Source organism: Melozone crissalis, unplaced genomic scaffold, assembly GCF_028551555.1.
Source record: "Melozone crissalis strain CALT ecotype California unplaced genomic scaffold, PUWL_Pcris_2 ptg000007l_1, whole genome shotgun sequence".
In the NCBI taxonomy this organism is placed as follows: domain Eukaryota; kingdom Metazoa; phylum Chordata; class Aves; order Passeriformes; family Passerellidae; genus Melozone; species Melozone crissalis.
The window spans coordinates 840,049-964,563 of record NW_026535785.1 but is presented as its reverse complement, the minus strand read 5'-3'; the positions used below and the strand labels follow the sequence as shown (position 1 = coordinate 964,563).

The 124,515-nt window shown below is 51.6% G+C and overlaps 4 protein-coding genes across 9 annotated transcripts; 2 read left to right on the top strand and 2 right to left on the bottom strand.

Moving 5' to 3' along the window:
- Positions 1-3,001: 3,001 nt before the first annotated feature.
- On the top strand, positions 3,002-54,988 carry NFAT5 (nuclear factor of activated T cells 5). 5 transcript variants are annotated; one of them, XM_054296145.1, is made up of 14 exons: positions 3,002-3,097; positions 21,080-21,205; positions 31,988-32,546; positions 36,928-37,120; positions 40,154-40,344; positions 41,149-41,321; positions 44,068-44,202; positions 44,375-44,427; positions 45,053-45,185; positions 45,675-45,752; positions 46,595-46,704; positions 47,231-49,640; positions 50,858-51,107; positions 51,935-52,018. In XM_054296145.1, the coding sequence occupies exons 1-13, from the start codon at positions 3,025-3,027 to the stop codon at positions 51,094-51,096; spliced, it is 4,473 nt and encodes a 1,490-aa protein (XP_054152120.1). In that variant the 5' UTR covers positions 3,002-3,024; the 3' UTR covers positions 51,097-51,107; positions 51,935-52,018. The 5 variants fall into 5 exon arrangements, with proteins under 5 accessions (XP_054152120.1, XP_054152119.1, XP_054152121.1 ...); XM_054296144.1 differs by having other exon boundaries at positions 46,592-46,704; XM_054296147.1 differs by lacking the exon at positions 3,002-3,097 and adding an exon at positions 31,463-31,524 and having other exon boundaries at positions 21,118-21,205; positions 46,592-46,704.
- A 4,035-nt stretch (positions 54,989-59,023) lies between these two features.
- Positions 59,024-62,062, bottom strand: NOB1 (NIN1 (RPN12) binding protein 1 homolog). Its single transcript, XM_054269372.1, has 9 exons — positions 61,973-62,062; positions 61,755-61,887; positions 61,515-61,648; positions 61,297-61,368; positions 61,083-61,214; positions 60,792-60,995; positions 60,540-60,637; positions 60,314-60,458; positions 59,024-59,448 (listed from the first exon to the last, which is right to left on the bottom strand). The coding sequence occupies exons 1-9, from the start codon at positions 62,048-62,050 to the stop codon at positions 59,179-59,181; spliced, it is 1,266 nt and encodes a 421-aa protein (XP_054125347.1). The 5' UTR covers positions 62,051-62,062; the 3' UTR covers positions 59,024-59,178.
- Positions 62,063-62,197: 135 nt separating this feature from the next.
- On the top strand, positions 62,198-93,412 carry WWP2 (WW domain containing E3 ubiquitin protein ligase 2). 2 transcript variants are annotated; one of them, XM_054296319.1, is made up of 24 exons: positions 62,198-62,261; positions 64,137-64,220; positions 65,618-65,765; positions 66,022-66,140; positions 71,385-71,531; positions 72,209-72,305; positions 76,637-76,884; positions 77,754-77,970; positions 82,151-82,240; positions 82,535-82,709; positions 85,336-85,390; positions 86,873-86,954; positions 87,209-87,337; positions 87,486-87,564; positions 87,679-87,750; positions 87,889-87,977; positions 88,989-89,148; positions 90,239-90,372; positions 90,469-90,609; positions 91,133-91,253; positions 91,532-91,636; positions 91,735-91,831; positions 92,600-92,672; positions 92,800-93,412. In XM_054296319.1, the coding sequence occupies exons 2-24, from the start codon at positions 64,151-64,153 to the stop codon at positions 92,897-92,899; spliced, it is 2,748 nt and encodes a 915-aa protein (XP_054152294.1). In that variant the 5' UTR covers positions 62,198-62,261; positions 64,137-64,150; the 3' UTR covers positions 92,900-93,412. The 2 variants fall into 2 exon arrangements, with proteins under 2 accessions (XP_054152294.1, XP_054152293.1); XM_054296318.1 differs by having other exon boundaries at positions 71,385-71,543.
- A 993-nt stretch (positions 93,413-94,405) lies between these two features.
- PSMD7 (proteasome 26S subunit, non-ATPase 7) lies at positions 94,406-97,682 on the bottom strand. Its single transcript, XM_054296320.1, has 7 exons — positions 97,548-97,682; positions 96,959-97,050; positions 96,605-96,697; positions 96,038-96,135; positions 95,681-95,761; positions 95,065-95,156; positions 94,406-94,890 (listed from the first exon to the last, which is right to left on the bottom strand). Exons 1-7 carry the CDS (start codon positions 97,619-97,621, stop codon positions 94,452-94,454), a joined length of 969 nt encoding a protein of 322 aa, XP_054152295.1. The 5' UTR covers positions 97,622-97,682; the 3' UTR covers positions 94,406-94,451.
- Between the last annotated feature and the right edge of the window lie 26,833 nt (positions 97,683-124,515).

The window sequence follows — 124,515 nt, the reverse complement described above, 5'->3', positions numbered from 1 at the left end:
CTTTTAAATTCTTATTGTCCAGGACTGTTTGGTCCTCCCCAAAAAACAAATTATTAATTCTTTCTCCAAATTTGGCCTTTGTCCGTTGCCTCCCTGTCTTGGAGTGCTGGGAGCAGCAGGGCCTCTCTCCTTTCCAGCTTTGGAGGTTCCCCCAGGCCGGGTGAGCACAGGTGGAATTGCACAGCCAGGCTGCTCCTGCCTCGCTCCATGGAGCACCAGGACTCCTTTTTTCTCATCTTTAACCCCTGTTCTGTGTTGTTATTTGTGGTGTCCCAGCTCTGTCCTTCCCAGGACTCTGCAAAGCCCTTCCCAGGCAAACACGCTCCAGCAGCTGTCGTGGAGCTGCTCCTGCTGGGCCAGCAGGGCTTTCAGTGCTGTCCTGTCCCTGCCCGGCCATGGGTGCCTGAGCCTCCCAAAGGCACCTTCTCTATGCTGAGCCGCTCCATCCCTGAGCACTCTGAGTGCTCCCTCTGCCACTTCCCTTTCAGGACTCAGATCTGTTTTCCTTCCCCACCACAGCCCGTCTGGTGGTGGCACCTTCTCCAGGAGCCTCTGTTTTCCTCAACACTCAGACAGGAGGTGAGTATAGCACAGTCTTACATTGTTTTCCCTGGATGCTTCCCAAACAATTCAGTTTTGTAGTGCCAGCAGTAGCTGTCCTCCTCTGATGGGCAGACATTCCTCCCTCCCTTGCAAGGCAGGGCAATCCCTGCCTGGCACAGGTGATTCCCCCTTTCCTTCTGAAGTCATCAGGCTTGAGATTGCCAAAGGGGAACCTTTCCCTTCAGCTCTCCAGAGTATGCCTGCTCCAAGAGAGCTGGAGAGGGACCTTGGAGTGCTAGGACAGGGGAATGGCTTCCCACTGCCAGAGGGCAGGGTTAGACGGGCTATTGGGAGGGAATTCTTCCATGTGGGGTGGTGAGGCCATGGCACAGGGTGCCCAGGGAAGCCGTGGCTGTCCCATTCCTGGACATTTTGCTGAGGGGCTCAGTGATCACAGCAAACCCTTTTGGAAGACTTTTAACTAGGGAGGACACTCGTGCCTGACTTGAACAATGCATGGGTGAGCTGTGCTCAGCACCCTGAGACAGCAGCAGAACTGCAGTGTGCCATGACCGAGTGTTCCTGGGGACCAGGATGGCTGCATCCCGGCTGTCACTGCCCAGGGAAGGGTCTGGAGACTTCCATGGCACACCCTGGGCAGGGGCTGGTCACCAGCTGTGATGGCTGATGGACAGGATGAAATCCACGGATGTACTGGAGTCCTGTGCCCTCCTGCCACGCCATGAATGAAGTCAGGTGGAGGAGATGAAAAGCCAGGACAGCTCCAGGAATTAAAGCAGCTTGTCTGGGATGAAAGAGAAACCGACTTCAAATGCCACCAACCACGCACCGTGCAGCTGCCCCTGCCCTGCCAGGGCCGTGAGACAGGGACACCATGGGCACTGCCTGGCACTCTGTGGGCAGGGGACACGGCAGAACAGGGTGACATGGCAGGACAGAGCGCCAGTGCTCCAAGGACCAGCTCAGTGGTGTCACAAGCGTGGGACTGTGGCCGAGTGCTTGGTGAGGACACCAGTGTGGCCATCCCACAGTGACTGACTGAGCAGCAGGGCATGGGGCTCAAGGGGTCTCCACTGGCTCTCAGGCTGCACCGAGGGCATGGCAGCTACTGAGTGCTTTCAGAGGGAGATTTCGCTGGGATCCGAGCGCGGACTGGCAAGGAGCTGGCAGCAGGAGGGACGGGAGCCAACCTTTTGGTGTCCCAGGGAAACTGGACCCTGTGCGGCGCCGGAGGCACGCGGCAGCTGTTCACAGCTCCTTCCGCCTCCATTTTTCACAGCTTAAGCACTCGCCTGGCACCTCCATCCACTCACACACAACCCGTCTTATTTTCCCATCCTTTCCCCACTTTCAAAGCAGACTTTGGAAAAGTAATCGTACGTCTGTGCGGGACACCTTTCCACACCTCCTCCCCCTTCTTACACCTTTCAGGGAAAGGGGCTCCCAAACTCTCCCTCAAGGACTCAGTGCTCGTGTTCTCCGACTCCCCACATGTGGGGCACTTGTGTCTTCAGGCAGCTGCCATCCGTGTCAATGATAACGCACTGTTGACACCACTTTTGCATTTTCACGTTCTTTGGAAATAGCTGTTTTTTTGGGACAATAACCGCCAGTGGGTTTGGCAGCTCTGCCTTGTGGGTTTCCATGGCAGAGCCCTGCGGCTGGCTGGAGCTCTGGTGGCACCACAGCCGGCCCCGACCCTCGGGGTGTCATCACGACCCCCAGCACCGGGAGAGGAAGGTCGGGCACAGCCCCCTGAGGCACAGCCCCAGCCGTGGGATGTGGGGGCAGGCGCTGCTGCCGCCCTCTCACTCGGGGCTCCATACCGGGGGCTCCTCGAGGGTCCATGCCGGCTGCTCTCACGCCGGGGCGCTCCCCAGAAGAGCTCCCCTGAGGGACCAGCCCGACCCCTCACCGCGGGGGCTCCCCTCAGAGCCAACTCTGGGGCTGCCCTTGAAGGGCCCTCCCAGCTCGGCGATCGCGGGGGCTCTCCTGAGGGGCTGCCCTCACCCCGACTCCCCTCAGGGCAGGGCTCTCCCGTGAGGCTCCATCGCGCCCCCCCATCCCTTCCAGACTCTTCCCCCGCGCCCCCCCGCGTGCGCACGCGCGCCCGTTCCGCCCCCGCCGGTCCCCGGCCTCCCTCACGCACGCGCAGAGCGGGCGCGCCGCCGCCGTTCCCCGCCGGCCCCTCCCGTGCCCCGCGCAGGCGCAGCGGGCTCGGAGCGGCGTCGGGCGCGCTCCGCTGCACACCGGCCCTGCGAGCGCCGCCCGCTCCCGCAGCCCCGGCCCGACCGCCCGCCCGCCCGGCCGACCGCGGCCCCGCCGTGCGCACCGCGCGCTCCCCCGGCCCGTGTGTCCGCTCCGCTCCGCTCCGCGCGCGGCGGAGGCAGCCGCGCCCCCCCCGGCCCGGCCCCCCCTCCTCCCGCCGCCCCCTCGCCCCCGCCGGGCCGCGGAGCTGCGATGCCCTCGGACTTCATCTCTCTGCTCAGCGCCGACCTCGACCTCGAGTCCCCCAAGTCGCTCTACTCCAAGGGTGAGTGACCGCGGCGGGCTGTGGCGGGGGGGGTACCGCCGGTACCGCCGGGCCCGCGCTCCGGGCCGGCCCGGGCCCCGCGGGGCATCGCCCGCCCGCCGCCCCCGCCCCGGGATGCGCGGCCGGAGGGGCCCCGGGGCCGCGCGGGGCCGCCCCGGCTCCCCCGGCCGCATTCCTGGCCCGGCCGCGGCCGCCGCAAGAATGTGTCCCGACAGGTTCCGGCGGCGGGGCCGGCGGCGGGGGGCTGCGGCCCGCCCGGGGTCCCCGCCGGCCCCGGCTCTGCCCGGCCGCGGGCACGGACACGCTCCGGCCTGGAGCGGCAGCTAACGGGGAGCGCGGGCGGGCGGGGGCCCCCCGAGCTGCTCTGGAAAGTCTCCCGGGAGCGCGGCTCGGGGGAACGGGAGCGCTCGGGATGCCCTGGTTCGGGGTGAGAACGGGAGCGGAGCCCGGCGAGCCGAGCGTGCTGGGCCCCGGTGCCCGGAGCATCTCCGGGCGTTATCCAAAGCACCGGGGTGAAGCAGCATTGTCTGGGGGACTGGACCCCGAGGGGACGGAGTGCGTTTATAAGCAAATTAGATTAATTTCTGTTTTCATAACACCGAATTTGAGCTCTGACAAGTGCTCGTGAACATGGGTAAGTCCATGAGGACAAGTGTTACATACTGCAGAGTTTTTAACTCATTTTCTCGTGTTTAAGAGACTTGAAAGCCAGTACTATTAGTTTGTGATACCAGAAGTACCAGTTAGTAGTTCACTAGTAGTTTGTTGCACACGCCTGCCCACAGTACAGCTGGTGAGAGGAGCAATTTTGGGGCTGTACGACAAAATAAATGGAAAAGTCTCTTATTACCCTGCTTTGAAGGTTTAAACCAGTTTAATGTTGTTACAGCATTAACATGGTTAACAGTAAAGATTTAATTTTTTTAGGACTGTAATATGGTCATTAACTTTGAGTTGTGTGTTGGTGGGAGATGAAGGTATAAGAAACAAAAAGACTTTAATGAATTAAAGTACATATTGGAAGCTCTCAAACTGCTCAGAGTCATTGTCTCTCTCTTTAAAATTATTGCTGGTAGCTTATAAGTTTTTTTTAGGATGTTACTGGAGGGGCTCAAGGCTCTCTGGTTGCCCAGCACAATGTGTTCTGGTTGGTTTCAGTCCTTGTGCCGGCAGTAGGAAGAGTATTTTGAAACAGAGTAATTCAATTATCAATACAGGTGATAAACCCCATTGAGGTTATGATTTATCCTACTGGAAATTTGAAAAGTGTGCACTGTTAGTTTGTAACATGTTGAAAATAAAAATGTTCTGTGAAAGTCACAAAATTACTTCAAGGACTTGTTAACTGCGCAGAACTTCCGAACTGCCCAACCTTACTGTGAATTCTCTTTTATTCATTTGTATTTAATGGAATGGTTGAGTGTTTCAGGTTGGAAAAGAGTCTCAGACTGATTAATCCAGAGTGTATTTTTCTTCCGGTGCGGAGATGTGGGTTCAGAGCTGGAAGAGGTCGAGGGAAGGATGTTGTGGTCGCAGAGAGCTGCGTGATCCCAGCAAGATGCCACGGCAGAGCTGCAGAACACAGAGAGGGGTTATAAAGAGGTTAAAGGTTAAAGCAAGTTTTGCTTTTCATGTTTTGTCACAACAAAAGATCGAGGAGACGATAAGTTGAAATGCAATCTAAACTTTAGAACCAATGAATATACTTCTTGAGAACGAATAGCAAAGTGATTGTGAGTACGATTTTAGCTGAAATGTAGGAGAAGGTGTTAACATGTGATCAGAACACGCTCCAGTGTACTTTTATTTTTTTCCCTAGATAGATACAGATAAGTTATCCCGTGGACAAGTGCTCTGGCTCAGGGTACAAGTACAACTGATGAGATAAAGGGAAAGGTCTGAACAGAGTCAGAGAACCACAAATATGCATTTATGATGAGGGTGTGTTAGAGCGAGTAGTTTCTTCTAACTGCTCTGCTTTTAGCAGCGCAGCCGCCCCGTGGGGGGAATCCAGCCCCAGGTTTAACTGGGACCAGTGCCTCTCCTCTCAGTCTGAGTGGGATCCAGCCCCAGGTTTAACTGGGACCAGTGCCTCTCCTCTCAGTCTGAGTGGGATCCAGCCCCAGGTTGAGCTGGAGCAGTCCCTCTCCTCTCAGTGGCATTCCTGCACTCCCAGTGCTTGTGGCTGGCGATCCCGGCCTTGGGAGCCTCCCTGATGGGAGCTCTGAGCCTCTGAGGGAGCCTCAGCTTGGGGTGGTCTGAGGAGTTGCTGGGGTTTCTGACAGAGCAGATTTGGTTTGGTGGAGTTAAAGTGGCCCAGTCTGCATGCGCTGATTGAAAAAAACGAAATTACGTTTGGAAACCCAAGGACTGAAGTTTTTAGCGGTGTGATTTTTTTCTGGTTTTCTCCCGTATTCCAGAGAAGTCTGGACAAACTGACTGATGTCATCAGCCTGTCCCCGCACCATGTGTTAAAAGTTTTGGCTTGCACCACCATCTCAGTTAAGAATTCTGTTTTCACATTCTTGTAAAAAAAAAAAAAAGGTCAAACAAAACTCAGAAAGCCGCCACACCTCAGGTGAGTGTGAGTGGGTAATATAAACTCACCCTGCAGTGAGAGTCCATAATGTAAACTCTGCTCTGATAACTCATTCCAGTAATTTCATTTATGCCTGTCTTGGGATGCAGAGTATTTTCTTTGAGTATCTCAGTGCTTTCTGTTGCAGTTTCTGCCCCTGTCGGTGTTTCCAGAGCAGCTCCAGCCCCAGTGAAGTCCCATGTGCACCCTTCAGGCAGCTGTGTGCTCCTCTTTTCCTCGTGGCTCTGCTCATGCCAGCTCTGACGTGGCCACACTGAGCTGGACTGGGGAGCTGATCGTGTTAAAATTAACTCAGCTTCTCCCTTTTTCTTTCCCGAAGGAAAAGGGGAGGAGAAGTGTTGGTTTGTAATGGGGTGAGTGTCCTGTGTTTGCTGTGGGTCTCCGAGAATGGCTTGTGCTGACTCAAGGAAGGGACATGTGGAAACTGGCCTTGGGGAAAGGTGGGACTGCTTCTTTCAGCAGCTTATATTGGCTTAAAATGATAGTGAAACTGTACTGAGCTTGCAGTTCTCTGCAACAGGATCTCTAAATGTTTCATGTATTGGTTGTAGCTGCTACAAAAAAGTGAAAGAAATGGGAAGTGTGGATTCCAGGGCTTTTTGCTGGAGCTCATCCTCAGAGTTGTGTGAAGAACTAAAACCAGTCTTTCAATGTATAGTCGATATTAAATAATGTATAATCATTAAGAAATGCTTTGTAACCATTGCAGAAGGATGATATCTCCTGCTAAGAAGTTAAAGATATAAACAAAAATATGCATCACTTCATGCTGAAAATATTTAGGCTGTAGTATGTTTCCTTCCCATCTTTACATAACACACTGTCCTTTTTGGAATAAACCAACCCAAATGTGCATACAGATTAGTAATGTAGTAGAAAAATCACTGGAGCATAAAACCTAAAACCTCGAGGCTGGTTGTCCTGTGGTTGAATATCATCTGCAGCACTCAAATAGAGCAACGTTGGCTCTTCATTGGCAGCAGACAGAGGTGAAAACCTGTAATTAAAGCAGTTCATCAGATGTCAGGGACTAAATCTGATTAAACATGGGATTAATTTAGCTAATACATTGACTTTGAGTTGCCCAATAATGTGTGTGTACTAATAAAATGGCATTTTTGCACTGTAGCACAAGTGCAGTTAGAAGTTTTTATTAATGTCCTGCATTTTGCTTTCCACAATGGAGTGGCTGTAAAACTGAGAGACTTCCTGGAATTTGGTAGCAACAAGAAGAATGTTAGTATTCTGATAAATAGCTCTTTTGCCCTAAAAATGTCATATAACCAAAACTCAAACGTTCTCCGTGCGTAAATGTGAACTGACTGTAATCCACTTGCGTTTGCTGGGAATTGGAATACAACACGTGGGGCTTGGTGATTTTTCTTTTTCCCTACCAGAACTCTTTCCTTCTGTGATCCCAGGGATAGCTATAGTAGGACAGTGACTAAATTATCAAAGAGGGTTGGAAAAGACGCTTTATAAAAATAACCTAGAACGTTAGAACTAGTACTAGCAGGTTGTAGGAATAGAAATCAGACTTGGCTTCTTTTTGTAGCAATTTTTATCTTCTTTTTGTAGCTGGTAGAAGGTGCTCCGGTGGTTGTGCCGTGCTGAGTGTTCTGTGAGGGATGGATCCCTCCATCCACCCCTTGCAGCTCTGCCAGCTGCCCCCAGGACATTCTGGCTTAACCAAAATGGATTCAACCAAAGTTCTTTCACTTGTGCGTCAGCCTTTCCTTAAATGTCCTTTCCTCCTTGGAATCTTCCTCCTTCATTGGCTTTCAAAGCAAAACTCTGGAATGTGTTGCTGCACGATGATTGTGTGGTGCTGGGGGTAGGGGGAGGACGTTGAATTCGCAGCTTTGCAGGGTGTAATTTGAATATTCCGGTGGCAGAGCTGTCTGAACAGCCCCTTTTCCTCGCCGTCTGTTCTCACCCATGGACTGTGCTCCGAGTCCTGCCAGCACAATTGTTGTTTGTGGTTGGGAGATGAATGGGGTTGGGAAACCGATCTAGAATGGGGATATTGTACTTGTGATGGGATTTTCTCACATTGTTCTGCTTCCTGGTCTGGCTACTGTGCAGCTGCACAAGGAGTGGTGACCCGGCAGGAAAGGGGGCTCTGGGGCACTGGGATCAGGTGGTGGAGGTGGGAGCAGATGAGCTGAAACTGCTGAGCTGGCTCTGCCACGGACAGAAATGCTCCTTGCCTTGTGCCTTTGTGGTGTTTGCTGTGCCTTCTGTAGCCCTTGTGCCGAGGCTGGGCGGGCAGGGCAGCCTGTCCCTGGAGGAATGTGTGCTGCTCTGGCTCTAAGGCTGGCTGCAGTCTTTGGTTGTCAGCTTTACTTGTTTTGGGTACTTTGTCCTTCTCTGAAAGTTGTCATTTTTTCTATTAGAGAATCCCCATACACTGCCCAATTCTTCTGTCCCTGGCAGTGTCCAAGGGCAGGTTGGATGAGGCTTGGAGCAGCCTGGTCTATTGGAAGGTGTCCCTGCCCATGGCAGGGAGTGGATTGAGATGAACTTTAGGTCCATTCCATGGTTCTGTGATTTTGTATTGCAGATTAGTGCTTTCAAGAAGTAGAATTTTCTCATCATACATTTCTGAGGTTGTCGGTTAAAAATTTTCATTTTTTATGGAGCATCTGACCTTTATTTATAAATTTTAACAGCACGGTTACCTTTTGGTATCTGTAACTAAGAATGGTTGATGTCCTGGAGCCTTGATCTGAATTTTGCACTGGTACAGAGATTATGCGGGTTTATATGAAATGTATTTCACAGAATCATTTAGTTTGGGAAAGACCTCTAAGGTTGAGTTCAACTTCTGTGTGATCTCCACCTTTTTCACCAGACAAGAACACTCATTGCCACATCCACTCACTCCTTGAACACTTCCAGGGATGGTGAATGTGAAGGAGAACTAATACTTTATTTTATACAAAAAGGCAATGGCCTGAGCTAGTTTTGAAGTGTAGAAGTGCTGGTGAACACCAGCAGGAGTTGGTGAGTGGCCAAAGTGCAGGTGAAGGAAGGTGTGTGGTCATGTCTCTGCAGTTATCATGTGTGTTATCTCGGGGGTATGTGGAGAGTAAACTGATGAGGCTGAGCAGCCAGGCTACTTTGTCATTAGCAATTGTTTTAGGAACTGACTGAAGCAAACTCTCAGCTCCAGCTTTGAACAAACTCTCAGATCCAGCTTTGAGCTATGTAGTAATAGCAAGTGCTAATGAACATGCCCTAAAATCTCCAGTAACTGCTGTTTGCAAAGCAAGCAGTGCTTTAGCAGCGTTTAAAATGTAAATGTCCAGCTTCAGGTACATTATTTTACTATATTGTATAGCTCTGAGGCATCTGTGAGGTGAATATCACTTAACCAGACTGAGGAATGTTGTCACTGTTTACATAAATACACTCTGTGGTTGTTCTTCGTTCCCTTCCATTACTCGTCCTTCAGCATTTGGAAAGATTTTATGGTTGCTTTGTAAATAACTAGAAAGAATTTGGGGTCGCCTTACAAAGTGTATGAAACTGAAGTGATGTGCTGAAGAAACACAAGGTTCTGACCCTAATAAAAGCAGGCTGAGTTGTGGTGAAGGTAGGGAGGTTTGGCAGGCAGGGAAGATGGACAGGGCTCCTGTCAGTGCCCAGGAGGGTGAAGATATGGAAGAGAGAGGTTTAAGAATGGTCCTAAAAGGTTTCCAAATGCTGGTGTTTCCATTCCTGTTCAGAAGAGCTGGCACCACATCCGTTGTTTCAGTCCCTCCCTGTGTGGAGCCTGGTGGTTTTTGTGCATGTGGATTCCCTCAGCAGGAGTCAGTGAGTTTGGATGGGGGCACCATGGGGTGACTGGGAATAATCAGCTGCAGAGTGCACAGCTCCTGGTAACTGGCAGTTTTCTGCCTTTGCAGTGAGGATCCTGTAGCGTGGAGATGTGTAAATCCTTACTATTTGGGGCAGAATAGGAGTATCTGGTGTTTACCTTAGTTCTTTTTTTGACTCTTCATTCATTTTTGGACTCAGCAAGGAATCCCACAGTCTGGTTCTATATGTGGTGGAGAAAGACTTGTATGTAATTTAAAGTTTACTCTGTTTTCAGTTTAGGAATGAGGATGTCTGCTAATAATTGAGTATGCTTTGTTTCTTAGGGAGTAAAAAAGGCAGCTTTGCTTGGAATGTGTATCCCTATTAAAGGAGATTTACTGAGGAATTTATAATTACAGTTTCTAATAGTCTTGGTTTTATCTCACAAGTAAATGATGCAGAGCCCAGGAATCTGATTTAGGTTAAAGTTCTGAAAAGAGTCAGATGTTCTGGTGGTGGGAGAGGATGTGGGTGAGTCTTGTGGAAGCAGTGCCAGCTTTCAGTCCCAGCCCTTGGGGCTGGCAGGGAGCTCTGGGGCTCATGGAGTCAGTGCTGGGACCGTGCCCAGCAGGGTCTGACTGTCCTCACAGAGGCTCCACAGCCACCCTGGGCAGCCTGAGCCAGGGCTTGGCTGTCCTCGTGGGTAAGATAGTTCAGATGCAATTTAATGTTTTAATTGGTGCCCATTGCCTCCTGTCCTGTCATGGGGTGCCGGTGAGAGGAGCCTCCCTGGCCTCCTGTCAGGAATTTCCACACATGGATACGATCCCCCCGAGCCTTCTCCATCTCTGTTTCCCTGAGGAATCCCTGTAGGGGCAGTGGTTGTTGCAGGTTTCCTGAGCATGAGTCGGTCCCTTCGGAGTGCGAGAGGTGTCAGACTCAGCAGAGCTCTGTGTTGAGCATCACCTGTGCTTTGAAGAGCCGTGTTTATCACCAAACAGTTGAGTGGCAGTAGAAAGCAAGGGGAGGGATGGTGGGAAGCACAGCCATGTCTCAGTGTTGGTGGTGATGGAAGGACACTCCTGTTAATGGGAGCAAAGGCAGGGAGGCTGGAGATGCTCAGTGTCCTGTAGAGAGTTACTAGGACAGGCCAGGTCCCAGGAGCACAGCCTGTACAGCCAGCTTGGTAATGAAATACTGAACCCGAGGGGTGGCCACAGTGTGTTGGAAGTCTGTCAGAATGCCTTTTGTGCTTCACCCTAAATATTGTGGTGCAGCCTCAAAAGGAAGAATCTTGTGCCTTTCATTGCCTCTGCTGCCTTTCTTGCTCACAGCAACTGTAAGAGATGACAAAAATAGCCCCATCAGAAGAAATGGTGCAAACCTGTACAGGCTGAGAAATGTTGTAAGACAACAGTAAACTGTGGGTCAGGTGAATTCTGTGTGTCCCTGAATTCAGGTGGTGCGTTGTTCCTGAGGAAGTGCCTGATTACCTCCGTTTCTGGTGAACTTTGATTTTTGAAACGACACAGGTGCTTTAAAGGGGTTGATAAATAGCTATTACTGATGTTCTTTGATCGCTTGGTATTTGGGTTTCTTTAAGCATTTCAAGGCCGGGTTGGACGGGGCTTGGAGCAGCCTGGGCTGGTGGAAGGTGTCCCTGCCCATGGCAGGGGTGCAGTGGGGTGAGCTTTGAGGTCCTTCCAAGTTCAGCCAGTCTGGGCTTCTGTGATTCTGTGCTCGTGTACCTGCTGCTCTGTCAGCCTGCCTGCTGCTCTGCCTTGTCCACAGTGGTATTTTAGGAGTATTTTTATCTTCTTTGGTTTCTGTCTGCAGTTTACAACCGCATGGGATAGATGTCTCAGTAAGTCATTACTGGTCTGTTCCTTGAAGTGACAATTCCTAAATAATGTTGTTCTCTCATTCTGAGATGTGTAAAATTGGATGCAAACAAGATCCAGGATTTATACTGCCTGTCTACATTTATAAAAGTCCTCTTTGAGCTGTGAATGGGGATGACTGAAACGCAGCCAGGAAAGCTTTATTTGATATTTGGATGAATGCCATAAATAGAATTCAGCTAACACATGCCTTTGTCAGTTGTTGAAATTCAACTTTAAAAGGATTAATTTCTCAACTCTACCCTGCTGTGCAGAATCCTGAATATTGAGATTAGCAAATTTTCTGAAGATTGGTGGGATATAGTGCAGGAGCTGGTTACGAATTGCCTGCAGAATTGCATATTTAATACTGCTGGTTTTGGTAGTAATACTTGTCCTTTAGAAAAATACAGGAAACCACTTTTAGCTTAAATTTTTATTTTTAAGTACAAGAAATAATGATATTGTGGAAATGTTCAAGGCTGGGTTGGATGGGACTTGAAACAACGTGGATTAGTGGAGGATATCCATGTCCATGGCAGGATGTTGGAATGAGACAGGTTTTAAGGTCACTTCCCACCCAAACCAGCCTGGGATTCTGTGATACTAGAGTTGTGATCAAATGTTAATGACTTTATAATTAATAATATATTACTGATCATCATTAATAATATATTACTGGTCATCTTTCTCTGAGACAACAGCTTTTCAGAACACTGCTCTTTCTGTCACTAACACACTGGAATGTGCATTTCAGGGAGTAGCAGCATTTGCAGGCAAGATTTGAATTTTAGTGCCCAGTGCTGCATCATCAGCACTCGGATCCCCTGGGGATTGTGCAGAGGGGAGCTGCACCAGCAGCAGCTCTTTAGTCCTGAAGTTTGAATTTTGAATTTAGTCCTGAAGATTTGAATTTTAGTGCCCAGTGCTATGTCACCAGCACTCGGATCCCCTGGGGATTGTGCAGAGGGGAGCTGCACCAGCAGCAGCTCTTTAGTCCTGAAGATTTCTAGCACAGGCAGCACCACGGCCTCTGCCTTTCCCTCCACGCGCCCGAAGCCTGTTGATTTAGGGTTTGCTGCTTTTGTCTGAAGCCAGGGGGAACTGGAAGGAAGATTTTCTGTTTGGCTGTGTAAAACATCCTTGTATACACTGCAGTTTCTTTGAAAAGCTGCCACTGTTGCTGTAGCAGCAATCTAGCCCTGCCAGGGCTGACAATAACAGGGGTGCTGGCGGCAGGACCTGCTTCCAGCCTTGCCCTGCTCCACCACCACAGATACCGAGGGTGGTGTGGCACAGACAGGGAGCAGTGCTCTGCTGTTCGTTTCCTCTGTCAGGACAGCATGGCAGGCCTGGTGACAGACTACATCTGACAGCTGTGTGCAAATCCATGGGCAGCGTTGGGCCATTAGGAAGAGCGTGCTAATTAGTCTTTATGTATTTTAGGTTGGATGCTAAATTTTTATTGAGTCCTTTGTTTAATTGTATTGGGACATACTCAAAAATATGAAATAAAATCAATGTTTTAGTACGTGTAACCTGGTGGACTTGCACTGGGGTAAGGCAGATAGGATGGGGAGTCTTGTGAGTTAAGATCTTACTACAGCTCAGCTTCAACTCTTGCAAAAATAGGAGTGATTTAGATTAAAATGTTTCAGGGTGTCTGTTCTCCTCCTGCTCAGCCTCACTGCCTATGGGCTGCTTCTTGCTCTCTGGCTTTTGCCATGCAGTTATGTCACAGAATGTCACAAGTGTCGCAGAATCCTAGGATGGTTTGGGTGGGAAGGGACCTTAAAGCCCATCCTGTTCCACCCCCTGCCATGGCAGGGACCCCTTCTGCTGTCCCCAGCCCTGTCCAGCCTGGCCCTGGACACTTCCAGGGATCCAGGGCAGCCACAGCTGCTCTGGGCACCTGTGCCAGGGCCTCTCCAGCCTCACAGGGAAGGATTTCTTCCCAATATCCCATCCAAATCTGTATCTCTGTGGTTCACTGGGACTTGGTAGTGCTGTGTTAACGCTTGGTCTCGGTGTTCTTAAAAATCTTTCCCAACCTTAGTGATTCTGTGATTGTTTGAACAGTTGCTGTATTTTATCTATTCTGTGTATGCTCAAGCAGGGTCCTTCCTTTTTGCTCTGTGTGAAACCTAAACCTGTTTCCAGGACTTGTTTTCCCTACTGCCGAACTTGTGATGTCAAATCAATGAAGTTGCAAAGATGTTGGGAAATGCAGGAGTGTGATAGTCTGTAGTATGTCCTAAATCCTCTTTTGACAGATACAGTACAAAAGCTGATTTACTCTTTGTTGTGTATTCTTTCTGTCTTCCAAATAATTTTTCTTGTAACTTTATAATGTAAAAATCTCTGCTGTCCCTTAAGCAGAGCTGCCACGGCCTGCAGTTGTCATGGGTGATTCTCACTTCTGCAAGTGAGAGTTTGGATCACCTAAGGAGTACTCAGAAAAAGCAACCAAAGAAAGAAAAAGGGAAAAGCCCAAACCTCGACACCAACAAACCGTCTGCAGTGAAGTAGGAAGTGCTTTAGTGGTCGCTGATCTGTCTGGGCTGTGCCTGTCTCAGTCTGTTTCTCTTCTGGTTTATGCACTGAGCTTTGTCTCTCTCCTAGTTTCCTTTCTCAGACTCTCAGAGCTTCCTCTGTTGAGCTTCTTACTGGATCCTTGTTATCCTTCCTTGGCTTCCCTCCACGCTGTCCCTGTGCCCTGTGCCGGGTCCCTGTGCCAGCCGTGTTATCAGCATTGCTGTCTCAATTCAGCATTGCTGAAACATCCCGTGGGCTGGGACAGATCCCTGTCAGGGTTCTGGGTGTGCTGTCCCAGAGCAGCTGGAGTTTTGTCTGCTCACTCACATCCTGAAGGGTGCTGAAGTGTTGTATTTCCACTGCAGGAGTTACTCCAGTGGGTCCTGAGGTCGCTCCTCCTGATTTAGCCTTTATGGAGGGAGAGCAGCCCTGCTGTGAGATGTGAGCTCTCTCTGGTGGGGTGGCCCGAGTCTTCTGAAATGTGTCCTGAATTCTCTTGTGCTATTGGGGAGAAATGCTTCCCTGTGAGGCTGGGGAGACCCTGGCAGCTGTGGCTGCCCCTGATCCCTGGCAGTGTCCCAGGCCAGGCTGGACAGGGCTTGGAGCAACCTGGGACAGCAGAAGGGGTCCCTGCCCGTGGCTGGGGGTTTAATGAGATGTGCATTAAGATCTCTTCCCACCCAAGCCATTCCAGGATTCTGTCATTCTCTGAATTCTGTGTAATTACCAAACTTAGTCAGTGCTGTTCCTGGGGTCTGCAGGAAAACCTGTTTATCTTGGGGTGAAGAGCCAGAGGGTTCCTCAGCTGGCTCTTACAGGCTCTTCCTGATGGGCTAAGTAATCTGCTTCAAAGTCTTGCCATACTCTTTTGTGTACAGAAAAATCCCTGAGGGCCATGTGATACGAATGTCTTGTAACAAAGTGAAGCTTTGATTAGATTTTGGCTATTTAGAACGCCCCCATTCCCTCATCATTCTCTAAAAACTCTGTGAACTAAGATATTGTGGTGTAATCAGTGGCCTTCAATGAGCTGAACCACTAAGCTGTGGTTATGGACACTGAAATTCTGAGTAGAACTGAACTTCAGGATAAGCAGATAAACCAACCACAAGGTCTTCTGGCAGAGCTCTGCATTTTTTAGGCCTAGAGTAGATTCTGGTTTTGGCATCCCTTACCCACAAAAGTTTCTGAAGTATGTTAAGTCACACGTATTGTTTCCATAAAATGCAGCAGCCTTTGGAGTGAGGAGTGACAATGTGACATTTGGAGCCTTGGTAATACAGGTTTAGCCCCAAACTGTGTCTTAGATTAGCATCACAGGACCTTTATATGTGTGCAGCTGCTCTGAAGCTGAATTTGCATCCCTAGTGGGGGGTGAGGTGGAATATGAATACTGTTATTTTTCCTTTATTGTTAGTTTGCTGAGTAGTGCTCACTTCACTTCATTGACATCCCTAGTGTAGGAAGGGCTGCTTGCTACTTCATGATTTCTAATTGTTTTTTAATCTCAGTTCCATATAAACAACTCTCTTGGCCTGTTTGCTTGCTTGTTTTTTTTGATCAGCTTAGTGACCATCATTAGAAGAGATTTCTGCTCTGATGCCACCACTGATTAGAGGAGGACACCAAGGTTTTGTCTAATCTCTGGTGTGACTGTCATGTGCTGCAGCAAGGAAATGGCTTTGGAAGGAGCAGCCAAATCTGTGTGGGTATTAAACCATGTGGAGGAGAGGAGTATCCGTGGGGATCAAATGGGCAGCCACTCGGTGCAGGGAGCTTATTAAAGACAAGGATTAACTTGGCTGCTGTTCATGAGGTCATGGAAGTGGTGAGGGATTTCCAGGATGTACCTTTCCTTAAGGGCAAAAAATGTCAGCAGCAAGTGGAAAATGCCCATCTGTGCTGCTAGTGCTGATAATTGGGGTGGTTCTCATCTTCTCCCATGTATTGATCTTGCTCTCCACATGGTTTCTGTGGAGCAGGAAACCTGCCATTACCTGTTAGTCCAGGGGTGGGGATCGAAGGGATGCTGCTACAGGAGCCCCTGGTATTACAGAGGGTGAAGTCCCAGGAGCAGGAGTCAGTGTGGGACAGACAGTGCGGGACAGATCTCCCAGGAGCAGGTGTCAGTGCGGGACAGATCTCCCAGGAGCAGGTGTCAGTGTGGGACAGATCTCCCAGGAGCAGGTGTCAGTGTGGGACAGATCTCCCAGGAGCAGGTGTCAGTGTGGGACAGACAGTGTGGGACAGATCTCCCAGGAGCAGGTGTCAGTGTGGGACAGACAGTGCGGGACAGATCTCCCAGGAGCAGGTGTCAGTGTGGGACAGATCTCCCAGGAGCAGGTGTCAGTGCGGGACAGATCTCCCAGGAGCAGGTGTCAGTGTGGGACAGATCTCTCTCTGCAGGAGAATTCCAGCAGCCTGCTTGAGGCTGGGCCTGGGAACGGCCTGGAGGAGTGATGGTGGAGCTGGAGCTGCAGCCAGGGCCCTCTGCTTTAGTTATGAGCAAACTCCTCTGTCAGGTTTGTGGCTTGGCTCCCAGCTGTGGCAGTTCCAGGTAACATGGCTTAGCTTTTGACATGGAGCAGCAAAGCTTAGGGGTATCTTTTCAATATGTAGAGAAAGTTCCATAATGTTTAAAGCGTTTGGGGGTCCTGGCAAAGTGAGGATGTCTGCATTCCTCGTGAATGAGCTGCTGTTGTTTGAAACATTGGAATTGGGTATTCTCTGCTCTTTTCCTTGCCTCTATGCTCCCAGCATCACCAGGTGCTGAGTTACAGGTAGCACAATTTGGTCAGCCAGCCAGAGGGATCTCAGTTCAATTTGTGTCACAGAAGTTTGAGGGCAGAGAGGTTCTGTGACACCCTGAGCCAGTAATAGGACAGCACAAGATAACAGGGCACTAAATTTCTGGAAATCACAGTTTTTATTCTGTGCAGCTGAAGTGTCTGTGTAGGTGCAGCCAGAAAGTCATGGAGGATTCATGGCCCAAAAGAAGGGAATAGCTACTCTTTGGGAAAAGCAGGGCTTTGCATGGGACATGTCCAAGCTCCTCAGGGAATCTTGGAGTTGTCTCAGCATTCCCCCACAGGAAGCAGTTGTGTTGTGTTCCCTTTGCTCCTGTAAGCTTAATTGCTTAATTAAATAAAAGAATAAAGTTTAAATGGAGTCACAGCATGCTGGTGAGTGAGGAGGACTGTGATGTTGCAGGTCACAAGGTGTGCTGTGTTTCTGAAAGGTCCCTTGGTGCTGTGACGATGAGGATGGGCTGGGAATTCCAGAGGGATTTGCTGCTGGCAGGGATGGCCCAGCACTCAGACTTTGCTGTTGCCCAGGTCTGTAACTCAGCCTGGTTAGGTTGTGTGCAGAAATCCAAAATCATTCCTAGAAAAGGACAGCTGTGTGTGTGCACTGAGGGGAAGTGAGTAAAACAGGAAATGAAGGACTTTGTAGAATTTGGTTTGCCATCACAAACCACCAGCCTTTTGCACTCCTGCAGCAGCATCACCACATCAGTTTCACATGCTGCTTTTTGTACCTTCTCAGCATTATTTTTCCTGAATCTTTCCTCTTTCCTCTCCCCTTCGAAGACAGGGATGCTGTCAGCAGCTGCTGGGGCTGATCCAGGTCTGTGTTGACCCAGGGATGTATTTTGTGTGGACTGGTGGTCATGTGTTTGGCCCTGCACAGACACCTTTTGTGCAGTTGTTTTAACTCGAAATGACCCAATTCCAGAGAATCCTGGAATGCTTTTGGTTGAAAGGGACCTTAAACCCATCCAGTGCCACCCCTGCCATGGCAGGGACACCTTCCACTGTCCCAGGGAGCTCCAAGCCCTGTCCAGCCTCGCCTTGGGCATTGCCAGGATCCAGGGGCAGCCGCAGCTGCTCTGGGCACCTGTGCCAGGGCCTGCCCACCCTGCCAGTGAAAAATTCCTTCCTAAATTTTTTTATTATTTTTTATTGATATATAAATTCAGAATGTTGTGTGCAGGTTCAAGTAGCACACAACAAAAATCTTCTCTTTCCCGATTCCAAGTGCTGCGTTGTTGGATCCTGATCCCATGTTTGCTGTGGTTCTGGTCCATATAACCATGTGAAATAGAATTTTCTGGACTCTCAGTACAACTGGCAGGAAGATCAAAGTTCCAAGCAGCTGATCTCAGATGAGAGATTATAAAGGCAGGATAATCGGATAAAGGGCAGTTGAAGAAATTTGACACTTAAAATACTTTTTGTAAATCTGCCTGTCCCTGTGTGTCCTTGGTCTTGGGAGGAGAATTTGGGAAGCTGGGCTTGTCTAGGCGAGATATTTTGAGGCAAGATAAGAGATTTGGAAGTTTACTGTAGATAATGTCTAATAACTGATTAACAGGTGAAGATTTGTGTCGGGAAATGAGCGTGTGGGACTTCTGGCTGTTCACTAGTGTTTGGTTATCTGGTTTGTGTGTTATCTTGTTTATATTTCATAATAACACTAATCCTGAAACACGTGTTCCTTGCTTCCTGTAGGGAGAGAGAAAATGTGTTTAAATGTTGGGTACAAATGGAGCTACTTCCAGGAAAAAAACCCTAGAAACTTGGGATCAACCAGTGTATTCATCAAAGGAATTGAAATCAGCAATAAATTGCAGGACACTTAGTGCTGTCAGACAGCTTAAACTTCCTCCCTGATTCAGTGCTGGCTGCTGGAAGCAGGAATTCTGTCTACACATTTTTTCTCGCTAATTATGTAGAAACACGTAATGATGCTGAAATGCTATTTTAGCCTCCAAATGTAATACTGCATTTCTGCAGCAGCCTTTCCCTTCAGTGGGTGTTTTCTGCATGAATCAACGTAAAATTCTAGCAGGAAATGTGATGTTCTCAGTGCTGGTGAGTGCACACAGGTGTAAAACTGGTGATGGAGAGGGGCTGGGCAGAAGCTTCAGCTCTTGGGACAGTGAGGGGGAGCTGTATCCTCTGGGGAAGAATGGGTTTCCTTGCAACAACTCTCATGTTTCTGGAATTTGTCAGTTTTTGCTTTAATGCTATTTATAGTTCAGCATATATAAACATTGGCCTGTGTTTAGGTGAAAACACAAAGTTTCATTTGAAGTCTGATGTGTGTGGAGTAGGTTTGTGGCAGCAAGGGTTCTTAAAGGTACCCAGGCACTTGGGGTTCCTCTGGACAGTGTTGAGCTGCAGTTCAGTAATGCTGTGTTTTAGACTGTGAAGCTGCATCTGGTGCAAGAAAAGCCAGGAGAGTTGTTTTCCTTCTGAAAGCTTGGATTGGTCCATCACCTTGTGCCATGAGTTCATGGATTCACAGGATGGTTTGGAAGGGATTGGAAGGTAACACTTGTTCTCACTTCTGCTCCTGTTGTACTACAAGGAGCATTTGCTGCATTTGCTTTTCCTCAGAGATGAGTGCAGCAGTTTGTACAAGCCCTTGTAAGTGAGCACCAGCCTTTACTCCAGCTGGCACTGGCACTTCTACCTGTAGCAGGACAGGAGAATCACAGGCTGGGAAAATGCAGGGCTGCTGCTGCTCAAAATGTTCAGTGAGGGGCTCCAAAATGAGGGGCTGCAACAGTGTGTGTGCAGGTAACTACAGAGACCTTCTATTTCATGTGTAAGTTGGGTGTATACACACACCTCCATTCCTTTCTCCTCAAGAAATCCTCTGAGAGGAGTGAATTGTCATCGTCATCTGTCATGACTCACAGTATATTCAGAGTTGACTACAAAAGCTCCTTTCCAAACCCCAAGTTCTTGGGTAATCGAGAGCTTGTCTCCTTGGGCTGATTCTTGGGGATTTTTTTGTTTAAGAAATTTATTTTTGACTCCAATGTGGCGAAGATTCTGTGAAGCCGTTTGCTTTAGAGTTATGCTTACATCTCAGACTCCCACAGGATAATTTTTTCTCAGGGAGCACATGATTTTTGCAGTAATCCACAAGCAGCACAATTCTAATCTTTGTGAGTAATTCCAACAATATGATAAAGAGGGAGGGAAGGAAAAGGCAGCATTAGAATTGAAGCACATTCCCAAATATCACAAGACCATTAAGAGCAAATCTTTAATTTCATGCTTCATTGATGAAGACCAAGGTACTTGAAATGTGGTCTAAAATACAACACCCAGCCTCTGTCCTGAAGCCCCTGGTGAGCACACCTAAGGCTGCAGGTGTTCAGCAGGCTGGAGTTAACTTGAGAGCTGGAAATAGGTGAGGATGGAGCAAGCTCTTAGGAGGGAGCCTTAGGAGGTCTCCTGGGTGACACACAAGGAGGAAGAGAGATCAAACCCACGGGGTTAATACAGCACAGGGATGACCTGGAGCTGCTGGAGCAGGCCCTGAGGAGGTCACTGATCCCAGGGCTGGAGCCCCTTGGCTCTGGAGCCAGGCTGGGACAGCTGGGGGAGCTCACCTGGAGAGGAAAAGGCTCCAGGGGAGATCTTGGAGGCCCTTCCAGCACCTAAAGGGGCTCCAGGAGAGCTGGGGAGGGACTGGGACAAGGCATGGAGGGACAGGACACAGGGAATGGCTCCCACTGCCACAGATCAGGGCTAGATGTTTATTGGGAATTAGGAATTCCTGGCTGTGAGAGTGCTGAGGCCCTGGCACAGGGTGCCCAGAGGAGCTGTGGATGCCCTGGATCCCAGGGACAGGGCTGGGAGCACCTGGGACAGCAGAAGGGGTCCCTGCCATGGCAGGGGTGGCACTGGATGGGCTTTAAGGTCCCTTCCCCCCCAAATCCACTCTGTGATTCTAAGGCTCCATGGGATGTTGTTAGGGTGATGGTGCCAAATGAAGCTTTTTTTCCTTAGGAAATCAGCTGCACAGTTGGAATTCTGAAAACAGGTTTGTCTCAGATTCTCACGTGATGTGCTGCCCTCGGCCCTTCGTTCTGGATGAGAACAGTTTCTCTGGAAGTTTATGAATTATTTCTTTGTTTGAACAAGTTTGTGTCCTTTGTTTCAGTCTTCAGAATGTGCATCTTAATGTTTGTTTGTTTTCTGAAATAACTTTAGTCCATGCTGTTATTTCCAAGCACTTACTGTGACTTTGCCCAACGGTTCTGAAAGGGTTGGGTTATAGTTCATATCTTTTGGGCAAAAACATTATTTCTTTCCTTGTGTAGGGCACGGGTGACATTTTGATCAAGTTCTTTGTGTTCCACAGAATCTGTCTATGACCTTCTCCCAAAGGAGCTGCAGTTACCACCTTCCAGAGAAACATCCATAGCATCCATGAGCCAAACGAGCGGTGGTGAGGCCGGTTCGCCGCCTCCAGCTGTAGTTGCTGCTGGTAAGGACTCTCCTTTATTCTGCTGTTTTCTTAAGGTTTGTCACGTTCTGGCCAACATGAACAGTGCTGGCAAAGTTCTGAGTGTGAAAAAGAGCTTGTGGAGAAGTAGCAGAGTTCATTCTAGGAGAACGTAGGTGGTGTAGTTCAGCTGGGCGATCAAAAGCGTCAGGTATTTTATGTTGAGTTGCTGTTTTTCATACATGCATCTCCATAAGCAATAAATTAGCTGTTCCTCTGTTCTGTTATGCCACACAGGCAATTAACTCCTAGAATGCACTCTGTCTTCCAAGGGAATAAAATCCCTGTTTGGAGCTAAGGCAGAATGCTGACTGACTAAGCCAGTGGATCCTAGTTGGGATAAAAATGGAATGGGAGATGACATTTTGGGCCATGAAGCTTTTACCAAAATGTGAGGAGGAAGAAAAGGTCATGTTTTCCATTGGGCCCTGAGGAAGTGTAGAATTTAAACTCCTTTCACACACATCTCTGGTGTGGAGTGGTAAAAGATCCTCAGATGCATGAGGATATAATGTATATCAGCTGGAACTCTAAATGACCAGTGTAGTTATTTTTTCACTTGACAACGTATAAAAAAGAGGCATGATCTTTTAATCTGCATCCTTTTCTTATTCCCAGCCATGTTCTAGACTTTAAAGACTATCACTGATCTTCATTAAACATTAAAAAGTGAGGATCTAGGGGCAAAGCTTTGATTTGGGAGATAAGCCTCAGTGCTGGCTTTCATCTGGGATTTTTGTCAGTAACTTGTATATATTAGTGCATATCTGTGCAATGGGGAAAAAAGATAATTTTGCCCATTATAGATGTGTCTCCCTTCAGTGGATAAGGTTTTTTTTTCACAATTTGATCCCTATATTTTTTACAAGGTCATGTTCCACTTTCCTAATTGGCGTTAAATTTTTGTTTTAGAAAAAAATGGCTATAGGGTGAGGATTCAGGTAGCTGCATTATTCCTGTTTCTCTCTCTCCAAGTTCATATGCATTAAATGTTTGTGTGAGAACGTTTCCAGATTTGCATGGTCCTGGAATCCTGATCAGAACCTGAAGTGGTTGTAGGTTTGTCAGAGAAACTTTACAGCACTGCTCACCATTCATGTTTTGCCAGACCTCTCCTGAGAACCTGTGGATTTAACTGTGCACAGTGGAACTTGGTCATTGAAAGAATTTGATGCTTTTATTAAATCAAAAGGATTTGATGTCTTTATATCACTTACTAAAAAAATAATTTGGGCATCTGTTTCTAAAGTCAAGGTGCTGAATAATGGGTTTGGTTCATAGACAGCAGCGACCAAATCTTGTAGAAACTTGTATCCTCAAAACAACTGAACAAAACCAGCCCACAAACCCTGCTACACTCTAAATCCACAGACAGGCCTGAACTGCTAATTAATTCTGTACCTAACAGAAAAGACTTAAACTTGAATGGAACTAAAAGTCTGTTGCCTCCAGGTATTTGGCATCTGCCAACAGCCAGTCCAGATCCTTAAAAAAAACTGAGATGCATTCATTGGGTGTGTTTGGGTTAAACTGCAGCACAAGTTTCTGGAATGAAAAGTTTTAAAAAATGAATATTGAGGCTTCTTGTTAAGACCTGATCATTCACATATCAACACTGTTCAATGTCAGAGACCACAGAGGTCACAAAGACTCAGCTGATAGCAAGTTGAGAGCTGGGATTGTTCGCTGTGGAGAAGGGAAGGGTCCAGGGTGACCTTAGAGCTCTTCCAGTGCCCAAAGGGGCTCCAGGAGACCTGGAGAGGAGCTTGGGACAAGGGCCTGGAGGGACAGTTGTTAAAAATTCTGTTTGAACTGCCCCACCCAACAAGACATTTGCTCCTAGAGGAGCAAAGACCCATTTTGTTTCCATTGCTGGTTTGAACATGGCACGTTCTGTGTTCTTTCTGTAGCTGTGCCCCCTTGGTAGAGAAAAGGGTGGTTTACTATTTTCTTTAATTGTTTTGGGATTCCTGCAGCGTTTTTGAGAATTCCACCACACTTTCAGTCTCTTACCCTGCATTGAGTATTAATGAGAGGTCTGGCTGGGCTTTCTCTGCAGGAAAATTATCCTGGGCTTTGTGCAAACCAGGTGCTTATACAGGGAACCACACATACATTTTATACTTACATTTCAGAAGATTAAGACTGACTATCATTTGCATGCATCAAATGTTTAATAGCAGACTACAGGCAGATTTTTGGGGAGCTGATGCCGTACAGGAGCAGGGTAAGGAGGAAGGACTGGCAACCTCTTGTTCAGTATCTGAAATTTTTCCCTTTTTTGTGTCAGTCTTTCTATTTTTTTTTTTTTTTTGGGTCTGGTCTTACTTGCCTTAAAACCTCCTTTTTTAGGAATGAGAGGGAAATGATAGTTCAGTCTGCATAAGGCTGTATGTAATCTCATTTACTCTTGTTTTTAAAAGGAAGGGCTAATTTGAACAGTTAGCCACAACATGTAGAATTCCCCTGCAGATCTGATTACTCTGGATAATGAGAGGATTCCGTGACAGGGATTGATCCAAAGTGTTCAGAGCTTTTCCCTACTCCTCTAGTAGTTCACACAGCTTGTTCTCTGCTTCCTGAAACACAAAGTAAGGCAATATCTGGCTGAAATTCAGCTTACTCAAGAGTTTTTTGTCACCTTGCTGTGGGGTTTTGTCCCATATAAATGATATTGTAGGCTGGAAATACTGCTGCAGTTAACTCCTGGTTTTTTTGGAGGAGCAGGATAGGCTGGTTTTAGCAGTGATGACCTCACAGTGACAGACTTCTAGTTCTTCTTCCATTTGGAAATTTATTTCATGATTTACAGAACAGTTGTAAGAGTATGAAAATGGAATGTTGCTGATTGGATTTTCATTAATTTGTTAATAAATGTGTATCTCCTATTCGTTAATCCAGACATATGAGGCATTACCCACTCTGAATATCAGACAAGTGTGATTTCATAGAACTCTGGGATTTTGAGCTGCTATCTCAAGCTTCTAATTCTGTAGTTCTGGGAAACAGAAGGGAGGGAACAGATCTGTTTTTACCCCTGGAAACCATTCTCTGTGCTTGCTACTTGAATTCCAGTGTCTTTGTTCAGGGGACAGGAAAAGGAGGATTTTGCCTGGTGCAGCACCATAAAGACATTAAATATGAATCATCTCCAGACTCTGGAAATGCATGAGGGTGTCATGCTGAGAAATGTCATTGTGTGCTCTGCCTGGAGATTTTACATGAAATAAATGAGCCTGGAGCTTTCCCAGTGCTCCTGCCAGTGCTTGTGAGCTCCACTTGTGAGGAGCAATGCTTGAGTCCCTCCTCACTTGGTTCTAAAAGCCTGAACAATTTTTTGGTGTTGATCAAGGCACCTTGCACCTGAAAATGCTTCGAATTCACTCTGCCAATTTGAGTCCTTTCTCAAAGGAGTCTTTCCAGCTTGTGGGTAGCACATGGTTCCTGTCCTTGGAGAATGATCAGGAGTATTTTCAGCCATATCCTTTAAATGAGTGTTGCTTTTTCATCTTTTATCTCCAGTGCCAGGAATGCTCGACCCTTCTGAACCCCAGTGAACTGTTACAGCAACTCACTTCCCTTCTCACCATCCCTTGTTCTTCCTGCAGCAGAGCTTGGAATGAGAGGCTTCATCTCCTTGATGATCTCTCAAGCTGCTTTCCATTTCCCACAGAGGCAAATATATATATATATTTCCATATTTTTTGCATTGCTGTCTGGTTTCCAGTTCTTACTCCCCAGTGGAATTCTCCAGAGTGGTGTTCTTGCTGCAGCAGAAGGGGAACAGGTTTTGTGCTACTGAAATGTATTTACTGATCTCCTCTTTTGCATTCTCCATACTGGGATGCTGTAAATCTGTGATGTAGTGAAGTCTGCTGGCTCCCAAGCACCTGTGATTACATGCTAGGAAAATAGTAGGTAAATGATGGAACTTTATCTTTTTGTGATCAATTTTATGCTTCTTTTTATACTTATTTTTAATTAAAGGGACAATCTACTTGCTCAAACAGATGTAATTGGCTTTTTTTGTTTGGAATTGTAACTGAAGAGTTGCCATAAGCATCTTTGGTTATTTTAATTATGAAAATACAGTCTTTGATTTGGAATTGCTGCTTTAGAGATACGGATAAAGATACCTGCACTGCCTGTAGGGTAGAGATTGGTGCTAAGGGGTCATGTTTTCTGCTGCCAAAATAAGGCTTTTTCATCCTTCTCCAATGGAAGGTTCTGATGAAGCCTCAAAATGGAGTTGAATTTGTTTTGGTTTGGTTTTCCCTGAGTGGCTTCTCAGGCTTCTTCATTTTTATTTTTACTGAAAATATTTTGTCCAGTTATCATCCTTCCTGGTGTCATTAGTCAGTTTTTCCTGTTGATACAGAAATAATTACCAGCCATTTCAAAGGGGATCTCAGTGCTGTCCCCAGTTCTCTTATCCCGGGCTTACGATTGTAAACAAATGAGCAGAAAAAAAGATTCTTCTTTGTAGTTGGTCCCCGATGCCTGTATAAAAACTTCCATTTCTTTGTAGGCTTTTCCCTTCCTCTTCCCACCGCCCTCGCAGCTGGAAGTGCCTTCCTGTCATTTCCAGGAGGATCTTCCGGGGATTTCTGTCTGCAGCCTGCCTGCTGCGGTCACCAAATACTCCTGTGTTACACCCTGAGCTCCAGGCAGACCCTGAGGCTCGTTCAGAGCTCACCCTCCTGCTGCCCTGCATGGGTTTAGTGTTTGTTCTGGAAGTTCATGGCCCAAAGGAGCCGTGCTGGAGCCCAGGCTGGACAGGCCAGGCTTGGTGAGGGTCAGCTCAGCTTGGAGAGGTTCCTTCATCATTCCAGAGGGTCTTCTGGTGAGACAGCATTGCTGGGAAATGCCAGAGATAAAGGTTTTTCTTACTGTTTCCATTTTATGGAAGCATTTCTGGTGTGTTCTCTCTAAATTGAGTTGGAATATTCCAGTTTTACGGAGTCATGCGTGTTGAGGGCCTTCCTGATCCGTGAGCTTCCTTAGAATTCCACATTTGTAATGGTGTTCATGTCTAGGTCATATCTTTTTCCTAGATTGTATGCTTTCAGTCTTCATGAATTTCACATCTAGTTCCCATCTTTTTTCTAAATTTATTTTCAGTCTTCATGGATTTCATGCAGTCAGTACACCAAATTTTCTGGAACTGCTCAATCAAACAGAAACTGTTTCATCATTCCGTGAGGATTTTTTCTTACAGCAATTTCTTGCATTAAATGGCTGCTGTTATTAGATCAGAAAGACTTGAGAACTACTTTGTGGCAGGAGAATTCCCTGTTCCATCAGGAATAATGGAAAACCGAGGTTGTGAGGGGCAAGATGAGTCCTATTGTGCCACTGCTTGGGCACCTCCTCCTGTAGCAGCATCGTGAGGGCCAAGAGCAGTTCTTGACTTCTTAGGGAAAACCCACCCCTGTATCTAAAAGATCAAACAGTCTGTTTGTTGAATGGAGGTGTTCTTGGCCAAACCCACTGATCCAGCAGCTCCTGCAGGGAGCTGGGCAGGTGCTGAGGGCAGGCAGGGCTTGGAGAGAGCAGCTGTGGGTCCCAGAGTTCTGCTGGCTTGGAATCAGCCCTTACGCTGAGTGGGAAGGATCTGAGATCCATGGAATTGGTGTGTGTGAGCCACTAACTAACAAAAGTCCTCCTTAGATACCTAAACTTGAGTGTTAATTGAATAATGGGAGTCATAACAAATCCATTGATTGGTGTATTTACCCAAAGTATAATAATACACTGCTTGGGTCAGCATGGGAATGTAAAGGGGAATTTGCACTGTTGGGCTTAATGTAAATTAAATTAACCTACCTATCTTGAATCTGAGTGTGTTTAATAACTGGTGAATTGGATTGCTTTATGATATTTGCTGGGATGCTAGTTTTTTTCTCTATTAATACACTTAACTTGCATTCTAGCTTCGCCATTCAGAGACAGGCATCGAGTGGTGGGTTGTGTGACAGTGTCTGTCAATAGTGAAGACAAATAGTGCCAGAGACACTTAACCCATCCAATCTCACCCAGGGTATAGGTCGGTCTTGTTTTCAGACTTCTTCATAAGTCTCTTTTCTTTCTTTCTTTTTTTTTTTTTTTAATTTTTTTTTTTAATTTTTTTTGTTTATTTCTGAATAGTGGATTGATACTGATTTGAAACTAAACTTTTTGGAAAAGTTTTTGACATGACATCAGTAATACAAGAAGAAGAAAAGTAGAACCCCAAGTTTGGCATGTGAGGTGTTGAAAGCAGGTTTGCAGCCACTTTGTAAGTTCTGGGTTTTACCTTTGAAACCTTTGACAACACAAAGGTTGATGGTGGAAATTCTGCAGTTTCCTTCTGGGTCGGTCCTGAAATTGTTCTTCTGTGTCCAGGGGTTCAAATAAACCAATTAACATAAAAAAATCTTACCAAGCACATGACATGTTAGATAAATCAACACATTTAATCAAAGTTATGCTTCACATATTAAGCTTATACACCACTTAATGCTCACTCTGTGGGTGAGTTTTCATTTTTGACACTTGTTTTCTGCACAGAATGTAGAGGATACCCTGGAATGCAGGGGAAGTTCAGAAGAAAGAAATTAGTTCTTTAATGGCTTTTTGCTTGTCCTGGCTGTCCATGCACAGGTGACTGGAAAACTTGTGAAACCAAAAATATCTGCAGTTTATTTGTTTATATAATCTGAAGATTTCCAGTCTGGGAAATGACTTGCTTTTGCAATTAAAAAGCAAAGTCATCAGGACACTGTTTCTGTTTGAGGACTCGGTAATCCTTGTTGTGTTTAAGGGTATTTGAAAAGAGTGAACAAGGATTTCAGGATTGGCTCCACAGAGGTGTTACCTAAAAAGACTCCCTTAATGCCAAGCAGTGATTTTTTTTTTTCTCTCTCCTGCCTTTCCAAACCTTTTTTTTAGAGGCTTGAATGCCTTGTTTGACTTCACAGGAGAATAGGATATAGAAAATATGTCATTGCCTTGGTTGCTAATGCAGGAGGTAATAAATTTTCTTTGGTTTTTTGGTACTGAAAAGAAAAAGCCTGCCCTGGTTTGCTCACAGGGACACTCTTTTCTATGTGCTCCCTTACTTTTAGTCCTTGTGCTGGACTGACTGATACAATTCTGCCTCTTTTAGGGGAGAAAAACTTGTATCACAGGCAACAAAATCTGAATTACTTCTTCCATTTCCCTTTGATGTTACAGTGATGGCAGTGAAGAGCTTCAGGAGGTTTAGTTTCAACAGTGATCACAGTTGCTCTAATGTGGAATATTCTTTTCTCTTGTTTTTTATTTAAAAAATGAGAAAAAAACCCACCTTGTGATGCTGATGCACATTTCATTTCTATTCCTGAGGCTGCACACTTGCCATGATGAGCTCTTGGCTTCTGTTCAGTGTCATTGCTCTGAAAGCAAGTTTGATTTTGAGACTGTGTTAAATGAAATATATTCAGTCTTCTATTTCAAAATGTACCTACTCACTTAAAAATACATCTATGTATTTGTCATTGCTAAATGACTGTTAAATTGCAAAGTATAAATTGCAAACCATGAGCCACCTGTGCCCGTGCCCATTAACCTGTGTCTAAAGAAAGTAAAATAAAAGGAGTGCTCAAAGCTGGGAAGGTGTGTGTGCTCTCACCTTGTAAAGCTACACAAGTTAAAATTACCGAATTACTTGTTTTCCAAAATGCAGCATGTTCATCCAAGAAATCTCTGTTGGTGTCAGATAGAAATGTCACTGGCTTTGCAATAAAATGATGGACCCAAATGGGAGCCATGTAAAGCACTGTTTATTCATTGCAGTAACGTGGTGAATTCTTATTTGATTGACCCAGTTTATTTATTAGTTCAAAGGAAGATGAGTTGGCTCAAGGCCTGCATACTCTGAGAAAACACAGATTTCACTGTTTCTTACTATTTTCATAACTTAAAATGTAACTGAAGCAATTACTAATTTTTCTAATTTATGCCTCCAAGAGTTTTTAAATCTGTGTATTTGACTGTTCCAGTACAGCCAGTTTATTCAATTTGCTGTAATATTTATCATACTTTATGTATGGATAGTAATGGCATTGATTTATTATATAAGGCTAAAGAGAGGTTTTCTTGCCATTACTGTTGAATTTGGGTTTATTCCAAAATCTAATCTTACCATTGCACAGGGGTATCTCTGGTAAATGGAGGAGAGTGTAACCAATTGATAATGGACAATGTTTATTTACTTTTTAAAAGTGTAAAAGCCCACATACACGTATTTGTACATACAAGTGCTTTTTAACTTAAAGGAAAGGAGAAATTGTTTTGGAGAGCAATAATGATGATATTGCCACAATGATAATATTTCACAATGCTGCACCCTAAAACAGCACTACCATCACCAGCTCTTTTAGCTTTGTGCTGAAAAGCATTTGGTTCAGTGATATATTTATTTTTTTCCCTAGGAAAGTGAGGGAAAAGTGCAGGTTTTGCATTCCTGGCCAGGAGATGCACTGAAGCCCCAGCTGAGCGCAGTGCTTGGTGTCCGTGGCCCACGCAGAGCTGAGCCCGGAGTGTCCAAGGTTTCCTTGCACTCCCAGGATTGGTGTGGTTGTGTAAATGTGCCTTTAATCTGTTGGAGGAGGATCCTGCAGCCGGAGCCCTGCTGCCTGTTCCATGTGTGTTCCATCAGAGATTCCATGGCCGAGTCCCTGCCCCTGCCCCGGGCTCTGCCCCGGGCTCATTTCTGCCTTTGCAGCCCCAGCCCTGCAGCTCCTGTGCTCCAGGGGTCCCTGGGCACACTCACTTCTGCTTCTCTGAGGTATCAATGGTGGATGGAAACCAATCCCTTTGCCAAAGCAAACATCCCAAACAGCGACGGGCTGTCTCAACTCAAAGTGGCTGCAAATCAGCTCTAAATATTGTCACTGAAATGAATACCTAGATTTGATAGTTCTTGCCAATCCTATAAATGTTTTTGAAAGAAGCATTGAATTAATGCATGATATAGAAAGGAGAAATTTGCCTTTAAATTGGAATGCAAAGTGACTGAATTCTCCAATTTCAGCCACTGTATTTGCCAAAGAACAAGCTGGAAAATGGAACTGGTATCATTCAGCTGCTCCTGGTTCACTGGGAGGCTCAGGGAAGGCAGAGTAGTGTATTGTTAAACTAATGACCTCTAAATTTGACAGTCTGAAGTGGTGTAAGTTTGCTTTTACATTCATTTAGTACAGGAAAGCTGTAGGAAGCAGCAGTGGTTGAAAAACTCTTTATTATCAGTCATTGATACTCCCAGTAATTCCCAGTATAGGCAAGTTGGTTGAGTTTTACTGTTAATTAAATGTATGTATCATGACTGAATATGCTTCATTCTGTTACTTTTAAATAACTAAAACAGTATAGACTATACAGTATAGACTAACAGTCCAGTAGTCTATAAATCTTTTAATTAGACTTGAGAGACTGTTGTAATATTTTGGATTTTAAAAAAATCCCAGGAAGCAAAAAGGAAAACATCGTGTTCCTCTTATAACAGAGATTACCTGTATGACAGCAGTAAGTTGCTGAACAAACATATTGGATTATTATGTATATATTTAATGCACAATTTGTTTCCAAAATTAGGTTATTTCAGTGCTTCTGGTTTATCAGGTGTGGGTGGCAGTGCAGAAATACAGAAAACAGGATCTCCTCACAGAAAGCTAAAATCTGACTATAAAATTCAATTATTCCTCAGTGAGCTACAGCTGATTGAAATAAATACAAATGTTTGAATGGCCTGCTTCCTCTGGGATATTTACCTTATGTATGCCATTGATTTGTTCCTTTAAAATTCTTCAGTGGTGTTCTCCAGAAATCTTCAGGGGTTTGGTGTAATAATTTTCATGTTTCTAAACCAAATTGAGCTCTGGGACCTCTGCAGAACTTGTAGTCACAGTGTTTAATGTGATTTTTTCAGAGGTCTGTCCCAAGCCATCTCTGTGGAAGGGACCAATAAAGTCTGAGAGAAATTGGTCCCAGTGACTGAAGAAGTCAAATTACAGAAATTCCCAGTCCTTGGACCAGCGTGTCTCCAACACAGATATTTCATCCCTGTTCTGAACCTTCGAAATCAACAGCTCGCTCATAGTGACTGATACCAGTTCCATTTTGCCTACCAACTCAGTTGATTTTATATTTTATTTCTCATTTATGATGGAATAATCAGCAGCTCTTTTTCTCATTTATTTTCTCATATTTTTATTCCAGGATTTGCCTCTGAAGCAGGGAGTGTCTGCATTAAAAATGACCTGTAGTTCTCTGCTTCATAGGTTAGAAACTTATTTTAATATTTTGTGGCTAAGCACAGTCCCATCTTTTTCAAAAACAAAAAATTAAAAATTTCCAACAATAAATTGTTTAATTGGCGTTGAATGTGGATTATAAGCACTTTGCTTTGGGGCTATTTTAGACGAAATGGCTTCTACACCAATAATTAGTCCAGCTGAGGCAATGAAAGCTCTGTTTACTCGCAGCCATTTGTACGAATTAACGTTAAGTCGTAAAGAAAAAATTCGATTCCAGTGGATCGTGCTAAGACTCGTTTGGACATTTCCAAAGCATTGGCCAGGCTGTGTTGCTTTAAGCACTTCCATTCCAAAACTGAACCAAATTCCAAACATTTCTTGGGGGAAAGCAATCGGTTCCTAAATCACCTTGATCTCACTGGGACTGCTATAGCCAGCGCACGCCGCGCCACGGGTCCTGTATTTACTTGTGAATTGTACACCGCAGATGCTTCTTCAGCTCCCTCCTCTTCCTCCATGGGCGGTGCTTGCAGCTCCTTTACCACCTCTTCCAGCCCTACCATTTACTCTACCTCAGTCACCGACAGCAAGGCTATGCAAGTGGAGAGCTGCTCCGCGGCCGTGGGGGTAAGTAGCCGAGGGGTAAGTGAGCAGCAGCTTCCCGGTACCGCAGCCCCGCCGCCGGCGGCCACGCCGAAGCGCCACACTGTCCTCTACATCTCGCCACCTCCCGAGGACTTGCTGGACAACAGCCGGATGTCCTGCCAGGATGAGGGCTGTGGATTGGAGTCAGAGCAGAGCTGCAGTATGTGGATGGAGGATTCACCCTCCAACTTCAGTAACATGAGTACCAGTTCCTACAATGATAACACTGAGGTGCCACGTAAATCGCGCAAGCGCAACCCAAAGCAGAGGCCAGGGATCAAACGCCGAGATTGCGAAGAGTCCAACATGGATATCTTTGATGCCGACAGTGCCAAAGCGCCTCACTATGTCCTTTCTCAGCTCAGCACGGACAGCAAAAGCAACTCAAAAGCAGGAAATGGGTTGGTATCTGCTTTTTTTTTTTTTTTTAAATTTTTTTTTTAAAGAAAAAACATTCTATCTCCATATGTAAACCGAAACTAATAAAAGTGCCCCCGTGCCCCGGCAAATGTTCTGCTTAGGTTCTCACATAAACCCCTCCATTCTCTGCTGTCCCTGTCATGTCCTTGCCCAGAATAAGTTCTTCCTGCCCCCAGGAATTGTGGCTGTCCCTGGATCCCTGGATGTGTCCAAGGCCAGGTTGGACAGTAGGGCTTGGAGCAACCTGGGATAGTGGAAATTGTCCCTGCCCATGGCAGAAGGTGGAACTGGATCTCTTGAAGGTCCCTTTCAACACAAACCACTCCATGATTCTGTGATAAGTTCTCATTAGACTTGTTAACCTTTATTTAGAAGATAAAGCTAAACTCTCCTGCAGCAATTAAATGCAGCGCTGATGAGCTCATCTGTTCTTTAAGTGAAATTCCCTAAAGGCCACATAATTCCATTTATAAAATGGCAATGAAAATGTATTTAAAAAGAAAGGCAGAGTGGAGTTGGTGCACCCTGAATGTTTTTTTGCAGGATTTTATGTGAGGATTTCAGTCTGTACACTTCACCTGCTGCTCTATTTGTCAAATAGAGATAGGGATGGGAGTAGAAGGTAATGGTTAATGTCTCATTAGGATTTCTCATCATTTAAATTATCACTTGCTTTACTTTTTTATGAAATGTTAAGACAATATGGTGAACCAGTTTTTGGTTTTTCCATGTGAATTCACTTCTGTATTTGATTTTTTCAGAAATAAATCTCTAATGCCGTTTCTCTCTGTGCTTCTGGGTCGTGTGCGTGTGTCTGCCTGGGCACGCCTGGGTGGTGGCCCCTCATCTCCCACTTCACACTGTTCACTAAATGCATTCCAGTAGCTGCTCAAAGAGGACAGTTCCATCAGTTTGCAAGAGTGTGTTGATGCATTTCTTTTTTTATTCTATTTTTTTAACTTGCTGCTTCTTTAGTACCTTCAAAGGGGTCAAATGGATAGATTTGGCTCTTTTAATTTGGGCATTTTTGGGGGCAGGAGTGCATTTTGGTTTCACTTTTATGTCTGTGCTTGCAGTACGTTCTGACGTTCATCACAGCAACGGTGAATATTAAAATTTGACTGATGGCAAAGATGATGAACTTCTCATATCCCAAAGGGAAAGAGCCTGGAGTCTGTATTCCCAGGGTCAGTGCAGTTCCATACTTAAAATTTCACTGTGAAAAGCAGTTCTGAGAACATGTCCTGAGTGTGCTGCTGCTTCCTGGGCATGGTGGCCTCTGGCCTCGGGGTTTTCACCAGCCAAAATCAATGGTCATGAAGTGAAATATTAGTACCTGGTGGGCCCTGGGCAGCTTGGGATGAGGAAGGTGCCTCCCCCAGCTCCGAGGGACCAGGCTGGTCCTTACAGAAGGAAAGACAAGAGCTGTGCCACTGTAAGCGTGATCTCAGGGAGGTTTTGTAAACTCTGGAAGAATATGTGAGATCTCGGTCTGAAAACAGAACAAGATCCCCTAAAACCACTGGGCTGACCAGGGAAATCTGTGGGGTCTGTGAGTGCACAGGGGAAGAAGGTGGAATAGTTTTCCTTATGTGTCTCAGGCCAAACTGAGCTGCAGGAAAACTCCCAAGTAACAGAACCGTCCTTGGAAATAAACCTGTGGGATAAGAAGTGGCCAAGGTCTTAGAAAACTTAATTTTGCTGTTGGAATATGGAGACTTGGCCGTACAAATCTGGGTCACCGTAGTGACTGGAGTTTTTAAAGCTTCCCAGCCTGGTGGAGCTCAGCCAAGGGAGTTCATTTACTTTTGGCTTAAAGAAAAGAGCAAGGAAAACTCCTCTGCTCTGTGGTGAATGGAAATGGCATTTGCCCCTAAAGAGACAGTTGTTGTCAAAAGCCAGGAAGAGAAAGAATATATTCCTGTGGAAACTTGGAATTTGTGAAAGCCTTTTTAGAAGGGGATGAATTGGTGGTGATTCAGGGCAGACTCAGGTTTCCGTGGTCTCACTTTCACTTTCAGGTCTGCCCTGAGAACAGGACCAGGCCAAACTCCTCAGGAGATCTGTTTGAGTCGATTCATAGCATTTGCCACTTACATTTATTCCTTTTAACAGATAGAAGTGCTAGATTAGATGACATTTTGTCTGGTAACTATGTGTGCATATGAAATGTACAAGTGTGAATACTTGCTGTATGAATAAACTGAATTAAAATGAATTCATTAATTGAAAGGATGTATTAAGTGATTCATCCTGTATTTTGAGGAGAAAGACCACTTAGAAGTTCTGGTGAAGGGTTTAAATTGCCTCCAGGTTTGGCTAGTTGTCTGAAAATAATGATTAAGTTTCTAGAGAAAAGACCAAAATAATTGTGAGGAGCATCTCTCTGCATGAATACGATAATGATAAAATATGAATATGCTGACACCTAAGGTAGTTGGGATTTAAGGATATAGTTCTGGACAGGTCAGTGTTAATGTCACTGCTGAAATGTGGCACCGGGAGTGGTAAAGGTGAATTTCATTTTGATGGCCAGCTCTCCAACATCTCCCTTCAAAATTCACCTATATCCCAGTCTGCCCAGTGACTACACTGAGCAGAGTAATCAGGACTGCTTGGCAGGAAGATAGGTTTACTGTAAGATGGTATTAATGTTATTTTGCAGAGTTTTATGCTAGTGTTTATCTAGTTCCTGCCTCTGCTGGGTACTGGTTGAGGATAAGTATTGGAGGCAGCCAGGGCTGTGGCTGCGCTGTCCACAGTGAAGTGCTTGACCTTCATGGACAGAAAATGGGAATGGGAGTCATCCAAAGCACCAACTCTCTCTGTTTTAACCCTTTTTTATGTGTGGTGAAAGGTTTTGGAAGGCTCAATGAGAATAGGAGTGTGACAAATAGGATGTGTTGCATTAGGCAGAGAGTGATGGTTTTAGACTAAAAGAGGGTTGATTTAGTGTAGGTCAAAGGAGGAAGTTTTTTACAAGGAGGATGGGAGGCCCTGGCACAGGTGCCCAGAGCACCAAGGCCAGGCTGGACAGGGCTGGGAGCAGCCTGGGGCAGTGGGAGGTGTCCCTGCCATGGCAGGGGTGGCACTGGATGAGCTCTGAAGGTCTCTCCCAACCCACACCGTGTGATGATTCCATGGCTTTAGGACTGTGGGGGCAAAGTGCCTGAGCTTTCTTGGGCAGGAAAAGGGGCAGGGCTGGAGTGAGGGGCTGCTGCTGTGCCCAGGGGCTGCTCTGTGCACAGCCAGAGCTCCAGGAAGGGGCTGCATCGTGTTTGTCAGCTGGTAGGTGAGAAGGTCAGGGAGAGCCTCATGCAGTGGCAGAGCTCCCAGGGAACAATTTTGAAAAAAACGTTTTCACCCTTTTTGAGAAGGAAAAAAATCCTGGATAGATTACTTCAGTAACTTGCACGTTGAAACGGGATTTGTTTTTTAAGCAATCCACACTTGTTATTTAAAACTGCTTTCTTCCCAGGCATTAGCTGTTAGAAACCGTGTTTTTCTAGGAGGAAAGAATATGACATTTGCATGAATCATGGAGCCCTTTCCCTGCCTGCATCATGTACTGTGGCACATTCACATTTCCTAGTGGGAAAGGAGTTTCATGGTCTTCAGGTTCATTACCAAATCCTGGTCTGAGCAGGATCAAGGGTTATTTCCCATTGTGCTCTAAAGGAAACACAACATGTGCTGCTAGACTTGGGAGGGCTCCTTCATCCTGGTTTTAATTATGGAACTGAGAACAAGCCACTACATCCTATGGAACCCACCTGGAAAGAAAGGCCTTGTGCATACACTGATTTGACATTGGTGCAATTATGCCAGAGCTTTAACAATAACTAATTGGGTTTTGGCATGAGCTGGTCACTCTGTTTAGACAGCAATCGGAGCTGGAGTTTGCATGGATGTACAGGTTGAGGTGGAGACAGGCATGAGGCTATTTTCCTGTTTAAAGAAGTGTCATTTAACCTTAAATCCATCCAGTGTGTGTGTACGTGTGTGTTTGTCACAGCAGCGAAGCAGCTTGCTCAGGCTGTGTCATAGACTCTGAAAAAGCAGGTTATGAACCGCCTTCTGTTCGTTAACATCGTTTAATGCTAATTGCTTTTCCCTTCCTTTATGTTTGCTCTCTGAAAAGCAGTTCCCATGTGCTCTGGATGGAGGAGGCAGGGAGGCACCGTTCCTCTTCCTCCTGCAGGTCTCCTCTGGCAGAAAGAGAATTCCAAAGTTTGCTCCCAACTACAAATCTTCCAGCAGTTAATATGCACTCTTTGCCTTTGTAGCTTTGCTGTGATTTGGAGTGTTTTTACCGGGGAGCTGCTTCTCACATCTTCTTGATGGTGTGTTTTGACTTCTCAGAGCATCAGAGAACCAGAAGGGAGCTGGAGGGAAGAAGACCCCCATGTTGTGTGGTCAGTACCCGACCAAGAGTGAGGGGAAGGAGCTGAAGATCATGGTGCAGCCGGAGACCCAGCACAGGGCTCGGTACCTGACCGAGGGCAGCCGGGGCTCCGTCAAGGACCGCACGCAGCAGGGCTTTCCCACCGTCAAGGTAGGCTGGCCAGGGGCACTGCCTGCCCAGGGCAGGCCCTGCAGTGCTCAGGGGCAGGCTTGGCTGCAGGGGCTGCACGGGATCTCTCTTGCAGCTCACGAGTCCTGCTGGCGTCACAGAGTTACAGCAGGAGGGAAGCTGCATGTCGAGGCAGGGGTTTAAAATCTGGGGTGCACGTCCTGCTAGGCGGCAGTTCCATGGGCTGTGTGAATGCAGAGACATTCCATGCCTACAAAAGTGAGATAGTGAAATGCTCTGGCTGTTGGATGGCTGGTGACAGTGGGCCATCATTGTCCAGTGGTAGTAAAGACATAAAACCCGTTTTCATTTAAAAAATAAATTGTAAAGGGGATGTTTTGGTTTTGTTGTAATTTTTTTTTTCAATTGCTTCGTGTTTTTTGCTCTTGTTGTTAATTCAGCAGTATCTGAGTTGCTGTGTACAGTGACTTTCAGGTGAGTCATGGAGATCTCACTGAGGTGTGTTTTACAGTCCGTACTGCCCAGTGTGTTTAGCGTGGTACAGGTGGAGGTAGATGTGGATTAGAACTGCAGAATGGGGGCAAGGAATGAGGCAGCATTTATGTGCACCCTTGACAGTTGCAGCCTGTTTACTCTATGGACTTTGATGCTTAAAATTCAGGTGCTGGAGGCCTCTTGCTCTGAGGAGAAGCACAAGGAGGTTACCAGGAGATCTTTGACATTTCTGCCCAGGAAGGACTGCGGCTGTCCCTCCAGGCACTGCACATGAATGCACAGAGTGGGAATTTCTAAGTCTTGTTTCTTTCCCGTGTAGCCTGGAGAAAGCAGTTGGAGAACTTGAGGGCTTGGGAAGGTTTCCTGATGGAAATGGTAGAGAGGCTTACCAGGAGCAAGGCTTAGGGTGGCAAACAGAAGAACTGATGTTAAATATCCTCCCACAAGTGATTTTGAGAGTCACCACGCCAGCACCATACTGGCACCATGGCAAATGGCACACTGGGCATACTGGGAGGAGTGTGGTGAGCAGGTTGAGAGAGTAGACAGATAGGTTTATTATCATATAGATAAGGAGGGTGAAAGACATTTTAATATTTTTTCTTAGTTATGTCACTTTGAGAAAGCAGCAGAGCAGTTCTCAACCCAAGCTAACCAGGTCCACAAGGAGATGTTTGTGACACAGCCCTAAAATTTGTGCTGACTGCTGCTGACAGAATACAGAAGTAGGCTTATCTTCAAAGTCCTGTTCAGCAGTGTTAGGAACACCAGCAGCCCTTCACTCAGTCCTCCTGAGTAATGCAGAACTCCAGTAAAGTTTCATAAGAAAAGAATCCATTCATATCGGCCTGTTGCTATGGGGATTTAGTGCTCATTTATGTGGATTTTCTTAATGGGCCTTTGTTCATCTGAATTTCCTTTTAACTCCTTTCCCAGTTCCCTCTAGCACCCATCAGTGAAAATTCTCTTCCAAAGAGTCTCATGTTACTGAATTCCTGGAAGTTCCAGTTTGCTTTACCAGTAGGCAGAGGAGTTCATACCCTGCAGATAAAACTCTGCCAGGGCTGCACAGACAAATGAGTCAGTGAATCTTCAGGAAATCTGAGCTGGTGGGAAAAAAATACGTTACAGACAAGGGAGATTTTGTTTAGTTTGTGGGGTTTCAAGGTGGGGAGGAGCAGTGTAAAGATGTTGGTGCTCAGCAGAGATCAGGCTTGGGAGCGGCTGCGGCGCGTGGCCCTGACACAGGCCGAGGAGGGAAGCAGGTTCAGTGGCCATTTAAATAAAACTGATCCTGGTGACTTAGAACACTCAGTGTGCAACATTAAAATTGTATAACCAAGCCTTAATCAAGGGTTGAGCCCTTTGTTGTGAGCTGTGCCCTTGGTTCCCATGTGGATGCCTGTGCTGGGCCAACTCCAGAGATCCTGGGGCTCTGCTCATCTGTGACAGTCACATTTGCTATTTGCTCCTCTTGGACATGAGCACACAATGATCTTACCAGTATTTGCTGGTTTATTTATTTTTTTCTTTATTCAAACTTACTACAAACTTCAGAATTACATTTTTTAGTGTGTCAAGGAATAATTCCCCAAGAGATTCTGCAGAGGATTCTGCTCTCACTACTGAACCTGGAGCTTCTTTCTAAAGGTGCTGCCTGAGCTTCCAGGCCTTGAGCAACAAATGTGTCTCAGGGAAAACACTAAAATACTCATTTTATCTCCTAGAATGCTCTGGCAAGGAATTTCCATCTCTGGCCTGCGAATTTGGCAACAATCTTACGGTTTTTTCACTTGAAGTATTTTTGTTAACTATTTCCTAAAAAGAAGAATTTCCTTTGTAATGCAATGTCCAAGTTTCCTTCAGGACTTCTTTTACCTCAGAGTATTTTTAGTCTGTGGCACCAGTGGGATCCCACTAATAAAAAAACATTAAGAGGCCACAAACCATTTCATGCCAGGATGTTGAAGTTACAGAAATGAATGTATTTTTTGCTGACAAGTTCTGGGATAATTTTGGCTTGCACATGAGGTTGCAGGAGGATGTTAAAATGTCTGACCTGCTCTTATTTATGAAGCATTCCAGTGAATCCTGACATTGTTACCTTTTAAATAGGAGATGTCAGGTTACCATTTTTAATTTTTATTTTGATGTCTGAAGGAAAGCTGGGCTTATGCAGTTGGACGGTTGCACCATTCAATCACCCATTTCTCCCTCTGCTTCCCTTTCATCCCGTTCTGACTCCTTCAGGGGTTTTGCAGCTATTGGAAAATTCTAATCTGGTTTCACGAGGATTTCAGAATGTGTCTGGCATGAAGGTGGGGTCCTGGAATGCACATATTGAGCAGCAAAACCTCTTCACCTCTGGAATCAGCCCCAGGAAATGTTCTCTTTCTTGGCTGGCTGGTGGGTGTAGATGCTGGGGGGAAGGGGGAATAGTCACAGTTGGGATGATTCTGTCTGAAGGCAGGCAGCACTGAGGCTGCTTTAGAAGCCAGCTATGGATGATAACAATTAAAGCAGAGGTTCCCGTGCTGATTTTCCCCCTGGGTGTTGCAGCTGGAAGGCCACAACGAGCCCGTGGTGCTGCAGGTGTTCGTGGGCAATGACTCGGGGCGCGTGAAGCCGCACGGGTTCTACCAGGCGTGCCGGGTGACGGGCAGGAACACCACGCCCTGCAAGGAGGTGGACATCGAGGGCACCACCGTCATCGAGGTGGGGCTGGACCCGAGCAACAACATGACACTGGCGTGAGTAGCTCCTGCAGGAGCGTTTGCCTTCACCAGCTGGGGTTTGGGAACCGATTTCCTCTGCTGGATGGGCTACAGTTCAAGTCTGAACATCTCGGCGCTCTCCTCCCTCTGCTCCTGGGCTCTTGCTTGTAATTCAGTGTACCCACAGCAGACAGCAGGTGGTCCCTCTGCTTTTGGGACACAGAACCCAAAATCCTGGGTCAATTGCAGTATTCTTCTTTTTAACACATCAGGCTGTGTTTGCTGCTGCTGTTCTTGGTTTTTTTGGCTGTTTTTTGCTTTAAATCATTTTGCATGGAGCCTGTCTGAAAGCCACCACTGCATCACTCACCTGGCCCTGTACATCTCCCCTAGGACCACACTTAAGGGAGGACTTATCTGTCACTTCCAAGTCCCACTGAACATAAATAATATGACTACAGTAAGTTTTCTTGTACTCCTGCTTTCTTTAAGTGAATGCAGAATATTTTGAAGCAATAATCCTGCAAACACAGATCTCGCCCTGGGGATGGAAGAATGAAGAGCTGTGATTCTAAATTGAATGCTTACCAGAATTATATTGCACTTTCTGTTTTATTCATGCTTTCATATGCCTTTCTGCCATGATTCATCATCCAAATTAGGCAGGGTTGAATGAAACCTTGAAAAAGGTCATAGATTTCATGTAAATAAAAAGAAATCTAATAACGTTTCCATAATTACCTCAAGGCTTTTGACTTTGGCTCATGAAACTACTCGAGAGACTGTTAAAGCTGCTGAACTTACTAAACGATGGAATTGTGCTGTGTTTTGTGTTGTTAGGGTGGATTGTGTGGGAATCCTGAAGCTGAGGAATGCTGATGTGGAAGCCAGGATAGGGATTGCGGGCTCCAAGAAGAAGAGCACCCGCGCTCGGCTCGTCTTTCGCGTCAACATCACGCGCAAGGACGGCTCCACGCTGACCCTGCAGACGCCTTCCTCCCCAATCCTGTGCAGTGAGTGTCACACCACGGGGCTGAGAGCAGGGGCTCTGGGCTTTGGTGTGATCTCAGCATGGAAGGGGCTGCCCCGGGAGGTCTGGAGTCCCCAGCCCTGGAGGTGCCCAAGGAGGGCTGGAGGTGGCACTGAGTGCTCTGGGCTGGGGTCAGGCACAGCTTGTGCTGCATGGTCTCCTACCTAAATGATGCTGTGATGCTGTCAAAATACCTTGGGGAGTAGAAAACCAGCCCTGTGTTAATCTGTCATAATCTCAGAATTGCTGTAGCTGAAATCAAGTGGATTGGTTTTTATTTATGGTGGGGTAATTGTTAAAATTATTGTCCAGTATTGAAAAATAGTGATACAGTTCCTGATCCTCAGTTCAATGAATTTTTGCCTCCTAAAATTTCACTGTTTTGTTGTGATTGCTTTGAAAAACAATGGTTAGTACTTTGAGTTTCTTCTGTATTGTCACATTCGTGCCTCAGCTTTCAGTGCTGGCCAGGACTTGCAGTAAGTCAGCAGGCCTAGCTCTCCCAGCTGCGGTCCTTGCGTGGGCCAGAGGCTGAATCTGTTCTGGTTCAGTGCAGGAACAAAACTTTTTATAGCTCTTTATTAAACTGCTCTGTTTAGCACGAGCACAGATGGCTGCCTTGGCTGGGGAGCTTCCTCTGACCAACAGGGAAAAGGGGATTGTGGAATCATGGAATGGTTTGGGCTGGAAGGGCCCTTAAAGCTCATCTTGTTCCACCTCTTATCTCAATGAGTGAGATGGAGAGCTTTGTCTTTGCATGGAGAGAGTAGAGAAGCTCCTGGGCACTCGTATTGTGCTCTTTCCATGGTATAAAAAGGATTTTTTGGGGTTATTTTTTAGAAGTACAGTCATCTTCACAGCTCCATTCCAGTCAGTAGACTGCGGTGGTATTTCACAATAATGGAGTATCTGATACTAATTTTCAGATTTAAGATAAAACCATTTTCTATAAAATCTCAAAAGCATTCCTGTATGTCTTTTGTTTGTAACTTTCTGGTTAAAGATAAAATTATTTTACCCATAGAAGAAAAGGGACTGAAAGCCACCTGATGTTTTCTTTAACAGTCCAAAACTTGCTATTGTGAGTGGAAGCTGAGAGTCTGAGATGAAGCATTTAGACACTGATTTTAAAATAGGCTGTTGAGCTAAAAAAAGCTGCATTTGATGCAAAGAGTAAATTGGTTTGGTTTTTGGCAGGCTGGGGTTTGGTCACTTGCTAAGAAAATATTCTCAATTGTGTAAGTTGCTAAGAGATTGCCCAGGAATTCTACAGTGTCTCCTCTGCTGGAAGTCTTAGATCACAGAAACAAAATGCTCTGGTCAGAACTGTGTCTTTGGGGAGTATGTGAATAAACTGATCATGGTGTGAAGGTTGGGAGGGGAATTCCTGAGGCTCCTTCCAGGACTCTGCTTCTGTCTTAACTCATGCCAGAGCTGCAGGGACTTGCAGCAGACATTGGGCAAGCAAATAGTGCTGGCACATGGCTACTGGCTGATCAAAATGGCATGAAATGTGTTGTTTATTGAATATAAATCATCTCCTCAGGCACATTACACTGGGTTAGTTTGCTACATAAACCTTACTACAGGTATGTAATGTACCTTAGCAGCAAGGTGTGCATTTACACTCATCAGAGCCTGTTCACACTGTGTTTTATAATGTTCCTGAAACCTTAGAGAAGGCATTAAGGAGCTGCAGGCTCTTTATTTGAGGGCTGTGTTTTAAATAGGCTTTGTTAACTTGTTAGCAAACCTAAATCCAGTTACTCTTTTCATGTGCCTTGAGCATATTCAGTCGTTGCGTAACGGTTGCCTGGGAACCTGCAGCCAGAGTTGTAGAAAAATCCTTTCTGAAAGGTCATTAAATAATTTGGAGTGGTACAGGATGTATGTTCTGCTGTGTAGTAAGCCCAGAGAATATTGTTATTAAACACTCAAAGTGGGCCAGGCAAGTGCAGAAACACGAGTCTGGGTGTGTGCCCTGGGCAGGTGTGTGAGGAGAAAAGGTGGTTGAGGAACCTTTGTTAGAAACCAGAATTATTTTATATTGAACGTGTCAAAACACATTATTTTAAAATGTATCTCTGTTTAAATTGTCTGTCATTTAGCAGATTTGCATTAAGCTCATTTGTGTTTAGCACACGTGGTCCTATTTATTTAAGGTTTAAGAAGAGTAGGAATGGTTTGCAGCAGTGGCAGTTTATGATAAGAATGGTATAAATCATCATCTGGACCTCTGGCACAGGGGCATCCAGGCATGTATATCTGTAAAATCACATCCCCTTGGCTTGTTTATTTGATTCAAGTTGCTAAAATTCCCAGCTCCAGAGATGTGAGTCTTGCAAGGGTGTGGAGGGGACCTTGAAGCTCATCCCATTCCACCCCTGCCAGGGGACACCAGGTTGCTCCAAGCCCTGGGTTAGTTCTTGCACCTGACAGAAAACTGTGGCATGTAAAAAAATCTGTGCAAAGCCCCCCAGGTAATAGGAGAATTGCTCCTTCTGCTCTTTTCCAGAGCAGAACAAGTGATTATTGTGCTTTCTGTGAGCTCATTACATTTGGTGAGGAAATAATAGGAATGGTTATGTTCTGAAGAGTTTGTCATGAAATGCATGATAAGGAAAGAAGCTCAGGAGTTTCAGTTGTTCCTTCATAACCCTGTAAGTAAAAGTGGTTTGGTTTGGATGTTGATGTTCCCTTGATTCCAGACTCTGTTTTTTCCCTTGCAGCTCAGCCAGCAGGAGTCCCAGAGATCCTAAAGAAAAGTCTCCACAGCTGTTCAGTGAAGGGTGAAGAGGAAGTTTTTCTGATTGGCAAGAACTTCCTAAAGGGAACAAAAGTGATTTTCCAAGAGAATGTTTCCGGTTAGTGTGAAAGCAGGGCTGGCTTGGGGTGCTGAGCAGAGCCTGGGGTTGGGATTCACTGCTGGGTAAAGCTCAGTCAGGGACAGCAAACTGAGGAGCAGAGGCACTGAAACAAATTGCTCTGTGCAATTTTAGGATGTGCACTAACCCAGGCTTTTTAATTTTCATTTAGATGAGAATTCTTGGAAGGCAGAAGCTGAAATTGACATGGAATTATTTCATCAGGTATTATTTTACTCTATTGCTTTTATTATTACTACTATTGTCACTACTACTGCTACTACTACTATTACTATTACCGTTATATTTTTAATTTAAAAAATACACTGACTGTTTCCAAAGAAAAAATAATCAACCCTTTCCCTCTTTCTGTGCATTTCTAGAAATAAAACTAATTTTTTTCACGTAAGGTCTGCTGTGAGTCTGGTGGAATATAATCTGGGTTTTACACCAGTGAAATTGTTCAGTGTCTAAGTGAGAGCTTGGATCCCACAGTGGGTTTGCTGAGCAGGTCTTTGCCCTTACATGCAATGGAATTAAAAGGCCTAATTCAGTTTTCCATGTAAGGAGATTGTGTGTACAGCATAGTCTTTATAACTGGCTGAGTTTTGTTCCACTTTGGAATGTTTTATGGAATATTTAATCTTTTTGACACAATAAGTGTCTTTATGGATTCTGTGGCTGCAAAGGCTGTCAGGAAAGTGCCATCAAGGGCAGCATCCCACATGTGCATTGCCCCCAGTGCCCTGGGCTTTTGTTTATGGTGTTTTATCAGCCTATTTCTGTCTTTTGGTGTAAGTAAGGAGAATTAAGATCAGTAGTAAGGAAATGTGGTCCTTTTGCCTTGCAGAATCACCTTATTGTGAAGGTGCCACCATATCACGACCAGCAAATCACCTCAGCTGTCTCGGTGGGAATTTACGTGGTGACCAACGCTGGCAGATCTCACGACGTGCAGCCCTTCACCTACACTCCAGAGCCAGGTGTGTGGGGAGCCCTGGGGGGGCAGGGCCTGCTCACCTGCTCAGCAACGTGCACCTTCCCAAACCCCCCTGCTGGACAGTGGTGCTCTGTCCATAATAAAACCTAAACACGTTGCTTTTCTCATTTATGTGCCAAATACTTCAAATTCCAGCTGCCTTGTGACAGCTCTTGTATAGCAGCATCCATTTCTAGTTAAAGGATCAAAATGAAGCTGAGCAGGATAAAAAAATCAACATATCCCATACAATGCACCAAATAACCAAGAAATCCCAGCAGGCTTTATCCTGAGGAAAGCTGCAATTTGCCCACTTCATGTATTTCAGTTTATTTATTTATCTGTATCACAATAGACAGTGCAAAGGTTTGTGTGGGTTTCAAAGAACTGAATTTCTTTAAGCTATAAGGAATTGTTTTGGTGTGCTTTGTGTTTTTTTGGCTTGTTTGCTGATTTAACGTAAGGAAGTTCTCAATGTGTTTTGTCTCGGCAGCTGGGACTCTGAATGTTAATGTGAAGAAGGAAATCTCCAGCCCAGCCCAACATTGTTCTTTTGAAGAGGCTATAAAAGGTACTAAATTGATTCTTATCAGTGTTCTTAATAATTTAACTATGAATTCCTACCCAGATTTGGTGAAATGAATCAGACATCCTGTGATAAGTCTGTGCTTATAAAATCTGGCCCTGTTCTTACAGGGAGGTTTGTTTTCTGACTCTGAAACTTTTACTTTATAACAAAATTCCTATCAGTATATTTTAGTACAAGCTAATAACAAAAAAAAGGCAAAAAATAAGACTAATTAAAAAGAAATCATACATCAGGCTCTGCAGTCTAATCTTTTTTTAGTCTGTTTGCAAATGAAGAATAAAAAAAAAGCCTAGGATTGCAGATATCAAAAAGAATTAGAAACTCTGTAGTGTTAATTTAAGCAAATATATAAACTAATACACAGGGTAAGCCTGACATCCATCTGATTTAGTGTGGAGCTTAACTGAGGGAAGGTCCCAACTGCTCCAGAACAGCTGCTGCTCCTTGGAACACAACGTGCTGTTGCTGTTCCTTCATGTCCTCAGTTAATTTATGCAGTAAATCTGAATTTACCCTCTCATGGGGGTTTCTGTGTCAGCTCCTCATTGATGCCTCATTCCTGTACCTGTTCTACTCCAGGCTGACTCTGAACCAGAGGTCAGAGAATTTTGTTTGCTGTATGCACTTGGTGTGTTCTGTCCTTCCTCATTCTGTACACGTGTGCAGAAATTTTACTGCCACCTTACTGAAAGGTTTAAATTTGCTCAGGGTGTGGAGATCTGTTGCTTTACGTTGAAGAGTAATTCTGTAATTTACTTAAAGGGAGTTCTGGAATGGTTTTACCATTGCCCCTCTTGTTGTGGTTTTGTTTGTGGCTGCAGCAGTGAAGGCCACGGGCTGTAACCTGGAGAAGGTGAACATTCTTCCTAGTGCCTTGATAACTCCACTCATGCCAAGCAGTATGATCAAGAATGAAGATGTGGCTCCAATGGAAGTAAGTGCACAGAAATGCTCTCCCCTTGTGTTCCAGGTGAGTTTGGGGGAGCTGAGCACCCCAGCTTGCAGACTCTGAGGTACATCTGCTCCTTGGTCTGTGCTTTAGCAGTGGAGAAGAGGAATAGACAGGGAAAGTGCCATGTGCAGGATCAGTCTGGGCAAAACACAGTTACAGAGCATGAGTAAAACACACAATTTCCTTTAATAACTCACCTGGTTCCTGCCCCCAGACAGATTGATGGGTTAGTGACCCTGTGATGGGGATTTTTGTCCTGTGACACAGAGCTGGTAAATTACTGTAAGAATATTCTTTTAATCAGTTCTTAGCATTGCTTTCATTAAGCTGCGATTCCATCCTTGAAGTAGCATTTGCGCTGCTGATCATTTGTTTGCTGGTTTGGGTGTGTCTGGGTTTCACATCTCACGTCTCCCTCTGATCTTCCCTGGACATGGGGGATTTGGGGAAATTGTATTTCCATAACCCCAGTAAGTTTATAAATTACCGAATCTCTTGCTCTTTTCAGGCTTCGAATGTGGTCGGACCAACTCAGCAAACATTGGAAAACAGCATGTCCGGCATATCAACTTCTGCTTCCCATTTACCTTCTGAAGGCGAAAGCCAGCAGCAGCTGCAGCCCAAGGTGTTCAACGCGGAGCCCCTGAGCACCATCCAGCCGCAGGACATCTCCCAGCCCGGCAGCATTCTGCAGAGCAGCGATGCCCTGCTGCAGCAGGCGGCCCCGTTCCCGGGCAGGGAGTCGCAGCCCCGCGAGGTGCTGCAGTCGGACGGCGCCGTGGTGGCTCTGTCCCAGCTGGCCGAGGCCTCGCAGCAGCAGCCGCAGCCCCCGCTCCCGGAGCCGGCCCAGGCCCTGCAGCAGCAGATCTCCTCGAGCATCTTCTCGTCGGCCAGCGGCGTCAGTCAGCTCCAGAACACCATCCAGCAGCTCCAGGCTGGGAACTTCCCCACCAACACCGCCACGGGCAGCAGCAGGAACGTCGACTTGGTGCAGCAGGTTCTGGAAGCTCAGCAGCAGCTATCTTCCGTTCTGTTCTCGGGCTCAGACAGCGGCGAGGATGTCCAGGATCAGCTGAACGCAGACATCTTTCAGCAGGTCAGCCAGATACAGAGCAGCGTGAACCCCGGGATGTTTTCCTCCTCAGACGCAGCTGTCCGTTCCAGAGCAGAGAACCTTTTGCCCGGCCGAGCTGAGAGCGTCCACCCGCAGCCCGAGGGTGCCCTGTCTGGCCAGCAGCAGCAGCAGCAGCAGCAGCAGGCCATGGAGACCTCGGCGGCCATGGTGATGGACATGCAGCAGAACATGTGCCAGGCGGCCTCGCAGATGCAGTCGGAGCTGTTCTCGTCCAGCACGGCGGGGAACGGGGCCCTGCAGCAGTCCCCGGTGTACCAGCAGGCGTCGCACATGATGGGCGGCCTGTCCGGCAGCGAGGACATGCAGATGCAGTGCGAGCTGTTCTCCTCGTCCCCGGGCGTGGCCGGCGGCGAGGCGGCCGCCCCCGCGCAGCAGCCCGTGTCCAGCAGCGGCGCTGCCATGTTCCAGCCCGGCAGCTCTGCAGAGGGAGAGGAGGCCTCGGGCCAGGGCAAACAGATGCAGAGCTCTGTGTTTCAGACCATGGTCCAGATGCAGCACAGCGGGGAAAGTCAGTCCCAGGTCAATCTCTTCTCATCCACCAAGACCATGATGAGTGTCCAGGCCAGTGGGACTCAGCAGCAGGGCGGGGCTCTGTTCCAGCAAGGTGGAGAAATGATGTCCATTCAGTCGGGAAGCTTCATCCAACAGTCCCCACACTCACAAGCTCAGCTTTTCCACTCTCAGAACCCTATTGGTGATGCTCAGAATATATCCCAGGAAACGCAAGGATCCCTTTTTCATAGCTCAAATTCCATTGTCCACAACCAGACCAACACTAATTCCTCTGACCAACTGCAGCCCCCCATGTTCCACTCACAGAATGCCATGGGTGTCTTGCAGAGCTCCTCGGTGCCTCAAGACCAGCAGTCTGCCAACATGTTCCTTTCCCAGAGTTCCATGAGCAACCCTGCCACTCAGGAAGAGCAGATGTCATTCTTCACAAGCCCAAACCCCATTTCTCCTCTTCAGACAGCAACAAACACTGAACAGCAGACTTCTTTCCAGCAGCAGACGCAGATCTCTCATATCCAGAGCTCCATGCTTCCCCAGGAGCAGCCCCAGACTCAGCCAGCTCAGCAGGGTTTGTTTCAGTCCCAGGTGTCGTTGGGCTCCATCCAGTCCAGCTCCATCCCTCAGAACCAACAAGGAGCCATCTTCCAGCCTCAGCATTCGATTGTTGCCATCCAGAGCAGCCCTCCCTCTCAGGAGCAGCAGCAGCAGCAGCAGCAGAACATGATGTTCAGCAGTCAAAATGCAATGAGTACAATGGCCCCCCAAAAGCAGAACATGATTTTCAATCCGAACCCAAACCCAGTCACCAATCAGGAGCAACAAGGCCAGTCCATCTTTCATCCACAGTCCAACATGGCCTCGATGAATCAGGAGCAGCAGCCCATGCAATTCCAGAGTCAGAGCACAGTGTCTTCTCTCCAGAATCCTGGCTCCAGCCAGGCTGAAGCACAGCAGCCAGCCATCTTCCATAACTCGCCCCAGATTCAGCTGGTCCAAGGGTCCCCAAGTTCTCAAGAGCAGCAAGTCACCCTGTTCATCTCCTCAGCTTCCATGTCTGCCCTGCAGAACAGCATGAGCCAGCCGGAGCTGCAGCAGTCCCCCATGTACTCCTCCCAGAACAGCATGGCAGGAATGCCAGGCACTGCTTCTCCTCCCCAGCAGCAGGCTCCTCTGTTCCACAACACGGCAGGAGGGGCCATCAACCAGCTGCAGAGCTCCCCTGCCCCGTCCCAGCAGACCTCGGGGATATTCCTGTTCGGCATCCAGAACAGTAAGTGACAGTGCCCCGCGCTGAGCTTGCATGGGAGAGCTGCCATAGAAACAGGGGATGGCTTGGGTGGGAAGGGACCTCAAAGCCCGTTCCATCCCACCCCTGCCATGGCAGGGACACCTCCCACTGCCCCAGGCTGCTCCCAGCCCTGTCCTGGCCTTGGGCACTGCCCGGGATCCAGGGGCAGCCACAGCTGCTCTGGGCACCTGTGCCAGGGCCTGCCCACCTCGCAGGGAAGAGTCTCTCAGTAATATCTAATCTAGGAATGATTGTGCCTCTCCTAAGAGAGCATTTCTGTGGCTGTTTTTGATTTCCACAATATATGTGTTGCCTCTCTTCACATTGCTGAAGGAAAGCGAGAATTTTAGAAGGTGTAGAGCCCAGAGAAGTGTCTGTTAAAGTGTCCTTAGCTGTACAAACCTGTACTTTGCCTTGTCTCCTCTCTGGACCCAGGCTCCATGGCCAGTTATGTGGGCTGCAGAGCCTTTGTCTGTGTGCAGAGCTCTGTGGGTGCCTGTGAGCCCCAGCAGTGAGCGGTGCAGGTGTTGCTCACACCAGGCTGTAGCAGCTGTCCCAGCAGTGAGGGGTGCAGGTGTTGGTTACACCAGGCTGTAGCAGCTGTCCCAGCAGTGAGGGGTGCAGGTGTTGCTCACACCAGGCTGTAGCAGCTGTCCCAGCAGTGAGGGGTGCAGGTGTTGCTCACACCAGGCTGTAGCAGCTGTCCCAGCAGTGAGGGGTGCAGGTGTTGCTCACACCAGGCTGTAGCAGCTGTCCCAGCAGTGAGAGGTGCAGGTGTTGCTCACACCAGGCTGTAGCAGCTGTCCCAGCAGTGAGGGGTGCAGGTGTTGCTCACACCAGGCTGTAGCAGCTGTCCCAGCAGTGAGGGGTGCAGGTGTTGGTTACACCAGGCTGTAGCAGCTGTCCCAGCAGTGAGGGGTGCAGGTGTTGCTCACACCAGGCTGTAGCAGCTGTCCCAGCAGTGAGGGGTGCAGGTGTTGCTCACACCAGGCTGTAGCAGCTGTCCCAGCAGTGAGGGGTGCAGGTGTTGGTTACACCAGGCTGTAGCAGCTGTCCCAGCAGTGAGGGGTGCAGGTGTTGCTCACACCAGGCTGTAGCAGCTCTCCCAGGGTGGGTGCCCAGCTGGTGGCGGTGGGCTGTGGCTTTGCTGCGGGCACTGTGGCCCGTGCCAGGACCCTGAGCTGTCCCTGTGTCCCCAGACTGCGGGCAGCTGCTGCCCCCCGGGCCGGCGGCGCTGCCGGAGGAGCTGATGGCCATGGGGCAGCCGGGGCAGGCGCAGGGCGAGGCGCAGCCCCCCGTGCCCGCCCTCCTGCCCCAGCCCCTGCCCGAGACCCCCCCGCTGCCCCCGGCCATGGCCACCAACCAGAACATGGAGAAGATCGACGACCTGCTCGTGTCCTTGCAGAACCAGGGCAACAACATGGCCGGCTCCTTCTAACGAGGCAAGTGGTGAGTTTGGGTCTCTGGGTTCTGTGCAGGGGCTTTGTTCGGTGCATTTACGCCTTGCAGTGTGGGACCGTGCTTTAAGAGGTCAGCTAAAGCACCAGTGAGGCTGAATTAAGACTACAATACCAGAATGAAGTTGTTAAAACCAGTCAGAGGTCAGAAGTTGTATGGAACAGTTGAGGCTGTGTCTTGTTCGTTTTTCCTACGTTTTGTCATCTGCCGTGAGAGTCGGGTTCTTTGTGAGGGAGGAGAGTGGACCACTGGCAGCTTGGCAGATCAAAACCTTATGAAACATGACTGTGGTTAAAAAACTTGAGACTTTCTGAGTAAATGACACCTCAAGTTTGAACTGTTTTTGAACTGTTCTGAACTCTTCCCCTGGGTTACAATAATGTAGTGTGAAAACAAGTTTTGGTGGAATGTGGCAGCTCCTGAGTGTGCCACATGCTGAGGCTGTGTTAGAAACAGCATCAGCTGTTGCTAGGAGACAGTCTGCTTTTAGAAGGTGCCTTTTTCAGAGGGGGGAAGAGCCTTTGACTACAAATGAGCACCAAGAGGCAGGAGGACTCTGGAGTCCAGTGCTGGTTGTGGTAACTTGGGGTGGTCTTGTCCCAAATCCCCCCCCGAGTGTTCACTGAAGTGATGCACGTCATTCCCTGGGCTAAAGGGGTTTGTTTGTGGAGTTTGGAGTCTCTCCAGAGCTGCTCTTGCTCCTCGCCCCCAGTTCAGTGCCTGCTCATGAGGAGCACCTGAGGATGAAGCCGGTGCACAGAAGGAGGAGGGGACTGTGGTTAGCTATGCCTGACTTCTCTGCTTGTTCTCTCACGCAGAAATTCCGTGGAGAAAAAAAAGCGGCGATTTCCCAGATCCTCTCAGACCTTCCAACTCTGGATTAGGCTGCGTGGAACCAATTGCTTCTGTGGAAAAGTGGCCTCTTTAAGAGCACAGCGTGGCCAGTGGCAGACCTGAGGCCATGACCATGGAGTGTGGGCTCCACAGTGCCAATAATGCTGAGGAGTTATGCTTTGTGTTACTGGGGCGTGGGGTTGGGCTGTTACCAGGTTCATGAACCTCATTACAGTGGGGGCTCTTGGAATTTAAAGCATATCTGGTCAGTTATTATTGTTGTTGGAAGGTAATCCGTGTTACCACGTTTACTTTTTCCCTGCTGTTCCTTCCCCCCATCCCTTTTTCCCTCGGGAAGCTCGTGCAGCAGGAGCAGCAGCTGCCTGTGCCCCGAGCCTGACTCAGCTGTCAGCCAGTGAAGGGATCTCTCCATTGACACGGAGTGGGAGAGCCAGGCCCACCCTTCATCAATTGGAAGTATTGCTAACTGTAATAACCAAGCAGAGAATTGCTGCTGTAAATAACCAGTTCCCATCTGGGAATGGGATTAAACGGTTTTCCACATCTGTGGAAGCTGGAGTTACGTGGAGCTGTACGTAGAGCAAGGGTTTGGTGGCTCTACAAAATTGAAGAAATGAAGGGGAACTTCCAGCTGATCTTAAAATCTTCTCTAAAACACCTTCAGCTTGAAAAGAACATTCTGTGTGGCTGAGGAAGGGACTCCTCTGTGTCTCTCCTTCTGACTGATGGCTTGGAGCTCTGTGAAGCCTCATGAGCTGTTCCCAAACCAGCCTTCTCCCTTTTATTCTTTCCATGGTTTTCCTTCTCTCCCTCAGTTTTGTATTTTGTTTTTTTTTAAAAAAGACATAAATATCCTACTGGCTTTAAAGCTAAAGAAACAGCTTTTAGGAATCCTTGGCAGTAAATTGCTTAGTCAGTAGAAGCTTTGACAAATAATCAAGGAGTAAGGAGAGAGGAAGCAATTTCTCCACCACCTTGTAATTGCAGGAATCCCCCTTAACCCGCCACTTCCAGCTGTGACTGATGGAAATCTTCAGCTTGGCTTTACTCCAAGTAGGGGGCAAATTGTATCATTTTTAAGCCTTCTTAAAAGGTCACTTCATCCCGAGCTGTTGCATCCTTGTAGCACATGGAGCTCATCGCAGTTCTGAAGTGATTTTTCCTTTTTCTACCACCGAGCCCCAAGTCTGGTTTCTAGATTGTCATGTTTAATTAAGGAGTAAATCATCGACTGATGTTACCGAATGTAAAAACAACCCACTCCAGACCGTGCAGGTGTATTGTGAGGCTTGTGGATTTTTTGGGTGCTTCAACTCTCCAGACAGTGTGTGATCTCTCACTGCGGCCTCGTGAGATCCGTGTTCTCCCGCTCCCGCGGCGCCCGTTCCGCCTCGGTGGAGTGTAGCTGGTATCACGTCATTCTTCATTTTTGTTATTTGAAATAACAAAGGAACAGTCTGTAAATGGGTTTTTTTTTAAGTTCCTCGAGTCTGTTTACTGTGTGTTTTCCCCTTAACTCGTGTGCGTAGTTGAGCCGTGTAGAGTTCTCCTTGGTTTTCCTGGATCTCCCCGTTTGTTGGTCTGTCCCACGTTCACTTTCTCTTTCTGTCTCTCTCTTTCTCTCTCTCATTGAGAGGCATTGAATTACGTTTTCAGTAGTAAGGCTTCTTGCCGATATGAAGGGAACTTTTCAGAAAGAGACCTGCTCTGGGTCATTTAATTTTGAATACAGTTTTCAATCGTTCAAGTTTTGGATGGTTTATATCTAATGTGTGTTTCATTTTTTTGGAAAGCTATATTTTGTATTTAGGAAATGGTATAACTATTTTGCTATTTGTACTGAGTGAGTACATTGGCATAAATATAAAAATTTATATATATACATATATATAAAATATTCTTTTTGCCACACATTTTTGTGGTAAATTTGTGAGTTTGTCTGATGTTCTACCACAACGTGGCGTCTGATAACAGTGGGGTGGGGTGGGGTTTGTTATGTCTTTATTGAGTATTTAAGTACTTTTTGCAACATAAATAACGTGTTCATCTCTCGCCATTCCATCAGGCAGTGTTGGTCCAGCTGGCCACGAGAAGCTTCGCTCTGTGTTTGGTGTGTCCCTCACTCACAGCCTAGCCAGGAAACCCAGAGGCATTTAGGATTATATAAAACATGAAATATTGGGGTTTCCCTCAGAATGAGCCATTCAGCTTTTCTCCACTCTCGTTGCCTATTTAATATTTTATTATTAGCGCCTCTGTGTTTTAACTCCTAATTTATGATTATGCTCAAACGTTGGAAATTTTAATCAGGACAGAAAGAATTCCCCGCTGCATCATGTCCAGAGCTGCTTTAACCCCGACCCAGACTTCTTCTTTCTGTATTTAATTTTTTTTTTCCCCTGCTAAGACAAAACATTACCAACATCTTGTAACGGTTCGCAAGACGAAAGCAGCAGCCCCCAGCAGTGCCCAGCTGCTGCGTGGGGCTGCTCAGGCTGAGAACAATGGACCCAACAACGTCCAGAGGGCCGTGGAAGTCCATAGGCACTCGCTGGGAAAGGAACTGGTGGTGTTTGCAGGATGTGTGTCCCAGGGTGAGCTGTTGGGACACGGAAGGAGTGACAGGAACGACGGATCCGCTCGCGCGCTGCTTCGGTTTGCTCCTTGTTCCCAAGGGCTCCATCCTTTTGTGGGTCAGTGCCAAGTCACCAGGGACCAATTCTCCGTGGAACAGGATGAGTGCCCAGAAGAGAACCTCATCCCAAGCCTGCCACAGCTCCAGGGAAGGGTATGTTTGAATTGTGGGCGTGTTTGAGGTCACTCGTGAAGAGAAGAGGGAAAAAAACATACACAAAAAACCAACCAAGGGCTGTGCTATCCCAGTTTTCCCTTCTGGAAACACCTTCCTTTCCTCGTGTTAAATTTTCCTGTTCATTTTAGGTCAATGTTTAAATGTACAACACTTTGAACATGTGATTTGGTTCCAAGAAGTATTTGTGTGACTGAAGAGGTCGCTCAGCGGTGGCTCTGGGGCGGAGGGGTTGGAGCAGCCCCAGAGCAGCTCAGGACGGGCTGCAGGGTGTCAGGGCAGGGAGCGCAGCCTGAGCCACGGCTGGGGCTGCCCAGGGCCCTGAACATTCAATTCTGAGCATTGAGGTTGGGCAGCAGAGCTTCTCTGTGTCCCATCGTGTCCCATCGGGCCCTTTGTGTGACGGAGGGGACCCTGAGGTGCCAGGCTGTGTCAGTCCAGCATCCCTGGGGTCCCAGAGCACCCATTTGTGGGCACAGGTGAGGGTTGAGGGAGATGGAGCTGCCAACCCCCCCCACGTCCCCTCAGCTTTTACCCCGAGTGTGCCCAGAGCCCACCCAGACACCACAGAGCCACACTCGGTGCAGTTTGAGCTGAACATCTCCTCTGGCGGAGTCACTGGTGCTTTGTGCTTAATTAACAGTAGCTTTGGTATTAATTGCCTCCTCACTGCCCGGTCTTGCTGCAAGCCAAATGCTTTGCTCTTATTTTAACACAAATCTAGTTCAAGAAATAATTCCAGGCTGGCTGTTCTGAAGTGGGTGTCCCCTCTCTGATCAGTGATGATTTCTTCTGATCTTCTGACAGGGTGGCTGCTTCCATGTAGTTTTGAGATAAAACAAGGCACGAGCAGTTAAACAAAACCTTGGCAGGTTTTTACTGGGCAGCTGTGTCAGTGGACATTCCCCTCACTTGCATAAGCTGAACTTTATTTTTTAAAGTTTCCATTGATATTTTGATTTAGAATCTCATTTCTGAAAGGAAAATACATCTGAATGGATTTTAATTCCTGTTTTGTTGTGCCTCTGCTTGGCAGACGGTTGGGTTCCTTTCGCAGGGCCATTGTGGGAGAGCAGAGGGAGCACAGACGTGGATCTGAGTGAGGGGAGCAGGAGAGAGCAGAGGGAATTGCTTGGCCTGCTCCGAGCTGCAGGTGGAAGGCAAGAACAGGGAATTCTGGTCACTGCTCATTAGTGCAAAATGGAATTTTATGGTTTTGGGGGGGTTTGTGTTCAGGGGGCTCGGGGCAGCTCCGTTCTATAGCAGCTAAACGCAGACAGCAGTGGGATGCTGTGTTTGTTCAGGGGCTTTGCTTTAATCTGGGCTGGTTTAGTCTGTTGGGGCAGCCTGTGAGCACTTGGTGTTCCTGCTCAGGCCAGCTGTGCCAGCTGTGGTGCCACAGCACCGAGGGTCAGCGTTGGGAATGGGTTAAATGTGTTAGGAACAAGGAGAAATGCAGCAGGGGGTGAACTCCTGCCGAAGGGAAATTGGGAAATTGGGAGGTCCCACAGGAGGAGAGGCTTTTCCTCTCCCAGTCTGTATAGGGATGTAAATATGCACTGCCTGTATATTCTAGGATTATATATATGTATATAGAGGAGTCAGATTATTATATATAAATAGTAGACACAGCATTAGAATACTGTTATATTTGCATTTTTATAAACATGAAACAATACTCCTTTTCCTCGGTGGGAGGTTTTTGTAGTAACTCATGAGTAGCTGTCCCACCTGTCAGTCCTGGCCGTGTGTCCTGTTGGTGACATGGATCCAGAACTTGTCCTGCTTGGGAACCTCGCTGGGATCTGTGCCTTGCAAGCAGCTGTGGCCACTTTTGGGGTTTAAATATTTTAGTTCATACTTGCAGATGTGGTTTGGGATAGAGCTGACACCCAGGCTGAGGCTGGGCCTCCTGCAGCCCTGAGCATCCCTGGGCTTCCCCTCAGAGCCGTTTCCATGCCCGGGGTGGCAGCAGCTGCTGCAGACAGGGGTTGGTGGTGCTGGGCTGTGTGGGATGTTGTTGTTAGCAGAAGGTCCCTGCTTCTGCTGGGTAGGAGGGGAAGCTCCTCTGCCATTTCTCTTTATTCCCATGAGGGCAGCAGTCTGTAAACTGATTTTTTTACCTGATTCATTAGTGCAACAATCAAAATCTAGAGAGCTCCTTGAAAGCCAGTGAAGCTCCCCTTGAATTCTGTCTGTGAGGAACCTGCCACCACTCGTGCTGATTTCTTTCTTGCAGTTTGTGTGAGGAATTAAACCCTAAGAATCATAGAATATCCTGAGCTGGAAAGGACCCACAGGGATCATCAGTCCAGCCCCTGTCCCTGCACAGACACCTGAATAATCCCACCCTGGGCATCCCTGGCAGCATTGTCCAAACTCTCCTGGAGCTCTGGCAGCCTCGGGGCTGTGCCCATTCCCTGGGCAGTGCCGGCACCCTCTGGGGAAGGAACCTTTCCCTGAAATCCAACCTAAACCTGCCCTGGCACAGCTCCAGCCTTTAAATCAGGTCATGCATTCAATAACGTGTATTGTGTCCAACGTGGCTTTCAATTCCAAATCCGTGTTCCACTGGAATTTGTCCTGAGTGGATCAGTGTTATCCTGGTACAGGCCTCTTAAATCACCCCCACCACACTGAGAGCCAGTGTCCTCCTTTGTTCTCCTGGAGTTTGCAGAGCTGAACTCTGCTTTTTGCAGGGATGTGTCATTTTTGCTGTTACACGTCACTAAATTGCCCGGTGACATTGACTGTGTAGGGCCAGGGCAGGGAACCCAGGGATTCCCTGCTCGCTGAGCCCTGTTCAGGTGCCAGCAGCCCTCTGTGACACTGCAGCTCCAGGCCTGGCATGAGGGAGGGCTCCTGTGTTCCCTGACAGGGACATGGCCTTGGCTTTGTTTTGGCCCTGGAGCTGCCCCTTGGGATAAGGTGTCCAGGGGGAGGTTCCTGTTGGGAAGTGGCTCTCTGGGTCTTGCAGAGCTGGGATCCCATTCCAGTACCCTTAACAGCCTGTAGCATTCCTGGAGCTTTTTTATTCTGGGTAAAAGGAGGCAATTTGAATTATTTCCACCTGAGCTGATGCTGAGTTAAGCTCCAACCCCTTCAGAGCAGAGCTTCTGTCTCTGTCCCTGCACCTCGGGTGGGCTCTGCCCTGCCTGCCAGATGTTCTGGGGGCACCCTCGACCGCTGAGCTGCCTCTTCTGTGTCCTGCAGTGTGAAAGTAGCACCAGATATCCTTCGTGCAGTCTGTGTATATGGCTTTCGTAGGTGGGTTTCCAAGCACTGATTCCCGGTGTTTTCAGTTTGTCTATGAGGGGATATTTTATTTGCATCTATGTTTTTAGCTCTCCTGTGATAACTTGTTGAATATTAAAAAAAAAAAAAATATTTTGCTTCTATTGGGACATTTGTATACTCGCAACTATATTTCTGTAAACAGCTGCAGTCGAGAATAAACAATGAAAAGTTTTCATTTTACACTGTAAAGTCTTGTGGTGGTTTTACCAAGGGCATGTCCAGAGGGTGCTGCAGGAAGAGGTCCTGGGGAAGAATCACACTGACTCGGTGGTGTGGGACCCCAGTAACCCTGGGGGAGAGGCAGAGGCTGTCCCAGGAGTCCAAAGCCAAGATGCTGGAAGTTACCATGGCCTCAGCAGGATGTGTGAGTGCCTTACCCAATGCCCTTTATCTGCAGCTTTGGCACACTCAGAGTGCCCTGGGGCTGGGGAGGCCCAGGTGTGTTCCCCCTTGCTGCTCCCACTCTGCAGCCTGTGACCTCCCCAGCACCAGGGGCCACAGCTGCTATCAGGTGTTTCCTTACTTTGAACAATTTCACCACGGTTAAGGGGAAATTGCAGCAGGAGCTGGGCCCAAGAGTCAGCTGTGAAAGATTTCAGCGGATTTATCCACAAAGCTTTACCCCAGAGTCGCCCCCTTCACCCCAATGCCAGGGTGGGACACAACCCCCTGCCCTGGGCTTTTGTCCTTCTGGAGCTCATTATCCCATGGGACAAATGATCCAAGAAATCCTCCCTCCCTCTGCCCCAGCCTCCTCGTTCCTCGAGGCTCAGGGAAAGGCTCCCCCTGGCACAGGCAGCCACAGAACTGGGACTGAGTCACGGGGCTTCGGGGTTTGGTGTTTATTGGGTGACACAGCCCCTGCCCAGGGTGCCCAGAGAAGCCAACCCACCCTCCCTTATCCTGAGGCCTCCCCAAACCCCGTCACCATCGCCGCAGCCACGGCGGCTCTCCGGGCGCCGCGCAGTGGGGACAGGATGCCTGGCACCTCTGGGGACAGGATGGCCCGGCCCGTGCCCAGGTGCTGGCAGAGGCCTTGCCCCAGCAGAGCCCCCAGCACACCTGGGCAGGTGGGTCCTGCGGGCGGGGCCCGTCCCGCCCTCACCTCCTCTTGACGAACTTCTTGGTGACGGCGTTGGGGTTGAGGCGGCGGCGGCCGGCGCCCAGCGCGGCGTCGCGCAGCTGCAGGTGCGCGGCCCGGCTGTGCACGTCGTTCTCGGCGAACGGGGACGCCCCGGCCAGGTAGTCGGGGTCGAACACGTTGGTTTTCTGCCGGGCCTTGCGCGACAGGCGCTGCTGCGGGAAGCGCTGGTCCTCCACCAGGTGCGGGTTGTTGGCGTGCTTGCCGCCCTGCGGCGCCGGCAGCGGGTACTGCGGGAGAAGAGATTGGGTAATGCCGGGAGAAGGGATTGGGTAATGCCGGGAGAAGGGATCGGTACTGCAGGAGAAGAGATTGGGTAATGCTGGGAGAAGGGATCGGTACTGCAGGAGAAGGGATCGGTACTGCAGGAGAAGAGATTGGGTAATGCTGGGAGAAGGGATCGGTACTGCAGGAGAAGGGATCGGTACTGCAGGAGAAGAGATTGGGTAATGCTGGGAGAAGGGATCGGTACTGCAGGAGAAGAGACTGGGTAATGCTGGGAGAAGGGATTGGGTAATGCCGGGAGAAGGGATCGGTACTGCAGGAGAAGAGACTGGGTAATGCTGGGAGAAGGGATCGGTACTGCGGGAGAAGGGATCGGTACTGCGGGAGAAGAGATTGGGTAATGCTGGGAGAAGGGATCGGTACTGCGGGAGAAGGGATCGGTACTGCGGGAGAAGAGATTGGGTAATGCCGGGAGAAGGGATCAGGAACTGCGGGGAGAAGGGACCAGCCCCGGCTCCCAGGGACCCCCGGTGAGCACAGCCCCCTGGAGAGCTGAGCAAGTGCAACAGTATCTGGAGGATGTTCTCAGTTTGCCTTAATTCCCTCCAACCTGCCAGCCACAGGCTGGGCTCCCATCCCTGGGATCCCAATGGAAGCGTTTCTTCGCAGAAGGGTTTGTTAAAGGTGGGAAGGGGCTGCCCAGGGAGATGGTGGAGTCCCCATCCTGGGAGGTGTGCAAGGAATTGACTGGACATGGCACTCAGTGCTCTGGGCTGGCTAACAAGGTGAGGATCGCTCACAGGTTGGACTCGATGACCTTGATGGTCTTTTCCCACCTCAGTGGGTCTGGGATTCTGTCCAGGTACTCACCCTGAGCCCCCGGGGGTTCAGCACCTTGGGGTTGCGGGAGAAATGCATGTGGAGACTCCCGTCCTCGCTGACACTCACTGCCACCTTCTTGAGGGTCTTGTTACCACAGTGGGGGCAGAACACCTTGGTCATGTCCGAGGTGGTCCTGCGAGGGTGGGACGGGGGTTCAGAGCTCCTGGGGCCGTGGAACATGGGCTCAGCCCGGGCTCAGCCCCAGCCCCAGCACCTGAAGCAGCCGTGGCAGCGCAGGATGTAGCTGCGGGCCCGGCGGATCAGCATCCCGTTCACAGCCAGCACGTGGAGACCCATCTGCAGCAGCACGTTCTGCAAGAGCAGGGATACACCCTGGCAGCTGGGACCTGCCAGCCGGGGCACTCAGAGCCCCACAGGCTTTGGGAGGCCTCTGGGACTGAGACCCTGCTGCTCTGACACAGGGAGCTGTCCCAGAGCCTGAGCCCGGCTGCAGCCCAGCACCCACCTGCATGGCAAAGTCCGTGGTGACACAGCCCACCTGGACACCCACGGGAGCAGTGTCAAAGTGCCCCATGTCCTGCTGGGCCTCCTTCAGGTTGCTGGGAGTTATCCAGCCTTCATCATCATCGCTCTCCTCATCCTCCTCCTCCTCGCCGGCGCTGGCCCCGTCTGCAGAGCTCCGGTGCTGCTCGGGGCTGCTGGTGATGGCCTGGGCCGGGGGGCAGGAGAGGATCAGGCACCGAGGGGTCGGGACCGGCAGAGTGAGGGCAGGGAGGAGCCTCCAGGGGATTCTCACCAGCAGCTCCCGCAGCTCCTCCTCGATGCTGGGCAGGGGCGGCCGCCAGTACAGGAAGGATCCGAACTCATCGCTCTCCGCCGGGGCCGGGCTGGGACTGGGCTGGTGTGAGCCCTTCCCCGCGGGCTTGTGCTGGGGGCACGGCACGGGCACCCTCAGCCGGGGCACGGCACGGGCATGGGCACGGGCACCCCTCCCTCCCGCCGTGCCTTACCTTGGCGGGCAGGTGGAAGCCGGCGAGGTGCAGGGGGGCCTCGGGGTGCCGCGGGGTGGTGCTGAGCCGCACCTGGGGGGCAGCACGGGCCGTCGGCGGGGCGCTGGAACCAGGCCCCGTGTCCGGGCCGCTGGAACCGGGGCCCGTGTCCGAGCCGCTGGAACCGGGGCCCGTGTCCGGGCCGCTGGAACCGGGCCCCGTGCCCGCGCCCATCCTACCTTGTCCTGCGGCTCCCAGCGGACGCAGCCGGGGCCGTCGATCTCAGCCTGGAGCTGGCACGTGAGGGCGAGCACCTGCAGGTCGGCGGCCGAGAGGCTCGGGTAGTCCCCGGTCTTCTTGGAGAACTCGGTCACTGCGGGGGAGCAGCGGCGCGGTCGGGCCGGGCCGGGCCGAGCCGAGCCGGGCGGGGCCGCTCCGGCGGGGGAAGGAGCCGGTGGCGGGGCCGGCCCGGCACTCACCGAGGCGCAGCAGCTCGGGGCGCGGGCGGCGGACCCGCAGCTCGCAGGGCAGCGCGGCGAGGCGGCGGCGCGCCGGCCGGTCCCGGATTTCGGCCAGCACCTCGGGCACGGTGTACAGCGCGTCTGCGATGTCCTGTGGGCAGCGCCGTCACACCGGGCCGTAAGCCCTGACCCACCCCCCCCATCCCTCCGGTGTTTCCCCGGTGTTCCCCCGGTACCTGCAGCGGGGCCGCGCTCAGGAACGCGCCCGTGTCGGCCACGACGTGCGGAACACGCGCCATGTCTGCGTGCCCCATGGCCCACCCCGGCCGCCGTCGAAGCGCCTCGGGAAGCACACCGGGAGTTGTGGTCCGGGCGCGGGGCACGCCGGGAGTTGCAGTTCAGCCGGGGCACGCCGGGAGCGGCGCCGTGCCCCGGGAGCGCTTCCGGCCGGCGCGATCACGTGACGGACCGGGGTCACATGACGGTGGGAGCTGGAGCCGGGGAGCGGGAGCGGAGCGGCCGCCGGTAACGGGACGGGACGGGACGGGACGGGCTGGGCTGGGCTGGGCTGGGCTGGGCTGGGCTGGGCTCGGCTCGGCTGGGCTGGGCTCGGCTCGGCTCGGCTCGGCTCGGCGTCGTTTCCTGGCCCAGCCCGGGCGCTCCCGTCCGCCCGCCGGACACGGCCTGGTGGGGCGCTCCGGCCGCCGGAGCCGCTCAGCCGGTGCCGGTAGCGGCCCGGGACGGCGGGGCCGGGGGGGGCCCTTGGCCGCCGCCTCCTGTGCGCGGTGCCCGCAGCGGGCCGGGCCGGGTCTGTGCGGGGCTGCGGGGCCGGACCGGCCGGGCCCGGGGCGGGTTCGGTGCTCGCTGCCGGGGCGGCGGCCCCGCCGGTGTTCCGGGAGGCCGGGCCGGGCTGTCGGAAACGGAAAGCGGGGGAGGAAGGGAGGAGTCGGCCTGGCCAAGGGGGTCACGGCCCCGCTGGGCTGTGGGCTGTGGGTGTGCGGGCGGTGAAGCTGTGCCCGGGCAGCGGCACCGGGAACCGAGAGGTTCCGGGGTCAGAGGCGTTTGGTGGCGTGACCGGGGGTGTCAGGCGAGTGACAGAGAAATGGTGTGGAGTCGGGAAAAGAGGGAACGGGGAAGGAAGAGAGTCGGGATGTGAAGGAGGAAGGATGGAAACAGCCCGGCCGGGGCTGGGCACGGACTGGCACAGGAGGAGCACGGCCCCGGTGGAATCCGTGTGGGGTGGGATGTGAGGAGCAGGGGTACCCGATGGCCTCGGGGAGGCGGGGGTGACCCGTGGGCCGGGATAGTGGGGTGATAGCAAGCATGTGACAGTGAGTGTGACAGTGAGTGTGTCACAGTGAGTGTGACAGTGAGTGTGACACCGAGCCAGCCCTCAGGGTGAGGGCAGCAGCCTGGCCTGTGCCCGAGAGCCCTGGCTGCTGCTGGATGGAGCCGGGACGGTGCTCGGGCAGTGCCCAGCAGGCAGAGCTGGGGCTGTGGGGGCACAGGCAGGCCCTGGGTGCCAGGCAGGTTTGCTGGGCTGGCACGGAGAGCAGAGACCCTGGCAGAGAGGATTCCACAGGGAATGTGCCATGGGCTGGAGCTCGGTACAGTGCAGGGAGGATGTGGGAGAGGGCAGAGGGGAGGCTCCTGCACAGGGACAGGGCCTGGGGCTGCTGCTCTGTTTTTGTGCTTCCCCTGGTTGGGGAGGGGGGCTGGCAGTGCCCTGGCCAGGCAGTTCTGGGCCGGGCTGTGAGCTTGGCCCCCGTGCCCTGCAGCTCCTGGGAACGGCAGGAGGAGGCTGGGGCAGGCCCAGGGTGTCTCGTGCTCCTGTGGGATGTGTCATCTCGTCCCTCTGCTCTGCGGCTGCTGCTTTGGGCACCAGCCCTGGCCATGTGTCCTGCCACCCTCCCTGGTGTCACAGAGTGTCCTTCTTGTCCAGGGAGTGACACAATGGTCTTGGAGGCCTTTCCCAGCCTCAGCGATCCCATGGGATCTGGTACCATAGTGAAACCAGGGCTGCCCTAGAGGCTTGTGGTCCCCATGCTGTGACCAGCTCCCTGTGTCCAGCCGGTGCCACTGCCATGTCCTTGATGTGTGGTGAGCCTGTGTCCCCCAGGGCAAGGCTTTGGTGGCTGCCCCGTCCCCCAGCAGCCCTGGTCTGTGGGTCAGGGGCTCAGGCGCCCAAAGAGGAGGTGGCAGTGCCCAGCTCAGCCCATGGTGCTGCCGTGCAGGGGTTGCTCTCCCAGCGTCACAGCGCTGCCTTTGGTGCAGGGGGTTCATCAGGAGAGGGAGCCCAGCCCGTGGGGCTCACCCAGCCCTGGCAGGGACACGGGGCTGTGTCCGGGCTCCCCGGGTCCCTGGCAGCGGGGCTGAGCTGTCTCCTGTCTCTGCTTGCAGCTGGGGGTGATGCCATGGCCGCTGCCAGCTCCAGCAGGGCCAGGGCCGGGCTGCCCTGCGAGAAGTCTCCGCTGTCCGTGAAAGGTGGGTGCTGCTGCCGCGCTGGGACTGCCCTGCCGGGGATCTGTGTGCTCTGCCTGCACCCGGGGATCTGTGTGCTCTGCCTGCACCCAGGGATCTGTGTGCTCTGCCTGCAGCCGGGGATCTGTGTGCTCTGCCTGCACCCGGGGATCTGTGTGCTCTGCCTGCAGCCCGGGGATCTGTGTGCTCTGCCTGCAGCCCGGGGATCTGTGTGCTCTGCCTGCACCCCGGGGATCTGTGTGCTCTGCCTGCAGCCCGGGGATCTGTGTGCTCTGCCTGCACCCGGGGATCTGTGTGCTCTGCCTGCAGCCCGGGGATCTGTGTGCTGGGACTGCACCTGGGGATCTGTGTGCTCTGCCTGCACCCGGGGATCTGTGTGCTCTGCCTGCACCCGGGGATCTGTGTGCTCTGCCTGCCCTGCCGGGGATCTGTGTGTTCTGCATGCACCTGGGGATCTGTGTGCTCTGCCTGCACCCGGGGATCTGTGTGCTCTGCCTGCACCCAGAGATCTGTGTGCTCTGCCTGCAGCCCAGGGATCTGTGTGCTCTGCCTGCACCCGGGGATCTGTGTGCTCTGCCTGCACCCGGGGATCTGTGTGCTCTGCCTGCCCTGCCGGGGATCTGTGTGCTCTGCCTGCCCTGCCGGGGATCTGTGTGCTCTGCCTGCACCCGGGGATCTGTGTGCTCTGCCTGCCCTGCCGGGGATCTGTGTGCTCTGCCTGCACCCGGGGATCTGTGTGCTCTGCCTGCAGCCCGGGGATCTGTGTGTTCTGCCTGCACCCCGGGGATCTGTGTGCTCTGCCTGCAGCCCGGGGATCTGTGTGCTCTGCCTGCACCCGGGGATCTGTGTGCTCTGCCTGCACCCGGGGATCTGTGTGCTCTGCCTGCCCTGCCGGGGATCTGTGTGCTCTGCCTGCCCTGCCGGGGATCTGTGTGCTCTGCCTGCACCCAGGGATCTGTGTGCTCTGCCTGCAGCCCGGGCCGGCACGCACAGCACGGCCGGGGCTGGCCCTGGCCCTGTGTGCCCCGGGCTGGGCCCGTGCCGTGCGGACGTGGCTGCGGGGCCGCGCTGGTGCTCCCGTGGCCGCGAGATGGCTCCCGGCGCCCGGCGCCCGTCCCTCGGAGCCGCGTCCCGCTCTGCCCCTCCGCGGGCACTGCCGGCCTGGGGCTGCCCCCTCCGTCCTGCCCCGTGCCCTGGGGCAGGGAGGTGTCCCTGGGGACAGCGACAGTCCTGGTCAGGGCTTGGTGCAGCCATCGCTGCCACCAGGAGCGTTGCTCCCTGCTGCCCCTCTCCCAGCACTCTGCTGTGAGTCGTGGCACCCCGAGCTGGCACGGGTGGGCAGGGGACGGGCAGGGGACAGGGTGTCTCGCAGGCCTGACCTTGTGCCTGTCCCTGCCCAGTTGTGTCTGTGAAGCCCAAGGCCCAGAGCCGCCCGGCACGCATGAACTGCTACGTGGAGGTGGCCGGTGACGGGCTGCCCAGCGAGACCAAGAAGACGGGGAAGCAGATGGGTGTCTCAGAGCTGCTGTGGAACGAGATCCTCACCCTGTGAGTGTGTGTGAGCCCTGCTGTGGGGCCGGCCCCGTGTGCCCTGCTGTGCCGCACGCTGGGGACACTCAGGTGTCACAGGGCTTTTTCCCTTGCAGGGGACACTGCCAGAGACAGCCAGGCTGGCAGGGTGGTGGGAGGGAGGTCTCCCACTGCCCCATGTCTTTGCCCACCTCCCTTTGCTCCTTGCCTGTGGCACTGCTGGCTCCCCAAGCACGGAGCAGACCGTGCTGACAGCCCCTTTCCCTCTGTGCAGGAATGTCACGGCTCAGAGCCACTTGGAGCTGAAGGTGTGGATCTGCCACACGCTGAGGAACGAGCTGCTGGGCGCCGCCTCGGTCAGCCTCGGCAGCCTGCTCAAGGGCGGCGGCAAGCGTGAGTATGGGCAGGGGCAAGGCTCGGGGCAGGGCCTGGGGCAGGGGACAGAGCAAGGCCTGGGGCAGGGCACGGAGCAGGGCCCGGGGCAGCGGTGTCCGTGCTGTCCGTGCCGGTCACTGCCCCCGGCAGGGAACAAGGTGCCGTTGTGCGCCACGGCCGGGCGTGCCGCAGCCGTACCTGCGTCAGCGGGCACCGCGGCGGGCCGGGAACACAAACCCCTCTGCTTTCGCCGCCGTTTGCGGTCGCCAGAGCGGGGCTCGTGACAGCAGCTCCCACATAAAGGCGGCCATTCAGGGCCGGGGCGGCGCGGGGTGGAGAAGGCTGCCTCTGTCTCTTCCAAGCAAAGCTGCTGAGACACAGACCTGGTATTGAGCGGGAGAGGGGCCTCCTGTGCCCCGAGGGACTCAGGGCTGCTTCAGACCCTCCCCAGTGCTGGGGGCTGGGCTGAGCTGCTTCCCCTGGTGCCGCCAGCTCTGCAGCCACACCGGTGTCCGTGCCGTGCCACCGTGGCACCGGCTGCTGTGGCAGCGAGGGACACATGGGAGCTGTGCTGCCACTGCTGTCTTCTCACGAGGCCTGTGGGGACCTGGACGAGTGCCTGGGGCTGGCTCTGTTGGGGTGTAGCAGCCAGGCAGCCCCACAGCTGTGGGAGCCCTGGGCAGCCTCCCCTGCAGCCATCATTTCCCGAGGTGTGCAGGGGCCGTGCTGGGCTCCCGCAGCCGCCGCGGTTCCTGCCCTACCTGCGCCGCCACGGGGGCACAATTGGCTCTTTCATTCCCAGCCATCCCGGGAGGCTGTGTGGAAAATGAATGGAAAAGGCAACTGGCTGTTCTAGCTTGTCTGTTAACATCCCCCAGAAAAACGTGTCAGATTTTTCCTTGACACTGCGGGCTGGGAGGGAGGAAGCACTCTTAAAGCTGCAGAGCCTGCCCTCCCTGCCCGGGAAGGTGCTGCCCCTCTGCTCCTGTCTGCCCTCCTTGTCTGGGCAGGCATCTGCTCCCTACTCTTCTCTGCAGGCTCATGTTGAGCCTTCAGGCTTTGCTGCAGGTCTGAGGGCCAGAGGCTGCTGGGGGATCCCATGGGAGCCTGGGACATCCTTTCCTCAGGGGCTGCTGTCCTCCTGGGAATAGGGGAGTGTGTTCCCTCTGCCTGCCAGCCTGAGGAAGGGGCTGGGTCAGGCACAAGGCATCTGGGATTTCAGGCCATCCTGAGTCAGCATTTGAAGTGAAGGGCAGTGAAATACGTGTGCCCCTGCCACTGGAGGGGCCTGGCCCTCCTCTCCCATCCTGAGAGGTGCTGTGCCAAGAGTGAGCTTCTGCCAGGCAGCAGCCCCTCTTAGCTGGGCTTGTTATGGTGAGGCTTTACGAAAGGTGCTGATCTGTGAGCGTAGCTGTGGCCCTGGGTTGGGTTCCTGTGGCTCTCCTCGGTGGGCAGGACAGTGTCCTCACTGCTGTGACACCTGTGGCAGTGTGTGCCCGGCTGCTGCTGTCAGCCCTCCTGCCAGGCGTGCCTCACTGCAGGGGGAAAGGTCCCAGCTCTGAGGGCTGGAGCATGGGAAAAGAGCTCAGCAATGGGGCCTGAGCTGCCGTGAGAGGCTCTGGAGGGGCAGCCTGGCTGTGCAGGACAGCCGGGGCTCGGCCGCGCTTCCTGCGGCCCCTGCGCTGGCCCGCAGCCCCTCCCGCCTTGCCGGGGATTGGCGGGGACGTGGGGAGGTGGGTCAGGGCCGGCTCAGGCCCCAGCACGGGCTGGAGCCTTGCAGGAGCCGAGCTGCTCCCAGGGCTCCCATAAAACAGCTCGTTTGCCGTGGCACGCCCCCGGCCCTGAACAGAGGCTGCTCTTTGTTCCCGGGCTCCGGGAGCTGCCGGCCCCGGCCAGCCCCGCATCCCGGCCTGTGGGGAGCCCCTGCCGGGCCTGCTGGTTGTGCTGGTCGAGTGGCACCACGTGCCGGGGCTTCAGGGATCCCTGCTGCGGTGCCCCAGGCAGAGTGGCTGGAACTGTGGCCTCCTGGGGTCCTCCAGGACACCTGCAGCAATTCCCAGCCTCTGGAAAACTGCAGCTCCACCCCATTGTGGCTGTGATGCCAAGGAGCTGTGCTGTGCTGCATGTCCCTGCAGCTCCGTCAGCTGGCTCTGCATGGCCAGGATGTAATCCCACAAAACTGGCCATGCAGCCAGTAGGTCACTAGGGGCGTTGGAGAGGGCCCACCCCACGTCACCTTTTAGAGGAAAGAAAGGTGATGCAGATAATAAAGATACAGAAACCTGAGCCCTCCTTGTTATCCCTGGCAGATAAATGGAGTGGGACACTGTTGTCTCCAAGCCGCTGGTGGTTGAGGTTGGATCAGAGCAAAGGCAGAGCTTCCCTGGGGAGACTTTCATGGGACACTAAAGATGATCCCTTCCCCTAAACTCTGTGTTCCTTCTTGGTTTGGGAATGTTTGTAGAAGGTGTAACTTGCCCCGTGCTTGTTCCTGGAGGGACTGTACCCACGGCATGGACGGGAATGCACAAAGGCTGAGCCAGTCTTCACCTGCTCGGCACCAGGGAGCTTTGATTCATCCCAGACAAAACCTGGATGATCACATGGAGCTGCTGGAAAGGGGACTGGCCTTTGCATCCAGTGGGACTGGGCAAAGAGCTTGGCACGAGGTTTGGGAAGCTGAGACACTGGGAAGCTCATTTTGGCTGTTTGTCTGAAAATCTTCTGGGATGCAGCTGTGGAGATGGAGCCACCTCACACAGGGTGTTCCAGAGGAGCTGCCCATCCCGTGTGGCAGCTCCCTGGGGTCAGACACGTGTGGTTCCTGGGGCTCCCAGGGCTGGGGCTCAGCCCGGGGCCGTTATCACGCCGGCTGCTCCGGCCTCGTTTCGTGGAACCGTAAATCCCCTTAATGGGCTGGGTGGGAATTCCAGCTCACCTCTGCTAAATGGGAGCTCTGATGCTGCGTGCAGGGCGCTGGAAGTAGCTGAACTGAGACCTTATTCAGGACCAAATCACCCCCCGACCCCCTCCCAAAATAATAATAATCCCTCTGCCGTTCTGGGACAGAGGCAGCCTTTGTGCCGGGCCCTCCGGGGGACCCGCCGTCGGAGCAGCAGCAATGTCCCTTTGTGCGTCCCGCACGCTGCACGGGGACAGGGAGGGGAAGGTTCTGCCAGTGTTTATTTTCTTTAAAAAAGCTGGAGGGGGCGGAGGGGGGAGAAGGAAGCCGGCTGGGAGGTTCATGTTCACATCCTCCACTTGGAGACACCTTGTCTTTGCGCCCCAGCCGGGCGCCCGCACAATGAGCGCTTGTGCGGCCCCGGAGCGCGGCACGCGCAGAGGGGGATGGAGGCACCCTGGAGAAAATGTGGATTCCTACGGCTTGGAGGAGCCAGGGGGGAAACAGGGTCTGGATTTGTTCTGGTTTTTGGCTGTGCTCAGTAGCATCTTCTGTCTCCGGCTCTTAAAACTGTCTGTGAGGTCGGTTTCCTATGGAAGCAAGCGGAGTGCAGCTCCGTGAGGCAGAGGGGAAGACCAGGCTCAGCAGGATCCCTTGTTGGATGATGGGGATCAGTGACAGAGCTGTGCCCCTGTCAGCGTGTGCCCCTGTTGTGCAGGTGACACCTGCCTTCTTGGCACTAAAAAATGGAAACTTCCCTTGGAACCACAAGTACTGCCTGTCCCACAGCCCCGTGTTTGCTGCAGACCCTTTGGGGGGCCTTGGAGAAGGAAGTTCAAGTCCCAGTGTGGGACAGCTCGCAGCTAGAGGTGGGACAAGGGCTCTGTGGGGGTGTGCTCCCATCCTGCTCCTGCTGCCCGAGCCGCACCCCATCCCCGCGTCACACCGGGACAAAGCAGGTTGCTAAAAAATGGTGCCATTGTGTCATGAGCAATCCGTGTATAATAAAAATATTATTTGAGCAAATGAGTCAGGAAGCGTCTGGGCTAGTGTCCCAGGCTGGTGCAGCCAAGTTTTTCTGGCCTTCTGTGACGGTGTTTCAGTCTGGCTGGCACTGGCAGGCATTGCTGTGGTGGGGTGGGTGCTGAGGGCTGTGCTGTGCCCCCATTGTCCCCAGGGACCAGCAGAGCCGAGGTGGTGAAGCCAGACTGGCTCACACAGGAGGGAGTGGAGCTGGCAGCTGTCTCCAGGAGCCTCCCAGCCCGTGGCACCCTCTCCAGAATCTTCTGTGAATGCTGTCCAGTGTTGCAGCAGAGTGTTCCTGGTTGGGGACAGCCCTCTGTGCTGGTTTTGTTCAGTGGAGTCGATGCACAGGGATGTGGATGGAGGGATGCTCACCACCATGCAGGACCTCTTGCCCCTTGTGTCATCTTAAAGGAGCCCCTCAGTTTGGGAAGGACTTTGAGACGTTCGAGTGCGTTCGGAGGAGGCAATGAGGCTGGAGAGGGGCTGGGAACACAAACCCTGTGAGGAACCTCTGAAGGAGCTGGGGGTGCTCAGCCTGGAGAAAAGGAGGCTCAGAGCTGACCTCATCACTCTCTGCAGCTCCTGAAAGGTGCCTGTGCTCAGGTGGGGTTGGGCTCTTTCTCCAGGCAGCACTGACAGAACCAGAGGACACAGTCTCAAGCTATGCCAAGGGAAATTTAGGTTGAATATTAGGAAAGAGTTTTTTATGGAAAGAGTGATAAAGTTCTGGAATGGCCTGCCCAGGGAGGTGGTGGAGTCACCATCCCTGGGTGTGTTTAAAAAAAGATTGGATGTGGCACTTGGTGCCATGGTTTAGTTGAGGTGTTAGGGTATGGGCTGGACTTCATGATCCTGAAGGTCTCTCCCAGCCTGGTGGTTCTGTGAAATCCCTTGGCTTTCCTGCCGGGATCTGCCCTGCAGCCCCAGCTCCTGGCTCTGTGAGCAATGGGGCTCTGGGTGTCACAGCCAGGGCCCCTGGGGCAGCTGCAGCCCCACGAAAGGGGTGAAGGGATCCTGAGGGATGGTGCAGAGGGATCTTCCTCAGGAGCGGGTGGTGGGACTGGCCGGGGTCCTCTGGCAGGGCGGTAGGTGTGTGTATGTGTGGGGCCAGCACTGGGGGCCCTGAGGGCGTGGGCACATTGTCCCTTGGGATGGGGAGGCCTGGGAGGCTGGCACGGGGCTGGGGCAGAGGAGCCACCCCCGCCAGGGCCGGTACCCCGGTGGTGACTGGGAGGCTGGCACAGGGCTGGGGCAGAGGCAGAGGAGCCACCCCTGCCAGGCCGGTACCCTGATGGTGATGGGGGTCTCTCTCTCTCCATGTCCGTCTGTGGCAGTGGAGAACAGGCAGCTGACCCTGGACCTGCAGACGGAGAACAAAGGCAGCGTTGTTTCGGGCGGAGAGCTGACGGTGTTCCTGGACGGGCCGGCTGTTGCTCTGGGCAGCGTTCCCGTTGTTCCCGACGGCAGTGCGGGCTCTGAGGGTGAGTGTGGGTGTGAGTGTGAGCACGGGGAGCAGGGTGAGCTCCGGTGCCCCAGGCCAGCACCCACCTCTGCCCCCGAGGCCCTCCCCAGCCCGGGCCAGCCCCGTGGGCTCCCGCCGGTGCAGGAGTGCAACGGGAGCGGCCACGGGCTCCCAGCAGCCTCCCCTGCAGCCGGGGAGGAGCAGCCCTTCTGCAGCCCTCCTCCAGCCTTCCACACCCATCAGCCCCTTCCCTGGCTGGGAGGGCTGGGGAAATGGTGTCAGTGCCTGCTGATCCACTCACGAGCGCTCCCCGTGCCAGGGCATCTGTGGGATCATGGGCTGGTGGCTGATCTCTCAGGGTTGCCAGGAGAGCAAAGCTTGTACAGAACAGGGATTGGTGCATTGCTTTCCCTTGGCTCCTTCTCTTTGTCTCTGGAAAACAAAACTTGTGAAATCTGGGAGCTGTGGATGCAAGGCTGTGCTGGCACTGCCAGCTCTGCAGAGTCCTGTGTCCTGCCGGGGGTGCTGGGCTGTGTGGTGTGAGGCAGGGCGTCCTTGGGTGCTGGGGGTCTGTCCTGCAGGGGATGGGGCTGTTGTGCTTTTGGGGCTCCTTTCTGGAAGGAGGGAGGGAGGGAGGGAAGGAAGGAGGGTAGGTGGTTCAGTCCTTTCTTCACCCCTTCTTCTTCCCCCATGCAGGGTCCCAGGCGCCTGGACGGGACCCCAGCAGCACAGCCGTGGGCACGGAGGGCCGGCACCAACCTCCCAGCACCAACTGCTTTGGCAGCAGACCCAGGTGAGGGTCCCATGCTGTGTGTCCATTGCTGGGGGTTGCTGTGGCTGTGTCTGGATTGTCCTTGTGCTGTGCACCCCACTCCACATCTCCCAGTGAGCCCCTGTCACACAGCACACGGCAGGGCTGTGCTGGGGACAGCAGAGCTGGGAGTGCAGAGAGTGACTGTGCAGCTGGGCTGGGGTTGGCCTGAGCCTCTCCTAAAGTGTGGTGTCTCAAGGAATAGCAAGTCTGTGATGGCTCAGAGAGTTTCCACCAGTTCCTCCACTGGCAGCTGAAAAAATGATCTGTCTGAGAATGGGGCAGGCTGTGATGAGGCAAACCGGCAAAGCGAAGTCCCTTAAATAGGGATCCCAGGAGCCCCAGCACTTGAGCACAGCCCTGGCCAGGCTGGGAAGCACAATGCCCCTCCAGGCAGTGGCCAGAGGGAGATGCTAACAAAGGTCCAGGGAGAGCAGGAGGAGCAGAGCTGCAGGGAAATAACAGCTGCTTCCAAAGGAAGTGAGCTGCCTGGGCAGCAGGCCATCCTCAGCTGGCTCCGTGCCCTGCCCTGCCCTGCCTCCTTGCCGGGCTGGAGTGGCTCAGGCTGCTCCTTTTGGAGCTGTGGTTACTGAGAGACGTGTCACACTGTCAACATGCAGTTGAATTTAACACCTATTTATATTTCCAGAGCATGGCAGTGGCCCAGCAGCCTGTGCAGATGTTCTGGGTAGGAGTGTGGCTGTGGAGAGGGCGTCTGCAGCTTGTCCCTGGGAGGTTCTGCGTGGCCCAGGCTCAGGAGCACTCTCAGCTACCAGCTTCACACCTCGAGCTCTTCTGCTCCTTCTTTATCTGCTGGGCACACACCAGAGTTGATGTTTTTGGCTCAAAAAGTGACCTTGTCTTTCCATGCTGTGTGTTCATCTCCCACCCCAGGAGGGAGAGGGATGGGAATTGGGAGCAGTTTGTGAACACACAGTTTGTGAACACCCTTTTGTGGTGGCTGCTCCTGTTGATTCCTGCTGTCCAGGTGTTGGAGCCTCCCCAGGGATGGGAAGTGCTCAGTGACCCGGCTGAGCTGGGCTTGGCAGGCCCTTAGCAGCTCTCAGGAGGTGCCAGAAAACCTGCAAAGAAAATTCTGGTTTGGGAGGATGAGCCTGGGCACTGCTTGTTGCCCATTCCCCACTGCCTGCCCATCGGCTCTGAGGAGTTTGTGCCTCAGCTGTCACCTTGAGAGTGGTGAGGTCTGGCCAGGATTGTGCAGGGCACCTTGGGACACCTGCCGGGTGTGCCTGCCATCAGCCATATCCCCTGGCAGCCCTGCTGTGCAAAGCTCTGAGCGAGCTCTCAGTCCATGCAGTACTACCTGAATTTGGGGTTGCTCTGGACATACCTGCTCAGTTTGATGTGGTGCTGCTCCGTGGGGCAGAGCACTGCTCTCTGTACCCACAGAGGAGGCAGCTGCACGCTCCAGGGTGGAATGTGGGTCCCTTGCAATCCTTGGGAATGTTGTTTGATGGTTGCTGTGTTTATACACAGAGCCGTGTTTATTTTCTTGGGCTTGGTGATGGATGCTGGCAAAGTCGCTCAGTGGCAGGATGGGAAGAAAAGGGGCATTCTTTGCTCCTCAGCTATTTCCACACTGTCCCTGCAAGGGAAATTGCTTGATCAGGGCTTCTCTTTCTTCTCCTGAACAAATGTCATCTTGGGATTTGCTGCTAATCTTGGTGATTGGGTGTGAAATTCCACAGCCGTCTGTGCAGGGAGAGAGGGAGCTCTGGCTGAGAGCTCGGCCATGGGTGCCACAGCCCCTGTTTATGGAGGCCCTGGCACACGGTGCCCAGAGCAGCTGTGGCTGCCCCATCCCTGGCAGTGCCCAAGGCCAGGTTGGACAGAGTTTGGAGCACCCTGGGATAGTGGAAGGTGTCCCTGTCCATGGCAGGAGCTGGAACGAGAATGAGATTTCAGGTCCCTTGGCACCCAAACTATTCCATGCTTGTCTCATTTGGGTGCTGGGGGATGTGCCTGCCTCCCCCCTTTGGCAGGGACAGGGGGAATTTCTCAGCTCTGTGTTTTGGGGGCTGTGCTCTCGCTGCCTGCATGGCACTGAGGCTTTCCTGGTTGTATCCCAGAGCTGGTGCCCTGCTCCCCAGAGCCAGTGCTGCTCCAGCCTGTGCTCTGCCCTCCTCCTCCTCGGCCACAGCTTGGCCTCTGATGTGCTGAGTGAGGCTGAGACAGGCTGCCACCTCTGCTGCATCTCCTGAGGGACCCTCTGGCCATCCCAGCTGCAGGAACTGGCCATTCCCGGGCTTCTTGGCTGGGGTCCGTGTTGGCCACCATGGCGAGGGGACTCCGCCTTGGCAGAAGGGGAAGAGGAAGGATCGATGGCACCTGGCTGATGCCACTTAACTCTTTGGCATCATCTGCCCCAGCCCAGGAGGGGCAGTGGGGCAGCCAGCCAAGGTCCCAGAGTCGATGGGGGACAGCAGGGTCTTGTCCCCAGTGTGGGAGAGGGGCTGCCATCCACACACCCCTGTCCATCCCACCCTGTGTTCCATCCGTGCTCTGCCTGGTTTTTTCCTTGCTCCTGTTTTAGCACACGCTCCCGTCCCGCCGTGCTCTGTGGCCTCTCTGGGTTTGTTTCCAGTGTCTATTAAAAGACAATGCCCAGATGGGAGCACTCGTAGGAGGGCTGGGCTGGCTAATTCAGGCCGGTAACCCTGTGCCGCCGGCTGGCAGCCTGGAAACATCCTGTTTTGGTTTCTAAAAACTCTCTGGGCACTTCTGAGCTCATCTGTGCTGAGGAGGGCAGGGACCAGCCCATCCCATGCTAGAAAGGTTGCTCCCAGTGGGACAGGCTGGTGGCACCTGCCTGCTCCCCTCTGGCCAGGGGTCTGGGGGCTGTGCTGCCTTCGGCCTCCCCATGGGGGGAAATGTGGGGAGAGGTCCCAGCCAGCTTTTGGGAGGGAGGTGGGTGGTACCAGGGGCAGTGAGGGGCCCCCTTCACCTCCTGATGGGGCAGAGGAGCCTCTTCTCTCCCCACAGATGCCCCATGGTGCTGGGTGCTGGTGGCCAAAGCAAACCCCAGCACGGAGCTGTGTCTGGGGGCCAGCTGGGCTTTCAGGGAATTTTCTGTCTGAGGAGCCCCTCCAGGAGCCCCTGGCTGGGGGTCTGTGCCTCATTTAAGTAGTCACAGCAGCTCCTGCTCTGCCCGTGGCCCTCATGTAATCTATTTTCAACAATTCTCCTGCTTTCCCATGTCTCCTCCCAGTCCCAGCCCTGCCATGAGCTGCTCCCCAAGGAGAGAGCTTTGGAGCGAGTGGGAGGGCTCCAGTTGCTGGAGCTGCTGAGAGTGGCATGACTGATCTGTGCCCTGTAGCTGCCAAGCTGCTGTCCCCTCCCAGCACCAGCCCTGAGACTTGGGGACAGTGTGTGGGTTTTGCCCTTTTAAGGTAGATTTTGGCTGGGAGAAACTGATGTCCTTTTCCCTGCAGTCTCTACCCTCCGTGGTTGCTGCCTGGGCTGCCAGCCTGGCTGGAGGTGCCTGGGCTCTGCCTCTGCTGCTCAGGCCCCCCAGATTTGGGATGGCAGCACCTTCCCTCCTGCCCTGTCTCCCTCCTTGCTCACAGGAATGAATTCTTAAGGTGAAGCCCAGCTTTTTCAGGAATGCCTTTGTGCTGCTCTGGGGGCCCTGGATGGTCCAAGGCAGTGAGTTTGCTTGGGGGAGCTGCAGGTGCTCTGCCAGGGAAGGTTGGGCTGCCCTGGCCATGGAGAATGGTGGCAGGTGAGCTCCAGGGTGGCAATGACCCCTGGAGATGGAGCAGCTGCACCTGAGCTGGTCACAACTCGTGCTGTGATTTCAGCTCTCACCTTTCCTGACTGCTGGTTCCCTCCTTTTCTGGAGGCCACAGCTGTCCTGGGACAGCTTCCTCACCTGCCTCTGGGCGAGGCTTGGAGCCAGGCACGAGGCACTGGGGAGTGTCCCCACCATGGTGCAGGACCGGGGCTGCTGTGGGATCTCCTGGGATGGAGCAAGCTGGGATCCTCTCTGGTGAGCAGCTGTCTGGCTGTGAGCATCCAGGGTCACTCCTTGGCATGTGGAGCGCCCACCTGTGAACAAAGCAAGGTGGTGTCACCCAGGTGACCCCTGCATGGCTCTCTGCTGCCAGCAGGTGTGTGCCAGGACTGTGGGCAGGTCTGAGCAGGCAGCATGAGCACAGGCACAGAACCATATCCTGGCCTTCCCAGGGGACACGGGTGGCTGTGCTGGGTGGAAGCAGCAAGAGCCCAGGTGAAAAGGCAGCAGTGGTGTTCCCCATGTGATGTCTCTGACCTGCTGCGCTCCTCCCTTGCAGGACACACCGACATGCGGCCGGAGCAGCGCGGGGAAACGCGAGCAGCGGGGAGCAAAGTCCCAGCGCCAGGAGCCGGCACCGGCAGCAGGCCAAGAGCTCGCAGCACACCAGCACAGCCACCAGCATGGCCAACGGCACGGCCACCAGCATGGCCAACGGCGTGGCCAACGGTGTGGCCACCAGCACGGCCAATGGCGTGGCCAACGGCACGGCCAACGGCACGACCACCGGCATGGCCAACGGCACAGGTGACCATGGGAGGTGGGAGCAGAGCTCAGGGATATTCACTGGGGGGAAAATGAGTGCTGAGATTCGTAATGCATCTTGTAGTGCCCAGGAATTTTGTCCCCGTGCATTGGTGGGTCTCATTCTGTCTCTTCTACAGAGCATCTGTTGCTCTTCCTTCCATGAGGGTTTATACTGCTTTTTCCTACAATGCTTCTAAATGTTTGGCCTTCCCTTACAGTTTTTTACGTTTCTTAGCTCTAGCTCCTGGAAATATGTCTGCATCCCTCACTCCTTTGTTCCTTGCTCGTGGATTTTTATAAAACTTTTGTTTTACCACTCCAGCTAGGATATCTTGTACCAAAGGTCCTCCTCAGCTGGGCTGCCAGGCCTCAGGGTTTTGGTATCCAGTAAATATTCCTCTAAAAAATTCCCTTTCAATTTTTTGCTCTGCATTTTCCTCCTCAACAGTTTTCTTTGTAGTTTTCCTTTGCTCTGTCTCTTCCCTTTTCCAAAGGTTCGGTGGAATCCAGCAATGTTTAGCTCTTTGCAGTGCTGCTGACTTGTGGAGCTTGGGTTTCACTCTGCCTCAAGGGAGATGCTGTACCCACTGTTTTGGAGCTCCTGCTCATTCCCCAATTTCCCATCTGGGATGCAGCATGTTTCCAGTGGCAGAAGAGACCCTGGGCACAAATGCAAAGCACCATCTCAGGATGGAGGCGATGGCAGTGGGGTCTGGGTGAAGCAGGTGCTGCCTTTGCTGCAGGCTGGCAGCGCTGAGAGTGCTGTGCTTGGCTTGTCACCCACCACGTGCTCTGCTTGCTGGGAAGCTCAGCCAGCCCTGGTGCCCTGGTGCCCTCCCCGTGCTGACCTGCTCCCTGTGTCTCCGCAGTGAACGGGGACGCCGTGGCTGCCGTGGACATGGACGAGGACAGGCCGGCAGCAGGGCCCAGCGTTCCCAGCCCGGCGGCGCCCGGCACGGCCGAGGGCTCCTCTGCTCCTGCCCCTCCTGCCCTCAGCGGCTCCAGGGAGGCAGAGGAGGCGGCCTCGGGCTCCAGTGCCCCCCCGGCCCGGGCAGCCGTGCTCGCCCTGGATGCTCTGCCCCCCGGGTAAGCTCTGCCCCCCGGGTAAGCTCAGCCTGTGGGGAGAGGGGGCAGGAACCAGCTGGGGCACTGCTGTGTGCTGGGAGCAGGGGCTGTTTGAGGGAGGGAAGGAGATGCCCCAGGAGCTGCTGGAGATGCTGGTGCCCAGCGGAACAGGGAGGGCCTGGGGCAGGTGCTGGGGATCCTGTGCCCCATGCCTGGCACAGCCGGTGCTGCCTGTCCTGCCTGGTGCCCAGGACTCTGGGCTGGAGTCTGGCCTGTGCCCACTGGGTGTTTGGGGCACTGAACAGTTTGGGGTGACATCTCTGCCCGTGGAGCAGCAGAGCCCTCAGGGGATCAGTCAGAGGGAAACGCACAGGAGACTGAGTGTGGGTTTTGAGGGAGCTCCCACTGAGCAGGAGAGCACAGACATGCTCTGGGGACACCACAGAGGCATTGGCCACTGCTGGGGACAGGACCCTCGAGTTGTGGTGCTCATTCTTCCTGGTGCAGATGCTACTCATCCTCCTCCTCCTCCCGGGAACATCGGGGAGGGGCTGGAGGGGAGTGGGAGCTGCTGGCTGGGGGTGGGGGCAGCAGTTGGGGTCTGGGCTCAGCCCCCCGGTGCTGCAGCTGCACCGTTCTCCCCGTGTGTCAGAGCATTCTGGGGGGGTGGAACGGGCTGTGTTGGGCATGAAGGGAGCTGTTTGTTTTGCTTTGGCTGGGGCGATGCCTGGAAGGTCAGGCCCCGCTCGCGTGTCAGTCACAGGTAATTAGGGTTAACGGCTCACTGTGCCTTTATGCACCAGTGTGAGGGGTTCTGTTCTCCTGGCCTGGGCGCTTCCTGTTTCCAGGCAGCTGGAAAAGTCCAGTGCTCTCAAAAAGGCCTTTATTCCAGCCAGAGCTTAGGGCCCTTTCTGCTCCTACCAGGTAGACTGAAGGTCTCCTTCTCCCCACCTGGGGTTGGAAACAGGCTGTTGTTTCTTTGTGGTGCGGGGAAGCCTGCAGATAGCTCTGGGTTCTGGGGGCTGTGGGCACTGCTTTCTGAGACACACCAGGCTGGGTTTACCTGACCACCACATGGAAAGGTGGCCCTGTCCTCCTTGCCCATCTCCTGTGGAGCTCACACCAGAGAATGGGTGTGTCAGAGCAGGGAGGAGGATAAAGCTTTGGGAGCTGGATGGAGAGGAACATTGAAGGGGTACTGAGGATTCTCCAGGCTGAGCTCCTGGGTCTCTGGAGACACCTTTGATTAGCACCTTCTGTGCTGGCTGTGGGATCTGTAGAGGCAAAGAGGGCAGCACGAGCTGTGCTTGAGCTGTGCTGGTCTGGGCAGGGGACAGCAGAGATCAGGGGCTTCCCAGGTGAAGGACAGCAGGGAGTTGAATGCAGTGAGGTCTCCACGGTGTGAGCCCTTCCAGGGAGGGCCAGAGCAGGTGCTGGGCTAACGGGGATTTGCTGAACTGGATTGCACAGCCCTGTGTCCCTGGGGTGGTGTAAATGAGCTGCTGGAGTTCTCCTGAGCCCTGATCCAGGGAGGCTGGTTTTTGGCGGGCTCCCCTCACCACGGAATTATTCTGACTGGTGGTTTGGGGCCCAGCTTGGGAGATGGGGCTGCAGGAGAGCCCCTTGCTGGGCTGGCTGTGAGAGCACTGCAGGGCCCATGGGGGTGGCTCCTGCTCTAGGAGCAAAGTCCCTGCAGAACTGCCAGGCACGTCCCTCCCTACCCAGAGCCCTGCCCTGCTCTGAGTGTCTCCTTCCTTCCCTGGGAGCGTGGGGAGCACTCTGGGGGGTGGCCCCAGCCTCCCTGCTCGTTCTGGGCTCTGACAGACGCTTGGGTTCATGTGGGGATCCCGAGCGATTAGCTGTGCTCAGGTCTCTGTGTCTCAACATCTGCCCCAGGTGTGGCAGTCAAAGGCATCCCTCACACAACTGGGAGTCTGTCCTAGGGGCTGGAGAGGGCTGGCAGGAGTTCTGAGTGATTCCAGTGCCCAAAGGCACCCTCACCTCCTCTGGGCAGTGTTCCTGTGGAGCCAGCAGTGTGTGGTGCCCGAGGCTTTGGGGGTCCCAGCTGGGCTCCCAGCCCTCCTGCTGGGCTGCCAGGCCGGACTGGCACCGAGGGAGGGGAGGGGGCTGCTGGCTGTGGGTCCTGTCAGGGACGATCCGTGTGGGACAGGCAGCGGGTGTGAGGCACAAAGAGGCGCTTTATGCTGCTGGCACAGCCCAGGGCTGTGGTTTCTTACGTAAGGAGGGCGTTTTGTTTGGACTGCAGGGCTGCCTCAGCTCTGCCTCTTCCACTGCCTGTGCCTCCTCGCATCCATGGCCACCGAGAGCCTGTGGCAGCTGCAGGAGAGCTGGCAGTGTTGGGTGCTTGGTGCTGCTTGTGGGGAGAGCTCCCACCGTCCAGCACTCCCAAAACCATGGATCTCCCATGCTGGGGGCTGTGTGGAGCTGGGCAAGGTGGTCTGAGCAAGGATGGTCCCCAGTGTCCCCATCTCTGTGTGGCAGCAATAACCACAGGGTGAGCCAGCCCTCAGCAGATTCACTCCTCACATCACCCAGGAGCTGCTGGTGAGCACTTTGTCAGCTCATCAGTGTTTTTACAGGGGGTGAGGTGGGGACAGGGCGCATCAGGCAGTAGCTGCCACCCCCAGCAGCTCTCCCCAGTCCCACGTGGCTCTTTGCAGTCGTGAGTGTACCCAGAGGGATCCAGAAACCTGGAGGAATTCCCATCATGGGAATTCTGGTCTCTACAGCTGCAGGAATGGTACCTTCCAAGTCCTCAGAGCTGTATGGATCAGAGCATCTGTTGTTAATGAGACTGGAGGGGCTGTCCAGGGCAGTTCCACTGCCCTAAGAGTGCCTGGACACCTTCTGCCATCCATCTCATGGGGCAGACCTGCTCATGTCTTAGGGCACCCCAGCTGTGCTGATTTTCCCTTTAGAGATTTCACTCTTGTGGTGATGGCATTGCTGTCCCTGGCTGTGGTGATGGCATTGCTGTCCCTGGAGCTGTGGTGATGGCATTGCTGTCCCTGGCTGTGGTGATGGCATTGCTGTCCCTGGCTGTGGTGATGGCACTGCTGTCCTGTCTGTGGTGATGGCACTGCTGTCCCTGGCTGTGGTGATGGCATTGCTGTCCCTGTCTGTGGTGATGGCATTGCTGTCCCTGGCTGTGGTGATGGCATTGCTGTCCCTGTCTGTGGTGATGGCATTGCTGTCCCTGGAGCTGTGGTGATGGCATTGCTGTCCTGTCTGTGGTGATGGCACTGCTGTCCTGTCTGTGGTGATGGCATTGCTGTCCCTGGAGCTGTGGTGATGGCATTGCTGTCCCTGTCTGTGGTGATGGCACTGCTGTCCCTGTCTGTGGTGATGGCATTGCTGTCCCTGGAGCTGTGGGGCTGAGCTGGGATGAGCCCAGGCTGTGGGGCACCAGCACTCAGAGCAGCTCCATCCCCAGGGCTGCCTCCTGCCTGCCAGCCTGTGCTGGCTCCCCTGCTGCCACACAGAAGCTGGTGTATTAATTTCCTCGAGCTTTTTGTGGTGATTAATTGAGACAGATGATTGAATGGGAGAGAGCCTGTGGGAGCACAAGTGTGGCAGGAGAACACTTTATCTGTCAGCAGCTGCTGGCTCGCCTCCTCTGCTGCAGGATAAAAGCTGACAAGAAAGCACGGGCTGCACAGAGCATTCACCTTTGCCAGGGTGAGTTCATGAATGAATTCACACAAAGAATGGCTGCAGCGTGGCCCTGTGAAGCCAGGCTTGCTGTCACCTGGGCTGTCCTCAGGGCCACCCCAGCCCGTGGCCACACGTGTGTTTAAGCTGTGGCTGTCAGCAGCAAGCCCAGGGCTGCAGGGAGGGATCCCAGCCCCAGCTCAAACACTCCCTTTGAAGATGTATTAGGAGAAACCAAACAAAAACATCAGAGACACAGGGCATGAAACTGACCCTCTGTGAAATGCTGTGCTGACCTTTTTGGGGGAAATTAGGAATTTATGCTCCAGTTGTGCCTGTTGAGGAAGCAGAGTGCTGCAGCCCCTCTCCCAGAGTCTCCATCCAGGAGAATGTGCCACGCAGAGCTGTCAGATAAAGGCTGGAGTGCCAAGGGTGTGTGGAGCTGGGCTCCCTGACCCAGCAGGGGCAGCTGTTGGATGTTCTTGATGCCAGCAGTACCCCCTGCCTCATGAGTTTGTTCTCCTTGCAGGTGGGAGCAGCGGGAGCTGCCGAATGGGAGAGTCTACTATGTAGACCACAACAACAAGACCACGACGTGGGAGAGACCCCTTCCTCCAGGGTAAGGGGCTGGGGGCTCCAGGCCTTGGCTCGGCCACTGTCTCAGAGAGGCGTTCGTGGCATCCTGGTGGGAGCTCCGCTGTGTCCCAGCATCTTGTCAGGCTTCGTGTGCCCTTGCAGCAGCCACTGGAGCAGTTACTCGTGCTGTGTGTTTCCTTTTGGTGGGTCCTGGTCCAGAAGAGCCCCTTTAGGTGCGAGAGCAGTGGTTGTGGAGCTGGGCACGGAGCCCTCGTGTCGGAGGGTGGCAGGACCGAGCGGCGTGAGCCCCACAGTGACAATTCCTTGGTGCTTCCAGGTGGGAGAAGCGCGTGGATCCTCGGGGCAGGTACTACTACGTGGACCACAACACCCGCACCACCACGTGGCAGCGCCCCACGGCCGAGTACGTCCGCAACTACGAGCAGTGGCAGTCGCAGCGCAACCAGCTGCAAGGGGCCATGCAGCACTTCAGCCAGAGGTTCCTGTACCAGGTGAGGGCCAGGGTCTCACCTGCCTGGGAGCCACGGGGCGGGGAAGGCGCTCGCTGGGCTCTGTGGGGTCTGTGTGAGCTCAGAGCAGTGCCTGGGTGGGAGCTCACAGGCTCCGAGCTGCCTGCAGAGGCCTCGGGGGAGTGACTTGCTGCTTTTTATAAACCAGCTTGCATGGCCCTGAAGGGTGGTGGGAGCTGTCCTCAGCAGCCTGTCCCCAAGGTTTCTCCAGTGCCAGTGTGGCCAGCCACACGATCTGCTGTGGCTCCCATCAGACAAGCCTTGCTGCTGACCTGTGGGGCTGCAGAACCTGCTGTTGGAGCTGAGGGAGCCTGGTGTGTGGCAGGACAGGAGGCTCTGGGGCCTGAGCTCATCCCTCCCCAGGTCTCTGTTGGGCTGAGGACGGCCTGGCTGGGTCCCAGAGCTGCAGGCCCGGGGTACAAGTGGAGAGGGCTGCAGGAGCCAGGGACCAAAGAGTGCAGGGAACGAGCTGGACTTGCCAGCATCCTCCTGCTTCCTTTGCTGCTTCCCCCATTCCTGGTTTGGGCTGAGTATTTGCGTTTCCTTGCTCAGGGAATGGTCTCAGCCATTCTTTTCCTGGGCAGGGACCACACCTGTCCTGGCCATACGTTCGCCATGGATGTGGTGTGGTGCTGGTGTCTGTGGGCTGCAGGGAGAGCAGTGCCTGGGACAGAGCCAGGCTGGAGCAGCTCTGCCTCCTGGAGCAGTGATCCAGCCCCATGCAGGGTGAACCTGCACTCGTGCCAGAGGCAGCTGAACAGCTGTGAGGGAAGGTGGACAGTGTACAGGGACCAACTTCTCACTGACTTTTACCTCCCCAGAGAAAGCCAGGAGTCCCAGCTGGCACTGGAGTGGGCTCCATCCAGAGCTCAGCTGCTCTCGGGGAGGGGTGTAGTGCAAAGTGCTGTCAGTGCGGGACACAGCCAGCGCCAGCTCAGCCCCCTCCTCCCCTGCCTGTCCCCCCCTGGATGTCTCTCCAACCCTTCCAAGCCTCACAGGCAGAGCTGAACCCCAGTGCTGTGCTGGCCCTGCCTGCACCAGGGGCAGCCTGGGAGGGCTCCCACCATGCCCAGTGGGTTCAGGGCTGTCCCTCCTCCCTGCCAGCCCAGCCTGGAGCTGCTCCAGGCTCTGTGACTCGCCCTGGCCACGCTCCGCCGAGGGAGGGACTCAGACTCCAAATTTAGCCTGATGAAACGATTGTACTTTTTGTTTCGAGCTCTCCTGCCAGCAGTGATGGTTCCTGCTCTGCCTCCTGCCCCACAGGGGCTTTCTGCTTGACTTGCTCCTGCCTCCAGCATCCCTCTGCCCTTGCTGGAGGGCATGGTATGGGGGTGATGAGCAGTGGGGAAGAGCCTGGGAAAGGCACAATTTGGGGGGCTGGGGTGCAGCCAGGGACTGCTCTCCCGGCAGATGCCACATCCTTTGCACAAAGGGTCTCTGGCACAGAGGCGGGTAGTTCCCAGGGGCTGTGGGGAGCAGCAGGAGCTCTGCCCTGGTAGCTTTCATTAGCTGTTTTGATGTGCCAGTCAGGTGGTACCCCTGGGCACACTCAGCTGTCTGTGTGGGCAGCCTGTCCTGGCAGGGAGGGAACAGACACTGCCCCAGTCTGAGCTGTGCTGGCCACGCCAGTCCTGGCACATGGGGTTGGTACAAGAGACAGAGCTCAGAGAGGGGCACAAACTGTGCCAGGCCATCCTCGGGGTGCTGGCTGCCCCGAGATGTACCCACCCAGGCTTTGGTGCCTTTCTGGGAGTGGGGGGCCCTGGCACCCCGAGGGCTGCAGGCAGCAGGGCTGGGTCTGGCTGTGTGTGCATGCCTTGTGCCCAGGTGACTCTGATCCATCCCTGTGAGGCAAGCTGGGACACAGCCCCTCTCCAGCAGATGGGTTTTTACCTTTTGGGTAACGATGCGTTTCTCATTTAACCATTAAAAACACTTCCAGCCCCCTCCTGCCCCGGGCCCCGGGGACCCTCCATCCCCAGCAGGGCTGGGGCCGGGTGTGCAGCCCCGGGGCCTGTGCCCGCAGAAAGGCGCTTTGTGGGGCCGGGGGCAGTCCCGGTGCCCCAGAAAGGCGCTTTGTGGGGCCGGGCGGGGGCTCGGAGGGCGCATCCCGCACCGGCCCGGCCCGCGGAGGAGGGGGCCGCCGGCCCGCCAGGAAGCGCGGGGCGTGGACAGCGCTTGTGGGAATGATTTCATTGGAAAGGCCTGCGATATTTTTTCCCCTCTTGTGTGTGGTTCTTGGAGGAGGCTGGAGGTGTATGTGCAGGGGACGCCGAGCAGCCGCGCACGTTCGGAGCCCTCCGGGCCGTCCCGCTGCCCTCGGCCGGCGCAGCCCCTGCCCCTGCCCCGCTGCCCCTTGGCTGCCCAGCCCCTGCTTAGGCTGAGCTTCTGGGCTTTTTTTTTTCCGAATTTATTTTTTTATTTGCTTTTGCTTTTTTTTGTTTCTTTTTTTAACCCCCCTTGAGTGTGCAAGTTTTTTTTTTTAGTTCCCTGGGAGCAGTGGGCCAAGGAGAGGCGAGTGGAAGCGGGGCCGGCCGGTTCACCTCCGTGCTCCGCTCCTCCAGCCATCCCGGCTCTGGGGTTTACTCCGTGTTTTTGCTCTCTCTAGTCCTCCGGAGCCCCGTCCGACAATGATCCTCTGGGGCCCCTTCCTCCCGGCTGGGGTAAGTACTGCACTGCCTCACCTGGCCCTGCATGGCCCCCGGGGACACTCCTGTCACCCGCAGCAGGACCCTGCCCGTCCCACGGGATGCCAGCAGCTCCCTCACTCCGTGCCTGGCGGTACTGGGAAGGGTGAAGGGGGGCCATGGAGCCAGCACTCCTGTGCTGGGCTGCACGTGGGGCTGACTCTGCCTGTGACTAGCATGATCTCTTATGTGAAATTCAGCTTTTCTTCCCCTGCCTTCCCCTTTTCCTGGAGGAGTTCCCAGCCTCTCTCAGCTGCTGAATGCAGAAGTGCTTGTGATTTGTTCTTTGGATTGGGGAAGATCCCCAAGTTGCGGGTGGAAGTCCTTGCTTGTCCCTGGACCCCACCTCTGATGAACAGGGATCTGTTCTCTGCTGTGCTGCCTCCCGGGATGCTCTGCCTGGCTCTGGAGCAGGGTTGGGAGCTGGCAGGAGCAGAGCTGGTCGTCCCCAAATGGCCCAGGCATTGTGTGCTGGGACATCTTGAAAAGTCCCTGTGCCACCCCCAGGACAGAGAGAACCCCTCCATGGTGAAAGCATCCCTGGAGAGGGCAGGCTGGGATGCTTGGGGATGCAGCTGGGCTGTGCTGAGCCAGGGAGAGCAGGAGAAGGGTTAAAATTGTGGGAGCTAGGAGCAGGACAGAGGGGCCAAGGCTGCTCAGGCAGTCTGCAGGGGCAGTGTCTTTATGGGGGTGGTGGTGGAGCCCCTGCTGGGTGTCCCCTCTCCATCAGCAGGAGAAAGGACCCCTCCCCAGTGCCAGCTGGGCAGGCACAGCACCGTGGGGTGGGGGCTCCCAGGATGGATGGGATCCCTGGGGTGGATGCCGTCCTGGCCATCATCTGGGGGCTGCTGCCCACAGTCCAGGAGTGAGATGGAGCGAGGGGCTGGCACTGGCCAGGAGGGTGACAGGGAGGTGACAAGGTGTCCCTGCCTGCATGGTGCAGGCTGAGCGTGGGGGGATGACGCAGCACATGGAGGAGGAGGTGTGGGGCACACACAGTGCCAGGGAGGCAGGGGGTGTGTGCAGGGGTGGCTGGGTGTGTGCTGGAGCTGTTTTGTGCCTGTGTGCACACAAGGAGGGAGTGTGTGTGTGTGTGTGTATGTGTTCACGCACGTGTGCACTGGAGCAGGGCCATGCAGGCAGTTTGGGAAAGCACCTGTGGATCTGCTGGTGTCCCAGGAGGGGCTGTGTGTGTGCCATGAGGGTTTGTGGCTGAGCACAGCCCCTGGCCTGGCCTGGCAGCACGGTGGCAGCGCTGGCCTCTGCCCTGGCACCTCCTGCACGCTGGCACTGCCGGGCTGAGGCAGCTCGGGCACACGGAAGGAACATGGGGTTTATCCTGCCTTTTCCAAATGAGCCAAGGAGGTGGAATGGGGGAGCTGACAAATTTCCTGTGATCTGGGAAGGGGAGGGCTGTTCCCAGACTCCAGCTAATGCTTTCTCTCCCTTTTCTCCTAGAGAAGAGACAGGACAATGGGCGAGTGTATTACGTGAACCACAACACCCGGACCACGCAGTGGGAGGACCCTCGCACGCAGGGGTAGGTGGCTGTGGGGGAAGCAGGGTTTGGGAAGGTGCAGGGACCTGGCCTGCGCTGAGGCCATGTGTCCCACAGATGGAGGGGGAAGCTCTGACAGTGCCGTGGCCGCAGTGCTGCCCAGGCAGGACTCCTCTCCTGGGGTGTGGACAGTCGCTCGCCAGTCCCATGCCATGAATCCTTCCTTGTGCCTGGCACAGAGCTGTAGTTGAGGGGGGCCCCAAAGGCCTGTCTGGTGAGCCCTCCCTTGCCAGCAGGATGATCCAGGAGCCGCCGCTGCCGCCGGGCTGGGAGATGAAGTACACGAACGAGAGCGTGCGCTACTTCGTGGACCACAACACCCGCACCACCACCTTCAAGGACCCGCGCCCGGGCTTCGAGTCGGGGTAAGCCCTGAGCAGCACCTCTGGGGCTCCTGTGGGCCCTGACCGAGGAGAGCTGTGCCCCAGTGACCCTCATCCCACCCGGCTCCTGACGGGGGCTGCTCGGGACAGGGCAGCATGGGGTGTGACCGGGGCCCTGCTGCTTTGGCAGGAGCAAGCACGGCGGCTCCCCGGGCGCCTACGACCGGAGCTTTCGCTGGAAGTACCACCAGTTCCGCTTCCTCTGCCACGTGAGTAGAGCTGCTGTGGGCAGCTGTGTGGGTGCCCTGAGCCCTGTGGGCAGGTGTGGGTGAGGAGAACCGTGCCAGCCTCACACAGCCCTTTGCCCTTTGCCCTGCCTGCAGTCAAACGCGCTGCCCAGCCACGTGAAGATCAGCGTGTCTCGGCAGACGCTCTTCGAGGACTCCTTCCAGCAGGTAGGGAGGTGCTGGGGCTGTGGAGCCGGGCAGGAGTGCAGCTGGCCTGCAGGAATGGAGCTGGCCTGCAGGAATGGAGCTGGCCTGCAGGACTGGCGCTGGCCCCAGCCATGGTGACACTGCCCTGCTCGTCCCCAGATCATGAACATGAAGCCGTATGACCTGCGGCGCCGGCTGTACATCATCATGAGAGGGGAGGAGGGCCTGGACTACGGTGGCATCGCCAGGTGAGTGTGGCCTGCTGGGCCACAGGGCCATGCCCTGGCTGTGCCCCATGTCCTGTGGGCAGTGCACACATAAGGCAGCTGCACTCAGGGCTCCCAGCCCTGGAGCAGAGGAGTCCAGGGGGATTCCAGTGGGCACTGGCTTTTCGGAGTGGTAGAACATTTCTGAAAGCATCACCCCAGCCTGTCCCTGGCAGGAGCTGGGGCTCCCCTGGTGTCCCCACTTGTGGATGTGATGGGCTGAGTGGCCTTGTCTCCCTGCAGCAAACAGGCCCTGGTGTTCCCAGACAGTCAGTGTGTGCCAGGGCAGACAGGGTGCGATGTGGTTTCTGCAGCCCTGCTGCTGCCCTGGGATGATGTTATCACAGGGCATGGGCTGTGGCTTGGCTAGAGGGGATCCTGTGTCCCTGTGAACCCCCTCTGGCTCACCTGGGACATCTCCTTGGAGCTGGGTTGGCGTGTCCCTGCCCGCTGCCAGCCCACGCTCACCTGCTGCCCCTCATGGGGCTGCTACCCCGGCTGCTGCTCCTGCTCCACCTCTCTCCGTGTCCTGCCAGTGGTTTTACCCTATGGTAGGTTACGTCATGCTGTTCTACCACAGGGTAGAACCACGGACAGGATGCCGGGGCTGCCTCCACGTCTGAGGATTCCTGTCTGCCTGCACGGCCGGGGGAGCCAAGCCAGGATGGTGCTGGCCCGAGCTTGGCGTGGGGCTCCCGGGGCAGTGCGTGTGGAGGGACTGGGTGCACTCAGGGTGTGTGTGTGTGTGGGACAGCCCAGCTGGGACTGTGTGGGGCACTTGCCGAGGTTCCCGATGCTCTGAGTGGGGCCTGCGGCAAGCTGGCATCTCCAGAAACCCTTCACAAACCCCACACAGCACCCCGGGGAGGGGAACAGCCTCGCCCAGTCACACCAGTGCCCGGCACCTGCCTGAGGCGGGCACCCACTGGTGCAGGGACATGCACTGACCCCTCCCTGAGCTCCTTGTCACCGTGTTCCCTTGTCTCCTTCCAGGGAGTGGTTCTTCCTCCTGTCCCACGAGGTGCTCAACCCCATGTACTGCCTCTTTGAGTATGCAGGCAAGAACAACTACTGCCTGCAGATCAACCCTGCCTCCTCCATCAACCCCGACCACCTCACCTACTTCCGCTTCATCGGCCGCTTCATCGCCATGGTGAGAGCCGGGGGTGGCACCAGGGGTTTGTCAGGGGGTGGCACCAGGGGTTTGTAGGGGAATGGCACCAGGGGTTTGTCAGGTGATGGCACCAGGGGTTTGTCAGGTGATGGCACCAGGGATGTGTCAGGTGATGGCACCAGGGGTTTGTCAGGGTATGGCACCAGGGGTTTGTGTCCCCCTGCAGAGCAGGGGACAGGGTGGTGAGCAGGGCGTGGGGCAGCTCTGTGTGCCGTGGCTGTGCTGGGCCCGGCACTGCTGCCCTCCCTGAGCCCCGTCCTGCCCACGTGTGGAGCAGTGGGAGATGAGCCTTTAAGGGGGTGCTGTGGGGTGATGCATTTTAAATCCACTGAAAGGCTGTGGGGCCAGAGGAGGCCTGGTTTCCCAGGATTGTGGCGGGGATGGATGGCTCCAGGTCTTTGGCTGTCACCCCAGGTGCTGTCGGGTCTGCAGCTCCAGGGACTATTTTTAGTCCCAGCAGTGTGAGATTTTCCAGCTGCCCGAGCTCCAGAGCAGCTCCTCCCGTTTGTGTGGGATTGCTCAAGGCCAGTGTGCCCGGGCTGGCAGGGGGGCTGCTGGGCTCCCCCAGGCCGGGCAGGGTCCCTGGCCCGCAGCCCCACGGGCAGGGTGTGTGTGGGGGCGGCCCCGGCCCCGCTGTCCTGCCCTGCCCTGCCCCGCCTCGCAGGATACCAATAAAACCCCAGACTATTACTCACCGCTGGGCCGTTCTAGACAAGCGTCTGCATTATTTTTGGCTGCCTTTGCCTCGGGGCTCCTGGAAGCCAGGGATTCAGGGAAGCCACAGCACAGCTCTGTTTAAACAAGTGCTCTTAATAGAGCTGTGAGGGGAGAGGGAGATGCAGTGGAATTTGCCGTGGCGAGGGAGAGGGGCTGCAGCCCACCCGGCCTGGGAAGTGCTGTGGGGGCAGCCCACCCTTGCCCTTCATGTGTGCCAGCCAGGAGCGAGTGCCATAGGTCAGGAACCCCTACGTGAGTCCCTTCTGCCCCATGGCTGCCCGGGGTGGAGCATTGTCTGCCCCAGGGCTGTGTCCCAGAGCTCCCCGTGACCTGGTGTCCCCTCCCTGCCCAGGCTCTGTACCACGGGAAGTTCATCGATACCGGCTTCACGCTGCCCTTCTACAAACGGATGCTGAACAAGCGCCCGACGCTCAAGGACCTGGAGTCCATCGACCCCGAGTTCTACAACTCCATCGTGTGGACCAAGTGAGTGCCCTGCCCTCCCTCCTGCAGAGCTCTCCCCACAGCCCCTCCCTGCTGCTGGGTGCCTCCAGCACAAATCTCATCCCGGTGTTCCCCCAGGGAGAACAGCCTGGAGGAGTGCGGCCTGGAGCTGTACTTCATCCAGGACATGGAGATCCTGGGCAAGGTGACCACCCACGAGCTGAAGGAGGGCGGTGAGAGCATCCGTGTGACGGAGGAGAACAAGGAGGAGTACATCATGTGAGTGGCTGTCCCCAGGGTCCTGTCAGGCACCCGCCCCCAGTGGCTGCAGGGGTGGGACCGTGGGCCTTGGGACGTGGCCGCTTCCCTGGGCTACGTGGCTGTGACGGGCCCGGGCTGGCGCGGCTGGCCGAGCTCTGCTGCGGTCTGGATTGCTGAGGGCTGGGCAGTTGCCAGTACTTTCAGGAAAAAGGAGAGGGGAGAGGCTGAGGCTGCTTTCCCATCCCATGGCTGTTCCCCCTGCTTGCCTGGGGGCTGCCAGGGCCAGCTCAGCTCCAGCCAGGGGATGTGGTTTGCACCCCAGGAGCTCCTAAGTCTGCTCTCGGGGCTGAACGCTGCTCACGGGTTTGGGGGCAGAGACAGAAACCCAGCAGTGGGGATTGAGGGGAGCCCTGGTGCTCTGAGGGAGCCCCTCTCCCATTCCCCACACTCCCGGGGCCCTCCCTGCTGGTGGGAGGGATCCTGGGCTTCCCCAGGCCGGGCCAGCGGTGCTGGCTCTGTGCCGAGCCCTCTGCCTCCCCAGGCTGCTGACGGACTGGAGGTTCACTCGGGGCGTGGAGGAGCAGACCAAGGCGTTCCTGGACGGCTTCAACGAGGTGGTGCCGCTGGAGTGGCTGCGCTACTTCGACGAGAAGGAGCTGGAGGTGAGCTGGCACCTGGGCTGGGGGTGTGGGTGGGAGGTGGCACGTGGTGACCCTGCTCATGCTCTGTGCCCATCAGCTGATGTCAGCCCCGGGTGTTGGGTCTGGGGGTGGCTCGCTGTGTCCTTGGCAAGAGAACATCCCGTTGGATGGGAGGAATTAGTGCCAGACACCTCAGTGCTGGCACCTGGGCCAGGTGAAGGCTGGCACCAGAGGGCTTGGCGTTCAGAGCACAGGTGCAGGGCTCTGTCTGTCCCCTGCTGAGTGTCCCCTGTCCCCAGCTGATGCTGTGCGGGATGCAGGAGATCGACATGAACGACTGGCAGAAAAATACCATCTACAGGCACTACACCAAGAACAGCAAACAGATCCAGTGGTTCTGGCAGGTCAGTGTGAGCCCAGCTGAGGGCGTGGGGTGCCCCGGCAGGAGCCATCCTGCAGGGTGGGAGCAGGATCCCACTCAGCTGCTGCGTTCCTGCTGCAGGTGGTTAAGGAGATGGACAACGAGAAGAGGATCCGGCTGCTGCAGTTCGTGACGGGGACCTGCCGCCTGCCCGTCGGGGGCTTTGCTGAGCTCATCGGTGTGTCCTGGGGGGGTGGCACCTCCCTGTCCCTGTCCCTGTCCCCACACAGAGCTCACAGCAGCACGGAGCAGCTGTGAGGTCTGAGCACAGTGCTCTGGTCTTGTGCCATTTCCACAGACGTTCCTTGGCCGCGACCAAAGGGTCCCACCAGGGTTAACTTTGTTGGGCTGGTTTGTGATCTCAGTCTGAATGAGATTTGATTTCTGATTCAATTTTCATTCTTGTGCGACAAAGCCTCTTTTTCAGAAAACCACAGTGTGGTTCCACTCCTTTAATTTACTGCTTTTTGGGGCCTATACCAGCCTTTCCCTGACTTTCTTGGCATCTGTGTTAAGCCAACCAGCTTGCTTAACCCACTGAGTTGTTCTTGCTGGCATATTAGCTTTTTCCACCCCCTGGAATCTCTCCAGCATTCCCACTGTGTTAAAAAGCCACCTCAGTGACTCAGATTTGCTGTGCCAGGTCCTTTAAAACTCTTGGATGGACTCGCACAATCCTCAGGGCTTACAGATGAATGAGTTTTAGCACTTGGTATGGAACCATCATGTTCAGAGGTGGTGCTCTTGCCCCTCTGTGCTGGTTTTTGCTTTCTCCTCTGTTTTTTGAACATCCTCTCTGCAAACAGGCAGGGGTTGCTGCCAGGGATTTATGCCCTGTGTGACCCTGGGATTGTAGGGCCATGAGGTAGATCTCAGTGTGAGTGGGAGGGGTTTCTTTTTCAGCTCCTGGTCATGTAAAGAGCTTTGCTGCGTTCTTCATTAACAGGCAGCAACGGGCCCCAGAAATTCTGCATCGATAAAGTTGGCAAAGAGACGTGGCTGCCACGGAGTCACACGTGGTAAGTGACTGCCCCTGGGCCTGGCAGGAGTGTGGGGACAGGGGGGACTCTGCGGGGCTGCTCGGGGCTCCATCCCATGGGGTGGGACTGCTGCTCCTGGCCTGCCCAGCCTCGGCTCTCTCCCCAGCTTCAACCGCCTGGATCTCCCTCCCTACAAGAGCTATGAACAGCTGAAGGAGAAGCTGCTTTACGCCATCGAGGAGACGGAAGGCTTTGGACAGGAGTGATGGAGCTGTGGGGCGTTCCCGGAGCGCTGCCGGCTGGTGCCCAGGGCCCAGCCCTGCCCGGGGTGTGCTCCCCATGGACACTGTGGCTTCTGCTCCTGGGCGAGCTCTGCACTGATACGGCCCCGGGGGAACGGGGCTGTGTTTCCCTCCCTAAGGAAATCTGAGCTGTGATGGAGAGGAGGACACGAGGGCTTGGCTTGCACGGGCTGGCGCAGAGGGGCTGGGGGGCAGCACAGGGGGCACCGGGGCTCCCCAGCCCTCTCCACAGACACAGTTACGTGTTTGGTAGATGCTCCTCTTCCCCCTCGTGTTTTCTGCCTTTTCATGGCATTTTGGTAGTGGCAGGTGAGGGGGAAATGACACTCAGATTGACTTCTGGGCCCCATCCTGCAGCCAGCATTCAGCAACAGTGACAGGGACCCCCAAGACGATGCTTCTGAGGGGCTCTTGTGCTCCATCTGAGCACCAGGACAGCCCCTTGCTAGGCCAGATCCGCAGCCTCTGGAGCCAGAGCCTGGCTGAGCATGTCCCTGGCGCGTCCCCATGTGCAGCCCGTGGCCCCTGGGCAGTTGTATGTAAATGATGTGGTTTCTGCTCCGAGCCGAGCTGGTGCTCCACAGCGGCCCCGGGGGCTCCGGGCACTGCTGGGGCCCTGCCGGCCTTTGCTCAGATCCTGGGTTCTGCCCACGCTCCTGTGTCCCCTCTGCAGCGAGGAGGGCAGGATCACCTGGCTGTCACTTGTGTCCCTCCCCGTGTGTGCGGGCGACAGACCCGGCGTGGCTGTGTCCGTGTGTCCGGGGGCTGTGGGGACGGGACCTGCAACGGCTCCGGGCTGGGAACGGCCGGTCCCGCACGGCCCCGCGCGGCTTCGTGTGCAATAAACGACAAAGCAGCTGCCGAGGTGTGCCTGTGTGCTGGGTCCCTGTGTGTGCCCCGGGTCCCTTATATCCCAGGTCAGCACATCCTGGGTCAGTGTGTGTCTCCCAGGGTGGGGTCTGTGCAGGGCTGGGGCCCCAGGGCCATAATGGCATCCATAGCTCAGCACTGGGATCACAAATCCCATGGATTTTGTCCCTGCCTGCTCTGTGTCAGGCACCCAGTGCCTCCCCAGGCTCACAGCCTCCTGCAGCCCCTAGAGCTGGCCAGGGGTGACAGGGCCACCACCGCCGTCCCCAGGGAGGCGCAGAGGTGTGACAGCCGTGACAACATCCCAGCTGAGCCACACCCTGAGGGGCCGGGGCACAGAGCCAGTTAAACATGGGGATGGCTGTGGTGCACAAAACTGGCTGATGGCAAAGGATTAGCCCTGAACATGGGGATATGCTCAGTGAGAGCAGAGTGTGCGTGAGCTGAGGCCTCAACACCCCCAAAGACACACTGGCGGAAGGAGAAGTGCTGTCTAACAGCATAATCACATCAAAAACCTGCACATGGCTCCCCCCAACCCTGCCCGGGTGAGGAGGAGCAGAGTGCTGAGCACATCATACAAGACCCCAGCACCAGGGATTTAGTTTACAAGATTTTTAATTTACAAATAAAAAAGCTACACCTTTTATTTCTTCTCCTTTTTCTCCTCTTTCTTGCCATCACTCTTCTCCTTGTCCTTCTCCTTCTCATCTTTCCTCTCCTTTTTACTTTCTTCTTTTTCCTGTCCTTCCTTCTTCTCCGCATCCCTGTTGGCAATCTTGTTGTTGATGAGGTTGTGCAGGGCCACAACGGAGCGGATGAGCGAGGCCAGGTACACCACCACCATCTGGTCATTGGTCTTCAGGTAAAAGGCCTTGACAAACTCCTGCAGGTTCACGTCTGGGAGCAGGTTGAAGACGTCCTGGAGGTGGTAGATGATCTGGTGGTTGATGGGGAGTTTGCCCAGGGCTACTTTCTCTAGGTAGCTCCTGATGTCCAGAAGTTTGGAGTTCAGTCCCTTCAAGCCATGGACCTGGTTTGTGATCCGCTGGGACAGCGTGCCCACCGTGGTGTCCTTGATGTCCCTGAAACCCAGAGAGAATGGGGATTAGAACCTCAGCCCTTGGGCCTTTCCAGCCGTGTGAGCAGGGCCGATGGCCCCCAGGCTCCCAGGATTTGTGCCATGTGTTTGATGTGCTCCTCGGGCAGTGGGAACGCCGCTGGGAGCGTGGCAGGGCCCGGGACAGCTGTGCCCTCACCTCAGCAGGTGCTCCACTCCCACCTCCTCGGCCTCCTCAGCACCAATCTCGCTCGTCACGTGCTCAAAGGTCTTGGAGGTCGGGGTGCCGTCCTAAAGGGACACACAAATGGGGGATTTCAGCCAGGGGATGAGGGATTGCACCGAGGAAACCAGAAAAGCAGCCCTACACAAGGAGCTGAGAGGAACAGCTGGAGCTGGGATCTCCCTGATTTAATCAGTGTCACTGACTGCCCCAGCAATCTTGCTCTGGCTGACTTCCCATTTCTGCATTTTGCTGATCTGTGCCCAGGGGAGGAGCAATGGAAAATCTAAATATCACAGTTATTTCTCTCTTCCCTGATCCAACCTCCTTGTACTTTGGGAGAGCAGCTCCTGCTCTGCAGTGAAGGCCTCAAAAACGCAAAAAGATGCAATATTTTATACGCATCCAGAATAATTTAAATGCCACAATTACAGTGAGTCACTGCTGGGTGTTGTTTGTCTGTGTGAGCTGCTCAGGGCAGGCCCACAGTGACTGGGCACACCTGGGAGCACCTGCAGCCAGTGCCACCCACGAGGGGCAGCCTCCAGGAGCTCCCAGCTGTGACTGTGACATTCACAGAGTGAACACTCACATCATGGACCTCCTCCACGGAGATGTAGGCTTCTGTGGGCAGCCCCAGGTCCTTTGGCTTCACATCAATGATCACCAGCACCTCGGGGAGAAAGAAAACATGCAGAGAACTGGATTTCAGTCGAGGAGTAGGAAAAAAATACCCAAGCCAGCTCTTGCCTCCTCAGCACCAGCACAAGGCTCAGAGGCGTAACCTCAGGCACTGAGACAATGATTCAAAAAACTCCTGATCCCAGTTCCTCAATCACTTCACAACTGTGTCACCAGCAAAAAAGGTGAGGGACAAGGTTTCCCAGATGCCCTTTTTAGGGAAAGAGAGGCAGGAACAACCCCACAGGCCAAAGGTGGCTCCACTTACAGAGTTGGGGCAGTATCTCTTCATCAGCTCGTTGATGGCGATGTCGTTCTTGTGCAGCTTGGGGCCCGTGTGGTACCACCCCACGATTCTTTCTCTGGCTGAGCAAAAGCAGAAAGGATTGGGAATCAGAACTGGGGGAGGCCCCAGCAGAGACACCTGGGCAGAGACTGGGTGGGCTGATGGAGGGGGAGAGCCTGATCTGTGTGGGGGAGAGGGAAGTGGATTTCAAGGCCATGGCTTGAGCAGTGACTGCACTCACTCATCACTGTCACTGACCCACAGCTTTTCTCCTGGCAATTAACAGCTTCTGTTAATTGTGTGGCTCTCAGGGTCTGACAGCCTGCACATCTGACATCTCGACGTGCAAGTCCCATCCTGGAAGTGTTCAGAACCATGTGGATGTGGGACACAGTTAGTGGAGAACACGGTGCTGGCTGATGGCTGGACTTGATGATCTTATAGGTATTTTGCAGCCTTAAGGATTCTGTGGTTTATAGGAATTCCCTTTTCCACAGCCCTGAAAGTTTTTAGGAGCGTATCCCTGACTATCAGAAGATCTCAACTCACCATTGACCTTCTTAAACATTCCATACATGTTCTCCAGGTAGTCATGGTCCAGGAACCACACGGTATCATCCTTGTCATCCTCATCAAAGGGTACTGGGAGTAAAACAAAACACCAGCGTTTAAGAATCCAACTTCCTGAATTAAAATGTTTATTGAAATGCTCTGGATCTGGGTATTTTTGGCTGCTAAAGGTGAGTGAGGTTTACTTAGGGGTGTTGACAGCAGTTTGCATTTATTGGTGGATATGAGGTGATTTGTACATGGATGGATCAAGGGTTTCTTCCAAACCCACAACACAGTCCATCCACTAAATAATTCAGTGGCTTTGGAGCAGGGCAGGACACCCGAACTCACCTGCAAAACTGTTGGACACATCCAGGATCTTCTTCTGCCAGGAGCCCAGCAGCACTCCAACCACTCGCTTCTGATTTCCCACTTTTCCTATCCTAAAAGGAAAGACGACTGTCAGTCCTGGACAAACGGGGAGGAGTGAGCAGGGGCCCGCAGCCCGTGTCGGAGGTGACACAGCGGGGGTGGAATGGAAGAGGGGAGTTATTTATGATTGTGCTATCGCTGCTTGTGTTTACAGCCACAGAAGGGCGTTCCGTGCCCTCGGAACCAAAGCGTGTCCCCAGGGACGGGCCGACCTCACTCACGGGGACAGCGACCGACCCAGTGTCACCCACCGCGGGCTCGGCCGCCTCCGGGGATCCGGGATTTATTTTTGGCCCTAAAACCGCCCGGCATCGGCGGCAGGGAGCGGGATGAGGCCACAGTCACCCGGGGTGCCGGAGGGAGCGGGTCCCCTCCCGGCCCCGGGACTCTCCCGCTCCGCCGGGTCCCCTCCCGGCCCCGGGCTCCTCCAGGGCGCCGCTCCCGGCCCGGCCCCGCTCCCGGCCCGGCCGTGACTCAGCGCCGCGCCGCCGCTCCCGCCCGCCCGCACCTGTTGAAGTGATCGACGACGCTGAGCAGCACCAGCGGGTGCACGACCACCCTGTCCACGGCCAGCTCCGGCATGGCGCCCGCCCTGCGCGGCCCGGCCCGGCCCGGCCCCGCTCGCTCCTACCGCCCGCGCCCGCAGCAGGCCCGACCGGCGCCGCGCCTCAGCCCGCCCCGAGCCCGGCGTGCAGCGCGCGGGGCGGGGCCGCGCCGGCGGGGCGGGGCCGCCGCCATCTTGGGACGGCGCGCTCGCCATGCTCGGAGGGGATTGATTGGCCACGGTGGGACGCGGCAGGCGCCATCTTGAGGAGGTAACGCCGCCATCGTGTCACGGTGCCGCCGCCATCTTGGGAGGGCGCCGCCGCCATCTTGGGCCGCGGCCTTGCTCCGCCCTGAGGCGGGGACAGGGCGGGAAGGGGGCGGCCCTCAGCAGCGGCCCCGCCCCTTCCCTCCGTTTTCCCCCTTTTCTCTTTATTTCCCCCCTTTCCCTTTCTTTCCCCCCTTTTACTTTTATCCTCCCCCCTTTTCCCCCTTTCCCCACCTTCTTTCCTTTTTCCCTCCTCTTTCCCCCTTTCTTTCATTTTATCCTCCCCTTTCCCCCTCTTTTTCACCCCCTTCCTCTCTTTTTCACTCCTCTCTGCTCTTTCTCCCCTCCCTTTTTTAACTCCTTTTTCCTCGCTTTTTTAAACGCCTTTTCCCCCTCCCCATTTTTGCACCTCAGGGGCAGCAGCTGGCACGGAACTTTGTCTTTCACCCTTTATTTCTAGCAAAACAAACCCCAAAAAATAAAAAGTGAAAAAAGGAACATGAGGCTGTTACTTCAGAGTCTACACGAAGGAGTTACTAACATGAAATATCAAAGTTGCTGAGGGTGATCTCACAGTTTTTAAAGCCCTATTATATCCCCTTGCTTTTTTCACTGTTCCCACATGGTTTTTTGTATATTTCTGTACATAGTGGTAATATTTTGGTATTTCAAAATACCAAATGGTATTTTGAGTGCAATTGAAGGTTTTGTGTTGCTATTCAGCATCATAAAACTTCAGAGATTTTGGCAAAAACAACAATAATTTACAAACCCTGCAAAACCTGCAGAGTCTGAGACCTCTCGTGGAGTTTTCAGTTGTTACAGCCTTTAGTGTTCCTGCTAAAAAAAAAAAAAGAAAAAAAAAAAAAGAAAAAAAAGGTCTCTAGTGGAGTTTCCTGAGATTTTTTTCCCGGCAGAGGGAGATATGTGACCGTGGAATTCGAACACAGCCAGGGTTCTTGTCACTTGTTTTATCAATATACATATAAAACTCAATGTTCAAATTAACTAGTTCAATAAGTAATTTAGCTCATTGATTTTCGGGCATATCCTAAGTGCCGTTACAAGCTACGGATATTTTAAATGCCATTACCTAATAGAAGGAATGTTTTAAGCACCTTTTATTGATTTTATTACTGTTTTATTTTGCTGTCTTGGTTTAAAAATCATTTTAACCACTCTGTCATCGAGAAGAAATATATCGTTGGTGAAATACAGTCAATTTCCTAAAAACCTTTGACATCGTTAAATAAGGGATTAGAGTTATTAAATCATGTCGGGCAGTGCCGGGGGACAGGGGGAGATGGACGGGAGGCACGGGGCCAAGGGCTGTCCCGGAGCCCCCCGAGCAGCCCCAAAACCCCCGAGGGGCCAGGGGGGCAGGGGCAGCTCGGAGAGCCGTGCAGGCACAATTAAGGGGTACTGGAACGACCTATTGTGGCTTTTTATTGAAATTACTCTGGAACTTGGCACGTTTGGGGTTGCATTCTCTGGATTATCTGGGAGTTTGGGGTGCCGGTGTTGTGTACGCAGGAGTACATGGAGCCGGCTCCCAGGGACTGCAGCCCTTCCCTTCCCTTCCCTTCCCTTCCCTTCCCTTCCCTTCCCTTCCCTTCCCTTCCCTTCCCTTCCCTTCCCTTCCCTTCCCTTCCCTTCCCTTCCCTTCCCTTCCCTTCCCTTCCCTTCCCTTCCCTTCCCTTCCCTTCCCTTCCCTTCCCTTCCCTTCCCTCTTTCCTTTCCCAAACCTTCCCTTTCCCCTGATACTTTGCATCCCAATCCTAAAGGACTCTTACTGATGTGCTGCTTTAATACTGGTTGGGTTTGTTTTTAGGGAAAAACCTTCCTTTATTTTTCCTGCACTTACAGACTGTGGCCACTATGTGTATTTTCCTTGAGGTACCTCCCCAAATGTGCTTTACCTGTCAGGAGAAGCTGGACTTCCTCCAGACCTGCTGATAGTCTGTCACATAATACCTTTGTGCTCCCAGTTTGAACAGGAAATACATTTATTTCCCTATAAATACATTTAGCTTTGTCCAAATAACTGTAGTTTCCTGTTAAGATTTCCTCAACCAGGGTGAGCCATGAACTGGTTTAGAGGGAATGATGCTGCCTGGAACTGAGCAAGGATAACACAAGTCATGGAGGCAGAACAGAAAGCCACCACCACCACATGAATTGTGATTTATTTTGGTTAAAGTGTAATTCAGTGATGTGCTGACACTGTCTATCAGTGCATGAGGGCCAGGGCCAAGCTGCATTGTGCTTCTCAACACCTCCAAATAGGCATCTTCCCCCCTCAAATACCTGTTCTAGAATGTCATCTCTAAAGCAAACAATGCCATCTCTAATTATAGATTAGTCTATTCACTTTCTGATGTGAACTTTAAATATTCGTGTTGTAGTAATTTATTTCTCTGTATCCCCACAGGGTGCTTGACCAAAGCTGTGTGTATGTATGAATATATGAAATTATATATATATATATATATATATATATATATATATATATATATATATATATATATAAATGTAGAAGTCGTTACTGACCACATCTGTGAAAATTGTTGCAGTTGCTGCCAAGGGATTGAAACCCTTTTGTTCCCGCCTGGGGGGCAGCAGGTGACTCAGATAATCCTGCCCTCTCTCAAAGAGTGCAATTTTGACCGATGACTGTGGACATCAAATCCTCACTTTCTTTAGTTAAAAAACCAGGAGAATTGTCAACATGTCATATCACACCATGGATGATATTTAATGTTTTTTATTTTATGCCTCTGATTTTGTTGCCCTGTCCAGACATCACAGGATATAGAAAAATCAGAAATACCGGGTTTTAATAACTAAGTCCTGACTCTAATTTTCATTTTAATACAGACTGCTTTCCTGGTCCCTTTGCTACAAAATTATTAAAAAAAAAGTAGTGTAAACAGTTAAAAAAAGCAAGCACAACAGGTTCTAGTCATACTTATTTTTCCACACCTTGAGGACTAGCAAATTCTTTAATATGAGATTTTATTTGTACAAAGCAAAACTTCAAACCCAGTCCAAAGCTTTCTTATTAAGTGCTGTCAGTGCGGTGATTTACAGGGGCAATAAAGATCTGGAGGGGGCACATTCATCACGGGGTTCAGCGCACCAGGAGCCATTTTCTGCAGCGCTAAAGCCAAGTGATAAAATGAATTCTTTTGTTCTATAACCAAGACACATTCCCTGGTAGTTTTTTCTTTTTCTTTTTTTTTTTTTTTTAAACGTGTGTTGGACTCCTTGGTTTGTAGCTTGGCCGTGCTCCTGTTATGCATTTATAAATAACAAAAAGTTGCTCACATGCAGATGTGATGATGCATCTGGCAAAGCCACTGCCGGAAACACAGGAACTTACTTTCTACTTTGTCCTATTTGCTAACTTTTCCCCATTGTTAATTCTTGTATGAAATTTTAACAGCCTTTTTTTAACTACAGGGTTTGGGGAGTTTTGTTTGGTGAGTTCTTTTTATTTATTATTTTTTTTGAGTGATTCTATACCTCTCTGCTCAGAGAATTCTGGTTAGGAAGTAACAAAAGTATTCAAAATGAGGAGCCATGCTCATGGGGTACGGTGAGATTTGGAAAGCTTCACTTGCTTCCTGTGCTTCCAAACGTGTGCCTTGGTGACTCCTGGGATGCTGCTCCTCAAACCAGGGGAGAGAGAAGCTGGGCTTCTGTCCAGAGGGAAATGCTGCTGCTGTTGTGGGCCCTGCCCAGCCCGATGGGGACAGGAGCTGATGGGGACAATCTCTGCCTGTCCCCGACGGGCCCAGAATCTGCCTGTGCAGTGGCTGTACAAAAGGGAATTCTGGTTTTTCCACACGAAAATGGAAAATGGAAAATGCCGCCACTTGCGGGCTCTGCCCGGAAGGTCAGGGGAGCTGCAGCAGTCCGGGGGGCTGTGCTGGCTCCTTTGGGCAGAAAACAGGAGAACCGAGTTGCAGAAAATACTGTAGAGTACAATTCTGAATATCTTTAATTGTGAGCGTAAACCCGTGTGAAGCTGCTGTCAGTGCTGTGCTGTGGCTTGGGCTGGAGCCAGAGCCTGAGGAAGAGGAGGCTGGGAAAGCTCCGGTGTTGAAAGCTCCAGGTTGGGATTGGAGCTGGGAAAGCTCCGGTGTTGAAAGCTCCAGATTGGGATTGGAGCTGGCACCACACTGGGCTCCAAGGTCGCTCCAAGCCCCTTCCAGCCTGGCCTCGGGCATGTCCAGGGGTCCTGACAAACCTCTTTGTTAATGCTGGGTAAAGGCTCTCCAACAGTCTGGAGTGTGTGGGACCAGCAGTTTTCCACGAGCCAGGCTCTACATCCAGGGCTTTGGAAGCAGGACTGGTTCTGCTGCCCCAGTACGTGTGTCCGTCCATCTGTGTCCATCCATCCATCCATCCATCCATCCATCATCCATCCATCCATCCATCCATCCATCCATCCATCCATCATCCATCCATCATCCATCCATCCATCCATCCATCCATCATCCATCCATCCATCCATCCATCCATCCATCCATCCATCATCCATCCATCATCCATCCATCCATCTATCCATCCATCATCCATCCATCCATCATCCATCCATCCATCCATCATCCATCCATCCATCCATCCATCCATCCATCCATCCATCCATCATCCATCCATCATCCATCTGTGTCCATCCATCCATCCATCCATCCATCCATCCATCCATCCATCATCCATCCATCATTCATCTGTGTCCATCCATCCATCCATCCATCCATCCATCCATCCATCCATGTCCATCCATCATCCATCCATCCACCATCCATCTGTGTACATCCATCCATCCATCCATGTCCATCCATCATCCATCCATCCACCATCCATCTGTGTACATCCATCCATCCATCCATCCATGTCCATCCATCATCCATCCATCCATCCATGTCCATCCCTGTCCATCCATGGCTGCCTCGCAGGAGTCACTCATCCATCCACAGGGAAGTGCTGCTGCAACAGCACCAAGCCCCACCACAGCTGCTCTATGGTTGGTGGAAAACAAGAGCTTCACTTGACAGAAAAGAGGGATTTTGGAGATCTCTTTCCTGTAAGTTTGTGTTGGCACTTGAAATTTAGCAAGGAAAGCTGTGGTCTTGAAGGCTTTTTGTAGAGCCGGGTATGTTACTGCTGATGCTTTTATTGCAAAACCTTTAGTCTCTGATATTTAAGGTCAGAAATTGTGTGTGTGTGTGCTATTTTTTTTTTTAACCCAGGGGCCTCTTATACTGTAGTGTCATGAAAGATCCTAAAGCTTTGAGGGGAAAAAAAAATGGAAATACTTCATTTTATGAAGCAGTTTTGGGGTCAGTTTTTCTGAAATGAATGCTTTTATGTTGGATAGTTTAAAGCCCATCTGTTAACTGAAACCAACCCTAAGCGAAGTTGCAGTTGTGTTTCCTATTAGTCTTGTATCTTTCCTATTAGTCATGTATGAAAGAATACAGAGCCATCCAGCAGAATTCCAAACAGAAATGGAAAAAGCAGATGGTGAAACTATTGCCGTGTTGCCTTTCTTTACGGGAGCGAGTAATTATTAATAGATCACAAAAATACTGTAAGAGTAGCTCTGTAGAGTGTTACCAGAGTCCCCGCTCAAGGTGTCCTTCTGATCATTGCCTATTGCAGGTGGAAATTGGCGCATTTCACTCAGAGACACTGAAGAGGGTTTGAAAATAGATCATGGATGTTATGTCTGGAAGCCTACAGTGAAAGATAAAATACACAATTTTAAATAGTTAAGCACTGCAAGTCTCTCAGGGCTCATTTATTATGTTGTCATGGTGAGCAAGGAATAAAAAAATAAAATAAAAAGGCTGTTCCTTGGGTAGTTGGTACTTAGAGGCACTTTTCTTTTACAAGAGTTCCATGCTGGCTTAAGGAAAGATCTTGGAGAAAAAGAACAAACTTTATTTTTCAAATAAATTCAGCTAGGAACCCACAGCCTCCCCTGACACAGGGCTGAATTATTGTGAGTGTGTGCTGCTGGGAGAGTAACACTTACTGCTGTTTAACAACAATGGCTTTCCAGAATTTCAGAAAGGCTGTAAGAAAAAGAAAGGCAGAGTTGAGTCCTGGAGCAGAAGGAAACACATCCAGCCTGGAGCCAGGCTCCTTTATCAGGGCTGCTGGAAGGGAGAAGGAACACGCTCTGTATGATTTGGTTGTAAAATTCTTCATGGCCTCTGTGTGTGTGAAGCAGGAGGTCCTCCCTTCCCTGAATAAAATCTCCTCAGGTGCATTTCTGCCAGACTTGCTCTCCTTTCCATTCTTAGGCTGCAGCCAAATATTGGGAAGGTTGTGTCTGCAGAGCTCCATTTGTCATGAACAGGAGACAGGAACATTTAGTGCTGGAAGGTTGTGGCTGTGCTTGGTGGGTGATGGGTTAAAACAGCTGTGAGTTGTGCCCAGGCTGTCCCAGTGGAATTCCTGCCTGTGGAATTCCACTGGCAGCCTCTTGGATGCTCCCACATTCCCGTGTTTTCAGGTTCTGGACTCCTGGGCGCTGAAGCTGTCCCACATGAGATTTTATAGAGCTGGAAGCAGCAGTGCAGTGGTACAGGATATTCAGGATCTATAAGGAGACACCCCTGAGGTTTGTGTGGACAGTTTGGGGGGTGTTTCCTTGGGGTGTAATTACTGGTGAACTCCCAAATGACTTCTTAACTGGTAAGCTGATTGGGCTTAAGTGTTCTGGCTGTGATTTTGGTGGTTTTTAATTGGAAATCATTCTTTACTGATTTTACATCAGGGAGACAATTGCCCAAGTGATGTTTTCATATGAAAGTGTCATAAGCTGCATTTGTTGATGTAAAAATGAGTCGGTTTTAGTAAATATTACTCCCTTGGCTCATGGAAGTGTGGTGTTCTAGCTCATCCACCCTTGGATTCCAGTGATAGTCCCTGTAATTCCCTTTGCTCCTGTTACATTCTAGAAAAGGCTAATTAGTTCTCCACTGAGCTCGATAAAAAAGGACTTTTTAAAACATAATTTTAAAAGGTGCTATATTGGGGCACAAAGGTAACACCACAAGGAAGTACTGTAATTTTATCAAATTTGCCTTAGTATGTTGTTTTATAAGTTAAAGTGATTACAGCCAGCAAAGTTAATTTCAATATGCTAACACTCCACAGCAAGCTGGAAATTTCAATAAATGATACAAATAATTTAGTAGCAGAGAAGGTAGAGGAGCCTGGGAAGGTGACCTGTGTGTTGCACTGAGATTGCACGCAGGCTTGGCAGATGTGAAGGGTTCCTCAGCCGGCGCCGGGCTCAGCTGCACTGACCCTTGTGGGAGGATGGTAATGCAGCTCTGACAAAAGAAAAGTGCCTTCTCCAAAGGTTTGCTTTCCTGTCAGAGAAAGAATCCTTTCCTCTCTCAGCTGTGGGGTTGATGGGTTTAACACCTGTGAGGAGGTGTTGTTTATTAGGACTTTTCTTTAATGGAGGAATGCATTCTCTGGCATTCCCCTGTTAGCGGAGTGACTGCTCTCAATTAAAATGCATTGCTGGCACTCGGTGTTGGCACCCAAGAGAGGGTGGCTGGATGGGTGTTCAATGCCCAGGGCTGCCCTGGGCTTGGAGAGCTCTGCCTGCCCTCCTTTTGGTGCCAGCAGCTTGGCATGAGCTCCAGAGCGCCAAGCTGGAAAACAGGGAAGGAATAACACGTTAGCAGAACACCCGAGACAGGCATTTTCTGCTAATTTCCACAGAAGAGAATGAATTTGTCATTGCTGTGATCCTGTTGAGTGAGTTTGACTCTCATCAGGAGGTTCCCAAGATCACCGTGTCCCTCCAGGACATGGAAAACCGAACAGCCTCACTGTTCTGCATCCTCCACACAAACAAAGCCCAGGGCTGGATTTAAGGACATTTGAGTGCCAGCAAAAGGCTTTGATTTCCCTGGCTCTGAGCTGTGTCCTGTTTAGGAAGCCTGCAGGTAAAATATGGCAAAATTGGGAGCTGTAGTGAGAATGTTTAGCCACAGAGAACTCACAGGTAACTTTTTTCCAAGGAAGAAACCAAATGAGTGCATTCCAGATTTGTATAACAAATTATTGGTATTGAATTATCAAATTATATGCACAATTAAATTTTTATTAAATAAGGAATAACGTATGCAATGTTATGCTAATCTGGCACAGTATAACAAGTTTGCAAGTTTAACACACCGAGCGCTGTGCCTCTGCCTCCCAGGGGACTCGTTTGAGACGTAAGGCATTCAGCAATTGAAAAGGAAATTATGAAATTAGTCACTTGAGTAATTTAAACATGCAAATAAGTGTCCCAACTGTGGTGATACCAGATTTAGCTGAATTTACTCGGGCTGCTTCGACTTTATCACCCTAATTATTCCAGCTTTGTGTCAGGCTTAAGAAAGCAGGAAGCCAGAATTCTCTGTTACACAAGTTTCTTGTGGTGCTATTGCTGCACCGTGTGTGCCCTAATGCACTCACTGGGAAGAACTTGTTCAAAGGGGTTTTCTCCCTGCTAATTAGCAGAACAAAGGCAATCAGGACTGTTCTATCACCAGAGATTCAACACACTCGGATTTTATGAGCCAAGCTGAGTGAGGTGTGTGTGTTCTGATAGCAAACATGCAGCACAGCCGAGGGAATTCCGTGTGCTGGAGCCCCTCAGCAATTCAGTAAAAATTACCTGTTCAGGTGATGACTCTTTTTTTCTCAGAGCCATCTCCTTGTATGTGTCTGACACTAAAACACAGCTGGCTCCATGGAAGTATTAATTATTTTAGCAATCTTATCTACAAGGAGCTGGTTGGGAGAGGAACGCTGATGGAAACAAGCACATGATCCAGCTGCACACACAGTTTGCAGGCTCCTGTTAATATTAAAAGAATGTTAATGTAAAACATTAAGATAAGAAATCAGAGGACAGTCTCTGCCTCCATGAAGCCCAGGAGCTCCTGCTGAGCTTTGCTCAACGAGCAAGTACGGAAGCTCTGTGATTAAATTGATTTAGCCCTTATTATTGGCAACAGAGTGACCATTGCTTGGATGTAAGAGTCATTTTTTAAAGGCATCTCGGTGATAAATGATGAGACCCTAACAGACTTTTTGTCTTAGTTTTTGGCATAACTCTTTAATTTTTTCTTCAGGAAGTGTACACAACAGCCCCATTTTTCACATGAATAAATGGAAATAATCTTTGCAGCCATGGATGCTTCTTAATAGTAGTTGAAAGTAAGGATGCACATAGGGCTTCTAGTCTATAAAGAAGGTGAGAAAACAAATAAGAACAAGTGTTAATTCATGTACACAGAATTTGTGTCTGCACAGCAGGTGAAAATGCTACATTAATGCTGGAAATATCTGTCCTGCTGTGTAGTTTTCCTTCCTTTTTATTACTCTGGCGTTTGGTCTCGTATGAATGCACCGTACTTATTTGCATGTTATCACGACAGATTCCTCTTTGCTTCAGTTATCCATATAAAGAGATGGATGCTCCACATGACCTCAAGAAGGCATTCAGATGAAACACCGTCTTAAAATATTGTGGGTTCCATAGCGCAGCGTATAAATACATACATTTTATTTTTAGTCAAGGTTATTAATTGCCCACAAAAATGCCAACTAAGAAGGATGTTGCTAAAGTGTGATGTCAAATGCTTCTAATTATGGCAATGTCAGGAGCAGGGGTCAGTTGGAATGTCCATGAGATTAAATAGGAAATAATCCTGACTGTGACTCCAAGCTTTTGGTACCCCTGAGGAGCCACCGTGGTCCCTCCTGGCACAGCTCCCAGTGCTGTGCACCTGCTCCTTCCACTCTGGTTTCCAAAAGGAGGGAGGCTGCTCTTCAGATGGTTCCACTGCTGCATGTGTGGGGCTGCTCTCTCAGGCTGGTGCTCCCCAACCTCCTGGCACGCTGCTGGTCTGGATCTGCAGTTGTCACAACATATTTGTTGCGAAATAATTGCTCTCTTTTTTTTTTTTTTTTTTCCTATTACAATAACAAGGAAAAATAATTGCAAAATGTGAATTAATTTGATAATTCAGTCTTGCTGGCCACACAAATTCCAGGTAAAGCTTGTACTTTTGTGAGGAACCAAGTGTGATAGATGACGTGCTCTGTTTTGGTCTGGATGTTTGTCTACCTCTGTTATTAGTGTTGTATCATGCTCTGAAAGGATCAAAGACACTGTATAAGGGGAATAGGTTTTAAAAAAAGGGAAATGAGTGTGGTGAATGGAAGAAGGTTAAGAACACATACAAAAAATGACAAGCAGCCCATCAGTCATTTTAAGTTACTCTTCCAGACTGCTTTGAGTGGCATTCACATTTTTCAGTGGTTTTTTTCCTAATTGTGCTTTATGTATTTTGCTTGACGCAGCAGGTACTTGGGGTTTGTACTTTTGTCTACGTGGCTCACAAAATGGGCTTTTCTTTAAAACAGGTATTTTTGCACTGTTTAATGGAGCATTGTGGTGGATTGGTGTGTCTGTGCCTCAGGTCCTGCTGGAGTGGCCAGCACAGGTATGTGACCCTGAGGCAGAGCTGGGTCAGAGCCCTGGGAAATGCCCTGGTGGCACCATGGCACACCTGTGGGTCGTCTCTGAGTCTGTCTCTTCATGGTGCTCATTCTGCTTTCGGCATTTTAGAAAAGCTCATCCTTCAGGTCTTCAGTACGCAATGAAACATTCAATCATTTAAAGCTCATATTAGGTCTAAAATTGAAAGTATTCTGGATCCTCCAGAAAAAATTTCAGTGTCTCCAGAAAAAATTAATACCAGCACTCTGAGCTGGCTCTTGGCTGCTCAGGTGACTCTGGGGCATCCCCGCTGCTCTAAACTTTGGATTTCTCTCCAAGTTCTTTTTGGAGCTTTCACTGGGCCACAAAAATGTCACTTAAAAAACCTTGTCATTTAATGAGGCTGTTGCTCTGCAAAGAACAAATTTAGATGAGGTAGCTGTCAAAATATGTGCTCGGTCCTCTTCTGACCTAAAGAGTCTGGGTTTGGTCCCTGATGTCATTAGGCCAAACTTTCTCCCTTCATTGACTTTAGGAAGGCAGCTGTGACTGAGCTACTGCGTTGGATGTGTTGGGGACAGCGTAATTAGTGTCTGAAATCAGTGCTTAATAGCTTGTCTTCAGAAATTTATTTTCCCTTCTGGAAAAAAAGTGTTGATATTTTAAGCATTTTTACTGTTCCTGCTTATTTTTTTGCTTCCTTTTATGATATAAAAATTCAGTTTGGTTCATTTTGAGCCTGACTGGAAGGCGAAGTTTGTTTATTTTGGCAGCTTAGTTGTAGATCGGCCAAGAGGAAAATGAAAAACTGTAGCCTGTGGGCATTCTGTGTGTGCTTATCTCTGTCCTCCTGGAGCAGGGATAACTGTCTCCTTCATAGGAAAGGAAAACAGGTTCAGGAGAAGCCTCATGTATTTATATATATATATATATTTTTTTTTTTTTTCTGTACCAATTCTGCACCAGGTCTGTTGGCAGTGTTGGGGGTGGCACAGACACACCCACAGCTCAGGGTACGCTCTGAAGTATTTTTGCTCAACCAAAGTTTAATCAATTTATTAAATATTTGTTTTTTCTACTCCTGAAGTTTAGAAAACAGCTTGAGATTGTATATCTTTGAGTGTTAGTCTGGGAGTGAATCAGAAAACAGTAATTTCTGTAGGCTCCTTTTTTGGTGCTCCAGTTCAGCAGCCCGGGCACTGGGCTGGACCCTGGGGACTGGGCTCTCACCCAGCCAAGGACGGGCACTGCCAGGCTGTGCTGCTGAGATCCCAAACACCTCCCAAGGTCCACTGGTGCCACCAGGAGCAGCGGGAACAGGGGGTGCAGAGGGAGCCCCGAGGCTGTGAGAGCTGCAGCAGCCCCGGCGCCGCCCTCACTGCCCGGTGCCACCCTCGCTGCCCGGTGCCACCCTCACTGCCCGGTGCCACCTTCACTGCCCGGTGCCACCCTCGCTGCCCGGTGCCACCCGCGCTGCCCGGTGCCACCCGCGCTGCCTGGCACAGGGACAGCAGAGCCTGCCTGGACAGCAGGTGAGTGAGGGACAGCAGGTGAGTCAGGACAGCCACACCTGCTCCAGCAGCACCTGGGACGCTGGGTATCAGGTACTGAACAGCTTCCATTCACCAATCCTGGCGTGCTCACTCACTGCCTTTGCTTTTGCATTATCACCTCTTTCACGTGGAACATTTTAAAGATTCAGTTATGAACTTCCTGCCAAGTTTTGAGTTGTGTGCTGCTCGCCACTTGGATATGTGGGAATTTCTTCCTATGACAGATGATAAACGTGTAAAATCCTACTTTTTAGGAGTTGGTACAAGTTCAAATACTATTGCTTTAAAAGACAAGGATACTAGTAAGACACAGAGAAGAAACTCAGTGGAAAAAGTGAGGGACCTGTGTGCTTTTTGGTAGTCTTTTAAAAGCTTCTTGCACAAAGGCATCTGCCCCGTCCTCAGAGGACTTGGGTATGGGTTTGATATCAGTTCTTTCACAAACAAACTCTTATTTCTGTTATTCTAATCATACATATACGCTGCTAATAAAATTCTTCCTTAGGGTATCTGGGAGGAAAACCTTATTCCTTTGTTTTGGGCCAGCCAGCAGCTGCGGCACTGGTGGATTAGCAGATGAGAAGCTTATTCCAGAGAAACAGCTTCTTCTGGAAAATTGCTTTGACAGAAACCCCTCATTGCTGCGACCAGAATCCACAGACTTTCAAAGTAATTAGGGGGACTTCAGTAACAAAGAAACACAGACAGCAAATCCAGCGAGAGATTTGGCTGTTGTTCCACAGCCTCCCTGTCTGTGTGTCCCTCCTGCTGTGGGGGGGAGCAGGGAAATGAGGGCAAGAGGAGTTACTGATGGCGCTGAGAGGCCTTTATTGCTGGGGCACCAAGCTCATCCCTGTCCTTTTGGGCAGAGCTCTGTTTTGGGGCAGGAACAGGAGGTGTGGGGTGGCAGCCTGGCAGGTCTAACGCGCGTCTGCTCCAAGGATCAGGGCAAGGGGCTGTTCCAGGAACTGGGCATTGAGGTTTGGAGTGGCACTGGCAGTGTGCCAGCCTGTGGCATCTCCCGTGGGCAGTGCCTGTGGCCAGCACCTGCTGTGTCCCAGCCTGGGGCTGCACTGGACACTCAGCTCCTGTTCAGGGAATAAAGCATCCCTGTTTTCTAAATGTGCCTTTAAAGCATTAAACAGCCTCTGGAGGTGGAAGGGGAAGGATAAAACCCGTCTGTAGAAGGAGTGCCCTTCATGGGCAATGCCCAGCCCTGGGTGTCACCCCTTCCTTTGTCCAGTGACAAACCCAGGCTCTGGGGTTAAGGGTTCCTGCAGGAACTGTGGGCTCAGCCAGCCCCTTCCTGCTGGCTCGGGGTTGCTGGGGCTGTGCTGGGACTGTGGGCCAGCCAGGCTGAGGGAAAACAGCTCTCCTGGTGCTTTTTGGGACCGACACCAAGTGTGTTCCCCTACCCTGCCCAGGCGGGCCTCTCTCCCTCGCGCCTCCCATCCAGCGCAGCAGAAAATCACAGTTCATGATTCAGCAAATGCACAATCTGTTTGATCCACGTGTGCCATGGTGGCAGCCGCATGAGGGGGAGTTTCCATGTGTGCGCTGTCTTGCAGAAGTTTGGGAAAAAATCAATTTGCACAGTGAGGACAGCGGTCAGTGCAGAATTCCTGTACAAAGGCAAGGAGGCCTGATGCCACCAGGGCACCTCCATCCTGATGCCAGGCCTGTGGGCAGGTGTGCTCAGGGTGCCACACTGCAGGTGCCCCCAGCCAACCCAGCAGGAATGTGCCCAGCAGCCTTCCCTCAAAGGAAACATGAGGAAAACATCTTGTTTTAGAGAGATATTTAATATGTTTTTCATATTTGGAAGGCAGTTAATGTCTGGGAATGTCCTTTTGCTCCCTGGCCAGCATGATTAATGTTACTTTTGATCTTTTTTTAAAAAAAAAATCAGAGTAAAAGTGATTTATTTGTAAGGAAAGCAACAGCAATTATTTACTCTGTATTCATGGTTAAAGTTGCTTTCTTTTAAACATTATTTTTGGGAGGGTAAAAGTTCTTAAAAATAAGCATGGTTCAAATTATTTTTAGATTAAAATACTTTATGGAAGGAGAGCTGAGTTTTAGTGTTTGAGCATTAAACCAGGTAGTTAAATCTTTGGGGAGAACACAGATGTAGGAAGGCCAAGCAAAAATGTGCTTTCAACTACCTGGAGCTAATTACACAGAGCAGCTAATGAGGATTCTAATGAGGATGCTGCTGGCTTAGGTGGCTGTGCCCAGGTGGGCTGGATTGCTGCCTTCCTGCCAGCCCTGGGCTGGGGCTTGGGATTGGCACAGGGACTGGCACAGGGACTGGGACAGGGATTGGCACAGGGACTGGGCACGGGGACTGGGCACAGGGACTGGCATGAGGATTGGCACAGGGATTGGCACAGGGGTTGGCATAGAGATTGGCATAGGGATTGGCACAGAGATTGGCACAGGAACTGGCACAGAGTTGGCCTGGTCCTTGGTGCCACAGTCTGACTAGGAACAATGGAGCAGCTCAAGGTCACGGGATGGAGTTTGTGGTATTTTAATACATATTAATTAATTTTACCATGGTCCCTTCTGGTACCAGCAGCACCTGTGGTGTCCTGAGGCTGGGGATTGTCCCTCTGCCCTGGGGAATGATGGGCTGCAGACCTGGGCCCACCCTTAATACCAAAACCAGGGCCCTGCTGGGGCTCACACCCCTCTGGGATGCTGCTGTGCTGCAGTGGGGACAGAGAAGCCTTTTTTGGCTGGGATGTGCCGCTCAGAACTGCAGGTGTGGGACTTTGGAGGCACAGCTGCTGGCATGGCTCCCTTATAGAGAGAGAGAGCAGCAGCTTTGCAGGCAGTGAGCTCCTGGCCCAAGGCTGCCCAGGTAGCAGAGGTTTTGTACTGATTTCATGCCCAGAGGTGTTCCTTTGGGCAGCCAGAGGCACTGAGGGTCCAGCTGGGAATGAGCAGGGCCCTGTGGAGGGGACACATTGACTCTGGATCTTTGCTGCTGCTTCTGATTGCTTTCTGCCTCTGCCTCCACCCTGTCTAATTAATAGTAACATATGAAGAACCAACACTGAGCTATTAAGTCCATAAGGCATGAATAAGCTAAAATGATAACTCCAAGTTACATCTCTACTTACAGAAAATAGCTTTGAGTTCTTCATTGTGTATTAAGGTTGTTCTGGTGTGACAGCAGGTCATGTACCATAGACATGATTGTCAAAGAAAACACAGTTTATCCTGATTTGATTAAATTCTGGGATGAGTAACAGAGATTTCCTTTCACTTACATCTTCCATTGTGGTCCTACAGATGCCATTTGGGTGGAAATATTGCGCCAGTTCTCTGATTATCATGTCAAATCACCTGTGCTATTTTCAGCCTTAAAAGCCCAGAGTGAAGTGTGTGACCCCGGCTGGGGCAGAGCCTCCTGAGAATGTTCTGCAGGACCTGTGTGTATTAAACCCTGTGGAGCAATCACAATGTGATCATTCCCAGTTGGGGCTCTTCTTTTTCACCTTCATTGTTACTTGGCAGTCCAGAAAGTGGTCTGTGCTTCCCATCCCTGTTCATCCCTCACAGCCCTTGGCTGCACAGTCCCCTGGGGTGGTGTTGTTCTGGACAGCAGCTCAGGCTTGGCTGAAGGAGTTTTGTCATTTCCTCTGCGAGGCTGATGCAGTCAGGGGGTTTGGTCTCATTAGCAGTGGTGACAAAGGGATGTGGCCAGAGCCAGCCCGTTCGCTGAGCCATGACTCACTGCTGCAGTGACTCACTGTGTGTCACTGACACTGCCCTCCATCCACAGGGCTGAGCCTCTGACGGTTTGGATTTGTGTCCTTGGCATCCCCGGCACAGGGGAATCCAGGATGAGCCTGCTGACAGCAGCTCTGGAGATGCTGGGAAGTTTCCTGTGGGTGATGCACAGGGCTCTCCACTGAACCTCCAGACTGCAGCAGAGATGGGTTGTGGCTGAATCATCCCCACCTTGAGCCATCCCCATCACACACTGGGCCCACGGAGTGGTTGGGTTTTGTTCTCAACGTGCAGGTCACACCAGAGTGCTTTGATTAACAAGTGACTCCTGCAGGGTAACATTTGCTGTGTCAGGATGCTGGGAGTCCAAACCTTCCATCTCACCCTACTCTGATACGGTTTTTGTTTTTTTCATTGTTAGTGTACAAAACATAACTCCACTCATAACGAGTTTATGCACCTAAAACTACCCTATTCCTAAGGGGAATCTAGATTGCCATGAGGTGTTGGAACAGTTCTCTGAAAAATAGTCAATAAATTTCTGCTCTTCCTCAAGTGTCTCAGTGTTTGACAGCTGGTTCCTCTGATGGGTTTTTTGTGTTTTATTCTGTTTTTTTTTTTATTATACATATTCCCACTTTTGGGCAGGGAGTCCACTGGTCTCTCCCAAGCTGCCTCAGCACCACAGATGTGAATCATCTGCTTCAGCTCCACAGTGAGCTGAGAAATGTCTCCTCATGAGTGCTCGGAGTTGTGAACACTGTAAATGAGAGCAGCAACAGCAGAGATATGGGAAACAGATGCTGTGGCTTCCGGCTGGAAATTCAGTGACTGCTCTGGCAAAATACTTTAGACTTATTAGATGGAAAAAGGTGCTACAAACCCACACAAACCTGTCAGACTTGAACGCTGCAGCCTTAAATTGTGGGGGTTACCATGCTGGCTCACGAGCCATAGGAACTTGAAGTACGTTGTGAGAATCTGTTGTCTTGAATTTGGTCAGAACACGTTCTTAATGAGTGGCAAAATCACTGGAAGGAAATGTCATTTATACCACAGAATCCCAGAATGGTTTGGAATGGGAGGGGACCCTAAAGCTCACCCAGTCCCACCAGCAGGGACAGCTTCCACCATCCCAGGGTGCTCCAAGCCCTGTCCAGCCCGGCCTTGGGCACTGCCAGGGATCCAGGGGCAGCCCCAGCTGCTCTGGGCACCTGTGCCAGGGCCTGCCCACCCTCACAGCCAGGAATTCCTTCCCAATATCCCACCCAACCCTGCCCTCTGGCAGAGGGAAGTCATTCTCCCCTGTCCTGTCACTCCTTGTAAACATCTCTGTCAGGTACTGGAAGGGCAGAAAGAGAAAAAGCTTTCCTTACCAGGTGATGGAATTGTACCCACCTGGGCTTGCTGAGTGCCAGGTAGTTTTTGGGAAGCTGAGCTGTGGTCAGTACTGGTGAGTGTAGGGATGTGGTTTAGTGATTTTGTGGCTGGCTCTTGGCAGTGTGCGTGGGTGTGAAAACAGCCCCTGTCACACACGCTACCTTTACCGAGTGTACAAACAGGGGTTTCATCTGCTTCCATTTACTGGTACATTTTGTTGTCTTTGCCATGGGCATTTAAAACTGAGATGTTCTGAAGAGCCCTGCATGAAATTTTAAAGAGACTGGACCTTTCATCTGCACACCAGCAGGACACCAGACAGATGAACAAGAAAGAAAGAGAAATTGTTTTTGAAGCAATAGCAAAAAAATAACAGTAGAAGCAATTATTTTATCAAAGGTTTATTTTCTTTCTTGTTTTTTAAAGACCTTTCCTCCGTTGAAGTTAGCTACCTTCTTATGTATGTTTGATTTGTGGTTTTCACAAGGTCCAAATGGAAAATGTCAGCTGGAAGATGTGTATTGTTAATGAGCAATCACAATGGCCCTGGTGATTTCAGTGAATTTTGGTGCTCAGAGGATTGCAAAGCTCTTGTCTTCTATCCCCCAAACAGGAACACATTTCTGTCTCATATTTCACTCTGTTCCTTGACTATGGACAGACCTTTTCAAAGAGGAAGGATGGAGTCAGTCTTTGTTTGTCTTTGTTTGTCGTGTTCTTGCTTGTAGTGACATAAATGGAGTTCCTTGCAGCAAGGAGCTGGGCTGTGATCCCTCAGCTGCCTCTGCCAGGCCATTAGGCAGTAATCTCCTCTCAGGCTGCTCGGGCTTGTGGTGGTGGCCCGACTGTGAGGAGTTCAGTGTCGCATTAGAGGTTCCAGGTCCTTTCAAATCTCTGCTGGTTTTGATCAGTTTTCCCTTTGCTGAGTGATGTCCTGCCTGCTGCTCCTCACCTGCTGGGAGACGTTCCCCACGGGTGATGGAAGCTCCAGCTGGACCCCTTGGTTTGGCTGAGGTGGCACTGACTCGCTCCAGATGTGCAGGTGGGATGGTTCTGGTTCTAATATTGATGGTGCTCTGCTGGGAAGGAAAATAAAGCTCCTCTCCTTGTGTGCTTGTTGTATGGCACTCTGGGAGCAGACTGCAAACACCCTGGGCTGCCCCAAAAACTGACTTGGAGCACACAGAGAGCATGAGGAGAGAGCAAAGCCACAATTGGAGCTCACAGAGAGTGTGAGGAGAGAGCAAAGCCACAATTGGAGCTCACAGAGAGTGTGAGGAGAGAGCAAAGCCACAATTGGAGCTCACAGAGAGTGTGAGGAGAGCAAAGCCATGACTTGGAGCACTCAGAGAGTGTAAGGAGAGAGCAAGGCCACAGTTGGAGCACACAGAGAGTGTGAGGAGAGAGCAAGGCCACAGTTGGAGCACTCAGAGAGTGTCAGGAGAGAGCAAAGCCACAATTGGAGCTCACAGAGAGTTTGAGAGAGCAAAGCCACCGTCTGTGACAGCCCTGAGGCATGGGGAGGAGAGTGACCCAAGGGCTGGGACCAGCAGCTGGGCTGGGCTGCCATGCTGATAGAACAGTGCTCTGGGAGCTTCACTGTCCTGACATGCAGGGCTGAGGACACCGTGCTGGAGGCAGAGAAGAACTCAGGGAAATCTAAAATGGGAATAAACACACCTCGTGTTCCTCGCTCTCAGATCTACAGATCTTGTGTTAATTAAACAGGGCAAGGGGTTTGTACTGCCAGTAAATATTGGAACTGGAATCTTGTTTGAATTAGGGGGATGTCTGCTGGTGAGAGACACCTACAGACGTATATAAGAGCAAAGCTTCCAGCAGTCCGTACTGACTTCCCTGAAAAGCATATTTATATCTTCCAGACCAGTAATTAATCACTCAGTAGGACTTTTTGGGACGTGAATTCACAGAAGATCTTTTTGTACTGCCAGGAACCACAAAGCATGGGCACAATTAAAACTCTGATTTAATTTATTACATAGAGGCATGGAATGGGAATGTTCTAAGTGATGTTGACAGACCAACATTTCAGAACCACCTATTTTTTTTTAAATAGAAAACAAATGCTGCTCCTTACAAAAATTAAATTACATTAATAGCAGTTTTCTAATACACTGCTAAGAAAGAAAATCAAGTTTTGGCATTAATTAAGATGTGAAGAAGTGGTATAATTTTTAAAGAGAATGCATTTCAAAGTTGTCGGTTTATATAAAACAAACGACACTGCCTTTTCTTGAAATGCACTTTAAAAGTACATGGCTCTTTTGAAAAATTAAAAATAATTGCTGTAAAGCTTTTGTAGGCTGATAATTTCCCTTTAGTTAATCTTGGGAGTCCCTGCAGCTCCTCTGGTGCCTTCATGTGCTGTTGTCCATTTCTTGGACTGACACTTGGAAAAAGGCACTGGAACAGATGCACTGAAAATCCACAAAGTGGATTTTCAAAGTGAATGCACAAAGGGAATTAAATAAGTGAAAAATTAATCTTATGGTGACAGATTAAAAAAATAATCTCAAACAGTACCTTTCTGCTATCAGAAAGGTACTAAAGAGGTGGTTGAACTTGGTCAATAAGAGCCTGCACGGGCAAAAAGAATTAGCAAATAGCTCTTAAGAGTAGAAGAAAAAAATATAGAGATTTAGTGAATGGAATTAAAGGTAGACAAAAATTTGACTAGAAATAATGTACATGTTAATCAGGGAAGGTGATTAATCACTGGAACAACTTGATGGTGTTATGGTGGATATTTTAGCATCAAGAGCAGATGATTTTCTAAATCTGTAGTTCAAGTGCAACTATTGAGCTTTAAACTGGAAGTAATACAGAAAATTCCAGTGGCCTGTAATATGCAAAGTATTGGATCAAATAATCACATTACCTTGAGTATGGTGGATTAACAAGGCACTTTTTTTTCTCAATAAACACCACCTCTAATAATTTCCTTTTTCTTGAACACCTCAGTCCTACCAGCTTGAGTTTTTCATGATGTTTTAGTCCATCGTTGTGAATTGTCTGAACAGGGATTTCTTCAGTGGTGAAACAAAGAAAATAAATGGGAGGAGCTGTCAGGAAAACATAATGAAAAAAATCCTTGATGTTTCTGCCTTTTTGCATGTGCCTATCTGTTTTTCTCTTGAATCTCTCATGGTTCATGTGTTGGTGGCACCCCGTGTCACACATGGTGTGATACAGGGCTGGAGTGACACTCCCAGCTCTCATTCTGCTGCCTTCTGTGCATGCCACAACACTGGCTTGTGTGTTTCATCATTTGGTGTTCACCACACCTGTGTGAGAACGTTGTGTTAGGGTAGCCATGGGATGTAGCACGAGGAGCTGGGAGAATGACAGTGGAGAGAAAGGGTTAATGTTAATAAAGTGCAGGTAGACTTGTGCTGGTGCGAATCCTCCTGTGGCTGAGCTGTGCTGCAGTGCCAAGGGAACCCAGAGTTACAAAATGAGACCCCAGAGAGGGGCTGAGCTCCCACCCTCAGCCAGAGGGGCCCTTTGGAATGGCACTGAAGGTTATCCTGGGAGAGCTCTCCAAGCTGGTGTTACATCTCAAGGGCAGAGAAATCAATGGATGGGTGGAAAGGCAGTCACAGGAATGAATGTGGGTCACCATCCGCATTAGCAGAGGTTTTCATCCCCCTGGTGCTGAGATGGGACCAGGCCCATGGAAGCCAACGGGAGAAGCTCATGGTGCTTTCAGCTGCCTGAAGATGATCTGAGCTGTGCTGGGAATGCTGGAGCTCAAGGGCAGAAAATAACCCAGGACCATGCTAGCACTGCGCTTTGGGTGCCAACAGGAACAAATCTGCACAGAGGGATGAATGGAGGAAGTAATGGCACTTGACTGTACAGATCAATCAAATGTGATAAAAAAGAGTAAATTTTTTAAAACCATAAAAATAATTGAGTTTGCAGAACAAATTTGTCTGCAGTTTAAGGCTATTTTAAAATAACACGTACAGAGATCTTTCCACTGGAGTTTGAAGGACTCTTTCATTTCTGAACTGACCAGATACAGCTCAAAATATGTAGGAGAAACCACAAACAGATTTCCAAACCTGTTCCAGGACAAGTGAAATTTGGGTATGATTTACAGGATTCCTGGGGGGATACTTCACAGTGCAGGTCTCTGTTTCTTCTGGGGCTTTGGAGGCATTTGTTATCCGTGTTTCCGTGTTTCAAGGAGCAGGTATTATCCCAAGTACTGGTACCAAATGCTCTGCTCCTGGGCTGGGAAGAGTTTTATTGCGCTGTGGATGCTGGGGTCGGGAGGCCAGGGGACACCTGTTTGTTTGGCTCTCGGAAGAGCTCCGTCCCTTGATGGATTTTAGATTTATTCACACACTGGAGATTGCAGATGACAGTTTCTTAGACTTTCTTTTGAGATTCATGGTTTGCAAAGGTTTTTTTCTTAATGAGCTGTTAATTCATAACAGTATTCACCAGCGATGTAAAATAGCCGTCTGCTGCTTTCCAAGCTGGTTTGCATTGTGCTGGAGTTTGCAATTTCTAAAAGAAAAGGATTTATTTCCTCCTGAGATTTATTTGTTAGATCACAAGGTTTCACGAGGAAAATTTTAAAAACTTGTTTGTGCTTAAGATTTTCCCAAATATGTACAACATCTGCCCTTGGTGTGCATCGTTGTGTTTTTGTAAATGAATTCTCTTACATCTAAGCCCCCGGGTCTGATCCTTCAGAGCCCTAGTAGTGCCACCATGTCCTCCAGCTCTAGCACAGCTCCTTCTGCTCTCTCACAGACTTGCTCTAAAATCTCCTGGACACTCTGATGGATAAGCTCCTGGATGCACAAAGCTTGCATTTAAAACATCTTTTAGCATGAAATCCATCTTCTCTGTCCTCGGAAGTGTCCAAGGCCAATTTGGACAGGACTTGGAGTGACCTGGTCTAGTGGAAGATGTCCCCCTGCAATCACTGTCATAGTAAGGTACAATGAAGAACTATCCTGCCTAATATTTCAGTTTTTCCTGTTCAAACATTTGACTCCATTTTGCTTCTGAGCAATACCAAACCCCTAAATAACCTCATAATTAGTGGTGTGGAAATGAAACTGAAACGAGAAGTTAACAGTGAAAGAAAGCACAGTTTGGTGACTGGGTGAGGAGTGAACGCTCAGGCCTGGAGGCTGCAGGATCCCATTGCCCCTGCTCACACAGGGATGGGACAGCAGCAGAGGATGCCAGGGGCAGCAATGCCAATCCCCAGGCGGGCAGCAGGTGCCCAGGCCAGGGCTGGGGCAGGAACCAGAGGGAGCAGCAGCAGTGACCAAACCCAGGGTCCCCCTGCCCGTGGCTCCGGAGGGCACCGCGTCCCCCAGGGGAGCGCAGAGCACACATCAAAGGTGAACAGAAATAGGAAAGAAGCCAGAGATAAAAAGGACCATAAGGCTGGAACAGTCCGTGGAGATATCCCATGTTTATAGCGGGGTCTGGGGGAATAATGGGTGTTTATAAATGAGTTCAAGGGGATAATGTGTATTGAAATATGAGTCCGGAGGGAGAGTGCGTATTCAAAAACTATCTACTGTATATAGCATAATAATCCCGGTATTTCATAAGCTCGTAGGAAAGTATTAAATAAAAATAAATTACAAATGTCTGTGGCTTGATTGCAAATCATTTCAGAGCAAAGGGAAAGAAAGTCCTTTGCAAAATGTGGAAACCATCTTGTGTTATACAGCACCAGAAAAAAAACCCTAATTGTAAAAAGTAAATGTCAGTTACAGTTATTACAGTGGCCATGTTGTTTCCAATAACAATTTGGCATTTTATTTAGTCTGTAACAATCTACAATTTAAATTTAAAATAAAGATTTTTCTTTTATTTCCCTCTGAAGTTATGTGCCAAGCACAGCAGAGCAGAATGTAACATCTGTTGATGATTAAAACAAGCTTTCCTATGGGCCCTGAATACAAAGTAAACATGGATTTTATCCATAGTCAACAGCATTTACAAATGTAAGGGGAGGAAGCTACTGAGTTTTTGAAGAATGAGCTGTGAGAGAGGAAATATAAGACCGGGGACGGCAGATGGCGATAATTAGTTCCATATAGTGAAAGGCTTCTATTAAAAAATAAAGAGGACAGTCCTGGATTATGCTGCTGGTTTATTAAAGGCGCTTTCTTTGCCATCAGCCCCTGTGCACCGCTCTGGGCTGGCACGGGTGGGCACAGCTGGTGCCCGTGGGCATTGGGGTTGGCACAGGGCGAGGCCATTCACAACACGGAACCTCCAAACTTTCCACGTGCACTGCTACACACACTGCTGGCAGGAGGCAGAACTCAGGAGGAATTTATTATGTGGACCTGTAGGCTAGTAACCTTGCATTTTATTCTGGTTTAACTTAGATTTAGGGGCAGGGTATCCAAAGTTGAAGGCTACTGAACTTGGTGATGCCCCTTGTCTGCTGCTTGTGCCCTGTTCAGTCACTCAGTGCATGGTCCCACCTCGGGCTCACCTCTCCCCACTGAGAGCTGCTGTGTTTTATCTCTCTCCAAAGGATTGTGCCTCTACATGATGTTCTTTGTATGGTTTGTGTGTTCTTACTTCACTGGGTTTCAGCACATTGCCCCATCCCTGGCAGTGCCCAGGGCCAGGCTGGAGGGCTTGGAGCAGCCTGGGATGGTGGAAGGTGTCCCTGCCATGGCAGGGGTGGGACAGGATGGGTTTTAAGGTCCCTTCCAACCTAAACCATTCAGGGATTCTGTAGTTAAATAACTAATTATTACTGCTGGAACCATTTCATTTCACAGGGCTTTGCTCAGCCTGTTTGCCTGGTTTTGTCTCGCTTTAATTTTTTTTCCCCTAGTTATACATAGAGTATATTAAGTGAGGTGTCAAAGTGAAATTCCAATTTGCTGAGATTTACCTGCTTCCCAGGGAGAGGACAGCCCTCCTCCAGCTCCTGGGGCCTGAGCCAGCCCCAGGCTTGCACAAGAGTTTTTTTGACTCTTCTCTCCAATCTGGGCTGGTTTCAGTTTGCTATAAAAGTCTCCTTTTTCCTTTTTTTTTTTTTTATTTTGAAAGTATTTTGTAGCGTTCCAGTCCATATGTTATTTTGGAATTCATTTCAGTTTTTAATTGCAATTTTTTCTTTCCCCACTTCCACCCTCCTTCAATTTTCTTTCCAACTGGAAGCTGTTGTGGTCCAGCTCTCGCAGGCAGCCGTGCAAGTGCCTTTGTAGCCCTGCACAAACACACCGAGTGTTAATCTGGCACTCGCCTGCTTTTCTCCCTTTCCCTTCCGTCATTTTATAATTACCTCAGGTGGTAACAGCTCTTAAGAGCCTCGTCTGTCACCCTGCAACCAAATGCTTTTCACTGAAAATTAAGGAGAGGCTTCAGAAGTTCTGAGTTCTTTCAGCAATGAGACACAGCAGTGCTGCAGCAGAATGAGGGTTTTGCTGCTGGATCCCATTACAGCACGGTGCTGCCGTGCTCGGGAGGCAGCAGGAACACTGGGGGCTTGTGCTCGCTCCCACAGCCACAGCTGCAGCCCTGCTGGCCTGGGCAGGGCTCTGTCAGGGTGGGCACCGATCCCACCTGGCTGCCAGGGTGTGGGGAAAGCACAGCCCCAGGGCCTGCTCCTCTCCCAGGTGTGAATGGAACTGTCTCCTTAGTGATCCACCTGGAGTCCCCTTAGAGAGCTGGGGTCTCCTCAGTGATCCACCTGGAGTCTCCTCAGTGATCCACCTGGAGTCCCCTTAGTGATCCACCTGGAGTCCCCTTAGAGAGCTGGGGTCTCCTCAGTGATCCACCTGGAGTCTCCTCAGTGATCCACCTGGAGTCCCCTTAGTGATCCACCTGGAGTCCCCTTAGAGAGCTGGGGTCTCCTCAGTGATCCACCTGGAGTCTCCTCAGTGATCCACCTGGGGTCCCCTTAGTGATCCACCTGGGGTCTCCTTAGTGATCCACCTGGAGTCCCCTTAGAGAGCTGGGGTCTCCTCAGTGATCCACCTGGAGTCTCCTCAGTGATCCACCTGGAGTCTCCTTAGTGATCCACCTGGGGTCTCCTTAGTGATCCATCTGGAATCCCCTTAGTGATCCACCTGGGGTCTCCTTAGTGATCCACCTGGGGTCCCCTTAGTGATCCACCTGGGGTCTCCTTAGTGATCCATCTGGAGTCCCCTTAGTGATCCACCTGGGGTCTCCTTAGTGATCCATCTGGAATCCCCTTAGTGATCCACCTGGGGTCCCCTTAGTGATCCACCTGGAGTCCCCTTAGAGAGCTGGGGTCTCCTCAGTGATCCACCTGGGGTCCCCTCAGTGATCCACCTGGGGTCTCCTTAGTGATCCACCTGGACATGTGAGCTGTCACAGTGACAGCGGGAAGGGGCTGAGCAAGGAGGGGTTTGGCACGGGATGGAAATGGAGGCAAATCATCCCCATGACACCAAATTCATGCTCTAAATGTAATGAAATCCCTCCCTGTGGCACAGGGTGCCCAGAGCAGCCGTGGCTGCCCCATCCCTGGAAGCATCCAAGGCCAGGTTGGACAGGGCTTGGAGCACCCTGGGATAGCGAAAGGTGTCCCTGCCCATGGACATGGAATGGGCTTTACCTTCCCAACCAAAACCATTCTGTGATGCTATGATTCTGATTGAAATTTAAAATGCAAAAAGAAAAACTGCATGGAAATCAAAATCACTTTAAAATTGCTGAAAGAATGAACAGGAAGAGTTTTAGGCAAAATAAAACCAGCTCAAACCATAATAAGTGTCCAGATCTGCTGAGACATATGTTTTGGGCAGTTTTCCTAAACTCATAGCTTTAGCAGAGTCTTCAGGTAACAGATTTTATATTTAAATGTCCAACTTCAAAGTGAAATGACAGCAGAAGCAGCCTTGCTTTTATTTTTAATTAAAAATTCAAAAGCATTACCTGAGTGGACCCCAAAAGTTAAAAAGCAGAAGGAAAATAAAATGTTATGTCTCTTAATGCCTTTGAAGTTGAATCCTACAATTGCTGGATCTCGTTTTGTGGGGGTTTGTGCCTGTTTGGGAGTGGGTGTCTTGTGTCAGGCTGGTGGTGAAGGGGATGAATGAAGGGATGGAGATTGCAGAGGAGTTTTTATTTTTTATTATTAAATAATTTACAGATAGACTGGCAATAATGGGTGCAGTGAAAGTGCTGTGGCTTAAGTGGCTGTATAACCCTGCAGCATCAGAAAATGATCTTAAATTTAGGAAAACCCAGCCACAACCCAGATCTGTGCTGTCTGGTGGCCACATCTCAGCCCCTGCTCTGGGGACCTGCAGACCCTGCTCTCAGTCACCTGCTGTCACCTGGGGCCAGGGCAGGGAACATCCTGGGAGGAGTTTGCTGCGTGGAGCTGCCCTGTTTGCCCAAAGGCTCTGACTCTGAGTCAGTCAATTGAAACAACACTATGAAACCTAAAAAAAGAAATCAA

What these genes read in the sequence shown, in the direction of transcription:
- NFAT5 (XM_054296144.1), top strand. Translation starts at nt 3,025, where the DNA reads ATGCCCTCGGACTTCATCTCTCTGCTCAGCGCCGACCTCGACCTCGAG. An exon ending in AGCAACAACATGACACTGGC is followed by an intron (nt 40,345 to 41,148) that starts GTGAGTAGCTCC and finishes TTGTGTTGTTAG; the next exon opens with GGTGGATTGTGTGGGAATCC. An exon ending in TTCCTCCCCAATCCTGTGCA is followed by an intron (nt 41,322 to 44,067) that starts GTGAGTGTCACA and finishes TTTCCCTTGCAG; the next exon opens with CTCAGCCAGCAGGAGTCCCA.
- NOB1 (XM_054269372.1), bottom strand. Translation starts at nt 62,050, where the DNA reads ATGGGGCACGCAGACATGGCGCGTGTTCCGCACGTCGTGGCCGACACG. An exon ending in CCCCGAGCTGCTGCGCCTCG is followed by an intron (nt 61,649 to 61,754) that starts GTGAGTGCCGGG and finishes GCTCCCCCGCAG; the next exon opens with TGACCGAGTTCTCCAAGAAG. An exon ending in CGCTGCCACGGCTGCTTCAG is followed by an intron (nt 60,459 to 60,539) that starts GTGCTGGGGCTG and finishes CCACCCTCGCAG; the next exon opens with GACCACCTCGGACATGACCA.
- WWP2 (XM_054296318.1), top strand. Translation starts at nt 64,151, where the DNA reads ATGGCCGCTGCCAGCTCCAGCAGGGCCAGGGCCGGGCTGCCCTGCGAG. An exon ending in CTCTGAGGGTGAGTGTGGGT is followed by an intron (nt 71,544 to 72,208) that starts GTGAGTGTGAGC and finishes TCCCCCATGCAG; the next exon opens with GGTCCCAGGCGCCTGGACGG. An exon ending in AGTTCCGCTTCCTCTGCCAC is followed by an intron (nt 87,565 to 87,678) that starts GTGAGTAGAGCT and finishes CCCTGCCTGCAG; the next exon opens with TCAAACGCGCTGCCCAGCCA.
- PSMD7 (XM_054296320.1), bottom strand. Translation starts at nt 97,621, where the DNA reads ATGCCGGAGCTGGCCGTGGACAGGGTGGTCGTGCACCCGCTGGTGCTG. An exon ending in GTCGTCGATCACTTCAACAG is followed by an intron (nt 97,051 to 97,547) that starts GTGCGGGCGGGC and finishes CTTTCCTTTTAG; the next exon opens with GATAGGAAAAGTGGGAAATC. An exon ending in GGAGTGGAGCACCTGCTGAG is followed by an intron (nt 94,891 to 95,064) that starts GTGAGGGCACAG and finishes TCTGGGTTTCAG; the next exon opens with GGACATCAAGGACACCACGG.